This window comes from Pinus tabuliformis, chromosome 4_2 (genome assembly GCF_031772625.1).
Source record: "Pinus tabuliformis cultivar Carrire ecotype Pingquan chromosome 4_2, CPIR1, whole genome shotgun sequence".
In the NCBI taxonomy this organism is placed as follows: domain Eukaryota; kingdom Viridiplantae; phylum Streptophyta; class Pinopsida; order Pinales; family Pinaceae; genus Pinus; species Pinus tabuliformis.
In genome coordinates this window covers 1,097,582,130-1,097,713,018 of record NC_142304.1, presented here as the reverse complement: position 1 = coordinate 1,097,713,018, position 130,889 = coordinate 1,097,582,130, and the positions used below count along the sequence as shown (strand labels likewise).

General features: G+C 37.4%; 2 long non-coding RNA genes across 3 annotated transcripts; both read left to right on the top strand.

Annotated features, from left to right (window-relative positions):
• The first annotated feature begins 13,108 nt into the window (after window positions 1-13,108).
• Window positions 13,109-64,994, top strand: LOC149173492 (uncharacterized). 2 transcript variants are annotated; one of them, XR_016259693.1, is made up of 2 exons: window positions 13,109-13,193; window positions 64,748-64,994. It is a non-coding gene; the product is annotated as an uncharacterized LOC149173492 (long non-coding RNA). The 2 variants fall into 2 exon arrangements; XR_016259692.1 differs by lacking the exon at window positions 13,109-13,193 and adding an exon at window positions 27,944-28,170.
• Window positions 64,995-89,874: 24,880 nt separating this feature from the next.
• Window positions 89,875-91,293, top strand: LOC149173491 (uncharacterized). Its single transcript, XR_016259691.1, has 2 exons — window positions 89,875-90,167; window positions 91,241-91,293. It is a non-coding gene; the product is annotated as an uncharacterized LOC149173491 (long non-coding RNA).
• Window positions 91,294-130,889: the final 39,596 nt, after the last annotated feature.

Genomic DNA, 130,889 nt, shown 5'->3' with positions numbered 1-130,889 from the left:
CATGGGACAATAGTTGCGTACCATTTCATCCCCAACTATTGGCGATGTTCCATGTAGGATTGTTTTTGTGTTTGGAGCCATGGAATTTTTTCTACCACATAAATAATTTGCAAATAAAGCCTGACATTTAATTTCTAGATTTTTTTAACAAACTCTCTTAAGAGAAATCGCGTTTGAAGAATATTTGTAAATACCTTTACAAGTTCCAAGTCTTCACTCTGAATCAGTTTCAGGAGCAGATCTAAATCAATTGCAGGAATAGATTGAATCAACATACAGAATCGGAAAAAGAGTAGCTCCAAAAACCACTGTTGCAAGCATTGTGATTATCATGGTCCTGGTACTATTGCAATGTCACAAATTTTACCCCAGAACGATATTATTGCCGCTAAACTGTGCAGTGTTTTCATTCTCGAAAATAGCATGAAAATATTGTAAATGTCTCGATATTATCATGAGATGCATGAAATTAGTTTCCCTACTCATCGATGGAGGGACATAAAGTCAATTATTTGTGTGTTTGAATAATTTTGTATTTTTTAAATTTGCCTATATTTTGTGATATTTTCCTGATGTTGTCAATATTTTCTTTTCCTGATTCTTGGTGATATTTTTTCTGACATGATGTTTACAACATTACCAAAAAACAAGAAGCCCCAATCAAATCTTCAAATCAATAATCCAATTCGTAATCCAAATCAGGTTTAGTAATAGATCCAAGAAACTCCCCAATCAAATCTTGATTGCTCTAAATCATCGGATGAAACTCTCCGAATCAGACTAAGAAGCACTATGAATCAACACAAGAATATATTTTGAATCTATTAAACACACATGGGCAGCAAGAGTATCTGAAGGATAAAACACGAGAGTACAATTTTTATTAACAAGTGATATACATTTATAGTACATATTGTGACCGTTGGGTTCCACATCCCAAGGTCTCTTGGACTCCTTTTGTCTATTTGGCTTCCATACTAACCCATTGAGGATTAGGTATCCAACATTCCCCCCCTTAATCCGAAGGGTTATGTATGAGTCCAAGAAGAGAGCTGAAATACAAAATGTGCAAAAATGCATGGTAGCACTAGGCTAAATGTGCTCTCTGAAATGTTGGTATAAAGGGCAGTGGTTTAAGGATGACCACCAACACTGGAACGCTTAGTGCAGTTCCTGGAACTCTTCCAAAACTGGCAAGAAGCTGAAGTCTTCTGCTAGAGGAAGTGCTCCTATTGATTTGAAGAGGGAAACCTTCAACCAATAAAGGGAGGTCTCACCCTGCATAAAAGGGAGAACTTCAACCTGAAAAGGGAAGTCTCAACTTATGATGGTTTAAGGATGACCAACAACTCTGGAATGCTTAATGAAATTCCTAGAACTCTTCCAAAACTAGTGAGAAGATGAAGTATTCTGCTAGAGGAAGTGTTCTCAACTTTGTTCCTAGAATTCTTCCGAAACTGGCAAGAAGATGAAGTCTTCTGCTAGAGGAAGTGTCCCAGATTACCGACTCAAGGCATGAAGGCATGCTCAGGGGCATCTTTGTTTCTGGCTACAACTCTAAATCTGGTATGGCAGGTTGTGGCTCAGACTCGCTTGATGTGACTTTGAAGCTTGTAGATGACCATCATTCCCCCCCGTAAGATACAAGGTGATATGATGGAAAAACTCAACTGCAAGACTGTTCAATACTCTGGAACAAGTTCTGACATGTGATTGGAATATCTTCTTGGCTGTTGATGCCCATTTCCAAAAAGCGATCCATCCAAGATGAGTCTTTGTTCTTACAGGAGGCTTGTTTCTGAAGCATCTATGTGAAGAATGGGTGGTTTTATGACAGTGCTTACATGGATGAAGATCAAAACAATGATCTTTCAAATGGCCAACTCGGGCACAGTGTTGGCATTTCATAATCTGTTGTTGTTGTTGTTGTTGTGGAAGAGGGGCAGAATCTAGAACAGTTGGAGGTGGACTGTCATGAAGGAATCCAGCACTCTGAAACTGAATGGGCTTTGAGTAGGATGGAATATGAAAGGACAAGTCCTTCTCATATCCAAGACCAGTTATGTGCTTGTTGTGGACAAGCTGTTCCCAAGGTCTGATGATGGGCTTGGGAAGTGCAGACTGAGTTTCTGCATCTGCATGTACAACTGCTGCTTTATTGGCTACTAAATCTAAACAAACTGTAACATTATTGACTTGCTTCTGATGGGTTGCAGTCTCAATGTTCTGAACAGAAACATGTTCAGAATGACTCCTGTATTTTAATTCTTCTTGCTGTAGCTAAGATTCGAGCTTCAAAAGATCAATTTTCTCTTGTGCATTTTGTAGACAGACCTGAATGTCTGTGAGAGAAAACTTTGCTGACTTTTAATGTATCATGATTAGTAGACAATATGAGAGTTTTGAGGAACTCTAATACTTCATTGGTTCTAGCCATTTTTTCTTCAATGTCAGATTTACACCTAAAAACCTAATCACAACTACTACTCAATGCAGAAAAGTAATACCCACTCACAGTACACAGCAATATCCTTTATAAATGTGCAGCAAGTGATCAGTGTGCAACCAGCAAGCACCAAAATAAGAGTTTACTCATGATCAACACTATGTTCTGACAATACAACCGATTAAACTTTTCTCCACAAAAGATTATTTTTATTTGTCAAAACATGTTAGAAAATTATATATTACGGAGCAATGGAACACATAAAATATTGCAGAAATATAAACACAGAGAACGCATAAAACAAGAGAGACACAGATATACGTGGTTCACCCAGTTTGGGCTACGTCCACCCCGAACAGCCAGTCCTTCCTTTCTATTATCCAGCAAAATGAAGAGACACAACCTACAGCAAATCCGCTATAATATCCTCTGTTTTCTCTCACAGTCTCACCTCTCTGTTTCTCGCTCATAGAATACACATCTATTTCACATCCTCAAATACAATACCCTCATACAAAGAGAGGGGTTCCCTTCTAGGGCAAAAAACCCTAAACTAAACATAAGTTCTACCGTCAGATCATCCGCCTAATGAACGGCCCAGATTGACTAGAAATTACTATACTTTTACAAGGCAATTTTACATTTGTTTTTAGCTTCGGGGGCGCTGCCCCCGGACCCCCCAGCCGAGGGGGATCGCCTCCCCCCGACCCCCCGCAGGGGACAAGTCCCCCCCGCGTGTGAGGGGTGTACAAGACTTCTTGGGGTATACATCCGGCTGAAACAAAGACCTTTGAACAATCATGCTCCACACACAACAATCTCTCACTTGGAGAATGATTGTAGCAACTCCATTGCTGCTTCATTTGCTGGACAATGACTCCTCTTTGGACCTGGCTGTTTTTCATCTTCATCGTCATCCTTGAAGACCAATTGAAACTGAGCATGTTCTCAGTTTCTCCCTGGTTACAACTTTTGTTAGCATATCTGTAGGATTCTGGCTAGTGTGTATCTTTTCCAGCTTCAACTCTCCATCTTCCAACACTGATTGTATGAAATGGTACTTGAGCTGTATGCGTTTAGTCCTGGAATGAAATGCTGAGTTCTTTGCAAGATGAATGGCACTTTGGCTATCACTGTATAACGTGCCCATATCATGCTCCTTACCCAATTCACCCATAAACCTTTGTAACCAAATCATTTCTTTACTAGCCTCTGTAGCAACAACATACTCTGCTTCTATTGATGAAAGTGCAACAACACTTTGGATTTTTGAAATCCAACTGACAGTTGTTCCACCAACAGTAAATACATATCCTATAGTGCTCCTCCTGTTATCCCTGTCACCTGCCATATCTGCATCAACATATCCCTGTAGAGAAATGTTTGCACCACCAAAGCATAATGCTTGATTTGTGGTACCTTTCAAATATCTGAGAATCCATTTCACTGCCATCCAATGTTCCTTTCCTGGATTGTTCATGTACCTACTTACAACTCCCACTGCATGTGCAATATCAGGTCTTGTGCAGACCATTGCATACATAAGCTTCCAACTGCTGATGCATATGGAACTTTAGACATATAATCCATGTCTTCTTGGGTCTTTGGGCACATTTCCTTACTAAGTTTGAAATGGCTAGCAAAAGGTGTACTAACTGGTTTTGCATTGTGCATATTAAATCTTTTCAACACCTTTTGTATGTACTCATTCTGAGACAATGTTAATTTGCGATTTTTCCTGTCTCTAGTGATTCTCATACCAAGGATTTGTTTTGCAACTCCCAAATCCTTCATTGCAAATGAATTTTCCAATTTTCTTTTGAGTACATTTATTTCCTGCATGTTAGATCCTGCAACAATCATGTCATCCACATACAATAACAATATAATATAGCTGCCATCATTTTTCTTTTTCAGATAAACACAATGATCAGAGTGACATCTAGTATAACCTTGTTCAGACATAAACTTGTCAAATTTTAGATACCACTGCCTTGGAGCCCGTTTTAAGCCATACAAGCTCTTCTTCAACCTGCACACTAGTTTCTCCTTCCCTTTCACCTCATATCCTTGTGGTTGCCGCATCTATATCTCTTCCCTCCAATCCCCATGGAGAAAGGTTGTCTTTACATCTAACTGCTCAAGATGAAAATCTTCAGCTGCTACAAGACTTAAAATAGTTCTGATTGAAGTCATTTTAACAATAGGAGAAAATATTTCATCAAAATCAATACCTTTCTTCTGTGCAAACCCCTTCACCACAAGTCTAGCTTTGTCCCTCTGTTTTCCTCCATCTTCTTCCTTCAGCCTGTAAACCCATTTATTCTTCAATGTAGTTTTTCCTGCAGGCAACCTGACTAAATCCCAAGTCTGGTTATGCATTAAGGAGTCCATCTCTTCTTCCATGGCTACCTCCTACTTCTTCTTGCTTTCAACCTGCATTGCTTCTTCATAACATTCGGGTTCACCAAAATCAGTCAACAATAAATAATATAATGAAGGAGAGTATCGTTCAGGGGGTCTACTTATCCTGGTAGATCTTCTAACACCACTTTCAGGTGTTTGGGGTGCCTGTTGCTGTTGTGGTGGTTGCTGTTGTTGATTATTATTATTTTTAGGCACCTTTACCTTTTCAGTGATTTCATCAAGAATTGCGTATTCCTTGTTTTCTTTTTCCTGTTTCTTTTCCTGCAACTGATTCTTATACAAGACCTTTTCATTGAATATTACATCTCTGCTCCTAATGATTTTGTGATTTTCGTAATCATATAAGCGATAACCAAAATCATTAACACCATATCCAATAAAGGTACATTTCTTTGACTTTGCCTCAAGCTTTGTTCTATTTTCTTTATCAATATGGACAAAGGCTTCACAACCAAAAGGCTTTAAAAAAGAGTAGTTTACCTTTTTACCTGTCCATGCTTCCTCTGGAACACCACCATCCAAGGAACTTGAAGGTCCTCTATTTATTAGATAAACAACCGTATCTACAGCATCTGCCCAAAATTGTAAAGGCAATCCTGCATGCAATCTCATGCACCTTGCACGCTCCATGATTGTTCTGTTCATCCTTTCTGACACACCATTTTCTTGTGGTGTTCTTGGAACTGTCTTCTCTCTGCGAATTCGATGCTCTGAACAGTACCTATCAAACTATTTGCTGCAATATTCACCTCCATTGTCTGATCTAAGACACTTCAATTTCTTTCCTGTCTCAATCTCAACCAAAGCTTTCCATTTCTTGAAAGTATCAAATACATTAGATTTATTCTTAATACAATAAATCTAAGTTTTTTTAGTTGCATCATCAATAAAAGTAACATAATAACGAGAGCCACCGAGAGATGATACCTGAGCAGGTCCCCATACATCTGTATGCACAAGCTCTAATTTTTCATTCTTCTTTTCTTTCCCAACTCTGAGAAATCTGACTCTCTTCTGTTTTCCATAAATGCAATTCTCACAAAAGTCCAAATCAACATTCTTCAAACCCAGCAACAAATTCCTTGAGTGAAGAATCTTCATCCCCTTTTCACTCATGTGTCCGAGCCTATGATGCCATAATGCTGCATCTGCTCCTTTGGAAGTTAAAGCATTAACAGAGTTAGAAATACCATTGCATAAATACAATGTACCAACCTTTTCGCCTTTTGCTATTACCAGGGCTCCTTTGGTGACCTTCCAAGCTTTATCTGTGAAAGTTGTCACACAACCTTCATCGCCTAACTGCCCTGTTGAAATCAGATTTTTCTTTAGATCTGGAACATGCCTTACCTCCTTTAATAGCCATTGGTTTCCATTCTGCTGTTTACCAAGAACCTTACCCATTCCAACGATTTTACAGGGTTTATCATCACCCAGATGAACTTGTCCAAAATCTCTTGAACATAGTCATGAAAGTATTTCTTATCAGGTGTGGCATGGAATGAAGCCCCTGAATCTACCACCCAGGAATCAGTAATATTTTCGAAAGAAAGAATCAAAGCATCTTATAACACCTCACCTGTCACATTTGCTTCATGATCGTTTTCTTGCTATGCATCTCCTTCTTTTCCCTTCCGAGATCTACAGTCTTTCTTTAGGTGTCCTTTCTTTCCACATTTCCAGCACACTATCCCCGATCTGGACTTGGATTTGCCTTTCCTTGATTTACTACGATATCCTGAGCTCTTTCCTCTTTCCATTTTTCTTCCTCTAGACTCTGCACTCAAAGCATTTCCCGATGTCTCACCGGAGCTTTTCCGTCGCATTTCCTCGCTAAGGATAGCACCGACAACATCATCAAACTTTAAAGTACTAGATCCAGAAACGGAGTTACTAATGGCCATTACCAAACCATTCCAACTTTCTGCTAATGAGCACAAGAATAACAGAGCTCTAACTTCATCATTAAAGTTTACCCCTACATAACTTAATTGACTTGTGACTGTATTAAAATCATTTAAATGGTTTGCAACAGATCCACCTTCCGACATATTCATATTAAATAACCGTTTCATAAGAAATACCTTGTTTGAGGCCGAGGGTTTTTCATATAGTTTCGACAACATCTGCATCAAACCCTCTGTCGTGGTTTCCTTAGAAATGTTGAAGGCGACTGACGCAGCAAGGCACAACCGTATTGTTTCGAGTGCCTTTCTATCGAGGAGGTTCCATTCTTCGTTTTTCATACCCGTCGGCATCTTTGTTTTTCCGCCCAATGGTAGGTATAGATCTTTCTGATACAGATAATCTTCCGTCTGCATCTTCCACAGCGAGAAGTTTTGGCCGTTAAATTTCTCGACCCTAAACTTACCATCTTCCGCCATTGCTCCCACTCGAACCAGGAACCCTTCTTTCCTACGAGTTTATCAGCCAAATAGACCTTCGGCTCTGATACTAGTTGTTAGAAAATTATATATTACGGAGCAATGAAACACATAAAATATTGCAGAAATATAAACACAGAGAATGCATAAAACAAGAGAGAAACAGATATACGTGGTTCACCCAGTTTGGGCTACGTCCACCCCGAATAGCCAGTCCTTCCTTTCTATTATCCAGCAAAATGAAGAGACACAACCTACATCAAATCCGCTATAATATCCTCTATTTTCTCTCACAGTCTCACCTCTCTGTTTCTCGCTCACAGAATACACATCTATTTCACAGCCTCAAATACAATACCCTCATACAAAGAGAGGGGTTGCCTTCTAGGGCAAAAACCCTAAACTAAACATAAGTTCTACCGTCAGATCATCTGCCTAATGAACGGCCCAGATTGACTAGAAATTACTATACTTTTACAAGGCAATTTTACATTTGTTTTTAGCTTCGGGGGCGAACCCCCGGACCCCCCAGCCGGGGGGGATCGGCCCCCCTGGACCCCCGCAGGGGGACAAGTCCCCCCCGCGTGTGAGGGGTGTACAAGGCTTCCTGGGGTATACATCCGGCTGAAACAAAGACCTTTGAACAATCATGCTCCACACACAACAAAACAATCACAACCTTTATATAACCCACCAAACTCGTATGCAGCAGTCGAATCAAGAAATCAATGCACTATAATGAGTTTTAAATACAATGCCACACAGGGGCAACAACAACTACAAACTTGCTTGGATCCTTCAAATACTCCTTCACTTTCAAAGCCGAAATGATGGCTTTCAAAACTTCAACAATTATAACACCATGTCATGGACAGGACTTGAATGCTCACATATAAATACTTTGACTAGGATACGAACAAATATTCTCTGATCTTGCCTCTTTCTTCAAAGAAAACAATGGTCCACTATAGGAAACCCAACTTGGATAACTAAGAGAAAACCACAAAGAGTCTTGAGTTTGTATGGTTTGGTCCACTGTAGTATTTTAACAAATAGTTTGTGTATCAAATGCTCAAATCAACACAGGGTTTGAACTTCCAAATCACCAAGACAACAAATAGGGACAACGTTCCAATGGACCATCTAGCACAGCTCTTGAAGACTTTGAACACATTCTACACATTTTTATTTATTTATTACAATGATCAAATATCTCATTAACTCACAAACGGAATTTACAATACACGGAGATAAAGGAACCTGGAATTATCTTCAGCAAGGAGGCTCTGATATATCATCCATACAAATAAGATATTCCAGCAAGGCACTCTTCAAAAGCATAGGCTCCAAATATTTGCGTACTCATCTTCCTTTTTCCATAGTGAATGTACAGTGTTTTCTTGACAAGCAGCTACAGCAGTGAGTCTCAAATCGGATACAACCCAGGACATTAAATAACTCAAATCAAATGCCATATTGATCTATTCCCACCATTGTGAATTTATAATGTGGATCCCATTAATCCTTATCCTATGACGTGCATCCAATCAAATGTTCATTGAAAATTCATAGAAACATTCTTCATATTTGACATATCAAATTCAAACATTCATAAAAACAGTTGTCATATTTGACAATTTCAAATTCAAAGTGAAGTGCCCTTTATATTTTCGTTTTTTTTTTACCTGCGTACCTTTGCACCATTCATTTACATGTATATCGCTGCAATACCCCTGCAGGGGCTCTGCCCCCTCTTGCTCTTAAATAGACTAAACATTCTCAAAAAAGTCACTCTGTGTGAACACCAAGCTAGCTGTTCTTGACAGTTTTCTACATTTGAGTTACCAAGAACCCATGTCAATTACCAAGAACCCATGTTAGCCTTTTGTACAATTTCTCTTTTTCGCATTCAACTTAACAGTAGTTTAGGTGTCTCCAAGTAGTAGGTGATAACTCACGAGCATGCAGGATCTTCGTGCATAATACGGTACAAACACCCAGCTAGGCATTCAAAAATTTATAACGCATTCAACAAAGGTATATACAGCACTCCAACAGAGGTATGTTTTTTTTTTTGTCAAAAATCTCTTACAATTGCAAACCAGAAATCCCTTGCAATGTGTCTTAGTGCAAAAACTTACATAACTCGATGCAAATGATAGGTTTGCATCTCTTCTCCTTGCTACCGGTGCGACCTCTTTTACCAGATTGGTCAGCTCTCAGAGTGTAGCATCAACACAGGCTTTACCAATACACGACCGTTGGAAGACTCGTACCCCACAGCCAGCACCATTAACCACTTTGCATCAGAGGTTCATTCGATGGAGGAAGACGCAATTCATGTGACAGAGACAGCGTTAACTTCCAGGTCAACTAACAGAGAGCATCATCGACGTTCTCATGCGGGTGTACACCATATGCAAAAAGTATGAAAAGCATGACATTGACAAACAAAAGGAGAATCAGATCTCCAGAAACAATGCCTTCGTCAAGGTTTATACCAATGCCGAGTTTGACATTGAGGCCACTAAGCAAAGTCAATGATGTCGCGAACTAATTTCACCTACTAGCTACCAATTTCCATTGTTGAAGTAGGAAATTTGACTCTCATGCTATTCCAATTTCAAGAAGTGGAGGCCAGAGTGGACCGAGCAGCAAAGAGGCACTCAGATATCAAGATAGTAAAAAATACCACTAAATTTCTAGCAATTCCAGCTAGACCACCGAGAAGAACCGTTAGAGGGCGAACTGGTCTATGCGCGGAAGATGGTAGAAGATGATTATCGCAAAGATCCCAGAGAACACAGAGAGGACAATTATGCCCAACCCAAGGAGCGTAGAGGGCGCAGACAATGATTATGGTAGACCTTGAGCAGTAGATTATACCATTGTCAGGACAACGGATTATATGAATCAAGATGATATGAGTTACAAAGGCAGAGATACTAAAAATAGGACCTGCTCATAAATACCATAAGACAAATGGTTCAAAGAAATTATGTATGGTAGGAGTACGCCTGCTCTAATACCATGTTAAACACACGTGGGCAGCAAGAGTATCTGAGGATAAAACATGAGAGTATAATTTTTATTAACAAGTGATATACATTTATAGTACTATTGTGACTGCTGGGTTCCACATCCCAAGGTCTCTTGGACTCCTTTTGTCTATTCGGCTTCCACACTAACCCATTGAGGATTAAGTGTCCAACATTAACACTCTTTGTTGCTCAAATGATCAATGAGAAGGTTGTGAAGCAAATATAGGGGGAATGATTAAATAGATGGGAAATGAGGTTTATGGCAGTTTTAGGATTTTTTGTAGGTTTATTTTTTCCTTTTTCTAGGGTTGGGGCTATAATGGTACAAAATTGGTCAAACTATCCAGTTTGATCGGTTTTTTCCTAAACTGGAAGTTTTGGGAAAAACTGATCAATTCTAGTTTCATGGGTGGGTTTTGACTGGAAATTCTCAAAGCAGTACTAGAACTAGTTGCTTCTAGTTTGGATTGTCCATTTTCAAATTTCAGCAATATCAAGCTGAACATGGATCTAAAGATGTTAACTACAAGTTGATGATAAAATGGTTGACATTATCTTTTGCTATTCTTGTGTCCCCACCAAAAAAAAGAAAAATAAAATATCATACCCACTGTTCTGGTTTTTTGGGGAGTAAGTAAATGTCCCTTTGTGCAATGGCTTTCATTGGGGATGAAGGGACTTGCTGGCCATACTTGACACATTCTTGAAAAATTTCAGGGATGTTCTTGTATATAATTTCTCTTATATAGGGTAGATCTTGTATATAATTGTGCTTATCAAAATTCTTTTGCTGCATGCGGAGGAATCTGTACATGTTGTGCAAATTTCTGACTTAAAGCATATGATTGTTATCCTAGTTTAGTCTGTTGCTTCTCACAAATAGTTTGTATTGCCTTGTGAGAATCCTTTTGCTTTTTGAATGAACTTGTGCCTCCTGTTTGCAAATCTATGAGTCAAAGATGATCATTCTATCATATTTTAGTATGCTATTCCTTGCAATTAGTTTATAGTGCTTGTCATAATATATGCAAAGCATCCTTATTTTCCACAAGCTAAGCATCCCTATTTTCCTTATTTTATTAGCTTGCTTCTTAGTGACTGAAGAGACTTTTTTATAACAACATCACTATTAATATCCTCTATCCTTTTGGAGCATACCTGTATTTACCATTTAGCCACCTATTCATGAATTTGTTTGAGCTGAGTCTCACAGCAGTTCAAAATCCGATCAAAAAATCATTAAGGAAATAACCTATAAGATGTATAGAAAAGAAGTTTGTAATTGGCTTTTCATTCCCTAAGGAGACTTTGTTGTTCCCTTTTTAAAGTTGAATTTTTGCTTGGATAGTGAAACCATCATAGCTGAGAGTTGCCACTGGCCAGCATATCCAAAGAGGTTTTCAATACCTTTGCAGATCAAATGGGGCATGTCTATATCACCATATATAAAATTCTATAAAATTTATAGAATTTTATATATGGTGATCTAGACATGCCCCATTTGATCTGCAAAGGTATTGAAAACCTCTTTGCATATTGCATAAAGACAAGAAATTACAAATGGTTGAAACAATTGATACTAGCTGGAAGTTAAAACACAGGGAAACTAGAAGCAGACCATAACCAGGACGAGAAAGTGAGAATATTTTTCATATGACTAACTAGACTAACCGACACAACATATGTAATATCAAAGCTAAGAAAATTCTATTTTAATCATTCAACAGAATTTGATGGTCCTCTAACCCACATGTCCCATGGTCAGTAAACCACACTTCAATCAATAGTTAGGTTTAATGTTTTGAATTTTCAACAAATGAGCTTCCGTCAATGTTGTGGGCCTTGTGATTGAGGCTACATTTGTTACCTATGCAAGGTAGCAAACCAATTTCAAATGCATTTACACAGACTTAATCAAAGAACTTCATTGTAAGAGTTTCTCATTGGGATACATTTTGCAATCATTGGCATGATTTGGTGTCTTCAAAACTTGTTCTTGTGTGCATGTGTATTATGTTTTTAAAAAATTGTCAGTTCTCTATTAGTAGTATTTTCTTCTCATATATGTAATAAAATGGTACCACAAAGTATTCCATATATATCGATAATTATGTTGGTATATGAACATCTTTCTGCAACTACATTCCTATTGGGTTTGAATGAAAATTGCATGCGGTAGCCACCACAAAGTGGCTTGCCTCGTGATATCCAAATGAAAAGTAATTGATATTAATGATTGTGCATGTGTTGATTTTATGGAAATATATAATTGTTCTAGTTTTTAAATGGGATCCAACCAAGGGTCTATTAAACATTTTGTTTTCAACTCTCAAAAGTTCCATTTTGTTTGGATTTTATGTCATTGTTAGGATTATGTTTTTTCATGCTGACAACCTATGTCTTTAGGACATAACATTTTTTACCCTTAACCATATTAAATTGGTATTTTTTGTGTCAATTTGTATAATTTTAACAAATACAGTTTACTATGTGTAGATTTTAAATAATTTTTTGTAAAGTTTTGCAATAATTATTCATACTCATGATTCTATATTAGAAAAAAATGCAATTTTGATATCAGGTGAAAAGTGAGGAGGGTTGTATAAAAACCCTGGCTTTTGAAATTAAAACTTCTTGTAATGGCTTTGTGTTGGGTCTTGTAACAACTACATGTTTCCTAAAAGGTGAGTTGTTGTGTCTATTCTGATTGTTGATAAATCCAAAAAAAATTGTATAATTCATTTACTTGTGGTTAGTATTCTTGGAACAATGACAAGGGGTGGATTTAAAAATGTTTTGGTTATTGGAGCAGATGCTCTTTCTAGATATGTTGATTGGACAGATCAGAGCTCCTGCGTTCTTTTTGGGGATGGAGCTGGTGTTTTGCCATTACAGGTAGACATCCCTTTTTATCCTTGCAAATTAAATTACCTTTACAAAAGTCTCACTGCTTTGACTACTGTAGCTCCCATATTTATTAATCCCTTTCTGTTGTTAAACATGATTTTATACTTTTCTATTTATATGTAAACTAAAAACTTCTTAAGTATTTGACATATCGTTTCAAATGTTAGTATTTTTACCTTGTTGCTACTATAATCTTACACACTGGAATACATAATTAGATGCTATATTGATTAACTCATTGTGGTTGTCACAATAACTGTTAGGGCTGATGTTGGCATTATGATACAGGTGTTGTCCTTGATGGCAACTCACTCAAAAGACAAATCACAATTCAGCATGTTAAACAACACAGAATTCAGAACAGACTTCACAGAATAGAGGTATACGTAGGCTCATCTTGACAAAGTAGCGTATACTCATGAGTTAACAAACCAAAAGTAGCATATATCGTTCACACGCACTTTAGCACATATCATATAGTGTAGAGCATATAGTGTATAGCATATAGTCTATAGCGCGTACAGATTGGAAAACTAAGTTTTTGGTCCGTGGTATTTGATTCATGGTATTAAGACTATAAAAGGAGGAGAAGATCATTAGGCTATGTGTGGCAAGCTTTGCATTTTTCATGAAGTATAAGGTCTAGTACGCAAGTTATTGGGTTATGGTGCATAGCTGGATCTGAACCAAGGATGAACCTTAGCGCTTGATGAAGGATAATATCTAATGATCGTAAGGCTTGAAGTGAATTATTTTTATGGTTGATCATTTGTCTGAATAACTGGCGCATGTTGTAGTCTGTAAATATACTGGTCTGGGTATGACTGATGTTGGAATTATTGCAATATTTAAATCTTCATTTACATATCTGTACATAGGTTCACGTTAGACAAGGCGCATATACACACTGTTTCTGCATATCAAAACATCATATACATCATTTTGATTTGCATATCTGTATGCAGATGTGTACGCGGGTTTGCCTTGAGGAAAGCACATATGCACGCAGGCTTGCACATGGAAGTAGCGTATATCTTATAAAATATGTTTTAGCTACATCTGTTTGTTGTTGCAGTGTTCAGGGTTCTGGCTAGGGTTGTGGTTACTGGATTTAGGGAACATCAAGCTAAGGAACATCACGCCGAAGGAACAACAAGCGAAGGAATAAAAATCCAAGGGAACAGCAAGCTAGGGAACAACAAGCTAAGGAACAATAAGCTAAGGAATAGCAAGCAAAGGAACAACACTCTGAGGGAACAGCAAGCTAGGGAACAACAAGCTAAGGAATATCATGCCGAGGGAACAACAAGCTAAGGAATAGCACGCCGAGGGAACAACAAGCTAAGGAACGACACGCCGAGGAAACAACAAGCTAAGTAACAACATGTCGAGGGAACAACAAGCTAAGGAACAACACACCGAGGGAACAGTAAGCTAAGGAACAACAAGCGAAGGAATAGCACTCCGAGGGAACAACAAGCTAAGGAACAACACGCCGAGGGAACAACAAGCTAAGGAACAGCAAGTGAAGGAACAACACACTGAGGGAACAACAAGGTGAAGGAATAATAGGTGAAGGAACTGTTAGTGTCGGTCTTGAAAGCCCTCCTTCAGTGATCAAAGCTCTTTGCATTTGCATTAGTAGGTGTCTCATCAGTGTCAAAGTTTGCATCCCGTTAGGCATGCCATAACCCTGATGGAGGAGCTGGTCTATTTATACCCCTCTTGGCTTTGCTGGATCAGGTCATATCATGTCATTTAGTTTTTCAAGCTTGTCTTGTTTGGTCTTAAGGTCAAAGATCCTAGGTCTACGGTTTTGGTCATTTGTCTTAGCAAGGTCAGGTCTTTGAAAGTCCTTGAGTGCCCAGCAAGCCAGAGGGAGGATTGTAAACATGTTTATTTGATATTCTCATCATGTACAGTTCATTTTTAAACTTGGATTTAAAAACTCTGTTTTTAAAGCCAAAGTCATGATAAATTTTTGTAAAAAGAATAAATTTCCAAAAAGTCTTCAAAAAGGCAGCAATAACCCTGGTCCCCTTTTCCACAATCCTTCAGATGATCTACTTGCAAAAAGAATCGAGTCAAAGCACTCAAAGAGTCAAATTCAGGATAAAGGAAACCAAAAAATCAGTGTTTTAAAAAAGTGTAAAAATAAACTTTATAAAGTGGGTTTATAGATGAAATCTTTTCAAATGGAGTCTATAAAGGTTCAACTTCCCTCCTTTTACCCTCATTATGCATCTCAATGCTTGGAAGAGAGTTTTGAGAGAGTGATAGGTGAAAGGAGCAAAATTGCAGTGATTTCGGGCAGCAAGGTGGTGCGCGACCCGTCCAGAACCCCTCTACAGTGAAAAATTACTACGGGCGCGACCCGTTGGGAGGTGCGCAACCCGTTGGGAGGCCTGCGCGACCCGTTGAGCTGTTTGCCTCCAAACTTCAAACATATTTCTCCATCTCCCTTCAACTCATCTCAATCGGTCGAGGTAGGCTCTTTATGCATGGTTTTTGAGATTGGTGATGGATGTAAGTCTTCATGCTATGATTTTAACCTCAAAACTTGCAAATGAATGGATTTATATGGCTGCAATGTTCATGCCCAAATTGTGTTAGGGTTTATGATGTTTCAAGTTGTTTTTTCCCTTCGGTTGATTTCCTTTCCCTTTCCTTTTGCCCACACTCATATGTACATTTCCTTTTCCCATGATTATTTTATAAATGACATACAAATCCCCTTCCCATCCCTAAATCACTAAAACTAAAAACCCTACCCCTCTCCCAAAGTATCAAAACAAAACAAAGTGAAAACCCTAATTCCCCTCTACCATATGCACATGCAAGATAACAAAAAATGTTGGTAAAATGTCAACATGTTTGGTATATGGTTTCCCTTTTGTTTTTTCCCTATTAAACATGTATGCATATGTGCCCATGTTCACTTGTATGCATGTTTTTTCCCATATGTAATACTCTTTGCAAATGATTTCCCTATCACAAATATGTGTTCCTTTATGAATATGATTTGCAAAATTTCCTTAAAATTTCCCTGTTATCTTTATATATTCCCATTCCTTGTTAAAAAGTTCCCTCCCCTAACATTTCCCTCATGTTTGGTTCCCCTTGAAACAACATAGATTTCAGCACTTTTTGCAGGCAGAGACAACAGTTCAGTTTGTCCACTTTGCTCCAAAACCATGTCAGAAACCGAAACTTATGAGCAAAGTGATGACCATTCATCATCTACAGAGGTTGAGGAACAGAGGAGGCCTCGTAGAGGGGGTAAGGGAGGACATCATAAGCGGGAGGAGCCTACTTCTTTGGCAGAATTACAGGCCTGTCCTTTGGCAGTGAATTGCTTCGAGTACATGTCTTGCTATCAGTTTTGTGAGAGGATCTCTCAGATTCAGCATCATAGAGAGTTGGCCCGCTTGTTTGTCTTACACCTCCATGATGGACATGTCACTCTTGCAGGGGTGAACTTCACATTGACACCTGAGGTGATCTCACAGGCTACAGGGATACCAAATGTGGGTGAGGTGTGGCCTAAGCGCAGGTTGCTTGATTTTGTTCATTTTGAGCCCTATGTCCGGCCATCATTTGTGAGACTTTTGACGGGTGTTTTCCCATTCAGATTTCTTCGGAGCGAGTATGCTCCCCTCATGAGGCTTATTATGCATTATTTTACCTGTGAGGGCAGATTTTCACAGGTGTATTCATATCACATTCGCCTTTTGATGCATTTCACCCGAGTGAGGATGATGAACCTCCCGGTCTTCTTGTTTCATAACATTCAGAGGATGGTGCCCATGTTGCAGAGGAAGACCCCGGCTCAGCAGTACAGGAGCCTTTGCCATTATGGTTTGATTCAGCTCATAGTCTCACATCAGTTGACTCAGCAGGGCATCTCATGGGAGGAGTTCATCTCCCGTGAGTTTTTCACAGTGCCACCTCAGCCACATCAGGAGGCCATTCATGAGGAGGGAGGACCATCTCAGCAGCCTGATGCTCCCATCACCCGACATGTCAGCTCCACTCCTCTGGTCACTTATCAGAAAGGCTCAAGGGCCTTATTTGCAGCAGCTAGGCGAGTACTATCTCCACAGCAGGTGGAAGGGGTCTCGCCTTCATCTTCAGCTCAGCGAGTGTTATCTCCACATCAGGTGGAAGGGGCCTCGCTTTCTTCACCAGCACAGGTACTGCAGAGGGGCAAAGAGCCCATGATTCATGAGGATCTGGTGATTGATCTCGAGGCCAGTTCTCCTAGCCAAGAGGCAAAGGAGATCATTCAACATCTCAGGGCAGAGAATGATGTCTTGCAGAGGATACTTGAGGGTGCCCAATGGACCATCACCTACCTGGAGCAGCGGAACAAACAGCTAGAGGAGAAAGTTCTTGATGAGCTATGGGGGATTCGTAGTGACCGAGTCCTAAACCGAAGGAGGCCCGGTGATCCTTTGCCTGTTGACCGTGAGTCTATGCTTATCTAGGTCAATGCACATTTAGAGAGGCTATTGGCTAAGGCCAACCAAGAGAAGAAGCTGCTGAGAAACATGAAAAATCACTATTGGGCAAGGATGCATGTCTGCAAGGCTAAAATGAAAGTTTTTCAAAGGAGGTTGACCGAGGCACTAAAACGGAGAAGAAGGCCAAATCCACTCCGTATCTTGGCTGAGGCATCCCTCAAATACCATGACACTCACTAGCATCAGCTACAACACAAATCCCAAATTTTTTTGAGAATTTTGGGTAATTTTGATATTTTTGGGAAATTTACAGGTTTTGGCTTCTCAACGGGTCTCACCCCCGGTGAGACCCTTTGTCATCGTAGCTCCGTTTTGCAAAAACTCAACATTTCTAGATTTTTCATGCAAAGTTACACATGCCTATGGATGGACTTGAGTTTTTATGGAGTTTTGGGCCTCCAAAATGTCAAAATACAGGCAAAATTTGACTTTCTGCCCCTTTTTTGAGTTGCAGATGCAGTCTTGGGAGAATTGACTTTTGACTGGGCAAATGACCTCCAAATCCAAAAATTCTAGTTGGGTTGGAAAGTAGACTCAAAGACCTTTCCAACGAGCTATCCTGCACCTCATTCTGACACCGGGAAGGCCTCCAAACAGAGCTCCAAAGTGCGCGACCCGTTGAGGAAATTGTGCCAGATTTGACCAGTTCAGCCCAGAAATTGCAGTTTTGACCTTTTTCGACTTTCTGAGGTTAATGATGATCTTGATGGATGTAATTGTGACACTTTTTGGATACTTTTACTCTTTTTTAACATTTCTAGAAGATTCTTGCATGTAAAGGGTAAAAATTGAATGTATGAACTGGTTTCCAAGTTTATAGAGGCAAGTTGTTTTGACTGCCTATTAGTGGTTCAAACAGCTCCTAGGATAGTGAGCTCGACCCATGGACGCAGGGAAAGAGGTTAGATCATCTATATTATGTACTTTCTTGCTCATTTTCATGGTTGGACTCTTGAGGGAGAAGCTATTATTGTATTATTTCACTGTATCTCTGCAATTTTTGGCTAAGGAAGACCAGGGTTTTGCAGTCATCTTTGGGATTCTTGTGGACTCATGTGTTGATGGTGTGTTTCTCCATGTTATTGTAAGCTTTGTTATGTGATTCATTTCCTTTCTATACTGCTGCATATTAAACAAATGAAGTGTTAAAGTAAGAATTCATGCTTGCCATGCTCTACTTTTAAATTTGTTTAATTTCTATGTTTTCTACTGTCTAAAGAGAATTCAAATTCATTGTTTGCTCTCTTTAGCCTTCTTATCTTTCTTCCTAATCATCCACTTCAGCTAAAGACATCAATACAGGCTCCTACCTCGCCCCAAAGACCCCCCTGCAGATACTGTGTCCAATCCCCGCACCCTAAATTGTAGCTCCTCAATTTGCCACCAAAAACCCCAAAAACCCCCAAATCAACCTTCAAATCAGTTTACTAGCCTAATATCAGTGTTGCCTTGTTTGGTCATCTCATCCTATTGAAATATCTACCGAGATTGACCGGAGAGAGCCTTCTCCTGCCCCGTAGGGCTAGCTACGAGGCTGAATGGTTTGATGTAGCTTTGAGGTTTGCCTTTCTCAGCCTGAGGTGAAATTTCAAGTGCTAACAGGAACAACAAGGCTAAGGAACAACACGACTAGGGAACAGCAAGGGTAAGGAACAAGCTGAAGGAACAACAAGTGAAGGAACAGCACGACGAGGGAACAACAAGAAGAAGGAACAATAAAGCGAAGGAACAACAGAAGAAGGACTGAATGGTGTTATTTATGGATCCAGTTTGAAAATTTATGAAACGTGGTCCCTGAAGAAAAGAGAAGGGAGTAGCCTTCTGCAAGTAGAAGCCTACGTACCGGTATAAGGCTGCACCAGTACAAAAATCGTAAACAGAATTCTCTTAATATTAAAGGAAGACAGAGACAATTGCAGCAGGTGGTTTTCACCCACATTAAGTTTCCACCTTATATCTTGGTGTTTATGTGTGTGTCATGCTTTATTCTACTCTTACTGCATTGTCTAAAGTAGCGTATACAAATCAGTTTTGAAAATTAAATTATTGATCTGATAATACTAATTCACCCCCCCTCTCACTATTATTTCCAACAATTGGATTCAGAGCAGATCCTTCAGAAAAAGCTTGATCGCATGAAGGAAGATCCATCATCATGAGTAATCAAGAAAGCGGGGGATCCATTAGACCGCCAATATTTGATGGGAGCAACTTTGTTTATTGGAAGATAAGAACCACAACCTATCTTCAATCACTTGGAACAGATGTATGGGAAATCGTGGAAGGAGGATACACAGTTCCATCAACAATTCCTACAGATACGGCAGGTAAAAAGCAATATGAAACCAATGCCAAGGTTGTCAATACATTATTAGCAATTCTGTCACAATCAGAATTTTTCAAGGTTATGCAACTCAGATCAGCCAAAGAAATATGGGAAAGAATCATTCTAAGCTATGAAGGAGACTCTCAGGTAAAACGTGCTAAACTGCAAACTCTCATAATTCAATTTGAAACTCTCAAGATGCAAAATGATGAAAGTATAGCTAGTTACTTATTACGTGTAGATGAGGTTTTTAATTGCATGAGAAGTCTGGGTGAAGAGATCAAGGAAGTTACCTTAGTTGAAAAAGTTTTAAGATCCTTGTCTGCTAAATTTGAATCAAAAGTATCTGCCATAGAAGAAAAACAAGATCTGCAGACTATTACTATGACACAACTTCATGGAATCTTAACTGCTTTTGAAATGAGAAAGGGAGGCCCATCAGATATGAGAGAAGCCACATTAAAAACTTCAGCAAAAGGAAAAGAAGAACTCAATGAATCCGGACATATTTCAGAAGAAGAAGAGGAAGCAAACTTTGTCAAGAAGCTTCAACGAGGATTCGAAAGATTCAAAGGTAAATTACCTTTCAAATGTTTTGCCTATGGTAGAATCGGTCATTATGCTGCCAAATGTCCTCATAAAGATAAATATGATAAAGGAAAAGAATCTACAAAATGGAATAGAAAACAAAGTGTAAGTAAAAGGAGCTACTACACTAATGAAGATAGCGATGGTTTATCAAATGGTGATGAAGATGAAAATAGTAATAACTATAGAATTCTTATGGCTTATGAAGATGATGATTTTTTGGATGCCTTAAATGAAGATGATATTTATGAAGAAATTTCTAAACTCAAAATATTTTTAGAAGAAAAGAATATGATAATAGATACTTTGACATACCAACTTTCTAAAAGAGAAAAAGACAATGAAAAGCTAGAACGTGAAATTGTGGGTCTAAGAAAGGATCTTGAGAAAAAAAAAGCTTTCAATCTTAGATTTGTTAAGGGATCAGAAACCTTAAATGAAATTATCAAAGTACAACGATCTCCTCTGATAAAGATAGGTCTTGGGTATACTGAAGAAACATCTCAATCACAGAAACCATCGACCTCCACTAAAAGCTATCTTGATGCAGCAAAGAGTAGTGAACAGTTTGACAATCGTCAGCAAAGGCATGAAACAGATCACCAGGTGAATCAGGACCAATTTACTTCAAGGATGAACAGAAACTACAATCAACCTCAAGTAAATCATACTCAATTTGCTTCAAAGATAAATATCAATAGAAACTACAATCAACAGGTTAGCAGATTCGATAATCGCAGGAACTTCTTTAATGGTCAATGTTTCTCATGTCTTAATTTTGGACACAAAGCTGCTCAATGTGTTGCTTACAAAACTATCATGACTAGAGAAGCACGAAATCGAAGGATTGTGACAGGGATCAAGAAAAGTTCCTATAATAATTTTTCTCTTCTTGAAAATGAAATAGAATGCTCAATCTTTAACAACTTTGGCCATGAAGAATCTGAATGCAGGAGTAAATTTTGTCAAGTGGCTCAAAGGGAGAAAACTCCATTAAATCGCAAAATATGGAAAAATAAAGAACCACAAACAGAAAGATGTGGTATAGCCTTATATGTAGAAGGACAAGAAAACTAGTGTTACATTGACAGTGGATGTTCAAAACACATGACATGTAACAAAGAAAAACTGCACTTGTATAATGCATTAGAAAAGGAAAGGAGTGTCTCATTTGGAAACAACACTCCTACTTTCATAAAAGGTAAAGGCTCTGTTTTCTTGAAAGAAAAAGTTAAAGCTGGGAATGTTATGTATGTTGATGGCTTAAAGCATAACTTGTTGAGTGTAAGTCAAATGTGTGATCAAGGAAATGAAGTGGTATTTCGATCAAATGGATGTGTTGTTCGTGAGCTTGACACATGAGAAACCATGATCAAAGGGACAAGAACTCCAAACAACCTATACATTCTAAAGGGAGGACAACAACAATGCTATCTAAGCAAAAATGATGAAAATTGGCTATGGCACAGAAGATTGGGACATATAAGCTTTTCTCAAATAAGAAAAGCATGTGGATTCTAGGTTGTTCGTGATCTTCCAAATATCAACATTCCTGAAAATACTATATGCAAATCATGTCAATTCGGTAAGAAAACTAGATCTCACTTCATCGAAAAGGAAGGGTTAGCCAGTCAGCCTCTTGAACTTGTTCACACTGATTTATGTGGTCCATCAAGGAAAAATTCACCTCGTGGAGAAGAATACTTTATATTTTTCATTGATGATTTTTCCAGAATGTGTTGGATAGGGCTTCTAAAACATAAAGATGAAGCATTTGAAAAATTCAAAGCCTTCAAAGCTTTGGTTGAAAATGAATCAAATCGCAAAATCAAATGCCACCGATATGATCGAGGAGGGGAATTTACCTCAGATGAATTCTTTGACTTTTGTGAACAACATGGAATAAAAAAGGCAATTCTCCACCACAAGGACTCCTCAACAAAATGGAGTGGTAGAAAGGATGAACAGAATTGTTCAACAAATGGGTCATGCTATGCTAGATAAATCTGGAACTCCCGCAACCTTCTGGGATGAAGCTTCATTCACCGCCGTTACTATTCTCAATCAAGCAAATATTCGAGTAAACAACACTCAAACTCCACATGAACTTTGGTATGGTAAGACTCCCACTGTAAAATACTTCAAGGTTTTTGGAAGCAAATGTTACATCAAAAGGATTGACGAAAAACTTGGTAAGTTTGAACCCAGAGAAGATGAAGGTATTCTTCTTGGCTATTCTTCCCAAAGTAAAGGATATAAATGTTACAACAAAAGACTTGGGAAAATTATTGAAAGTATTGACGTTGTGGTTGATGAAGCATGCAAAAATCCAAAACAGATAAAAACTGAAGGTTATGACAATGAATAAGATGAGGATCCTTTTCCCACTTCCGTTCACACTGATTCTGAAGAAGAAACCAATGAAGCACCGGAAGAAGAAATAACAATAGAAGAAAAGACTCCGTCCAGGTATGTTAAAAAAAATCATCCAGAAACTCAAATATTATGGGAAAAAGGGGCAGGTGCAGACTAGAAAAACCATTGTCGAAGCTTCAAGCTATCTAGCATTACTATCTTCCACTGAACCTCAAAATGTAAATGAAGCGTGCAGAGATGAATTTTTGGTCAAGGCCATGAATGAAGAACTTGAGCAAATTGAAAAGAATAATACTTGGGAATTAGTTCCTAGACCTCCTAATAAGAATATCATAGGAACTAAATGGATATTCAAAAACAAGCTGAACGAGAATGGAGAAGTTATTAGAAACAAGGCCAGACTTGTTTGTAAAGGATATGCTCAACAAGAAGGTATATATTTTGAAGAAACATTTGCACCTGTTGCTAGACTTGAAGCCATAAGAATGTTTCTTGCTCTTTCTAGTTTTCAGAAGTTCAAAGTATACCAAATGGATGTAAAATTTGCCTTTCTTAATGGATACTTCGAAGAAGAAGTCTATATTGAACAACCAAAATGATTCATTATTGTAATGATGCAAAACTTGTATGCAAACTCAAAAAAGCTCTCTATGGTCTAAAGCAGGCTCCAAGGGCATGGTATTATTGTCTTGACAAATATCTCCACCAACAGGGTTTTTCAAAGGGGTTAGCAGATAGCAATTTATATACAAAGATGGACACCGATAAATTGCTAATAATTGTTGTGTACGTTGATGATATCATTTTTGGTAGCAATGAAGAATCCATGAGTCTGAATTTTTCTTCAGTAATGCAACAATATTTTGAAATCTCCTTGCTTGGTGAGCTTAACTATTTTCTTGGTCTACAAGTTCAACAAAATAAAGATGGTATTTTTCTCTCACAAACCAAATATCTCAAATAGATCCTGGAAAAGTATGACATGGAAGATTCTAAACCTACATGTACTCCAATGGTAATAGGATGTAGTGTTAGCTCAAATGATGAATCAACAGCAGTACATCAACCTACTTACAGATCCATGATTGGCAGTCTAATTTATCTAACAGGTACCCAACTAGACATCGTGCATGCAATAGGAATAATTGGAAGATTCCAAGCAAATCCAAAGGAATCACACCTTTAAGCAGCCAAAAGAATTTTCAAATATCTTCAAGGAACATAGAACTTTTGCTTATGGCATCTTAGAGATACAGATCTTACACTTCATGCATATACAGATGCAGATTGAGTAAGAAGTGTTGATGACAAAAAAAGCACTAGTGGCGGTGCATTCTATATGGGTTCCAGGTTGGTGTCTTGGTTCAACAAGAAGCAAAGCTCAATTGCATTATCTACAGTTGAAGCAGAATACGTGATTGATGCATCTTGCTACACACAACTACTTTGGATGATGCAAACCTTGCAAGAAATTCAGATCACTTGTACTTCACCCATCTCCATTCTATGTGATAATACAAGTGCCATCAGTATTTCAAAGAATCCAGTTATGCACTCTAAGACCAAGCACAGACCCATCAAATATCATTTTCTACGTGAACAAGTGCTTGAACAAAAGGTCAAACTGGAGTGTGTTCCCTCCAAAGAACAGGTTGCTGATATATTCACCAAACCACTGCCCAGAGAGGCATTTGAATATCTCAGATAGAAGTTGGGAGTAGTTTTTGCATCATCCTGCTGTTAAAACCCATTTTTTTTAGAAAAGGTGGTTATACGTGAGTTTCTGTGGGTACAATTGTGCATGAGTTTGTTTGAGGAGAAGATGGGGGCCATACTCAGGAGAAAAGGGGTCTGATATGGTTCAGTACATTATCTACTCTGCTCGTTGATGGTTAAAATCTGTTGATTACATGTGGAAATATGTTGGCTCTCATAATTTGTTGACACCTTGATGAATATCTAGTTGATGATGATGCTTTGATAACTCTTCTAATATATGAAATGATCAGCTCTGTCAATGAACAACTAACACAAGTTTAGGGGGAGCATATATTTGCATTGTTGGCATTATCTCAGAAGATCTTGGTACATATTCACATGGTTGCTGGTCTGGATGTTGATTGATAGATGTTGTTGATGACTATCACAGTCTTGTTTAGAAATTTGGTCTCTGTTATAAATATCATAGACATATAAAGACCCATGATGTAATAATTTGTCTCTGTAGTCTTTTTGATACGTCCCTGATGTAATTTGTAACCCCACTATGCCTGGGAAGGATGATGTAATAATTGATATATTTTAGTCATGTATGTCCCCACTTCTTTGGGAGGAAGAGTCAACTTCAGCAAATCCCCACTTGATTGGGAGATGGATGTATGTATGAGTCTTTGGTGATAGGAGGGTCATTGATGATGTATAGAGTGATGTTATCTTTTTGAAGACCTTGCTTGTGCTCACGGGGAGCATGGACTCGACCATAGGAGCTCAATCATCTCACTTCAGCATATCAGAGAATGCAGCATGTACTCAGGCAGAACATGACCCTTTGCCCTTGATGACAAAGGGGGAGAGTGACTTGGTGTTTCCATCAAGTCCAAAGGGGGAGATTGTTGGAATTATGACACAGGTGTTGTCCTTGATGGCAACTCACTCAAAAGACAGATCACAGTTCAGCAGGTTAAACAACATAGAATTCAGAACAGACTTCACAAAATAGAGGTATATGCAGGATCATCTTGACAAAGTAGCATATACTCGCGGGTTAAAAGACCAAAAGTAGCGTATATCGTTCACATTCACTTTAGCACATATCATATAGCTTATAGCGTATAGTGTATAGCGTATAGCGTATAACGCGTACAGATTGGAAAACTAAGTTTTTCATCCATGGTATTTGATCCATGGTATTTTGGTCTGTGGTTTTGATCCATGGTATTAATACTATAAAAGGAGGAGAAGATCATTAGGCTATGTGTGGCAAGCTTCACATTTCTCATGAAGTATAAGATCTAGTACGCAAGTTATTGGATTATGGTGCATGGCTGGATCTGAACCAAGGATGAACCTTAGTGCTTGATGAAGGATAAGATCTAATGATCCTAAGGCTTGAAGTGAATTAGTTTTAAGGTTGATCATTTGTCAGAATCACTGGCGCATGTTGTAGTCTGTAAATATAATGTTCTGGGTATGGCTGAAGTCTGGAATTATTGTAATATTTAAATCTTCATTTATAGATCTGTACATAGGTTCACGTTAGACAAGGCACGTATACATGATGTTTCTACATATCAAAACAACGTATACATCATTTTGATTTGCAGATCTGTACGCAGATCTGTACACGGGTTCACCTTGAGGAAAGCGCATATGCACGCAGGCTTGCACATGGAAGTAGCGTATATCTTATAAAATATGTTTTAGCTACTTTTGTTTGTTGTTCCAGTGTTCTGGGTTCTGGCTAGGGTTCTGATTATTGTATTTAGGGAATAGCACGCTGAAGGAACAACACTTCAAGGGAATAGCAAGCTAGGGAACAGCAAGCTAAGGAACATCACACCAAGGGAATAGTAAGCTAAGGAAAAAAAAGCTAAGGAATAGCAAGCGAAGGAACAACACTCCGATGGAATAGCAAGCTAGGGAACAACAAGCTAAGGAACAACACGATGAGGGAACAACAAGCTAAGGAACAAGCAGCTAAGGAACAACATGCCGAGGGAACAGCAAGCCAAGGAACAACATGCCAAGGGAACAAGAAGCTAAGGAACAGTACGCCAAGGGAACAACAAGCTAAGGAACAGCAAGTGAACGAACAACACTCCGAGGGAATAGCAAGCTAAGGAATAACACGCCGAGGGAACAACAAGCTAAGGAACAACACTCCGAGGGAACAACAAGCAAATGAACAGCATACCGAGGGAACAGCAAGCCAATGAACAACATACCAATGGAACAACAAGGTGAAGGAATAGTAGGCGAAGGAACAACAAGGCTAATGAACAACACAGCTAGGGAACAACAAGCGAAGCCGAGGGAACAACAAGGGTAAGGAACAACAAGCCGAAGGAAAAGCAAGTGAAGGAACAACACGACAAGGGAACAACAAGACGAAGGAACAATAAAGCGAAGGAACAACAACAGAAGGACTGAATGATGTTATTTATGGATCCAGTTTGAAAATTTATGAAATGTGGTCCCTGAAGAAAATAGAAGGTAGTAGCCTTATGTAGGTAGAAGCTTGTGTACTGGTATAAGGCTGCACTAGTACAAAAATTGTAAACAAAATTCTCTTAATATTAAAATAAGACAGAGACGATTGCAGCAGGTGGTTTTCACCCACATTGGGTTTCCACCTTATATCTTGGTGTTTATGTGTGTGTGATGCTTTATTATGCTCTTACTGCATTGTCTAAAGAATTTTTGCATATACGCTAGTTGCATTAAATAAATTGTGAATACACGCTAGTTCACTAAGTTAAAGTAGCGTATACAAATCAATTTTGAAAATTAAATTATTGATTTGATAATACTGATTCACCCACCCCTCTCAGTATTATTTCCAACAGATGAAACATCAACAATTCTCAAATAATGGCTACTTGTATAGCCTGCACAACTTGCATGATGTCAAACTTATAGTTTTCAAAGCTATTTTCTAAATCTTTTTTCTTGAGCAAATTTGTTTGTTTACTTTAGGTACTGTAGAGTGCTACTTTGTGACATATGCTATGATATAATTGCCTGGATAAATAGACATAAGTGTTGTACAACATAGTCTTTTTTAAATCTAAAGAAACAGTGTTTTCAAATACAAAATTTATTAATTAAGAACATCTTTTAGACTTCTTTGCTAAGTTATGATTATATTTTGGTAGGGGATTTTGTGTACACTGATATTGTGTTGTCTCTTTGGTTTCTGTCAGGAAATAATGGTTAATAAGAAATGTGTTCTTGAGCAGTAGACACACATCTTATTCTACTATCAATAGGAAACTCCATGTTTTTCAGGCATGGCAACAAAAATGCAGAATGTCAGTGGGACAACCAAAGTTCGTGTTCGATGAATTTAATACTAGTGATGATTTTGATTCATTGTCAGATAGAGAATGTCACGAGTCAAACTCAAATAGACAGAAACAACTCAAGAATGAAGGTGAAGATATTGCTTTCTATCTAAGTCAATTTCTTTTATTTGTTGGTTGATGTCATGTTTTGAGTGCGAACTTGTGAAATTCCAAATTGTATGTTGGTTTATGTAAATGGGATATATATATATATATATCATATGCCGTTCATGGTTTCCGGAGATCCGTGTTACATTTGCACAGAAGTTTAGATATCATTTAGATATCTAAACACCAAACAACAACATTGAGATTTTTCATTCACTCAACCTATAACATATTGCATCTATCTTCATCAATGTTTTTCTTCCATGTGCTATCTACTTATGACACTTCCTTTGCAATATTTGGTGCATTTTCTAGTTATAGGTCATTTATAGATTATAAATGTCTTCAGAGTTCCACTTCTAATTGAGTATTCAACTAAACATATTGATTCTCTTATACATAATTATTTTTCCCTCCACCCACTTTTCATAACTTCCATAACCATTAGGTAGGGACCTCCAACTTCGATGTTGCATTGCTTGTTTAGTAAAATATTGTCGAGACTTTAATTTATGAAAGTTGTAGAATCTGCAATTTATGACGTTTCAAGGTCTAATTTTTAAAAGTATAATTCTTTAAAGGGTGCTAGCTCAATGGAAGAACACTTGCTTTACAAGCAGGAGGTTGGTGGTTTGATTCCATCGTTCCCTAACATCCATATGGAATGACGACGATCAAGTTTTGGTGACGGAGGCTCTTTTGACCATCACCAATGAGCTTTGGTGACATTTTTCGGCCCTCACCAAAATATGAAATGGCGACGGTCAACAAATGCCACCATATATACACATCAATAGTGACGACCCTCAAAGGTCTATAACCATAAATAATTGTTGTTGATATGAAATGGTGACGGTCATTGTCCGCCATTATATTCATTATTCGTGATAGACCTTGAATGTCACCACAACACCTATACTTCTGACAATGCGGTTTTCTGGTGACGGTCAACAAACGTCACCATATATATGCACCAATAATGACAGCCATGAAAGATCCATCACAATAAATCGTTGTTCATATGAAATGGTGACGGTCACTATCCGTCATTATAATCAATATTCGTGATGGAATTTGAATGTCACCATAACACCTATACTTTTGGTGACGCCACCTTTGGTGATGTTCAGGTTTTGGTGACAGAGGCTATGGTCCGTCACCGTTGCTCATATGAAATGGTGACGGTTGCTATCCGTCATTATAAATAATTATTGGTGACGAACTTTGAATGTCACTAAAACACCTATATTTTTAGCGATGCCACCTTTGGTGACGTTCAGTTTTTGGTGACAGAGGCTATGTTCCATCACCATTGCTCATATCAAATGGTGACGGTCTCTATCCATCATTATAAATCATTTTTGGTGATGGACTTTGAATGTCACTACAACACCTATACCTTTGGTGACGCCACCTTTGGTGATGAAGGCTCTTTTGACTGTCACTAATGAGCTTATGGTGACATTTTTTTCCCCTCACCAGTGTCATTTTTTCTTGTAGTGCAAAATGGATATTCAAGAATAAGTTGAATGAAAATGGAGAGGTTAATAGAATCAAAGAAAGAATTGTTTGTAAATGGTATGTTCAACAAGAAGGTATATAATTTGAAGAAACATGTGCACCTGTTACTGGACTTGAAGCCATAAGAATTTTTCTTGCTCTTTCAAGTTTTTGGAAATTCAAAGTGTATCAAATGGATGTAAAATCTGCATTTCTTAATGGATATTTAGAAGAAGAAGTTTATATTGAAAAAACAGAAGGATTCATTCTAGGAAATGATGTGAAGCTTGTATGAAAGCTCAAAAAAGCTCTATATGGACTAAAACAAGCTCCAAGGGCTCGGTATTATCGTCTTGACAAATATCTACAACAACAAGGTTTCACAAAAGGATCTCCATACAACAACTTATACACAATGATTGAGAATGATAAACTACTAATTATTATTGTGTATGTTGATGATATCATCTTTGGTAGCAATGAAGAATATATGAGCTAGAACTTTGCTTCTGTTATGCAACAAGAATTTGAAATGTCCTTACTTGGTGAACTAACTTATTTTCTTGGTCTACAAGTACAACAAACAAAAGATGGAATTTTTCTTTCACAAACTAAATATCTCAAGCAAATTCTGAAGAAGTGTGGAATGGAAGATTCTAAACCAGTATGTACTCCAATGGTAACAAGATGTAGTCTCATTTCTAACGATGAATCACCTACGGTGAATCAACCAACATACAGATCTATGATTGGAAGTCTACTTTATCTATTAGGTACCATACCAGATATCATGCATGCAGTAGGAATTGTTGGAAGATTCCAAGCCAATCCAAAGGAATCACATCTTCAGGTTGTAAAAAGAATATTCAAGTATCTCCAAGGAACTCAAGACTTCGGTCTATGGTATCCTAAAGATACAGATCTCACTCTTCATGCATATGCAGATGTGGATTTGGCAGGAAATATTGATGATCGAAAAAGCACTAGTGGAGGTTCATTCTATATGGGATCACGATTAGTGTCTTGGTTTAGCAAGAAACAAAGTTCGATTTCCTTATCTACAGCTGAAGTAGAATATGTGGTTGTTGCATCTTGTTGCACATAACTACTTTGGATGATGCAAACATTACAAGATATTCAAATCACATGTTTTCCGAACTCAATACTTTGGTCTATGGTATCCTAAAGATACATATCTCACTCTTCATGCATATACAGATGCGGGTTGGGCAAGAAATATTGATGATCGAAAAATCACTAGTGGAGGTGCATTCTATATGGGATCACGATTAGTGTCTTGGTTTAGCAAGAAACAAAGTTCGATTTCCTTATCTACAACTGAAGTAGAATATGTGGTTGTTGCATCTTGCTACACACAACTACTTTGGATGTGTTGTGCTGTACAACAACCCCCCCATTTCATAAAATTTTTCTTTAAAATCATAATATGAAATGGGTCCCTTTTTAAACATAGATGTGTGAATAGATTGGTATTAACTTATTATTAGAAAAACCCTCATCAAAAGGTCTGATTGAAATATGATATCCCTTTTAAACAATGATAAAAGAGGCCTTTTTAAGCAAATCATAAAGCTTTTATTATTGCGATAAAGCGATCGCAAGATCACATATTGCAATAATAAAAGGAACATAAGTAAAAGCCCATTGAATAACTCCGATCCGAAAAGGGAAATCACTATCGGATATCGGGGAAAGGCAAAGCGCATCATTTATAAGGCATCCCCCATTCCTCCGATGCGATAAAGGTATTGCTATCAGCAATCGTCTGTGGTAATCAATGCGTTAATTATGACACCTTTAAATCCCTCGATGCGATAAGGCGTATCGCCATCGGCGATCAGCGATTTCGGAATGGCATGAATAAAGTGACCCGAGCCCTGTCCTGATTGCGATGCATTAAATCAGGGCACTTGTTTCTAAACATATTAAAGATTGGCATGCATCATATCACCTTTGGTGATTGAACAATATTTTGGATTATTATTAAAACCCTCCCTTTCACGATGCCAATCATCAAATGCGATTAACCGCCAAAAATCTAAGCCACGCTTGAATCAATAGACGTTATGATGGATTATTTAAAAGCCTCCTTATCATGATTGACAGGTGAAGCGGCCAATTAATGGAGTAGTTATGCCGAGATTTTCCACTTAGATTCTATCTGCGGCAGTGTTACCACGATCTATGACTATTCGTTAAAAGATATAACTCTTTCATATTTGCTCTTGTTATCTGTTTCTCTGTATCACGCTGGTTTCCTTCCTTGTGCAGAATTCCGTCGAAGTATCAAGTTTTAAGCAAATGGGAAAGAAATCTAAGAAATTCGCTGCGGCAGCGGCCCCAACAGTAACAATCCAGCCCACCACTGACCCAGGACCAAGCAAGAAGGGCCTAATTTCGGACACTACATGTCTCGGCCTTGGAAATACAAGCTGGCAAAGCATTTATAATATGATTGAGGCAGAAGAACCAGAGGAAACAGAAGAAGAAGATACTGCAGACTCAACCAGCAAATCAGAAGCCTCGCTGAAATATTTGGCCGACTCATTTTTACACAGGATAGCAGCTCGAGAGAAAATTCTCCCTTACACTGATGTGGTCATATGGGTGGTCAAACAAATTCCTGTTTCTGATAGGACCTTTTGCATAGTTGATGGAAGAGTTTTCGATTCATTTCAGCCTGACGAATTGAGGAAAATGTACCAATTGCCCGAGCCGGAAAAGAAATACAACAAAGCTTTTCTAAATAAATTCGCAGATGAGAATGAGAAGGAATCACCCCGATTAGACAATGGAGACGAAATCCAACAAAGCACAAACATGAGTCATCGGGTAAGTACTCCATGGATTCCTTAGCATCTCCTTACTGTTACGCTGGAGCAATGATGTGTAGGATATGGAGAATGCATGATTCTGCAAAATTTGATATCGAAATGGTTCCTTTAATGGAAGCGGCAACTAGTAGTTATATCATGGATTGGGCCAATATACTGTCTGATAAATTAGCCTCTGCAATTCTTGATTTTAGATTCAATTCACGCAAACCACCCGGACTATTCCTCTCTTCTATTACAGTGCTTATGTTATGGATATGCTTTATTTTAATTCCGAATACCCAATACTCGGATGGAGGTGGACGCCACCGGATCCTAATCCAATTCACATCTACCATCAGATGTTGTGGAAGGCACATTATAAAGACCACTTGTATCAAATATGTAGCAGTTTTATGTTACCTATCTATTATGTTATCTTTGATAAACCTGCCCCAAGGATTTCCGAGGAGGCAGAAGTTGACTTGACTGCTGTGGGAAATTCGTTCGGGGAAGATAAATTCACATATATACGGGTGTTTGGTAGTGCCACAAAACCCCATGTCCTCCCATTATATGTGCCGGATAAACTGTTGGCACGAGAATTAGCTTACCAAATCACAACCGCTGGAACGTCCAAAACTCTTAGGACTTCCAAAAAACAGTTATGGCCTATATTCCCTCTAAGATGTGGTGTCTATACCATACTCGATTGGAAACATGCTGAGAAGGAGGCAGGGAAAATAAATATGCTCAATCTTGCGACCATCCCTAACAGGCAATTCGATCCACGAAAGGTTGCCTATAATGTGCTTGAATAGGCCAAACTTACTAAGTTTGACCATGAAAAAGATGAATTTGATGATTTATTTTCTTCAGCAGAATCATTGTCTCAGGTTAAAACATTGGACATGATGAAATATAATGATGAAGGACCGGTAGAGTTCAATAGGCTCAGAGAACAGAGGTAGAAAACTCTGCCTCTGGACTTGTTGGCCACTACACCAACAACTAAGTCAAGCGAGCCTCGGCAGAAGAGTATTGACGAGCCTCCCGCTACAGAGAAAATTCCCGAAAAGGAAACAGAGCAGGAAAAAGGAAAGAAGCAGCACAATGAATTTATTGATTTAGAGACCCAAATTAATCCCAAAATCCTCCAAGAGTGGCAGCAATTTGACTCTATTATTAATAATCCCGAGAATCCACCAGGATTCGGCATGCCCCAAGTGACAGTCAGTCAAGAAACAACCACAACTACGGTTCCGATGGAAGGAACCAACGACCTACCCAGTAGTAAAGATGCGGAAATAATCCCCAGAGATCCATCCAATCAAATTGTTTTACTGGTAGAAGAAATACCACAACTAGACATCTTTTACAGTCCTAAACACAGGGTTGTGGTGAAAAGACAGAGGAAAAGGAGAAGACTTGATCAATATTCCCTTTTGCCAGATCAAACAGAGATGGCTAATGTGGTATGGAAGGAGGAACTGAACCCTTCCGATGACCTTACGAAACTCTCCCAGTATGCCGGAGCATATTCGACAGCCACCATGGATAAAGCGTCAGAGGTGAGCAATCTCCTCAAGGAAAAAGATCAAATGATTGATTCATTGCAGTCACAGGTGTTCGAAGCACAACGGAAAATAGAACAATTGGAACAACAACTATCAACACAGCGGCAGACAAACAGCCAATTAAATGAGCAATTACACAAAGAGAAACAGAGGATAGATTCGAGTGCAGTGCAGAAAAAGAAGGAACTGTCTGAAGCAGTGGCCAAATTAAAGGTGATGAACAAACAAATGAGCAAGACTAAGGATGAGCAAATCACTCAACTGTCACAAGAAGTAAAAAAGTTCAGGAGCCTTCCTCAAGTAGCAAAGTTTAGAACAGAAGCTCTACAAATCAATAAGGCATTGATTACACAGCTGAAACTACTATGTCATAACATTTCTTTGGTTGAACCTCTTTGTGAAATTACTACATCTATAGTTGATAAATTAGTTGAAGCTAGACAAGATTTAGAACAGACCGATGAGACCTTAACCAGTTTTCTTGCTTGGCAAGACTCCCTTGAAGGACAGGCTTCGAATCTGCCCAAAATCCTTGAGTCACACAAAGACATCCTGTTCCTAGAATGGCAGACTCAACTAATGAAGGCAGAAAGAGAAACCTCAAGATGTCGGTTATCTACTAGCAATTTAATTGAATTTGTTAACGACACTCTTTATCTATCTAATGTGATTTCACAGTGCAATCCAGGAAAATTAACATCGGCCAAAGCCTTGGAACAAACATGCAATCAGGAGTTGGAAAAGAAAGGAAGACTAATCGATGGCATCCAAAGTTTAACTTGGGATACCTTTTGGTTTTTATTAATCAAGCCATACAGTCAGAGGGTCGTGCTCAAATGTTTAACTGATGCTATCAGTTGCATGATCCCCCAGATCCAAGATGCCACATATTCAGCTCAACTGAATTCTTGCCTAAGCCACCCCCCAGAGTTGCAACCGATGTTAGATATTTGCCAGCTCAAGCTGAAGGAAGATCATCTGAAGCAATGAATTATGCTGCCGAGTGAGGACAAGCCGATTTTGAGGAGATATTCATAGCATCGTTGTACCAATTAATTAGCACTTTTATTTTGTAATTAGTTATCTTAATTAGTATTTATAGGCCCTTTCATGCATTTGGAAAGGGTCCTCAGTTTTTGTATAAACTCAAATCAGGAAGTCACACTATTGTGCTTATGATCTATTTTTTATAAAGAGTGGGCTAGTATTCTAAATTTTGACAAAGAAAGCTTTGATGATCTATGCACTATTGCCTTTTGTGGAAGTGTTTCTAAGTTGGAAAAAGTTATTTGAATGTGATTGATATTGGAAGTGATTTGAATAAACATATGGTACTATTATCTATGCTCTTCTATCATTTTGTATGTGAATCTGAATTCGTTTAAATTTTGCTATCATTGAATATATATATGTGTTTTAACAACAATCCTTGTACTTTTCACTATTGAATGTCCAAAGACTGTTATTCTTTCACTCATATCTATGTCTATGATATATATGAGAAATAGTGTAATAATGTTTGCTTGATTGCTTTGTTCAACTATTTGGGCTTAGTAATTATCATATGAATAAACATCTTTGCTTACCAACAAGAGTCATCTATATGCCTGTTAGTGAATGAAGACCATCCAAAGTTACACTAAAAGCAGCCATTTCCCGGGATAGAATAGTTGTTTACATTTTACTTTTAGATTAGATCATTCATCCATTATCATTAGATATTAGAAAATGAATTATTTATCCATCCCATTTACCAATCATTGGGAAACTGGTCCCATTATATCCAGTCGGAGCCACCACACCAAACAGAAAAGGAGTTGCCTTTAAGGTCCGAACCAGGTGGTTATCCCCGATGTTGATGCAGTGATTTTCGAGGTATCAACAGGATGATGCAAACATTGCAAGCTATTCAAATCACACGTTCTCCACCCATCTCCATTCTATGTGATAATACAAGCTCCATTATTATTTCGAAAAATCCAGTCATGCACTCCATGACCAAGCACATACCCATTAAGTACCATTTTATACAAGAACATGTGCTTGAACAAAAGGTTAAATTGGAGTATGTTCCCTCCAAAGAACAGGTTGTTGATATATTTACCAAACCGCTTCCCAAAGAAGCATTTGAATATCTCAGACAAAAGCTGGGAGTAGTTTATGCATCATCCTGCTATTAAATCCATTTTTCAGAGAAATGTTTCCTATATGTGGGTTTCATGAAGTAGAGTCACGTATATACGCCAGTTTCTGTGGCTGTAGGAGCGTATATGTTTTTCTGATAGAAAAACCATGGGTCAGACTCAAAATTAGTTTCTGTCATGGGTGTTCAGTCTGATGGTTATATTCTACTGATATGATTTTCTCATTGTTGTTTATTTGACTGATGAAGATGCTTTGATGAATGATTTGTTGACTATACACAGGTATCATAGGTTCAGGGGGAGAATTAGCCTTAAAAAACATTATGCATTGTTGGTATCATGGTTTCAAACATTCATATCATTTGTTGTAAAGGTCATGTAAAGACATATGGTGTAATAATATGTCTCTTTCTATCATTGTCTATTAATGAGTCATTTTGGACTTATGATGTAATTTGTACCCCCACTATGCATGGGAAGGATGATGTAATAATTGCAATTTTTCAGTGATGTCTGAACATTTGGTATATCCCCACTTGGTTGGGTGATTGATGTATGTATGAGTCATTGGTGATAGGAAGGACATACTCACATAGTTGAGTTATAGAGTCATGTTATTCGTTTGAAAAATATCTTTACAGACTCTGCATGTACTTTGGGGGAGCATGGACATCATAACATATCTCAAAGGGGGAGAATATCTTGGTTCGCCCTTTGCCCTTGATGTCAAAGGGGGAGAGTATCTTGGTGTTGTTTGATAAATCTGATACGTTCTACAACTTGATGTAATAAACACCAATATGGTTTCCATCAAGTCCAAAGGGGGAGATTGTTGGCATTATGATACATGTATTGTCCTTTATGGCAACTCACTCACAGGTAAGTTTGGATTTGATAAAGGGAAACTCACATTGTAATAGGAAATTTCAGAGGTAACAGGGAAATGGTACAGAAGAACAGGATGTTGGAACAAAGGACTACAGATCAGAATCAAGAAGTTGAAGAAAAATGATGTTTTAATTTAGTTTAAGTTGTATACGCAGGTTTACCTTGTCCAAGAAGCATATACAAGTGGGTTCACAGAACAAAAAGAGCATATACATATGCACGCACTTTCACAGAGGTAAAAGCGTGTATAAGATGGAAAATTAAGGTTAAAAGACTACTAAGGGTCAATACCATGGTGTTATCCCACAATATTGAGTAGAGTAACAGATATTTGATCACGTCCAAGAATACCACAAGTTCTAAGTGTTGTTTTGGTTTGAGGTATTGAGAAAGGAGAAAAATATATAAGGAGGAGAAGAAAGCGCTAGGTGTTCAAGTAAAATGGTTTTTCATGAATATTTCCATCTAAATTATATCTTATATTGTAAGGGGCTATGGTTATGATATGATCTGAAATATCTTGTGAGCCTTTCGATACAATGTTGGATCATGATCATGAGACCTGAAATGACTTATCATTGTATGATCTAATAATTTTTTGTCTAGATCTGAATGCTAGCACGTGTTTTATCATGTAAATGTTATGATCTGGGTATGACTGAAGAATGGAATAGCTGTGAAGTTTTAAGTTAGTATTTGCAGATCTATACGCCGGTTCACCTTAGCGAATGTGCGTATACATGCTGGTTCGACTCTTCCAAGTAGCGTATGAAAATAAAAGCTTGTTGTTTAGATATGACTGATCTATCTGATCAATTCTGTTGTTTTATTGTTGTCTATCAATGATGTATTCATTAGATCTGAATGTAGAACTGAATGTATAAGGATATTGAATCTGATTGATTAATTAATTAAGTGAGAAGGGTGATCTTTGTTGTTGTCTATTTAGAACTCTGTAATTTGACAGTAGATCTTCCGAATGTTACTAGGTGGTACAATTTTGATTAGAGGTTTTTATGATTCAGTATTTTTGGAGGTATACGTAGGTTTGGTTAAAGGAAGTAGTGTATACATGCAGGTTGGCTTCACTAAAGTAGCGTATACATTCTGACATATGATTTTTGAGGTTGAGGTTGGTTTTGATTGATGATGTAGGTTTTTGGCTTAAGCACAGTGTTCCGGTGACAGTGATCTGACTGTTCAGATTGACTAATTGTTGGTAGATGCAGTTATTGCAGTGGTGATTGATATTGAGCTTCAATGTTACTGATGGGTCCAGTATGAAAATTTGATGAAGCATGGCCTTCATTTTGTGGTGTTATGTGCCAGGAGTATCGAGTCTAAAAATTTATGAAAAGAGGTCCCTCGAGGAAGAATGAAGGTAGTAGCCTTCCGTAGGCCAACTCCTACGTACTGGTAAACTTATCAGCTAGTACAAGAGATAGGGGGTTGGAGGTCCCTTCCAGTAGAAGTTGGAAAACAAGAGAATGTTGTAGCCTTCAGCAAGTAGATGCCTGCATAATGGAAAAGTCTGCACCAGTACAAAAATTTGAATTTTTTTTTATTATAAGAAGATTGATGTGATGAAACCAACTCACAAAAATATAGAAAAGAAAGATCAACACCTTAGAAATCAGCCTCTTCGAGGGGGAAACCTCCTTTACATTACACAAATGAACAATTCTTGGATGATACAAATGAAAAGACCTCCTTTCTATATATAAGAATCTGAAGGGTCATAATATAATCAGAGGTCGAAATAACAATAATAATGTAAGGGCACAATAATAACAATAGTGGCCTTCCATTTTCGTCCTTTAATCTAACCCCAAGTGACTTTTGGTTGATCCCTAAATCCAATGGCTGAAATAGATTGAGATCTAAGGCTGAGATTAAATGTTCATTTAAATCTCACTTTTTATTTTTTAATTCACCCCACTTTAATAAAGACCCACTTAGTAGATAAGTGATACGAGGGATCTCATGGACGCTTCGGAGCCGAGGACATTGCCGCCCCCAAAAGACCAGCTCGCCATGTTCAGGGCTTTTTGCAGGGAAGAACTCGCTGGAGCCGACCAGAACTTCTCGCCGGATTTGTCATGCAGAGAGGTGGTTGTCGGGCCCGTTTACAGATACCGCTTGGGCAACATAACAGAGGTTGACATTACTCGAATCACCTCTGAGCCTCCCAAGAGCGTAAGAAAATGGATCGTGGAGTTGAAAACCGTGGCGCGGCTATGGCATCCTCATCTTTGCGATGTTCTGGGTTTCTACGTCTACATCCCGGTCCCGGATTCGAACCCGAGTCCCTCATCAGAGCAGCTGGTGGTTTACGCTGGGGTGCAGAACGGTAGCCTGGACCAGCTGCTATACGGTAGGAGTTCTGATAAGCCGCCGCTGGATCGGCCTTCCAAACTAAAGATTGCGTTCAGCGCAGCTCAGGGCCTGGCATTTCTGCACGAAATTTCACGTGTTCAGACTGCAAGCGAACTGTTTGACGAAAGGTTTAAACGAGATGTTAGGAAAATTTTGCTTGCGGAGGAAAAATCCCCTCCCTACACGCGACAAGTGTTTGACGAAATACCCCTGGAAACTACAACACTCTTCCACATGCAGCAGCAGTATTGCCAGGATCTGGAGCTGGCTCTACAGTCCCATAATCTCACTGTTTCAACCTTGACTCCTCATTCAGGCAGCCGAGATCCTATTCATCTCCAGCAAGTGAATTTTCAGATTCAAATAATTCTTTTGACAGGAAAAACCCTGCTCCTTGGGGTCCATCAGTCTTTCACAGTGCGCCATCTCTTAAAGATACTTGAAGAGAGGCTGGGGATCCCTTCCTCCCTTCTGCGGCTCCTCTTTGCAGGTAAGCAGCTTGATAACAATCTGCCTCTTTCCTTTTACAATAATGAAAGAAATGCCACAGTGATCCTATCACTTCGACTAAGAGGAGGTGCAGCTAGGAAATCCTCTGCCTCCAAAGGTTTTTCCTACAAAGATGCAGTACATGCACAGCCTGCCAAGAAGTCTACGCAATCTACCGAGGCTCCCAAGCCTTTCTTGGTGGACAAAATGGAGGAAACCCCTGCCATTGAAATCTCTCATCCATCTCTGGATGATCTATACCAGACATTTGCAGAAACAGCCCTCATCTGCAGATTTAATGGCCTATGGCCCCGCACGGCTGATCTATACCAGTGGATCCATTCCAATTGGACCAACCACTGCAAAGTCTTCCTCTGCTCGAAAGGCTTCTTTATTTTAGCCTTCGCCTTCAACGAAGATTACCAGAAAGCCTTAACGGGAGGCCCCTGGTTCTGGGGATCAGCCGGACTCTTCCTCTCCCCCTGGTTCCCAGACTTTGACCCCTCCACTGCGATCATCACCAAACTTCCTATCTGGGTCAGGCTTCCAAATCTCCCTGCGCATCTATGGCATTTTGCTATCTTTCAAGGAATCGGGGACACTCTAGGCCGCTTCCTGGCTACAGATACCTCAAGAGCGGAGAAAGGATTATACACCTTTGGCAGAATTTGTGCAGAAATAGACATTAGTAAAGGGTTGCCAGATCAGATCATCCTCAAAGTCGGGGACTTCCATTGGACGCAAACTTTGGACTATGAGAACACAACCTTCAGGTGTCGCCATTGCCATCAGACGGGGCATCTCCAGAACTCATGTGCATCGTTCTTTGACAAAAAGAAGAATACCAATCGCAAATCCAAATCCAAGAGTTGGAAACCTTGTTATATACCCCCTATGGATGACATAGAGTCCTCTAGCTTTGATGAGGAGGACATTGAAGTGGAAGAGGAGAATCTGGAGCAACCGAAGGAAGCGCCCTCAGCCCGCGCCGAGGATTATTCTGCGCCTCTGTTCTCGCAGAAACGTTCACATGAGTCTTCGCCATCTGATTCAGACAAGGAGTCTCCTCCTTTAGCACAGAACAATCTACAAGTAGTTTCGGTCCAGCCAGATCAAAATGGTTGGGTCAAAGTCAGCAAAAAGAAAGGTAAAAAATGTAGATTGGAAGATTCTGCCCATGCTGGGTGGACTCCCTAGCCCAGCTCGTTCCTTTTGTTTATGCCGTGGTTGCTCTTTGGGAACGAGGTTGATATCATATCATTTCCGGCTCCCTTGCTCTTTAGCTTCGCTTCTCTAAAAGCTCTGATTGTACCATATTTCTTTTCTTAATAGAATTAGTCTTTATCGAGAAAAAAAAACAATAGTGGCCTTCTATGGGGCACAATAATAACAATATGGGGACTACATGGGCACAACAATATAATAAGGGGGTTGTACTAATAACAATAAGGGGTTACACTAGTAGTATAGGGACCTAACATGCCCCTCTCCTTCAAAAAGTGTTGTCCTCAACACTTGAGTAGTTCTTGATGCTTTTGTATAAAATCCTTATTCTCCAATGTGGAGTATTCAGTGGGTAAGTTCTTCCACTTGAGGAGATACTCTGAAATTGATCGATTTCATAGCTGTCAGGTTCCTGTTTCTGTGACTGCTCTAGGTTCCAATATGATTTTTCCTTCTTTGTCAATTTCTAGCAATATTGTTTGAACTGGGATCTTCTACAACTTTTAAATGAGTGGCCACACTTCTTCGTCCTTCTTCCATTCATCCCTTGCTTCATTTATCCAATTTGGTTGGATAATATAAATAACACAAAACAATGCTTCCACATCCTCATCCTTTCTTGTGAGTGCATCTGCAACAACATTTTTCTTCCCTTTTATGTAGATGATTTCAAAGTCATAACCCAACATATTTGTGACCCATTTTTCTATTCTTCTAAAGATAATCTTTGTTCTAAAAAATATTTAAGACTATCATGATCCATTTTTACCTTGAAGTGTCTTCCGATTAGGTAAGGTCGCCATTTCTTAAGTGCATGTAGTATTGCCAACATTTCATTCTCATAAATAGCTTGATTGAGATGTAGCCGTAAAAATACCCAATCGCCTACATCAAAACTTCTTTCACTACAATGTTGATCTTCCTGTTGTTTCATTCGATTCCACACCAGAGTGGCATTATCCTTTAAAAGTTGAAGAACTTGTTGTTGGTGCTCGATGTGATCTTTCACTGATTGAATCTTTTTCTTCTTGACATGTCCTTCTATCTTGAGAGTTTGAGTGGCAATTTCTTCCAATGCATTACAAGATATGGTTGGATTCATTTCTTGATGCTCGATGTGATCTTTCACTTCTTGAACATTTTTCTTCTTGATATGCCCTTCTATCTTGATAGTTTGAGGAGTGGTATTTCGACCAATGCATTACAAGATATGGTCGGATTCATTTTTTCTTTCTCGATGTGATCTTTCACTTCTTGAACCTTTTTCTTCTTGATATGTCCTTTTATCTTGAGAGTTTGAGGAGTGGTAATTCTTGCCAATGATTTACAAGATATGGTTGGATTCATTTCTTCTTTATCCATGGTTGGTTCCTAGTGTATATCCTCTTCTTTTGATGTTTCTTGATCTTTTTCTTCCTTCTCTTCATAATCAATGTAAAATAATTTCTTCTCAACACACTTATGACCTTTAGTGTATTTTCTATCACAATTGTAACAAAGCCCTTTTTCTCTTTTTTTTTTCCAATTGTTGTGGTGTAAACCTTGTAGGTTGTGGAAGGCTAGGAGAAAAAACACTTCCATAATTATAGTCGTGATTGGTGGGATTCCTTGTTTCCATAATTTCACTTTTAATTTTTCTTGCCAACCTGGATGCCTTCTCCAATGAATCAAATTCCCAAAGACGAACCTCATGTTGAATGTTATCCTTTAAAGTCCCTATGAAGGCATCAATCCTTCGCTTCTCTGGAATATCATTTACCCTTGTATTCAATTTTTGAAAGTCCTCAATGTGCTTTGCCATTGAACCCTTTTTTTGAGATTTATCAATTGGCTAAAGAAGGTGTTACTCTTTGTATCATCATGATGTGCTATCATTTCTTCCGTGAAAATTGACCAAGTGACAAGTGCTTTACAAGAACAAAGCCCTTTATACCATAAAAATTGATTTGGCTCTAAATATAAAGATGCAACATGTACCTTTGTAACAGTTGCACCTCATATATATCAAAATATTGCTCCATCTGTAGTATCCAATTACCGGATCCTTGCCATCAAACTTCCTCATATCTCTTTTTCTTGATTTTAGGATTTCGCTCTTGAATATGTTGTATCTCTATAATTTTGTATCTCCAAGGTCTAAAATTGCGACATGCGGTAGCCCTCTGCGTCCTCTTTCCAATGCCATCAGTCTAATCAAACTTGGATTCTCCAAGAAAGACTTATGCCCAATCTCCCAAGATGACATAATTATATACTTTTTTAGAAGAGAGAAATTGTACAAAGTGCCACGTGTCACTGTTTCAACCTTCAGATATGAAAAATATACATAGAAAACTATTTTCTGTCCTCTTTTTGCAACTTCTTACGAAATTTCAATCTAATGCTCAGAGTGACAGCTATGACGATTTTTCCCAGGTCACCTGTTTGGGATGTAATTTGGGAGCCAGCAGAAACCCTAAATGTCTTGGCCTGTATCTCTAAAATTATAGCGAAACAAAATCTAAAATTTGGGCCTAAACTTCACCGCATTTTCTACTCAAATAAGTTTTAATTTCAAATTCTGAAACTTTGTAGAAAAGAAATTATAGTGAAAATTCCACGATGACCTGTTTGCGATGGAATTATGGAGCTTGCAAAAACCCTAACCTCCTCAAATCATATCTCCGAACATATAGCAGGACAACATTTGAAATTTGTACCCGCGGTTTAGAAAGATTTCGTCTCAAATGGAATTTTTTTAGCTTCTAAAATATCCTAGAAAAAACGTTATAGAAAAAATTCCATAATGACCTATTTGGAGCAGTGAAAGCCTCTAATCCAAAGCTCTGATACCAAATGTTATGAACCAGCGCACAAAAAGATATAAAAGAGAGATAAACGCCTTAGAATTCAGCCTCTTTGAGGGGGAAACCTCCTTTACATTACACAAATGAATAATTCTTGGATGATACAAATGACAAGACCTCCTTTCTATATAGGAGTAGAAGGGGTCATAATATAATCAGAGTTCACCTAACAATAATAATGTAAGGGCACAATAATAACAATATGGGGACTACATTGGCACAAAAATATAATAAGGGGGTTGCACTAATAACAATAAGGGGTTACACTAGTAGTATAGGGACCTAACAATTGAAGACTGTGACAACAACAACGGTGTTTTTTTCCCTCATTGGCTTTCCACCTAAAAAAGTCTTGGTGTTCATGTGTGTTGCTTATGTGTGTTGATTTATTTTGTTCTTACTGCATCTGTTTACTGGTTAATGCATCACACTTTGATTTAAGACAATGAAATAGCTATTTACTATATATACACTGGTTTCATAAATTATAGTCACGAACATACACTGGTTGGTTTCAGTAAAGTAGTGTATATTGTTTGAAAAGGAAAATAATTATTGTGAAAGTTAAAATACTAATTCACCCCCCAACATTTTTCCCAACATGAGGCCCCTCCTTCTGCCATTTTTCTAACAAATGAGACAAATGACCTCCAATTTTCAGGCTGGAACAAATGCTGGTTTATTCTGAAATAAGTGAATACACACATGGGTTCCATTGTGGTGTTAAGACCATCTTCTGGCAATCAGAGATTGGCATTCCCAACGATTTGATCATATGCATCTTGATTAAATCTTGGAAGAGAATTCTCCCCATTAAGAGGGGCCCCGGCTTTCCGAGCTATAAGGAAGCCAGAGAGAATCGCAGGTCAAAATGGGCTCAGAATCTGGAGGGTTTTTCGAGATGTCCAATTGCAGAAAACAGGTAGAATTGAATGAAGTGATGAGAATGTGGGAATATTGGAGAAAACTTCTATAATGGAAGGACATGCTGAGAATGTTGGAGGATCATTCGATGTGACACATTACATTATCCAAGAGCAGATGATAGTTCTGAATTTTGTTTCAAGAGGGGAATCCATATTTCTTACAGGCTTTTCAGGCACAAACAAGAGCTATCTTCTCAACTTTGTAGTAAAAATCTTGAAGAAATTGCATGGTCCAAGCTTCGTCTTTGCAACAACCTCAACAGGGATTACAACATGCCAATTGAGTGGCAAGACTCTACATTCCTTTGTTGGGGCTCCACCATTTTCCATGACTAAGCAAGGCCTATTGATACTCATTGAAAAGAAAAATTAAAATGTTAACCACTGGAAAAATTCCAAGGCAATGGTTATAAATGAGATAAGCATGATTGATGGAGAATATTTTGATCTGTTGAATTATATTAGGAAGCCATCGAATGGGAAATGAGTGTGGGGTGGGTTACAGCAGGGTATTGGCACAAACATTAGGGTTCTATATTCCTCGTTTAAATTGGGAAAAAAGGGGTGCATTCAACCACTTCCGAGCAAATGTTGCTACATCACTAAACATAGGACCATAGAGAGGGATGCTAGGCCAACGAGCATACGATCTCGCAGAGTTTACACCATTACAAATGTGTTTTCTAGCGATATCTGTTAGAGGTATGGCTAACAAATTTTCATGTAGGGTGATGGGATTTGGGTTCAGTGAAATGAGGAAATATACAAAAAAAATTGCAGTGAAAAAATTGAGTATTGGGTCTCAAAGACTCAATGGTTCTCAGCATAAATGTTGTAGATCTAATCCAAAATATATATGAGAATAGAAATAACCCAAGAACAATAAGATTGAAATAGATAGAAATGATTCTCTTTATTGATCAAACCCTTAAGGTAGGGCAACACCATACATTCACTCCTTAAGGAAGGAGAACACTCCACAAGCCATATGCATGTTCATACAATAATGCTTCTCTTCCTATCCTCTATGTGGAGTCTCTAGCCTCTATATAGGCCTCATACATACAATACCATGGGTCATTACCGTGGTTCCCTCATACCATCAACTAATACCATGGGCCCATTACATTAGTATTAACTACTTGTGGTCCCTTACATGATATGGGTTAACCACCTTATTTATTACTATGGCCCATCCCATTATTACATTATTACCTTGGGTACCTCCCTTGGTACCCCATATTATCCCCCTTAGGTATATAACATTCCACCCCCCTAAGCATGTTTCGTCCCCGAAACATGGGAAGAACACAAATAATAAGATCTACTCAAAAGAGTAGTCCACTGATACCATGCACGTGCATCTAGCCATCCAAGAGAAAGGTGAACCCTCGATCTCGCTGGTGCCTCGCTCGCTTGAGATGGAAGTTGACCGTGGCAGCTCTTCTGTGTTGATGTGCAGTGGGTGGATATTCTCTCCTCGCGATCCGTCATGTGAAGACTTGGTTTCCATCTTGATGGTTGTCTCGCTGTTGTAGGGAAAAGTATCCGACTCGGATGACCCTATCCCACTCTAAGGGTGACAGTTCCTTAGCAACAACTGTAAAACAAACTACTAAAGGTTTACTTCTTTATGAAAGCAAAAGAGAATGGAGAAGTGCACTAACCGTTGCCTTGCGCTTAATGTCGAATCCAAACTCTTCTCTTTGGCCGCTTGCTCCTAGCTCCTTGTCCTTTTGCTTGCCCAGCTACAATGAGATCCTGCAAAATAACAAAGAAGGAAACTACAAGAGGCATGCAATCATAACTGGTTCATGGATTAGTGTAAACCAAACATGCAATCATCACAATATATTATTGAAACAAGAGCACATAGAAGAACCTCAATAGCTTTTATTAATGTAGAAGAAAAGGTTCTGAGAGTATTACAACCATTGAAGGCTCCAACCCAGCAACACCTCCCAGCAGAAAGAATTGCTCTTCTTCACCTCTCTCAAACAATCACCCAATAACTCAATAGTGAAACCAACAGCATATCATTACTTTGCACAAAATTCCAGCCTCCTGAGCTCATAGGAGAGAGCTCAATATATAGATGAATTGAGAAAGGATGAGTCAGCTTGCAACTGATGTGTAGCTGCCTTGTGTCCTCTCTCTCTTCAGTTAATCTTTAGTTGATCTTCAGTTCTTGAGTCCACTTGGTGAACCTTGCTTCCACTTGGAGAAACAAAGCCTCTGACTCATCACAAGGCGAAATACCTGATCCAAGTGTCATTTTTGGAAGATTCCAAAGCAATGACTCACTGTGCCACATGTCCAAACTCGCCCAACGCAGGTGGGCTTTGTTCTACCTGCTTTGCAACGCAGGTACACCATGGAGCAGTTGTGTTTCAGCGTAGAAGCCTAGTGGAGCACCTGCTTTGATTTCAGGATTGCTTGTTTTTGAGTGTTTTCAGGTGGAGAACTGATCTGAGAGCTGTTGGTTTGCTGACCTTGTTCCTCTAGGGGTAGGAACATCATGTTTAGGGAACTTTGGATCCTTTGGATTATTGACAATTCATGCTTGTTGCTGTAAGGCACAAAATTGTCTATAACAGATGCCCCCTAAAGTATGAGGTCGTTTATCGGGTGAAATGCTTTATTGAGAGGATCCGAAGTTCATTCAATCTGCTGAGAAGTGTCCTGTAATAAGATACAATACAATACATTATTTTTCATACATTTTTCATGATCTAGCTGAGGCGGGCATTCCCATGCTCAGCTTTATAAATACATTTTGGTACATAGAACAGACGATCGTCTGATTGTAGACTGATAATTCTCTGCCGAATTTATCATCCTTTGAAAAGGATGATCATCTGCTGCAATGATGTACATATCAAATGTCTTTATGCCCTGAATATATATCGCAGCCCGGATGGATGAAACTAGATCCGGGGTCTTCAATCTCTTCCGATCTTCACTCGATGTACAAGTCGATCCATGTGAGAATTTCTTGAAGTCGAACATGGAAAGACATCGCTTGATTACCGGTCAATGATGTAAACCGTTAACAAGCGCGAGAGGAATCACCGATAAGGATGATGACCCTCAAGGTACGGCAGTACAATCTACATGGTGGGAATAAAGGACTTGGCGTCGACCACCATGCAAAATCTTCTGGTCGAAGGTCATTGATGTATACCTGTCGCCGGAAGTGAGAAACTTGCCATTGAGGCATGCAAGCTTCAAAGTACTGAGGGGGGTGTTCCTAGATCAACTCCTTGGATAATGAGTTGATGTCGACAAGGAGCGATCCGTCAAAGGAGGGCCTTAATGAATCCCACATCAGTGACACGGAACGGAGCTAGTGATTGTGATGAGGTGAAAACAAACTGTGATGTATGCTTCAGGGTGGCGGTCATGAAGTGGATGAAGGATAATGTATGGCAGTGGGTGGAACACGGTTGACTCTTTACAGAACCACATCTCTTGAACATATAACGACACTGATGTGATGGATTGGTAGCATTACCCCAATTGTGGATGGTGTGGCGAGGACCATGATTCTGCGACCGGTGAATGAAACAACCCAACCCGATGCGGTACGGAGGACAAAGTGTCATGTTCAAGAGCGACTTGCTACCATTAATGCTGTGAGGTTCTCCCAATTTTTCCCCAGTCATTGCTGACCAGTACCTCTTTATTTTTGTCAAGCTTGAGGAGGATAACATATGCTTGTTCTATAACCTGCCCTTCGGGCAAGCCCATCGCTATGTTTTAACGAGCCTAGCGATAGGGAAACTCGTTCTCGTCTAAAGACAAGTTTGTCGCTATTTAATCATTTTAACGAGTCTAACGACAAAGAAAACTCGGTTCTTTTCATTTTTAGAGAGTCTGAAAAGGTACGAAAAGTTAACTCCACAATTCCTTTTTCGTCTTCTAATCCCTTAAGTCCGAAAAAGTATAAAACAATACAGAAGGGATGAATTTTCGATTGCTTTAACGAGCCGAACAAAACAAGCGCTCGATCTTTTTGTGCAATAATCCCTCAGGTCCAAAAAGATTAAAATCTAGAGGAGGGATAGCTTTCCGGTCGCTTTAACGAGCTGGAAGGCCAAAACTCGGCAAACTTTTCATATTTTACGAGTCAGTGAAAAGAGCTCAAAGAAGACTCGTCTTTTGAGGAACGAGTGATGAACAGGGATAGCAGCAGATTCCAGGTACAGGTTGGAATTCTCCAATCACGGCAGTGTCACAAGGATGGCTAAGTGAAATCACTCTTCGCAGCTGTTCCTCAAAATGGGTAAACACACATATGGAGGTGAACGATTGGCCAAATGAACGGATGGAGGTGATGGCATATAAACACGACCAAGGGTTTTTAATATGGCTTTCAAAGGTTACATTTCTCGAGGTTGTTTACCGGTTCATTTTTTCTGGGTGAGCTTGAACTGTTAGGGAAAGATTGCTCACAATTTATGTTTATTTTTTAACGAGCATGAACATTGCTAAAACTGCTCGATTTATACCAGTCTTAATACAAGGAATGCTTTAGGTGAGGTAATCTTATTTAAGGAGCGATACCTCACTAATTACTCCAATTTGGCAGGTTTTAACTTTTGCCCTTCATCCTTTCTTTATGCAAGCTGGAAACGGCTAATCCTACGAGTTTAACGGGTTAGACCTACAGGTTTAAAGGGAGGACCTAAAAATTTAAAAAATAAATAGTCGTCCCGTGCTTGCACTCCAAAAGGTTTGCATGCCCCCAAGTATAAAGTATAATTTCTAGAGACTGCCCTCTTACTTATTATCCGAAAAATGGTTTTTGTTTGCTGCCACAAACTAAACTCTCTTTTCGGCGATGTCTATCATTAGGTTGCTAAGGATGGTGACTACTTGTTACAGCAATTTCCTCTCTTTCTTTGAAGACTGCCCCTACTTCTCCTTTAAAACATGCTGTTTTAATGGGTGAGGCTTGAAATTCAAAGATGGTGCCTTCTTGCTGTCACAAATAGACCCCCTCCTTAGGAGAGCCCACTTCTTTAGACAAAGGGAGCGATTCTTCCGCTTCAACATAACTTTGACAAAAGAATTTTATCCTAGAACAACCCTCTCTTCCTCTGCCGGACGGGGTACGGACTAGTCCATCCTTCTGCGGAAATTAACTTTATACCTAAGGTTTTCTCTGCCCGAGGCAGGCCAGGGTGCATGCCCCCTGGGTCCCCATTCTTTTCTTCTCGAATTACTCGCATTCATCGGGAAGTAGAACCGGGGGCGGTGGCATTCCTTGAGTGAATAAACCGTTAAGGGATGGTATTTGACTATTTGCAATGCGTGATCCTGGAAATGAAAGTTGGTCTACGAGCTTGACCATTCTTCCTTCGTGCGGAAAACACATGACTCTAAAGAGCGAGGACACTAGTGCCTCCATGCAATATATATAGTCTCGTCCAAGGAGTAAGTTATATGCCAAGGGTCCCTGGACGACCATGATGTTCATGCGAACTGTCTTCCCTTTCAATGTAACTGGAACATTGGGGAGAATCCCTAACGGGTGACTGGTTCCTTTATCAAAACCTGATAGATTTCTCATCTCAGGTAAAAGCGCCGGGCAGCCCAGTGCTTTCCAAGCAACAGAGGAAAGGATACTCACAGATGCCCCTTCGTCAATGATAGTTACAACCATCACCATTCTGTAGATTTGGACTATGATTCTGAATGGGATACTGGCTGGTAACCGGGGTCTGCCTAGTTGATTCCAATCAAAGGATACAACTAGGTTGCTTGGTGGTGGGACCGAATATACGGCCGGATACGACTCTGACGATGTTCCTTCCTGCGATAAAGGAGTGGGCGCATTGCCCTGATGCTCATCAGAGTCTGTGTTGATGAAAAGAATATGGACGGTGTCATCCTTATCCTCTTCAGTGAGGGTGTCATTTGAAGATGGGTCTTCAATGACGGGGTCATTGGACGATGATACCTCTGAAGGAAGAACCGGGTCAACTGCCGTTTCGACCTTTAGACTTTCGTCTGGTCTGGATTCAGTAGGTTCATTCTCAATGACCGACACTTCAGCTGACCACTTGAGCGGGTCAACTGGATTTTCAACTATCGAGGGATTAGGCGCGAGTTTTTGGTATCCAGGAGGAAGTCGTAATGGTGAAACCGGGCGATCTTCCAAAACTCTCTTTGCCTCATCTAAGAATGGACATCGGTGGATGGCATGCTCGCCTTCACACAACATACAGGGTGATCTTGGTCTCCCTCTTCGTCCTTCACTCTCGCTAGTTGACGGACTGCAATCAACATGACTACCAGAGGTTGATGCTACCGGATTGTGCAACCTTGGGGACCAGTCCCTTAGTATCCGGGGAATACAAGGACAATCACGATGGAAGTGGGTCCCTTTGCAAATGACACATGGCGATTTAGGCCCGGTCGGTGCAGTGTGTGGGTTTTTGTCAGCTGTCTTTTGCTTGCCCCCAGTCGCCTTCGCCATAGGCTCCTTCTGCTTCTTTTCTCTCTTCTTCTTTTCCTTCTTCTCCATGGGAGGCTGACTTTTGCCGGCTCTACCTTGTGAAGATGAAGGATGAGAGGAAGAATTGTAAGAAGTGGAAGGCTGGTGGGTAGCTCTAGATTGGTCTGACTGTTGATTCGACTGCTCAGGATTAGTGGCGATCTGGACTACATTAGTTGAAAAGAGCCATACAGGTAGGCCAATTGTCAATCCTGGAAGTGACAATGTTGCCATATGAGGCGCACCAACATCTCCCCAAGAGGAGAAGGGATTTGGACTTCCGCCAAGGTTGCTTCCTTGGTTGGTGGGCTCCATACTTTTCAACTGGAAGATCAACGTGGGAATAACAGGTGATTATGTTCCGCTTAAAATAAATTTTATTAACGACGCTTTTAGACACAAACTTGCTTTTTCATGTTTTAAGAGTCGAGAAAAAGCTAAAGATGACTCTAGTCGCCTTCGATGTTTTAACGAGCCCGAAGTGACAAATGCTCGGTTGGACCTTTTCAGTTATAGAGTTTGAAAAGGGCCAAAAGAAACTGCTCTGGAGATCTAGGCAGAGGGTGTGCCAAACCTTTCGCGAAACCACAGAATACGTTTTACGGTACGGGTGGTCGATCTTCGTGAATGTTGTGTTCACTGCATCGCGATCAGTAGGGCGATCGACACGGCTTCCTATGGATAAAGGATAATTGCCTATAGGGGTCTCCCAATATATACGCGACGGTACGTGGGAGCACAAGTCCGTATTAGTGCCACCGACTCTCAGGAGGAATCACCCACCTTCGTAGAGATCGACAGTCACTATGTTTAACGACGCCAGAACACGTCTCTACCTTGACCTCTAGATGTTTGCGTTATGTTACAAAGCGTTGTTATGTAAATTGGATTTATTTTAATGTTGATATTGCTTAACAGTTTGCCTTTAAGGATCACCACGAGATGTATATAACAAATTCCTGAATGCAATCTAAGATGAGAAGCAAACTTTTCAATCTTTCAACTTTGAAAACCTTAACTACTGAGGGAAAAGAAAGGCAAATCTTTTCACACAGATCATAGAGCACACACTAAATGCAAATTTTCCCTAAATTGTCAAGCACACAGTCAAATGCAAAATGCACAATGCATGTATTTTCTTTTCCCTTTCTTAATGTGGATGGATACAAAAAGAAAGTGGTTATATAACTTTGATTTCGATTTAAAGCGAAAGTAAACAAGTTTGTCCAACAATCAAAAGACACCTTAAGATTCACTTGCTTAATCACTGGAAATACATGAAATCAAACCATACCAACGAAAGTAAAATGACTAATCAGCTATGGACAGCAAACAAGCTAACTCTTTAGACCAGCAAAATGCCTAACACAGGTTCAGATCTAAGAGGCCAAAAGCATGACTAGTTTACTCTTCGTTATGGGAAATTGTAAATGAGTAAGAAATACAAAGAACAAGTACAATTTCGTTATATAACAGAGGCAGAATGATGGCAAGTAATATTGGTTTCAAAACAAGTACAAGACTGACACTTAGCAGCAAATCTAAGTGAAAACAGGCAAGAGAAAGGAGGAAACCCCAAATGCACTAAGCAAATTTGGGCCAACGCAGGCTCTGCACAGCCAAACTGGCTCTCAGCGCAGGTAGCCCCTTCGGGACCTGCGTTGCAAAGTAGGTAGCCTGTGTACTACCTGCTTTGGAAAACGAGAATTGCGTTTTCACAGTTTCCGGGTCATAATTTTCTAAAAAATGCACGGTTTTTGCTCAAATCAGAGACATTCAGTCAAGCACACTCAAAGGGATGATTTAGAAGGTGCAAAGCTATCACTAAGAGCTTACAAGGATCTTTGTAGATCAGCTCTTCAAATCATGAACTTGCTCAGAAATGAGCCAGAGTAGCTGCCCCTCTACTTCGCTTTTGATATAGTCAAAAGCTTTTCGATTTGGTACTCTTTGGTTCAAGAAATGAATAGCAAAAATACTACAAACACAATCAAACGGATACGATCCCCAGCGGAGTCGCCAGTTTGTTGTAGGGAAAAGTATCCGACTCGGATGACCCTATCCCACTCTAAGGGTGACAGTTCCTTAGCAACAACTGTAAAACAAACTACTAAAGGTTTACTTCTTTATGAAAGCAAAAGAGAATGGAGAAGTGCACTAACCGTTGCCTTGCGCTTAATGTCGAATCCAAACTCTTCTCTTTGGCCGCTTGCTCCTAGCTCCTTGTCCTTTTGCTTGCCCAGCTACAATGAGATCCTGCAAAATAACAAAGAAGGAAACTACAAGAGGCATGCAATCATAACTGGTTCATGGATTAGTGTAAACCAAACATGCAATCATCACAATATATTATTGAAACAAGAGCACATAGAAGAACCTCAATAGCTTTTATTAATGTAGAAGAAAAGGTTCTGAGAGTATTACAACCATTGAAGGCTCCAACCCAGCAACACCTCCCAGCAGAAAGAATTGCTCTTCTTCACCTCTCTCAAACAATCACCCAATAACTCAATAGTGAAACCAACAACATATCATTACTTTGCACAAAATTCCAGCCTCCTGAGCTCATAGGAGAGAGCTCAATATATAGATGAATTGAGAAAGGATGAGTCAGCTTGCAACTGATGTGTAGCTGCCTTGTGTCCTCTCTCTCTTCAGTTAATCTTTAGTTGATCTTCAGTTCTTGAGTCCACTTGGTGAACCTTGCTTCCACTTGGAGAAACAAAGCCTCTGACTCATCACAAGGCGAAATACATGATCCAAGTGTCATTTTTGGAAGATTCCAAAGCAATGACTCACTGTGCCACATGTCCAAACTCGCCCAACGCAGGTGGGCTTTGTTCTACCTGCTTTGCAACGCAGGTACACCATGGAGTAGTTGTGTTTCAGCGCAGAAGCCTAGTGGAGCACCTGCTTTGATTTCAGGATTGCTTGTTTTTGAGTGTTTTCAGGTGGAGAACTGATCTGAGAGCTGTTGGTTTGCTGACCTTGTTCCTCTAGGGGTAGGAACATCATGTTTAGGGAACTTTGGATCCCTTGGATTATTGACAATTCATGCTTGTTGCTGTAAGGCACAAAATTGTCTATAACACTCGCGGGGTGATGTGGGTGATGATATGTTGAAGTTTTAACCCACGATGGCTTTTGCTTGACTTCACCCTGCTGTGGTGCCTGTTGTGGTGTCTTCTTTGTCAATATGACTTCAACCACTGAGCCCTCCTCTGATGTATCATCACCTGTAACCTTTTCTTCTGCAGCCTCTGTTTGTGTTTGATTGTCGATCATCAAAGGCTCATCATCTGATATGTCAGTCCCTTGAACATCTTCTGCTTCAGCCTCCATGTGCTCTACCTGTTTATGGATGGAAATATCCTGTAACGTAATTTTCTTCTTTTTATACCATAGCTTCAGGAATTTCTTCTGCACATTAATATTGATAGTATCCACCGATTCCATCCATGGGTATCCCAAAACAACATCCATATTATCCATCTCTGAAGTATAAAAATCCCCATGCAACACATACTTATCTATAGAAATCTTCAAATCCTTATACACGTGAACATCCTCATCATCCACCTGTGTGTTTTCAATGTGTTTTGCTGAAACTTGCAATTTTTTTGCCAAATTAACATTGATAAAATTATGCCTGCAACTAGGATTTATAGAAACAAAGATCTTCTCCTTTTGAATCAATCCATGAACCTGTAATAAGGATATACCGGTAGGAAATAGCCCCACATGTTTCTCCTTATCTTGTTTTCTGGCATGAGACCATCTGTCTAAAAGTAATTTTTCAAATTCTTCATCGGGCAGGTTGGAACACTTCTTTTGGTTAAGTAATCCCCACCATGTGGCTGCCTCATCTTCAAAATTACCCACTACCAACCATTTCCAATTGTTTTTCCATAACCTCTTGTATTCTTTTATGTATTCTTCAATAGTAGGACCATTATCTTTTCCTGTAAAACATAGAATTGCCATGAAGAGGGTTTTGAAAAAATTCACTTACTTGGCGAAAATTTAAAGTGGCCACAGTTTAGTCAATATTGCTCAGAATCTGTATTATGACCTGTTTTCGGAAATGGAATGACCATTCTGCATCTGCCCATGTGATATAAATCCTGATCCAGGCACTAGAATTCCAGATCTGCGCTGCAACTCTCCCGCCGTCACTAAAATTTCTGCAAAAAAGAGCTGATTTTAAATCAACGATATCTCCCTCATCCGGACTCCGATTCGACTGATTTTTTTTTTGAAATCGGCTATTTTTTTGCAAAGAATACAGATCTATAATTAGATATTGTAGATCTTGCACCAAAATGTACAGATCTGATCTGCAAATTCGCCACCCAAAAATCCCTGCAAAAACTATAAAAAAAAATTCTCCACGGTTTGCCCAAGAAAGTGCTCTGATACCAATTGTTGTAGATCTAATCCAAAAGATATATGCGAATAGAAATAACCCAAGAACAATAAGATTGAAATAGATAGAAATGATTATCTTTATTGATCAAACCCTTAAGGTAGGGCAACACCATACATTCACTCCTTAAGGAAGGAGAACACTCCACAAGCCATATGCATGTTCATACAATAATACTTCTCTTCCTATCCTCTATGTGGAGTCTCTAGCCTCTATATAGGCCTCATACATACAATACCATGGGTCATTACCATGGTTCCCTCATACCATCAACTAATACCATGGGCCCATTACATTATTATTAACTACTTGTGGTCCCTTACATGACATGGGTTAACCACCTTATTTATTACTATGGCCCATCCCATTATTACATTATTACCTTGGGTACCTCCCTTGGTACCCCATATTATCCCCCCTAGGTATATAACAATAAACCTCAGTCCCAAAATACAATGGTAATCTAAAATGTCTCCAAACACATTGGAAGAAAAGTATTGTAGTTGTAGATGCAACAATAGTTTTGTTGAATGCTATGAAAAGTTAAAACTATCATCCTGGAAAATCTGCATATTGCCACAAATATGCAATCATGTTTCCATTGAATAACAAAATCCATGGTGAAGGATTCTTAAGCCCAAATGTCAATATTTTTGGATGTAATTTTCCACTTGTTTCCACATGAAAATCCAACAAAAGTACCTCTGCAAATGCAACAGAGTATTTTGCACACCAAAAATCCCTCCATAAGATGAGGGTGCATAATCTTGATAAGAAGATAAGAATCAAGATGATTTGTCTAGAACAATAATAGTATTAAACTTGTAAAGAATGTCACTGTGGACTGCATAGTCTAGGAAGAGTGCTAGTTAACCATACTAGATTGTTGGGTGGATTTTATCATTGGACTAAAGCCCATTAAATATTGGAATTTTCAATCCCCATAGGTGGCAAATTTAAAGTGACATCGTTACCTTCATGTTCGAAATCCCTAGTAAGTTGAAACGACCTCAATATACCTATTGTGTTATTTATTTTTCAATCATTCAATCTTTCATTTTCCTTATAGGTTTTATAATTGATGGGTATTTTCTTTCTATGGGTTCAGACCAGAACAAGATTTCAGACTTCGAAATGAAGTTAATGGATATTGACAGCAAGCATCTACGCATTCTAGAGTCAGAGTAGCATGCCATTGTGAGGATACCATCTCAATAATTTTCTTGCATCTGCAAGGATCTCATCTCCATTGGGGACACTGGTGGGTAGGAAAAAAGCCCATTAAATGTGGAATTTTCAATCCCCATAGGCGGAAAATCTAAAGTGACACTGTTACCTTCATGTTTTAAAGCCCTAGTAAGTTTAATATACCTAGTGTGTCATTTCTTTTTCAATCATTCAATATTTCATTTTCCTTTTAGGTTTTATAATTGATGGGTTTTGTCTTTCTGTTGGTTCAGACCAAGACTAGATTTTGGACTTCGAAATGAAGTTAATGGACATTGACAGCGGGCATCTGGGCATTCCAGAGTCAGAGTAGCATGCCATTGTGAGGATGCCATCTCAAGTATATTCTCACATCTGCAAGGATCTCATCTCCATTGGGGACACTGGTGGGTAGAAATCATGCTACTGAGTTTTTGAACAAAAAGCTCTCGTTTTTCTGATGCTACTCATTTTTTATATTGGTTCTTATTCAAATGAAACCAAACTCAGTCACAAACATAAAATGGTGGAGCAACTCAATTCCAATTATGAAGTATATTATATTTAGCATGTGTCCACTAATGGATGCATGAACCATGTTATGTACCATGGCCAAGTTTTGCATGAAAAAAGGAAATCTTTGTCTAGCTCATTCTGATGGTGGAATGTGGTTTGAACTGGGAGAACAACTTGAATGTCATAAGGAGCAAGACAAAAAAATCCAAAACATAGGTTAAAAGGAGAGCGTCATGTAATCTGGATTCACAATAAAAAATGATGGTCGATGGTAATCTAAAATGGCTCCAAGCGCATTGGAAGAAAAGTATTGTAGTTTTAGATGCAACAATAGTTTTGTTAAATGCTATGAAAAGTTAAAACTCTGATCCTAGAAAATCTGCATATTGCCATAAATATTCAATCATGTTTCCATTGAATAACAAAATCCATGGCGAAGGATTCCTAAGCTCAAATGTCAACATTTTTTTATGTAATTGGCTAATACCCATCTTTGAATCGAGTATTATAATATCCAGCAGTGAGCTCAGGAGCATGGGATCTGGTTCCATAATGCCAATGTATTCTAGCCACTTTTCCAGAAATCTTGACACCAGTGCCATGAAAAATGGCTTCAACTGTTGTTAGGATTCTCTCTCCATGATCAAGAAGCATACCAGAATACCACTCAAGGAAAAACTCACCATAAGGAGTATTCCAGCCACCATCTCTTCTGAAAAATGGTGTGTCCTCAGGCCAATTGTTGTAGTGGCCTGCATCACTTGGGCCCCCATTACCCCATTCCTTCTTTCCAGCAGCTTCAACTACAACTTTAAGATTAGAGACCATATACTGCAATACAAGGATATTCAAATTAGTTAATAAGGGACATTGACCCCAACAACTTTAAAAACTTATATAGAAACTATACACATGTAGATATATAAAAAGGGTAAGATGCAGTTATGCTCTTTAGAAATTAATTAAAAAAAAAAAATCTATGCCTTATCATAACACTGAAATGATCCAATTTGGGAATCTCCACGTACCATTACTCTCAGGATAAGATGGATACCTCAACTCTCCTGCATGAACCATTCCCACTTGAATTTCATGTATTATCATGGAAAAATCACACGCATGTAGCGATATATGTTAAAGGTATGGTTAACAAATTTTCATATAGAATGATGGGATTTGGGTTCAGTGAAATGCGGAAATATACAAAGAAAATCGCGGTGAAAAAATTGAGTATAGGGTCTCAAAGATTCAGTGGTTCTCAGCATAAACCTCAGTCCCAAAATACCCTAAATCAACAACACATCGAGAGGATGAAGCTTCAAAAAGCAAAGGCACTAGCCAAATAGAGTATGAAAAAACAATCAGAGGGAAGACATAGTGAAGCACGGTCAAAATATTTTCAGAATTTGGAGGGCTTTCCAAGAAAGCCAAACGCAGAAAATGGTGTGAATGGAAAGAAGCCATGAGAATATTGGAGAGCCAATATGATAAGCCTAATTCAGAGGGATGGAAAGAAAAATAGAGGACAAGAAAACACTCACAAGGAAGCCAGAGAGAATCACAGGTCAAAATGGGCTCAAAATTTGGAGGGTTTTCCGAGATGTCCAATTGCAGAAAACAGGTAGAATTAAATGAGGTGATGAGAATGCGAGAAGATTGGAGAAAACATCTAGAATGGAAGGACATAATGAGAATGTTGGAGGACCATTCGAAGGGACATTACATTATCCAATGAGCAAATGATAGTTCTAAATTTTGTTTGATGAGGGGAATCTATATTTCTTACCGGCTCTACAGGCACAGGTGAGAGCTATCTTCTTAATTTTGTAGTAAAAACCTTGAATAAATTGCATGATCTAGGTTCGGTATTTGTAACAACCTCAATATGGATTGCAACATGCCATTTGAGTGGCATGACTCTACATTCCTTTGCTGGAGCTCCACCATTTTTTATGATTGAGCAAGGACTGTTGACACTGATTGAAAAGAAAAGGAGAAATGTTAACTGATGGAAAAATTCCAAGGCATTGGTTATAGATGAGATAAGCATGATTGATGGAGATGTTTTTTATCAGTTGAATTATGTTGCCAATAATATGAGGCAGCCATCAAACGGGAAAGGGGTGTGGCGTGGGTTGCAGCTCGGTATTGGCACAAAATTAATTCTTAGCCATTGGGCCAAAACCTATATTAATACATAGAAAAAGAAGCCCTGATCATTAAGTTTGGGGCTAAAACAAATTATAGTCAAATAGAGCTCCTCCTTGGCATCTTCTTCGTCATTCCGGTTCCTGGAGATTCAAACCCTCATCCTCTTGAGCACACTCATGATGCCCCTGCTCCATACAACTTTATTAAGTTTCAGAACAAGCCTCACATCAGTGGTTCCCATAGCCTTCTGGGAAAATTTCATGATCTCTTTAATAGCCTTTGGAGCGATTTCTTAAAAGTGCAACGATGGAGGTTCTTGTGAAGATTGATGGTGTACTCCTAGGTCACGACCTCGGCCCTGCGACTCTTTCCCTTCTCCACCATCGTTCCACCTATTCGCCGTTGGCCCAAAACCTTGCCCTTCTCCACCATCGCCCTGCAGCTCTTTCCCTTCTCCACCATCGTGCCACCTACTCACTATTGGACCAAAACCTTTCCCTTCTCCACCATCGTGCCACCTACTCACTATTGGACCAAAACCTTTCCCTTCTCCACCATCATGCGACATGCTCGCCATTTGACCAAAACCTGTATTAATACATAGAAAAAAAAACCCTTATCATTAAGGTTAGGGCTAAAACAGAATATAGTCGAATAGAGCTTCTCCTTGGCATCTTCTTCATCGCTGTGCTTCCTGGAGATTTGAACCCTCATCCTCCTAGGCACACTCCTGATGCCCTTGCTCCATATAGCCTTATTAGGCTTCACACCAAGGCTCACATTGTTGGTTCCCATAGCCTTCTGGGCAAATTTATGATTTCTTTAACGGTCTTTGGAGTCATTTTCTTAAAAATGCAGCAATGGAGCCACTTGTGAAGATTGATGGTGTACTCCCTGGTCACGACCTTGGACATGTGGCTTTTACTCTTCTATACCATTGTGCCACCTGCTAGCCTCCGCTCCGCTTCGAGTCTTCTCTCGGCTCCTCTACTAAACCCTAAAATCTATAGAGAAGCATAATAGATGGTCTGAGTTTCATTTATAACGATAGGTTTGATCCAACGGTAGCAAACATTTTAATCATCTAACATCATATTAGAAGGATCATAGTAAAACACCTAAGATAAGAGGGGAGTTGATTTCAAAGGGGAACTCCTTACGACATAAATATAAAATATAAAATCGTGGGTTATAACCAAACCATGGGTGATAATACCTTTCTCAAAAATTACTTTAACACAATCAAATCTAGCGACTACAAATGAATGGTTTAGAAAGTTATAAACTCGAGTGATATTTGTATATAATATTTAATTTAATAGAATTAAAAAATTAGAATTTAATAATATTTCCAAAGTCAATTAAGATTAATAAAAATAAACTAATAATAATGTTGGGTAGTTAAATTTGAGTATCAAAATTTATCATAGTAATGAATTTACTATATGTGGTCCATTAAAATAGTTAATATAAAATATAGCTATATATATTAATGATTTAATAAATCCAAATATATGTATATGAGAGACTTATTAAACATTTTAACAATAATTATAGTAAATAATATATGATATCCATCTCAATTTATAAGTGGAATTCAAAAATTATAAATAAATAAATCAAGAACTAAACACTATAATTTATAAATGGATTAATATTAAAGGTTGTGACATTTTTCCATCAATATTATGAATTAAGTTTAGGTAGTCTAATTAATAGGTGAAATAGTTCTATTCCAACCATTTTTTGGTCAATTTAATCGAGGACAAATTTGTAAATATGTTTAAGTTGTTTATTTGAAAAAATCAAACTGTCTCTTTTTAGGCAGAAGAATCCACTTATACATTCAAAAATATGTATTAAACGACAAGAAATAACAATCTTGCTAGAAATTGTATTATCATATTTAGGCCAAAAAAGTCATTTTGTCTATTAATTAGACTACACATTTAAATTTAAGATAATAATTATTTTTTATTGATTTACAAGTTTAAATTTCAATAATTTCAAATTAAAAATTAAAAAAACCAAAAAATATTTATTAATTTTTTTTCCAAAATTTTCAACATAAATTACTATTAATATATTATAATTTATATTAATTTATAAAATTAATATTTAGCAAACAAAACACTAATACCTATATTTGAGACATGAAATAAAAACTATAAACTATATTATTTTTAAAACTAGTATAGATCCATCTTAACTCTGTATTTATGAAGTGTCCCAAGGGATCAAATCTCTTGAGATACAAACCTCTTGAAAGTGAAGAGATTTGATCCCTCTCGGTCATTGGTAGATAAGTTCAGATGGATTTAGGCTAGTTTATTAAGGATTAATCAATAAAAAATTATATTAATTTAGTATCTGTTGAGGGTTGAGAGAAATAAAATTTCTAGAAATGTAATTTTCTCTTCCAGTTATACTCTAAAAAAGAAATTTGTATAAAAAATATAATCACACTGAATTTTTGGTAGATTTGAATTAATATCTAAATTATATGTTTGGAATATCATAAAGTTAGGATATAAATCATTATTAATTAAATTTATTTTATGTGATATACATATTATGAATTTTTTCTCCAAAAAGATATTTATAATTTTATGAATAAAAACAAAATTATAATATAACAAAGTGAATTGAATCGTTTATTATTTTTATTATTATTTTTTTATTATTAAGCCTACATAAAATTTTATTATTATTATTATTATTATTATTATTATTTGATTTAGTGCTTCCTCTAATATGTCACTACAACTAGGCCATATAATCGTTGTATAATAAGACAAATTATAATCTCTAAATATATTTCTTAACAATATTATAACTATAAATGCATTGATAATATTAAGTTATTTTTTGGATGTAAGGAAAATTTCATAGAAAATATATATTTTAAGTAGGCTTAATGATTAAGAAGATGTGTTTCCTCGTGTAACAACAACAAAAGATTCAATGAAAAATAGAGTATGGATTCAATGAAAAATTTTAGCAATCAAATCATTAAACACTTATCTCTAACTTCTACTAGACATTAAAGTTAAACTCTTATTATTAAATAAAATATCACTTATTTATTTATATATTTAAAATTAATTATAATTAAACATATATATCCATAAAAATCAACCTAAATTTATTTTGTATTCACAAGAATAATCTTGAATGTATAATTGTCGAAAAGATATTGGTACAAATCGACTCAACTTTACCAAAAAATTATGCTAACATTATTCTTTAACTAGTCTTTGGAATCTTGAAATCCTGTGTCCGGTTATTGTTGATTGGCCATCGGTTAAAACTCGTTACTTGATTTATGCTTCAAGTCCGATCTCGTTGACAAAATGTAAACTAACGTATCAAACTTCAATTAGCAGTTCACAATTTTCACCATGATTATCGACCGAGTCATTAGGCCCCCGAGCCACCCGAAGTGCCCAATTTTGAACCTCGTTCTTTTAAAACCAATCCAATTGACAAAACGTAAATGTTAATTAATGAGAAACAATAGATTTAATTACTTCAATAGGTGTACCTATTTCAAACCATGGTGGAAGTGGTTAGTGAGATCTTTATTTTTCTTAATGAATGGACTGGATTTTAATGGCTATGATTTCACTGACCCACTTCGTCTTGTGTGTTACAAAAGTATTTCAATAATATATTTGGAATGATAGTATGTATGTTTCATTCCAGATGCCCATCGCTTTGTTGTCCTTTTCCATTGTATTTCATCCCTTCATTTCAACAAACTACTTGGGAATTTTCCCCACGTGGTTGATGACACATTTCTGTGGCCCGATCGTGCATTCCTCATACAATTATTTGGTTCTCGATGCAGAAAATGCAAGTTTGTTTGTTGGTTTTGCTTTGTTAAAATAAGCTAATTAGTCATGCATGAGGAGTTCACTAAAATTAGAGAGTCGGTTAAATGAGTGTTGAGTCAATTAGAGTTAAATGATAGACGACTTTTAGTATGTGGTTGCATATCAAGTTATTTTAGGGGAATTTCTAGTTGAAAAATGTTAAATACCCTTCACTAGGTTTGTTGTAATCATCAAGTTATGTGTGATCAATAGAAGAGTCGCAACTCGTGTGTTTTGTGTGTGAATTTGAGTTTTTCCTCCTCTGCCTTTCCAACAAATTGATATCGAAACAAAGTTACAAAGAGCCATGGAGAATGGATTAGCAACATTCCGTATGAGAGGAGAGAAATATATTTTTCCCTGTAGTTAACACTATAACACACTTTGTAAGTTATACACACGGCGTTATAATGCATAAGAGTGTCAGCAAGCACCTTTCAGGGAACACGAGTTCCATGACGTTTCAAATCATTAGTGATTAACGTTGTTGTCTCAATGGAACAGGTTGTTAGTCACATTTCATATCAAATATTCTTTAAAAAATTCCGAAGTCAAAGGTTTTATGACTCACGTGGACTACTTTAATTTTCGCATCTCATGTGGGTAGTTTAAAAAATGGCTTATTAGTCCCTGCCTTCAGCAGGACTATAGCAATCGACAGATCATTGACTTAGCATTAATTTAATTATTGACCAATGTTTTTAATAGTGTTATTATGGTTTATCCAAAGTTTTATGGTGCTCATTGTTATCTATCTAAAATTTTAAGCAAAGTTCTCTGCTGAAAAAAAGGACCTCTTATTGCAGGGCTCACTTATTAGTCCCTGCCATATTGTTTAATGTTTATGCTTGGCTTATTTATCCAAAGTCATTGTTTAATGTTGTGCCTAAATTATTTACCCAAAGTCATTGTTTAATTATGTGCATGCTTCCATCAATACATTGATGCCACCACAATCGTCTACTTTCGATGCCACAACAATCTTCTGCCTTTGTGTGTTGGGGCCTGCGCACGTAGTGATGGACATGTGGCTTCTTCACAGTCCTCTATGTGTAAACTTATTTTTTTGTTTTAACAGGATGGATGGGCAGGTACGCGACCTGCTGGTATACAAAAGCAGGTACAGGAGGAGAAGTAGCATCTACCACGCCCATGCTAGTAGCCCACACACCCATGCTGGTAGCCCACGCCCAGGCTGGTAAATAGAAGCAGGTACATGCTACCACGCCCATTATGGTAGATAGAAGCAGGTACATGAGAAGGAGGAGTGTCGTCCACGCCGACGCCCATGCTGGTAGACAGAAGCAGGTATGGGACCTGTTGTAGGGCAAGTGCTATTTCATGGACTATAGCATCATTAATGCACCATCCTTACAGCGAAATCCATGTATGTATGGGATACTGACGCGACAGGTACATGGAATCCCATGATTTTCCGGCAACTATGCTCCCTGCCTTTCCCGGCCGCTCCCTTCCAACCTGTCACACGGTGGATATGATAGTACACCATACTCATTCAATGCAATCTCTATAGTCATTCAATGCAATCGCCCAATATTGGTGCCCAAAATTTCAAAATTCAAATGTTATTTCCGCGCCCAAGGTGTTCATGAAATTTCTGAAACGAAGTGAAACGAACACACCACATAGATTTCGAATACCTACAGGGGTCTCTCCTCGCATCATGGTCTTCCAACGCTCTTCCGGTATTGGTTCCGCCATACGAGAGGCCGAGAGTTGGTGGTGCCAGTGTCAGGAAGCAGAAGGTCCCAAGTTCAAACCCGAAACTTGCAGTGATGAAGAAGGTCACCAGTTCGAACTCACTTGCATTGACGACGAAGGTCGCAAGATCGAACCTGACACTGTCAATGCCCTCCAGAAGACGAAGTGTATTGAGGGAACAAGTCTTGGCTCCCTGGCGCTTCGAGCCCTCTGATACAGCCAAAGTCCTCCCAGCGGGACATGGAAATTGTAACAAGGATTTTCCAAGCCTCCCTGCATGGATCGTGAAGGCCTAACAACGAGACATGGAAATAGTAACGAGGGCGCTGATGGCGGAATTGGACTCTCGAGCAGACGAAGGAGCGCTCACCAGGACTTGAAACGAGAAGAATGCCGTTCTTTTCACGAGCGAGGTAGTGTCATCGTCCACGTCCAGTTGTGACCTGGGCAGTCCTTCCGAGAGCACTGCCGAACAAAAGGCAAGCGAAAGCGTGGAAGAGTCAGATTCGGTGGCAGACCAGTTTGAGACTCCTGGGATTCGAACAGAGGCCTTGTCAAAATCACGTAACAATCGAAGATCCACTATGTCCCTTAATTATTTGATATGCAAACAGCGGACGCGAAGGGGAAACAGAGCTCCGATCACGATTATGACGACAGATCCCCTGATTTGCAAGCAATGGTGCAGCGATTGCGGCGTTTCCGCGCAGGGCCGCGCCCCCTCCGTCGAAGCACCGCCAGAGCGGCGCGGCTAAGACCTTACAGAGCCTGATCCATGCTTTCGTTCAAAGGGATTCTATAATTAATTAGAATTTTTGACGTGAATTTGCCACCGACGAAGATGCTAGAGCATGGTGGAAAAATGGTAGACTTCCAGGACAATGAAGCATGTGCAGTGCAGAATCTGTCCATGGTGTTTAAGTTGCAAACATTTTGTGTGGCAAGGAATTGCAGGGGGAGCAAGATCAAATTCATTTGCATGCACATACTTATAATGTAAACTTCAAGAGCATTTTTGCTAACATGGGAATAGTGCATTTCTCAGTGTTGAACTAAGTGTTATGAATTCGATTTGTAGCAGCTAAATTTACACAATTTGGTGGCAATTGAATGCCACAAATTAGTAATTTTAAATGCCATTGCTCGGCATTTTTGATAGTTTCATAATTTCTTCCACGGCAGTGAGTGAATTAATAAGCACCAACACATGATTTCCAAACTTGCTAATAAATTCGAAAGAAGTTATAATTGAAATGGGTAAGAGACATAATTTTGCCTCTCTTGGCTTTTCTATTTGGAACATACCACTTTTAAGTATTTTCTAAATTACTAGGTGGAAAAGTTAAAAAAAAATGGTCTTTCCCTATCTTTGTTGCCTGGGGCACCTAGTTACTCAGGAACAGAGTCATTTTCAAAAACACTAATATTTGCATTTTTCAGGGAATTCACCTAAATCCAAAGCAGAAAAAAACCTGAGAATAATACAATTCCCTGGCATTTTTCTCCGATTGGGTTCTTTGATTGAGTTGCACAAGAAAACAAAAGTGATGGGAATGATAAAACTAAAAGCAGGACATGGAACAAATACGAAAATATAACTAATTGTTTTTTAGGCCCTGTATTTTCTAGAATCCAAGCAGGACATGGAACAAATACGAAAATATAACTAATTGTTTTTTAGGCTCTTATATTTTTGGCTAATCTAAGAAATATAAAATGTATACAAATCCTTAGTGACTCCAAATGTCTCATTAACTGGCTAGCGGTTAATACCCAGCTAAAATTGCTAAACCTTGCAGCTTGGAAAACCAAAAAAAACAAAGAATCACTTCCGGGAAATCAATTTCAACCATATTTATTGGGAGATCAACACCACAACAGACGGGCTTTCTAAATACGCTAATCTTTGGGTCCTGGTCATATTCATTTTGAAGAGTTTGATGGTGACATTGCTCAGAGTGTGCACCTGCTTCGCGTAGACTAGACGTTTCCTCAGATCTCTCCAGCATCTCAGAAAGACTGTTACACTTGGTTGAGTCAGCTTTCCTGCTCAACGGATGAAGGATATTCCATATTTTCTATGCAAAGCGGTTTTTTAAACCTCAGCTATCAGTTTTTCCAAGAGTTTCCTATGTTTCTGAGACGCTTCATGTGTATCTATCACTTTTTATGTATTGTTCTTGTATAAAAACAGATTTTATTCTTATGTCAAGTTTGTATTGATCACATTAACAAACATACTTACTACAGTCAATTATGAGTTTTTGATCAGTGGTGCTCTTTCTAACAGCTATTTTGATGAGGCTTCAGTCTTAAATGTTCAGTGATATAACTTTTTGATTCAAATGAATAAAAAAAATCTCGCTGCTTTCACCACAAGAAACTACATCAATAATAATAATATTGGCTTCCATACGCCACTTAACCCTCCCACCTAAAAACCCGCAATCGAAGTGAGCCATAGGAGTTGAGACTTTGGAAAATCATAGTGTGGGGGCGAGGAAGAGTTAAAATTTTGAAAAATCACATTAGCGGAAGGGGATTGAATATATTTTTGAGTTTATTGAAGAGTGAATTGGAAGAGTTAAAATTTTGAAAAATCACATTAGCGGAAGGGGATTGAATATATTTTTGAGTTTATTGAAGAGTGAATTGGTTTGGTGTTTGTTTTGTTTAAGTGAATTAAGTTATAAATGGATTTAGAGTTTGTTAAAATTAATATAACAAAAAATTATGTTGCAGTAATTTTTATTTACAATGTTAAAATAAAGTGTATTGATATTTAAAAAAATATAATGTTATAATTGAATAAATTTAATACAAATGATTATTTTGAGTGGTATGTTTGTGTGATATAGATGTTGGAATATATATAGGTAATGTTAATATAATATATTCACTTTAAAATAATAATAAAAACTAATATCTATAATTAAAAAATAATTTTCATATTTTTATTATAAAATTTAAAATTATAAAATAATTTAGTGAGAAAGTTTCATAAAGCTTAGAATTGACTAATGAGTTAAGAGTGAGATCTAAAATTTATAAATTAGTTAAATTGTTTACTATTTTTTTATATTTTTGAATTTTCTTGCTTTAAAAAGGAATGGAATGACACAACCAATATCCCTATCAACAAAGAAGATATTGGTAAGGTTCTACTTCTATGTAAATATTGTAACTTCCATGATCACTATAATAACAAATAAAAAAAAAAACTAAAAGCTTCCCTCCATTTCCTCCATATTTCTCCATTTGCCCACTCTCTTAATACCCAACTCCTAAACATGGGAGGTTTGTTTCACCATTGAGTAAAATGTGTATGTTGCAAATATATGGATATAGTGACATTTCACATATGGATATGTTGTAAGCCATTAGGATCCACGGCATGATAGACCTTTAAGAAGTCTAATTTTGTAAGATTGAAATGCTTATCTTCCCCTAATATCTTTTAAATCTTAATGACCCAAGTGCTTTGAATAGCAAAATGTGTATGAAGGGATTGCATTCAATAGTTTGCACACGCAAGTAATTATAGAGAAATCCCATGAATGCGAATGATTGTAATTTATTTTAATGGAGGTATAATCTATAGGCGTATTCAACCATTTATACACATATCATGCATATTTTTTGGGGAGACATACAAAAAGATGTGTTTCTTGTAGAAAATGTACATTTTTTAATTAATGAATGTCTGGAACACACAATTGAAGTCTTTCTATATGGTTGAATTGAATGTGAATGACATATGCAGTTAACCATGCAAACAAACATTCATCCAATGTTGCAATGTAGTACTTATAATATATGTTGAGATATTTACTATATATCATTGTCAAACTTAAACAATCAATTTTAATTGTATATTTCATGATATATTAGTATCAATATTGCAAGTTATTGTTTACTAACAAAAACCTCCATAAAACAAGTACTTGCATTGATCTCATAATGATATAATGGACAAGCATTAAAGTAGTCACATTGCTTTCAATAGTGATATAATAGAATGAGACTGCTTGATACCTACCAATTATATAGGAAAGCTAGTAAGTGTGAGTAAAATAAATGTTGAAGAAGATATATTGAGACTGGTCATTATATAATATACCTATCATTTATTATATGCATCTAATTAGTTTTCTATGATACATCTCCTTCATCATTGAATATTATTCTATTATTATTCACCTTAATCTTTGTGTAACTTTTGAAGTGAATCCTTGATAGTACCCTCTAGATTATAAATGATATTTAGTAAATTTCATATCATAACGAAATTGAAGACATATAAATAGTGTACATCTATCTTGACTTTAAATCTTTCAAACACCAAAAAAATTCAAATCCCTCGAAATATAAATCTTTCATAAAAACATTTACACTCTAAAAACTTTGATCCTTCTTAAATCTTAATAAATTTAAATTAATAGAAAATAAAAATATATAAATTAATAAAATTTCATATATATATATATATATATATATATAAACATTTAAACCTAATTTACTAACAAAATCATTACTTTTTATAACTTTTATAAAAATATTTCGATATTTTTTTCCTTAAAAAACTTTCACTAAGATCTTAGATATAAATTCATTCCAACTTAAACAACACTCCCTCTCTATAATCCAATATACTCAATTTACTTCATCATATCTAATGTCCATGAAGAAACATCACATGTATTTATTCATATATAATACTCGTGGAAATTTTGTACTCAATCATGTGTACATGTCATAGGAAAAAGGTGTGATTGAATGAAACTTCAGTGTTATTTTCGTATATGTCTATTAAGTACATCAAATACTTTATAAATATATGAATAAGAAGTATTACCAATTTTTTGAATTTCTAAATAGATTTTTAAGAAGGGATCAAAGTGATATAGATTCTAATAAGAGATCAAAGTGATATATATTCTAATAGTCAAATGCGAATGGCAAAGTAATTGAACAGGGTTTTCAAATTATATCGTATTAATAATAAGCATAAAGATATTGCAATTAAAATAATGTTATTTGAAAGTTGGGGATGACCACTACCGTGACTTCAATAATGGTGAGAGGTCTCTGCCTTTTGAATGGAGGGGGATTCATCCTAATGGATGAAGAGCATGAAACATTTTTCAAAGCATGGTTATATATATTTGCATATATAGTTATATAATTCGAAAATAATACAAGACATAATACGAATAAATAAATTTAAAAAGAGGAAAAAGTGTGTATAGTAAAAAATGAAGGATACAAGATATTTATATTTTTACGAAGCTTTCACAAGTACCCATAACATCACGATATAAGATTGGGGCAAAAGGTAAAAAAACCTAACTCTAGGAGATGAAGTACCAAAATTTTTGTGATCCCCAAGGTAGTTAGTTGATACATGAACTTAGCATGGGCACAACATTTGCATACAATATCATTTTGCAATGCATAGTAGCTTGTTGGAAACAAATATCCCGGGATTTCAACTTATGGCTAGGGTGAGACAATTCTACGTCAAACCTTGGCCCCTTGAATAACAAAAATTCACCATTTAGGGGATTGAAATGTTCCTAAAATTTTGAAACCAGAAAAAACCATAAACATATGCCAAGAAGATAGAGAATTGTTGAGTCAGTGGAAGAGGTGGGTGGCCATCAATATCCACCTCAAACAATCCTCTTCTCATAGGGAGAAAAGGTATCCATTGCATCAATTTCCCTCATCATATGGGGAAACATTTGTTGAATGTATCTCTTAGTGAGTCACTTGCCTTAGTGAAGAATTTTCCTTACTTTAACAACTCAGTAGAGTTGTATATTTTGACGACAAGTAGTCTTCATCTCAGTGCCCATGATCTAGTCTACTAAAGCCTACTCAATCTGGTCAAGATTGAGTTTTATGGGGAAAAAATACTCATGTTCCTTCAACATGTCTAATAGAGATGCAAAATACCAATAACTCCACATTAAATACTAGATGCAATCTAAGGAAAGAGGGGGTACTCAATTCGAAAGAACTTTCACCCACGACCTTTGTGATTTTGTAAGGACTATATCAAGGTGGCCTGAGTGGGCCTATGGTGGCCTATGAAGTAATCTTTCTATAAATGTGAGTTGCCAAAACAACTTAGCACGAACTTGAAATTTGTTTGTAACTTGATGTTGTTCATGCTTCTACTTGTACTTGGCCTTAGCTTTTTGTAGGATATCATGAATCTATTTTTTGAGGTGGTGGATATTTTTAAAAAAAATTGATACTATATATACCTCAACTTGAGCATGTGAGAATTGCACCAGTGAAGATGAAATGGGTAGAGCTACATAATGGGGGGAAATGGTTGGAACCCCAAAGATACCTTAAAAGGATTATGGTTAACAAAGTTGTAATATTCCTATATTGGTCTCAAAACAGTGCCACCATGTTGACGTTGCACCATTGTTATTAAGACATGGTTCCCATCTTGCGTAGGTTGCATTCTCCTCTCCTGGGACCTGCTAGTGAAAAATTTGTGAAGGCCAAGCTCACCATGCCCAGGAATCTCCAAGATTCCAATGCCTACCCATCCATTGCCAATCTTGGTCATAAGCAACAATAGGGTAAATGTGCCTCGCCATAACAAATCATGAATTCTGTGATCCTGTATCTGGAAAGTGCACCTCGATACCACCTGGAGTCTAAATAACTACCTATAGATTAGCTCTACCATCCATTGCACCTCATGCTCATATAATACCTTGAAATTTCTGGCTGAAAGTTCATCATGTAGCTCCCTCGCAATCACCTCCATATGTGTGAGTCCAGGGGTGGAACATATGCTACCTCAATAGTAAACCACGCCATCACTAAGCCTGTAAATGGCAGCTTGTGCACCTGCGAAATGTCTCAAGTAGAGAGTCTACCTCCTGCCCATGACACACTGTGCCTTATCCAACTTCCTAGTGTGAGCCCCCCATGTCCCGTTGCTTGTACTGAGAGTATCAAAGGTAGAAACCAAATGCTCTATGACTGTAAGAAATACTGGAGAGTAATGGGTGGGTAGCTCCCCAAGGCTATGATCAAGAATTTGCAGGGATATTGGAGAGTAATCATATGGACACCCCTGTCTCTGCCTTGGGTCTGTTGATGACCCAATTGAAGACTTGTCTCTGTTGAACAAGTCGTCCGTAGATGCTCAACAACATTTTCATCCATCCAAGGTGAGCTACTCCTAATGGTACATCTAATGTTCCTGCCCATAAGTCTCCCTAGAGGCAACACCACAAGATCCCACGTGTCGCACTAGATGCCATAACACGGCTTCAGCCATTAACACCCCAATATCCTCCCCAAGGGTGCTCCCCCCTATTGCTGAACCAATTAGGATGTATCATCGCCCACACCCACCACCTTTTTCCTCCATAAATTCTTCCATGCCTATAACCACCTCTGTAATACCTTCCCAATGCTCACCCCTACCCTTCAGTCATCAACCATTCTCATTTTTTCAATCGTCCACCCTTAACATTCCAATTTCCCCCCCTAGGTTAATCCCCCGGCCTACAGTGATTCCCACTATCGTACAACCGGTGGGGGTGTATTGTCGCCCACACCCACTACCTTTTCCCTATTTCACATCCACCATGCCTTTATCTAGCACCCCTGAACCATGCCTATATTTGTCACCAAGTGCTCCGCCATCTACCCAGGAAGGGCTGTCTTCTCCATTGCCTCAAAACCTCACGGTGAGAACGAGTATTTGATCAAAATATCATCGTGAATTAATGAAATTGATTATATTCCTTTCAATTTTTACAACTAATTGATTATTGTAGTTTGTTGCAGAGATATCAATTTGGAAATCCACCTGGGAGTGCCAAGAGGGACGAGGGTGACTTATAGATCCATACTTTAGATCGATCATGATGTTGTTTTTCCATTATGTCATTTATGGGCATGAGATTCCATTATTTATGTTGGAAATGATGTTCTATTTTGTAAAAAAGAAACATGTATAGTTGGACCTATTTTGAATAAAAATACATAAATTTATACTTGTGTTGATGACAACATCTTCATTCAATTTTAAATCGTTATGTGGATGCGATGTTATATTCTATCAATGTTACATTACTTTTGATGAATAGTTGTAATAGATTTTTCGTTTATTATTTACAAATTATCAAGTTTATAAGTTAAGTTACTTATATATTTATATCTTATTTGATGTTTAAAATGTAATCTTAAGACTTATACCTCGCACCTCAAGATTAATCTGTCTAAAAATACATAAGCCTTTCTAACTTGATACTAGATTTTTCGTTTATTATTTACAAATTATCAAGTTTATAAGTTAAGTTACTTATATATTTATATCTTATTTGATGTTTAAAATGTAATCTTAAGACTTATACCTCGCACCTCAAGATTAATCTGTCTAAAAATACATAAGCCTTTCTAACTTGATACTAGATAAAAAACAATAACCACACATTACAATCCAATATCACTTTAAAAATATTCTTACAAAGTCTCTTAACAAATATGTAACCATAGATATTTTTATCATAAGCTACCATACAATAACGACTCTTAAGTATACACAAAATATATATCGAAAAAAATATGACAGCTTAAATATATTTTCACATCCTCGACCCTAGAATATTCATTTATTTCTTTATATATGAATTATAGTTTATGGTTTATGTTCATATTCCATAGATTTTACATGTGAGAATCAACCCATTTAATAAACATGTACTTGTTATTTAACCTCTTTAACCTTTATTGAAACTGTGCATATACGGAAACTGGGCATATACGGAAGATGTGCGCATATACGGAAACTGGGCATATATGGAAGATATGCGCGTGTCTTCCGTCTATGCATAGTTTCCGTCTATGCCCAGTTTCCGTACATGCGCACATCTTCCGTATATGCCCAATTTCCGTATATGCGCACATCTTCCGTATATGTCCAGTTTCTGTATATGCGCACATCTTCCGTATATGCCCAGTTTCCGTAAATGCGCACATCTTCCATATATGCACAGTTTCCGTATATGCGCACATCTTCCGTATATGCCCAGTTTCCATATATGCGCACATCTTCCGTATATGCATAGTTTCCGTATATGCACACATCACCCGTATATGCCCAGTTTCCGTATATGCGCACATCTTCCGTATATGCCCAGTTTCTGTAAATGGAATTTGTACACATCTTCGGAAGATGTGCGCATATATGGAAACTGGGCATATACGGAGGACGTGTGCATATACAAAAACTATGCATATACGGAAAATGGGCATATACGGAAGATGTGTGCATATACAGAAACTGGGCATATACGGAAGATGTGCGCATATACGGAAACTGGGCATATACAGAAGATGTGCGCATATACGGAAAATGTGCATATACGGAAGATGGGCATATACGGAAGATGTGCGCATATACAGAAACTAGGCATATACGGAAGATGTGCGCATATACGAAAACTGGGCATATACGGAAGATGTGCGCATATACGGAAACTGGTCATATACGGAAACTGTGCATCTTCGAAAGATGTGCGCATATACGGAAACTGGGCATATACGGAGGATGTGTGCATATACAAAAACTGTGCATATACGGAAACTGGGCATATACGGAAGATGTGTGCATATACGGAAACTGGGCATATACGGAAGATGTGCGCATATACGGAAACTGGGCATATACGGAAGATGTGTGCATATACGGAAACTGGGCATATACGGAAGATGTGCGCATATACGGAAACTGGGCATATACGGAAGATGTGCGCATATACGGAAACTGGGCATATACGGAAATTGGGCATATACGGAAGATGTGTGCATATACGGAAGATGTGCGCATATATGGAAACTAGGCATATACGGAAGATGTGCGCATATATGGAAACTAGGCATATACGGAAGATGTGCGCATATACGGAAACTGGGCATATACGGAAGATGTGTACATATACGGAAACTAGGCATATATGGAAGATGTGCGTATATACAGAAACTAGGCATATACGGAAACTGGGTATATACGGAAGATATGCGCATATACAAAAACTGCACATATACGGAAACTGGGCATATACGGAAGATGTGCGCATATACGGAAACTGGGCAAATACGGAAGATGTGCGCATATACGGAAACTGTGCATATACGGAAACTGGGCATATACGGAAGATGTGTGCATATACAAAAACTGCGCATATACGGAAACTGAGCATATACGGAAGATGTACGCATATACGGAAACTGGGCATATACGGAAGATGTGTGCATATACGGAAACTGTGCATATACAAAAACTGCGCATATACGGAAACTGTGCATATACGGAAGATGTGTGCATATACAGAAACTGAGCATATACGGAAGATGTGCGCATATACGGAAACTGCGCATATACGGAAACCGGACATATACGGAAGATGTGCGCATATACGGAAACTGGGCATATACGGAAGATGTGCGCATATACGGAAACTGGGCATATACGGAAACTGGGCATATACGGAAGATGTGTGCATATATGGAAACTGGGCATATATGGAAGATGTGCGCATATACGGAAACTGGGCATATACGGAAGATGTGTGCATATACGGAAGATGTGCGCATATACGGAAACTGGGCATATACGGAAGATGTGCGCATATACGGAAACTGGGCATATACGGAAGATGTGTGCATATACGGAAACTGGGCATATACGGAAGATGTGTGCGTATACGGAAGATGTGTGCATATACAAAAAATGCGCATATACGGAAACTGGGCATATACAGAAGATGTGTGCATATACGGAAACTGGGCATATACGGAAACTGTGCGCATATACAAAAACTGCGCATATACGGAAACTGGGCATATATGGAAGATGTGCGCATATACGGAAACTAGGCAAATACGGAAGATGTGCGCATATACAGAAATTGTGCATATACTTCACTGGGCATATACGGAAGATGTGTGCATATACAAAAAATGCGCATATACGGAAACTGGGCATATACGGAAGATGTGCATATACGGAAGATGTGCGCATATACGGAAACTGAGCATATACGGAAGATGTGCGCATATATGGAAACTGGGCATATACGGAAGATGTGCGCATATACGGAAATTGGGCATATACGGAAGATGTGTGCATATACGGAAACTGGGCATATACGGAAACGGGGCATATACGGAAGATGTGTGCATATACGGAAACTGGGCATATACAGAAGATGTGCGCATATACGGAAACTGGGCATATACGGAAGATGTGTGCATATACGGAAGATGTGCGCATATATGGAAACTGTGCATATACGGAAACTGGACATATATGGAAGATGTGCGCATATACGGAAGATGTGCGCATATACGAAAACTGGGCAAATACAGAAGATGTGCGCATATACGGAAACTGTGCATATACGGAAACGGGGCATATATGGAAGATGTGTGCATATACAAAAACTGCACATATACGGAAACTGGGCATATACGGAAGATGTGTGCATATTCGGAAACTGGGCATATACGGAAGATGTGCGCATATACGGAAACTGGGCATATACGGAAGATGTGCGCATATACGGAAACTAGGCATATACGGAAGATGTGCGCATATACAGAAACTGGGCATATACGGAAGATGTGTGCATATACGGAAGATGTGCGCATATACGGAAACTGGGCATATACGGAAGATGTGCGCATATACGGAAACTGGGCATATACGGAAGATGTGTGCATATACGGAAACTGGGCATATACGGAAGATGTGCGCATATACGGAAACTGTGCATATACGCAAGATGTGTGCATATATGGAAGATGTGCGCATATACGGAAACTGGGCATATACGGAAGATGTGCGCATATACGGAAACTGAGCATATACGAAAGATGTGCGCATATACGGAAACTGTGCGTATACGGAAACTGGACATATACGGAAGATGTGCGCATATACGGAAACTGGGCATATACGGAAGATGTGTGCATATACGGAAACTGGGCATATACGGAAGATGTGTGCATATACGGAAACTGGGCATATACGGAAGATGTGCGCATATACGGAAACTGTGCATATACGCAAGATGTGTGCATATACGGAAGATGTGCGCATATATGGAAACTGTGCATATACGGAAACTGGGCATATACGGAAGATGTGCGCATATACGGAAACTGAGCATATTCGGAAGATGTGCGCATACACGGAAACTGGGCATATACGGAAGATGTGCGCATATACGGAAATTGTGCATATACGGAAACTGGGCATATACGGAAGATGTGCGCATATACGGAAACTTGGCATATACGGAAGATGTGTGTATATACGGAAACTGGGCATATACGGAAGATGTGCGCATATACGGAAACTGGGCATATATGGAAGATGTGCGCATATACGGAAACTGTGCATATACTGAAACTGGGCATATACGGAAGATGTGCGCATATACAAAAACTGCGCATATACGGAAACTGGGCATATACGGAAGATGTGTGCATATACGGAAATTGGGCATATACGGAAGATGTGTGCAGATACGGAAACTGGGCATATACGGAAGATGTGCGCATATACGGAAACTGGGCATATACGGAAGATGTGTGCATATACGGAAACTGGGCATATACGGAAGATGTGCGCATATACAGAAACTGTGCATATACGGAAACTGGGTATATACGGAAACTGTGCGCATATACAAAAACTGCGCATATACGGAAACTGGGCATATACGGAAGATGTGCGCATATACGGAAACTGGGCAAATACGGAAGATGTGCGCATATACGGAAACTGTGCATATACGGAAACTGGGCATATACGGAAGATGTGTGCATATACAAAAACTGCGCATATACGGAAACTGGGCATATACGGAAGATGTGTGCATATACGGAAACTGGGCATATACGAAAGATGTCCGCATATACGGAAACTGGGCATATACGGAAGATGTGCGCATATACGGAAACTGGGCATATACGGAATATGTGCGCATATACGGAAACTGGGCTAGATGATCAATTTTTTGGTGATAACACTCCATTTGTTGTGTTGATGCTAACTATGAAACAATAATTCTGATGACCTTATAGATATAGTTAATAAAAATCTTTGGCAACAAGAATAAGGGGATTATAATTGTGTATATTATATATATATTTCATATCACAATATTAATCCACACTTTTCATGACTATTTGTGAGCGGAAATGCAAGTAGAAATCATTGAGGAAAGCCATGAATCAGATTGTTTGAGCTTTTTCAACTTGAACATTCTCTATAAGAAAATTTATCTTCTTTGTTACAACTATATTTTGCATTTATGTGGGATGGAATTACTAATCATATGATTCCTAGTATGTACATTGAGCAATATTTACTCTTATCACCATATTAAGCATCTTCAATATAATAGGATATTGAGTTATTTGTCCTCGTTACTGATGGTCATCTTACAACCTCTTATCCATTAAAGTTAAGTGCAATTGGTCATACACAAACAAAATTTGAAAAAGGTAGGAAAAGGACCCCATATAGCATGAGCTGCTCTTTTTCCCTCAAGATTTAGAGGCAAGGATCTATTAGGAGAGTGATGTATAAAAGTAAGTTTATGATTAGATATTTTGTATATCGATTCATATTTTCAACAATAATATTTATTTTTAATCATTTGATATTTCTTATAAATAGATTTTTATTACATAAGACCTCAAATAGATCATTGCCATGTTTAGTATTTTAATTAGTGTAATAAATCCTCACTACCCATTGAATCAATTTGGAGTACAAGTTACGGATTTAGTATCCCTCTTTCATCTAAATCGATAGGGTGTTCCCCTTAACTCATATCATCCTTCTATTAGTAAAAATAAAATATAATTACACATTTAAATACCGTTTTGAACATGGATTTGTCCACGTTTTTAAGACTTTTAAGTCATTCCTACTTGTGGAGCAAGTTCTTCAAACCATTTTTTTTTCTTTCTTATATTTTTTATTATTAGTATTTGGTGTAATGGTATTTCTCACATGTGATACACTTCTTCTTATTGGTGTTATTTAATGACAACAATGTTGGTGAAATCTAGTTGTGTCATCTACTCTCATAATCATGTTACAGTTATTAATGGTAAACAAAAATACATCCACACCTTATCATAGAATAAGTATTTGACGTAATGCATTAAAAGTATATTTTTATACATAATGGACTAAAAGTATTTTTTTTATATGGTATCATCATGATAATTTCATTGAAGTGATCCACAACTAAGATAAGATAGTCATTATCCCTATTAATGGTCAACAAACATCCAATAAATATATTAAAATTAATTCCCACGGTTTTCTCATTAATAAAACTCCAAGAAATTTTCACAATTTTTAAATTATTGAATTAAATGTTATTCAGAGAAAACAATATTTGAAAAATGTGGTTACCATTTGTGTCATCTATGAAAATAAGAAATATATTTATAGTATGGTATTCTTCTCCACCCCAAAGTTTCCTAATATTTTATTTGTTTGAAATTTATTCACCAAGAATGTAAATTTAACATATAACTTGTAAATGAGAAAAAAAAATCTAATTGATCATTGCTAGGGATGATATATTTTTCCAAATTTACCAGAAAGTGCATTGATCTCCATCCATATGAAGTGGTTCCTTGTGGAGGCAAATTAGCCATGAGAAACAAGCATGTACTTCATAGGTAATCAAACTTAGATACAAAGGAAAATCACACACTACTTTAACCACCCATGCTAGACCCCATTGACCATGTTTGATATTTTTGAGAATGGTGTTCCTCATGCAATAGTGGTAATATGTGAAATCTTGAAGTAGCACAAACAGAATTCAACTTTAACAAAATGTTTTTTTTTTTCTAGGTTGTCTTATAGTTATTCATGTTTTGTTGTTATCATAAAATTCCATAGAATTTGTATATGCATATAAAGTATAGACACAATTAAGCTTATTTGAAAACATTTAAACCATAGTGTTAAATTGCAAAACCATCATCAATTCAATTGATAGTCACCATGATAGGAGATCAGTGTCATTATTTGTGCTTTCCTTTTGGTAATTAATCATGATGTTTAATTTATACTAACAAATAAGTGATTGACTTCACGTAACATTCATCATAATGCTATTCTATGTTTGTGGAATTTCAAGGTGCTTATTATCATTGTGAACAATAGTTTATTTCTTGAGTAAATATTGTAGTGAATGTTCACTACTTAAACCAATATATACATATGTTGGTGATGGATCTTGAACATTTAATTAATACCACCCATATGGCATGTTTATAAGAATCCATCTCAATCTCAAATGCTAGATGAATATCATGTGAGATGAGAATCATGGTAGTCTTATGAAATGACACATTTGGAAGAGCACCTCCTTGATAGAGGTCAATGTGGTTCTCCAACTTATAGGGTAGAAGACTTTGCCTATGTTTCCCTATGATAGAGTTTAGAAATAAATCAAGCCAATAATAAGAAAAAGAAGTCTCATTCAAAATAAATTTAAATGTGCATTGTAAAACCTATTATATGGGGTGTTAAAAAAGTAGGAAAAAGAAAAAAAGGAAAAAGATATGAATAAAAATTAAAATTCATTTGGATAAACATTTTTAGAATAATAATTAGCACCATGTAACATTTCATTAGCTTGAAATGCATTTGTTTTGGAGATAGAAACCATATAAAATTCAAAACAGTTAACCATTTAAAGTAATTCACTAACCACTTAACTAACTTAGGGATACCAAATTTCCATATGTATCTTATTTATTATAATACATTACATTTTTTTATAAAAAATAAAAAATGTTTCATGTGATACTCAATGTAAACTAGCTAATATACCATTTAAGAACATTGCTTGAATCATAAATATTTTGATAATAATCGATTTATATGATAAATATTTTTATATAGATAATGTAATTTTTTTAAAATAAAAATTTATTTTTAAATACATTTTCTTAAAATATTTCCAAAATAACCCATTTACTTATAGAATTTATTTTACAATTCAAAATAAAAATAAAATAATACCTATATAAATTCAAAATATGATTCCCTACTCATTGATGGTATGTGGAGGGCTTTTGGTACTTATACCTAGTAAGATTGTGAGTGGAGCAAAGGGAGCTTCATGTTGGACAAGATGGCTTGGGATCCTAGTATTGGAGGATTCCTTCATGATAAGATAGTGCAGAGGTGAGGAACAATTCAATGGCACATATGGGACCCTAGCATAAGTTGGCAATGACAGTGGGGATCAATGGCTAGAGAGGATGATTTTTAAGGAATTTCTTGAGGACAAGCAATCTTTGGCGGGGAGGACTGTAATATCACTAATTTTGATTTTTAGCGTTAGAGACGAGTTTTGGGAGAGGGCGCAATTCTAGTATTGGGACTTAGGAGGAAAAGGTAAAAAATGCGGCTCTAATGGAATATGGGGCCAACATGAAGTACGCACTTGGGGAAGAAGGAATTCAAATCCCTTGAGGCAAATCATGTTGGTGGAGGGACCCACAAGGAATGCATGACCAAAAATTATAACAGGAAGGAATGAGGGAGAAATAGGGGTCTTTTGTCTATTTGAAAATCAAAATTTCCTTAGTTGTTTAGCTGAGCCAACATTGTGTTGTTTAGCATAAGAGCTTCCTAAGGAGAGAAGCTCAACCTTTCTTCGGTGGACTTCAAGTGTGAACCAAGGAAGTATTTCCTTCACATCTAAGACCGGAATAAGTGTTAGTTGCAGGTCATATGCATTTTTGGAGCATAACACACAGTCCTAGAGCCACCATTGTGTAGAGGGAGAATTCACTGGTCATTTATAGAGGAGGGTTGTAGGGAAATTGTCCAGAGAAGATATAGGAGAATCCTTTCATTGTTTTCGGGAGTGTAGAGGGAACCTACAAACAAGAGGGTCATCCCATAGAAAGATCTCGTTTCATCACACGCAGGACTGTGTCATCTCCTCCATGACTGCACAGTTGTTGGAGTAAGATTTGTTGGGGAAGCATTATCATGGGGATTTTGGAGCTGGGAGATGGGATATCATTTGGAGGGCCATTTGAGGAGGATTGTTGTAGTTTGGAGTGCAGATATTGACAGGATCAGTCACAACACCAAAATTCGTATTTGGAGGAGGGCCAAGCTGTGAAGGGTCAATTTTTGAAGGTTGGAACCAAGGGAAACCCTTTCTGGGATTTTATGGGTTTTGGGCTAGGATCTCAATCCCAAATTCCTAGAATTTTCAGGGTGCTCTAGCGTGGGAAAATCAGGGGGCGAAGTTAGGAAGCAATGTTGTTTTGGATCAGCAACACAGTTTTCTGAAGGAGCTGATTATAGTACCCATTGGGATGTCTTGTACTAATCACTTGATTCCTGTATCTTGCATTGTGTAAGCTCAAGTGCACTTTCTCTAACTCATTTGTACCACAACAGATATTATTAATAAAATTTGGTCAGTTTGGGGATTTGTATAAATTTTTGGTTTATGTGTACGCATTTTTGAAATTTTCTACATTATTTAGTTTTGCATGTATTTTTTATCATTGTAAGATTTCCACTAGGAATATTACAACTTTGTTAACCATAATCCTTTTAAGGTATCTTTGGGGTTCCAACCATTTCCCCCCATTATGTAGCTCTACCCATTTCATCTTCACTGGTGCAATTCTCACATGCTCAAGTTGAGGTATATATAGTATCAATTTTTTTTAAAAATATCCACCACCTCAAAAAATAGATTCATGATATCCTACAAAAAGCTAAGGCCAAGTACAAGTAGAAGCATGAACAACATCAAGTTACAAACAAATTTCAAGTTCGTGCTAAGTTGTTTTGGCAACTCACATTTATAGAAAGATTACTTCATAGGCCACCATAGGCCCACTCAGGCCACCTTGATATAGTCCTTACAAAATCACAAAGGTCGTGGGTGAAAGTTCTTTCGAATTGAGTACCCCCTCTTTCCTTAGATTGCATCTAGTATTTAATGTGGAGTTATTGGTATTTTGCATCTCTATTAGACATGTTGAAGGAACATGAGTATTTTTTCCCCATAAAACTCAATCTTGACCAGATTGAGTAGGCTTTAGTAGACTAGATCATGGGCACTGAGATGAAGACTACTTGTCGTCGAAATATACAACTCTACTGAGTTGTTAAAGTAAGGAAAATTCTTCACTAAGGCAAGTGACTCACTAAGAGATACATTCAAAAAATGTTTCCCCATATGATGAGGGAAATTGATGCAATGGATACCTTTTCTCCCTATGAGAAGAGGATTGTTTGAGGTGGATATTGATGGCCACCCACCTCTTCCACTGACTCAACAATTCTCTATCTTCTTGGCATATGTTTATGGTTTTTTCTGGTTTCAAAATTTTAGGAACATTTCAATCCCCTAAATGGTGAATTTTTGTTATTCAAGGGGCCAAGGTTTGACGTAGAATTGTCTCACCCTAGCCATAAGTTGAAATCCCGGGATATTTGTTTCCAACAAGCTACTATGCATTGCAAAATGATATTGTATGCAAATGTTGTGCCCATGCTAAGTTCATGTATCAACTAACTACCTTGGGGATCACAAAAATTTTGGTACTTCATCTCCTAGAGTTAGGTTTTTTTACCTTTTGCCCCAATCTTATATCGTGATGTTATGGGTACTTGTGAAAGCTTCGTAAAAATATAAATATCTTGTATCCTTCATTTTTTACTATACACACTTTTTCCTCTTTTTAAATTTATTTATTCGTATTATGTCTTGTATTATTTTCGAATTATATAACTATATATGCAAATATATATAACCATGCTTTGAAAAATGTTTCATGCTCTTCATCCATTAGGATGAATCCCCCTCCATTCAAAAGGCAGAGACCTCTCACCATTATTGAAGTCACGGTAGTGGTCATCCCCAACTTTCAAATAACATTATTTTAATTGCAATATCTTTATGCTTATTATTAATACGATATAATTTGAAAACCCTGTTCAATTACTTTGCCATTCGCATTTGACTATTAGAATATATATCACTTTGATCTCTTATTAGAATCTATATCACTTTGATCCCTTCTTAAAAATCTATTTAGAAATTCAAAAAATTGGTAATACTTCTTATTCATATATTTATAAAGTATTTGATGTACTTAATAGACATATACGAAAATAACACTGAAGTTTCATTCAATCACACCTTTTTCCTATGACATGTACACATGATTGAGTACAAAATTTCCACGAGTATTATATATGAATAAATACATGTGATGTTTCTTCATGGACATTAGATATGATGAAGTAAATTGAGTATATTGGATTATAGAGAGGGAGTGTTGTTTAAGTTGGAATGAATTTATATCTAAGATCTTAGTGAAAGTTTTTTAAGGAAAAAAATATCGAAATATTTTTATAAAAGTTATAAAAAGTAATGATTTTGTTCGTAAATTAGGTTTAAATGTTTATATATATATATATATATATATATGAAATTTTATTAATTTATATATTTTTATTTTCTATTAATTTAAATTTATTAAGATTTAAGAAGGATCAAAGTTTTTAGAGTGTAAATGTTTTTATGAAAGATTTATATTTCGAGGGATTTGAATTTTTTTGGTGTTTGAAAGATTTAAAGTCAAGATAGATGTACACTATTTATATGTCTTCAATTTCGTTATGATATGAAATTTACTAAATATCATTTATAATCTAGAGGGTACTATCAAGGATTCACTTCAAAAGTTACACAAAGATTAAGGTGAATAATAATAGAATAATATTCAATGATGAAGGAGATGTATCATAGAAAACTAATTAGATGCATATAATAAATGATAGGTATATTATATAATGACCAGTCTCAATATATCTTCTTCAACATTTATTTTACTCACACTTACTAGCTTTCCTATATAATTGGTAGGTATCAAGCAGTCTCATTCTATTATATCACTATTGAAAGCAATGTGACTACTTTAATGCTTGTCCATTATATCATTATGAGATCAATGCAAGTACTTGTTTTATGGAGGTTTTTGTTAGTAAACAATAACTTGCAATATTGATACTAATATATCATGAAATATACAATTAAAATTGATTGTTTAAGTTTGACAATGATATATAGTAAATATCTCAACATATATTATAAGTACTACATTGCAACATTGGATGAATGTTTGTTTGCATGGTTAACTACATATGTCATTCACATTCAATTCAACCATATAGAAAGACTTCAATTGTGTGTTCCAGACATTCATTAATTAAAAAATGTACATTTTCTACAAGAAACACATCTTTTTGTATGTCTCCCCAAAAAATATGCATGATATGTGTATAAATGGTTGAATACGCCTATAGATTATACCTCCATTAAAATAAATTACAATCATTCGCATTCATGGGATTTCTCTATAATTACTTGTGTGTGCAAACTATTGAATGCAATCCCTTCATACACATTTTGCTATTCAAAGCACTTGGGTCATTAAGATTTAAAAGATATTAGGGGAAGATAAGCATTTCAATCTTACAAAATTAGACTTCTTAAAGGTCTATCATGCCGTGGATCCTAATGGCTTACAACATATCCATATGTGAAATGTCACTATATCCATATATTTGTAACATACACATTTTACTCAATGGTGAAACAAACCTCCCATGTTTAGGAGTTGGGTATTAAGAGAGTGGGCAAATGGAGAAATATGGAGGAAATGGAGGGAAGCTTTTAGTTTTTTTTTTTATTTGTTATTATAGTGATCATGGAAGTTATAATATTTACATAGAAGTAGAACCTTACCAATATCTTCTTTGTTGATAGGGATATTGGTTGTGTCATTCCCTTCCTTTTTAAAGCAAGAAAATTCAGAAATATAAAAAAATAGTAAACAATTTAACTAATTTATAAATTTTAGATCTCACTCTTAACTCATTAGTCAATTCTAAGCTTTATGAAACTTTCTCAATAAATTATTTTATAATTTTAAATTTTATAATAAAAATATGAAAATTATTTTTTAATTATAGATATTAGTTTTTATTATTATTTTAAAGTGAATATATTATATTAACATTACCTATATATATTCCAACATCTATATCACACAAACATACCACTCAAAATAATCATTTGTATTAAATTTATTCAATTATAACATTATATTTTTTTAAATATCAATACACTTTATTTTAACATTGTAAATAAAAATTACTGCAACATAATTTTTTGTTATATTAATTTTAACAAACTCTAAATCCATTTATAACTTAATTCACTTAAACAAAACAAACACCAAACCAATTCACTCTTCAATAAACTCAAAAATATATTCAATCCCCTTCCGCTAATGTGATTTTTCAAAATTTTAACTCTTCCAATTCACTCTTCAATAAACTCAAAAATATATTCAATCCCCTTCCGCTAATGTGATTTTTCAAAATTTTAACTCTTCCTCGCCCCCACACTATGATTTTCCAAAGTCTCAACTCCTATGGCTCACTTCGATTGCGGGTTTTTAGGTGGGAGGGTTAAGTGGCGTATGGAAGCCAATATTATTATTATTGATGTAGTTTCTTGTGGTGAAAGCAGCGAGATTTTTTTTATTCATTTGAATCAAAAAGTTATATCACTGAACATTTAAGACTGAAGCCTCATCAAAATAGCTGTTAGAAAGAGCACCACTGATCAAAAACTCATAATTGACTGTAGTAAGTATGTTTGTTAATGTGATCAATACAAACTTGACATAAGAATAAAATCTGTTTTTATACAAGAACAATACATAAAAAGTGATAGATACACATGAAGCGTCTCAGAAACATAGGAAACTCTTGGAAAAACTGATAGCTGAGGTTTAAAAAACCGCTTTGCATAGAAAATATGGAATATCCTTCATCCGTTGAGCAGGAAAGCTGACTCAACCAAGTGTAACAGTCTTTCTGAGATGCTGGAGAGATCTGAGGAAACGTCTAGTCTACGCGAAGCAGGTGCACACTCTGAGCAATGTCACCATCAAACTCTTCAAAATGAATATGACCAGGACCCAAAGATTAGCGTATTTAGAAAGCCCGTCTGTTGTGGTGTTGATCTCCCAATAAATATGGTTGAAATTGATTTCCCGGAAGTGATTCTTTGTTTTTTTTGGTTTTCCAAGCTGCAAGGTTTAGCAATTTTAGCTGGGTATTAACCGCTAGCCAGTTAATGAGACATTTGGAGTCACTAAGGATTTGTATACATTTTATATTTCTTAGATTAGCCAAAAATATAAGAGCCTAAAAAACAATTAGTTATATTTTCGTATTTGTTCCATGTCCTGCTTGGATTCTAGAAAATACAGGGCCTAAAAAACAATTAGTTATATTTTCGTATTTGTTCCATGTCCTGCTTTTAGTTTTATCATTCCCATCACTTTTGTTTTCTTGTGCAACTCAATCAAAGAACCCAATCGGAGAAAAATGCCAGGGAATTGTATTATTCTCAGGTTTTTTTCTGCTTTGGATTTAGGTGAATTCCCTGAAAAATGCAAATATTAGTGTTTTTGAAAATGACTCTGTTCCTGAGTAACTAGGTGCCCCAGGCAACAAAGATAGGGAAAGACCATTTTTTTTTAACTTTTCCACCTAGTAATTTAGAAAATACTTAAAAGTGGTATGTTCCAAATAGAAAAGCCAAGAGAGGCAAAATTATGTCTCTTACCCATTTCAATTATAACTTCTTTCGAATTTATTAGCAAGTTTGGAAATCATGTGTTGGTGCTTATTAATTCACTCACTGCCGTGGAAGAAATTATGAAACTATCAAAAATGCCGAGCAATGGCATTTAAAATTACTAATTTGTGGCATTCAATTGCCACCAAATTGTGTAAATTTAGCTGCTACAAATCGAATTCATAACACTTAGTTCAACACTGAGAAATGCACTATTCCCATGTTAGCAAAAATGCTCTTGAAGTTTACATTATAAGTATGTGCATGCAAATGAATTTGATCTTGCTCCCCCTGCAATTCCTTGCCACACAAAATGTTTGCAACTTAAACACCATGGACAGATTCTGCACTGCACATGCTTCATTGTCCTGGAAGTCTACCATTTTTCCACCATGCTCTAGCATCTTCGTCGGTGGCAAATTCACGTCAAAAATGCTAATTAATTATAGAATCCCTTTGAACGAAAGCATGGATCAGGCTCTGTAAGGTCTTAGCCGCGCCGCTCTGGCGGTGCTTCGACGGAGGGGGCGCGGCCCTGCGCGGAAACGCCGCAATCGCTGCACCATTGCTTGCAAATCAGGGGATCTGTCGTCATAATCGTGATCGGAGCTCTGTTTCCCCTTCGCGTCCGCTGTTTGCATATCAAATAATTAAGGGACAGAGTGGATCTTCGATTGTTACGTGATTTTGACAAGGCCTCTGTTCGAATCCCAGGAGTCTCAAACTGGTCTGCCACCGAATCTGACTCTTCCACGCTTTCGCTTGCCTTTTGTTCGGCAGTGCTCTCGGAAGGACTGCCCAGGTCACAACTGGACGTGGACGATGACACTACCTCGCTCGTGAAAAGAACGGCATTCTTCTCGTTTCAAGTCCTGGTGAGCGCTCCTTCGTCTGCTCGAGAGTCCAATTCCGCCATCAGCGCCCTCGTTACTATTTCCATGTCTCGCTGTTAGGCCTTCACGATCCATGCAGGGAGGCTTGGAAAATCCTTGTTACGATTTCCATGTCCCGCTGGGAGGACTTTGGCTGTATCGGAGGGCTCGAAGCGCCAGGGAGCCAAGGCTTGTTCCCTCAATACACTTCGGCTTCTGGAGGGCATTGACAGTGTCAGGTTCGATCTTGCGACCTTCGCCGTCAATGCAAGTGAGTTCGAACTGGTGACCTTCTTCATCACTGCAAGTTTCGGGTTTGAACTTGGGACCTTCTGCTTCCTGACACTGGCACCTCCAACTCTCGGCCTCTCGTATGGCGGAACCAATACCGGAAGAGCGTTGGAAGACCATGATGCGAGGAGAGACCCCTGTAGGTATTCGAAATCTCTGTGGTGTGTTCGTTTCACTTCGTTTCAGAAATTTCATGAACACCTTGGGCGCGGAAATAACATTTGAATTTTGAAATTTTGGGCACCAATATTGGGCGATTGCATTGAATGACTATAGAGATTGCATTGAATGAGTATGGTGTACTATCATATCCACCGGGTGACAGGTTGGAAGGGAGCGGCCGGGAAAGGCAGGGAGCATAGTTGCCGGAAAATCATGGGATTCCATGTACCTGTCGCGTCAGTATCCCATATATACATGGATTTCGCTGTAAGGATGGTGCATTAATGATGCTATAGTCCATGAAATAGCACTTGCCCCTGTTGTAGACCTAAGAAAGTACAGGAGGAGGAGGAGCGTCTCCCACGCCCACGCCCACGCCCAGATGTCACCCAAGGGTCAAGTTTGTTTCAAAATATCCAAATACAGGAAAAAAACTCAAAACTGTACTAGTATATGTTTCTAGGTTCTACAGACTATTCAAAATGGGAAAGAAGTTGGAGCTGAAATGCATCCAAAACCCTAATAGTCGAGGTGATTCCTTCTCCAAACGCAAGAGAGGACTGCTCAAGAAATTTATCAAGCTTTTGGTTCTCTTTGATTCTGAAGTTACCCTCATCATTTTATCTGCAACCGCCAAGATTTACCAGTTTGCAAGAAACAAGTAGGTTGCCTTCTTCCATCCATTGAAATCTCACAAAGTATTTGTTAATATTTCTTCTTTTTATGAATTTATGGAAACAATTTGATGGTCACTAAACATTTTAAAAAATGAGCATGTTTGGACGTCCATTTGTAACCAAAATTTAGAAAGAAAGTAGTGTATCCAGCCTCAAAATAGTCATGGAAGAAATTAAAGAATTATTTTTATTTTGTTCAAAAGTGAAGCAATTACTCTAGGAACAAGGGTTACAAGATATCTGGTAACTTGAGGCTTTTCCAGGGACTTAAAGTTCAATGTAACATTGATTACTTGAGACAGCCTACTCGAGGCAGCCTACTGACTGTTAAAATAGATTATGAAATGTCTAAGAACGGCATTCTCGTGTCTCTATTAGGTTTACAGGGTTGCTTCGGTTGGTTTTTTTTAAGAGAAACCATGGTTTTTTAAGAGAAACTATGAATGCCGCTAGCTTTTTTTTATACACAGGTTTCCCTCTTTTTCTTTCACGTTTTATTTTCCTTTGGTCCCAATGCCAACAATCTTTTATTTGATTCCTTGTTTCGCAAAGAAAATAATTAATAATTAATACTTGATACTATACTTGTACATCACACAGCAATTCAATATACAAATTTTATAAGTAATACATTTCAGATACTTGAACTTAGCAACTATATATAGTCATGATGTAAGGAAAACTGGTGTGGTTGGTAGGGTTGTATTGGATTGTTAAAAAAAACTAGCTTATAAAATTATTTTATTTTCTAGAAAAGAAAAATATCAAGAGAAAAATGGGGTACTTACTATTGGACCATTTTAACTACTTCCCACTGCCTCTTCAAGAAAAATAAGCAATCTGTTGCGAACCGTCATCTGATACTGTAGATTGAGGCTTTGTCGCTGAACATTTTGGAGTGAGGATTCAAAGGGAGACATTTTCCTCAAATAAAATTAGATAATGCAACCATTTCAGCACCATTGTATACTTTGTTTCCTTGCGTTCTGAACAACGGATTGCTATTTTCTCTCTCTGTCTTCATATTTTCTTTGTGCTATGATTCATGATGTCACAGATCGGCATAGTGGAAACATGCACATAGACATCTGGAAAACAACTAGGCAACAATAGAGGCATACAGAAGCAATTAATAAAACATGGTGCGGTTGAAAACAAAGTCATGGAGAGTCGGTACATGTTCCTTTTATATTTTATTTTAAATTATTTCATTTAAAATGATTTATTAATTATTATATTTATTTTAATTAATTTTTTTTATTTACATATATTAAAAAAAATGAACACCAACAACTTTACTCTTGCATGCAGGTCGCGACCAGCTCTTGTGAATTCTTTTGATCAAGTTAGAGATCCATATACTGATCCATATAAAAGCATACTTTCACATTGCAGCAGGAGTAGATCCATATATAAGCATACTTTCACATTGCAGCAGGAGTAGATCCAGATGCAGAAGCGCAACCTTATTATACCTAAAGGCCAACAACTCCATATCAAGACCCATTTTCTGTCTTTCAAGATCGTGATCCAGAGTTTGACCTTCTTGGTGAGCGAGACCCTGATACTTATGATTGTGATGTGGAGTATACAACTGGCTCTGATTCAATTGGAGTAAATTGCTGCTACTTGTGGTGTTTATGGGAATAAATAGAGGGTGTAAGTTGATTGAGTAGAGAAGTATCTAAACCATTAGAAGATGAGTCTAAATTCCTGATAGATGTATCATTTTCTTTTTATTTTCCATCTTTCGTATTGACATCACTTCCAATAGATATTGACATCACATCCAACAGATTTCTAATTATGCATGAGAAGACTCATTATTTTTTTTGGTCCTCATGGTTAGTTATAATTTTTTCTTGTGTTTCTATCTGTCGCATGTATTATGGACTCATTTTCAGAAATTTGGATAGAATTAGTATCCTCAATGTTGTCACAGTCCGCATTAAGGACAACAACAATTACATGCATTTGACATCACTTCCAACAGATATTGACATCACTTCCAACATATTTCTGATTATGCATGAGAAGATTCATTATTTTTTTTGTCCTCATGGTTAGTTATAATTTTTTCTTTTGTTTCTATTTGCCGCATTTATTATGGGCTCGTTTTCAAAAATTTGGATAGAATTATTATGCTCAATGTTGTCACAGTACCCATTAAGGACAACAACAATTACATGCATTTGATCTAAATAACTATCTTTAGAAATATAGTCATCTATAGAAATTTGAACCTCATTTATTGAGTGAAGTGCCTATGTTTTGACGAAGGATTTTTAGAGCATGCTTCAGAATATGGTTCTACATAGTCTTCTCTATCTTCTTTGGAACTTTTAACCTCGAGTTTATTCCTCAATTATAATGGAGAGGTTTGTTGACATATACAGACATAGTGTTCTAAAAGTGTTATACTACTATTATTTGCATTATGAGTATTTATACCATTGTTGCTTTGTGGGTCAGAGCAAGTGAACCCTTATGTGAGTCAAAGGATGAATTCTTCAATAAACTTATGAATTCTTCAATAAACTTTGAAATCCTTCATGAGTCTCACATTTCATCAAAAGCAAACGCTCAACAACATGCTCTAGAATTTATTGAATATTGAGCATCTCATGCGGACTTAATTGCAGTTTTATAATAATTTTTAGAATGTGATAGGTAAATTCCATTAATCTCTCTGGAAACTTTTCTAAATTGCTACACATGGCTAATGAAAGATCTCTGATGGTTAATGAAAGATCTCTGATAAAGTATAGGTTTGCAGAACCAACTCGTAGTTCTTTTAAACTTAAGCAACCTGAATTTCTTGAATATTTCTTAGTTTTCTACATCCTTTCAAATCTAATTTAATAAGTGACATTAAGTTTCCAAAGCGGTGCCCCGGATGCGGGTGATTGCAATGAGATATAAGTTGACGGGACAGGGTCTGGGCAGGGCAGGATGCCACTTGCCTGACCAGTACAAGAACCGTGGAGTAGTCATGGCACTTGGAACACGGCATAATCGCTTGAGTGGTCATTAGGATACGTAAGGCCATCCGCTCAGCTGGAACACCAGCTCTATAGTGAAGGAGTTAAGTCTCGCACGCACCAGCATGTAGCGGAGAGAACGAGCCATCAAGGGAGCAGTAATGGGAGGAGACTCCCGAGACAGGGCAGGGAACGTTAAAGCCAGAGAAAGGCCGGGGGGGTTGGACAATTTGTTGGCTCTGTCACTCCGCCAGCATACCTTCGATCATGCAAAGAAATTCAGGGAGAATGAGGGGAATTGGAACCAGGTGCTGATGGTCTTGGCCTACCTCGTGAGGCTGCTTACTGTTCTCCCCGGGTATCACTCAGGTATTGCAAACTGACCCTCTCATTCACATTTCTTGGCAACTGATCTCTTTGTTTGGTCTTGGGTCTCGCACACGCACAGGGATTTGGCATACCAAAGGGAAGGGTCAATACTCAGCAAGGGAGGCTCAGCAAGTAGGCATCGCAGCAGCCAAGATATTGCTCTGCAGTGACACCCCCGAACCTGGGCCATCGTCAATTGCAGGATGTCTCGACTGAGACCAAGAATGGGTAGCCGCAGGGGGCAGCCGAGAAGGGCCCCAACTGAATCATCCTCCAGCGACTTGTCAGGGAGGCGCGGGCTTTCTTCTCGCAGCAAAAGAGGAAGATCTCGTGCCTCTAGCTCTCGGCCCGGACCTATCCCTACCTCTGGCTCCGCCATATTTACCTTTGACAGCGCTCTAAACAGGCCCACGATCACAACCTATTTTACAGTGGTCTTTCAGGAGGAAATTCAAGCTGATGATTTAAGGATTTAGGCAGGAAACTCAAGGGCAATCCCGGATCCCTCTTCATCATTTCAGCTGGCTGCGGAAAATGCCCCTCAGCAGGAAACAGATGAACAAGGGGGCAGAGCACAGGAGGCGATGATGGTAGATCCAGGTCCTGAAGCTCAGAATGCGACTCAGACAGAGGAACTACCTGATATGGGCTTGTGTCGAATCATAGAAGAGCCCATTGATGAATAGCAATTCCACCCGCGCTTCTTTTTCTGGTAGGATGCCCCTCACCACTGGGCACGGTTGTAAGGCGACTTGGTTCTGGGATCTTTGGTATCCCTCAGTTTTATTTTTTGAGTTTTTGAATTGTCATGTGTTTCAGAGATTGTTCCCCTGCGTGGGAAACAAAATTAGACAATTTTCAAATATGCTTGTTTTGGACAGAACTGCCTCCTGTAGGAGCAGAGTGCTTGACTTCGGTCATGATGTAAATTTACTATCTCCCTGTTAATATAATAGATATAGTTTTATGTAGAAAAAAAAAAGTTCCCAAAGCGGTGATAAAGATATACTAGCCTTTCGCAATAGGCTAATTCCAATAATTTTAATGCTCCAAAATATTTAGCCAATTTCCTTAAACTTAAGCAATAATTCGTTGTAACTTCTCTCAAATTTTGGAATTTAATCTGTTTACAAAATATATATTACAGATTAGGAGGTTGTTTGTTTTGTAAGCAAGCAATTTAAAAAAAAAAATCAGAATTGGCAGGGACTACCCCTACCTGCAGGCCTTGTTATTAACGGTTTTGTTAACGTGACATATTTTATTAAAGTTTGACAAGTCATGTGGGTGAAATTTAAAGTGTGTTTTTTGTTAAGTGGGCCTTTTAAGGTTTTATGGTGGTGTATAAAGTGCTTTTATATAAAACAAAATTAAAAATATTTTTTATATAAAAAAATTAATAAGGGCTTTTTAGGGTGTTTTTAAATATAAAATAAAAACATGTTTTTATTGAAAGGTTTTTTTTTGAAAAGGGATTTTTGTAAAGCTTATAAAAGGAGATATTTAGGTTTTTTAAAGAGAATTTTTTGAAGAAATATGGTTTTCTCAAATCTCTAGCTTCAGTTTCCACTGTTTACAAGGAAGGATTATGATGTGTGGGCAATTAAGATGGCGACCACGTTGCAGGCTGATGATGTTTGGGATTATGTCAAGTTTGGGTTTTCAGAACCTAAAACTAAAGAAGAAGAATGAGCTCTCACTAACGCAGAGAGGGATCTATTGAAAAAAGGAAAAAAGAAGAATGCACAAGCGTTGCAGCTTATCCAGCAGGGAGTGGACCGAGAAGTGTTCTAAAAGATTATGATCACGTCTTCAGCAAATGAAGCATGGGATACTTTGGTGACAAACTTTAAAGGTATGGCCAAAGTTAATATTGTTAAGTTACATAATACTAGGAGAGATTTTGAAAGTCTGCAGATAAAGGAGACAGAAGACATCGATTCTTTCACGAATCGAGTCATAACTATTGTAAATCAATTAAAAATTTATGGTGAAGACATTAAAATTCAGACAGTGGTTGAGAAGGTCCTCATATCTTCATCTACCAAATTTGATGTTGTGGTAGTATCCATAGAAGAAGCCAAGGATTTGGCATCATTAACAGCTGATGAATTGATGGGATCACTTCTATCACATGAGGTAAGGATAGACATAAATAAGGATTCCACTTTAGAGACTGATTTCAAAAGCCAAGATTCTATTTCAAGAGACAGAGGTTGAGGCATAAGGAGAGCAAGAGGAAAAGGACAAAGCAGAAGACATGGTGGTGAGAGAGATGGTCGAGAAGATCATGAACATGAAAGTGGAAGCAATTGCAAAAGCTTCAACAATAATAAAAAAGTTGACAAATCAAAGGTGAGATGTTATTATTGGAATAAAGTTGGTCAGTATGCCCGTGATTGCAGGAAGAAGATAGCTAATCAAGGGAACCAGAGAGCTAATGTCACTACAGAGTGTACTAACTCCATGTTCCTAGCTTTCCATACCATGCATGAACCTTCTGATAATGTGTGGCTATTGGATAGTGGTTGCAGTAACCACACCACATGAAACAAGAATTTGGTTGCAAATTTGGATCAATCCGTGAAGAAAAAGGTAAAGTTGGGGACTGACAAGACTATGGATGTAGATCGAAAAGGAGTGTTCAACATTCTGACCAAGCAGGGGGAGTCGAAGACAATCTCAGAGCTATATTATGTCCCTAGTCTCAAACACAATTTGATCAGTGTTAGTCGATTGACACTAAAAGGATACAAAGTTATCTTTCAAGGACAAGAGTGTGTTATATATGACAAGCCCCCAAGCAAGCAGTTGATATCAAAGGTACAGATGACGAGGAACAAACTCTTTCCTCTAGTTATGAATTATAGTGGTTAGGTCAGTTCTTTTACAGTTGTATGTTCTAATGATTATTGGTTATGGAATTTTCAGTTTGGACACTTTCACTTTTCTGTTTTAATACTATTGCAGCAGAAAAAAGATGGTCAAACGATTACCTCCCATCGAGAACCTACTAGCAATTGTGAGTGTTTCATCTTGGGAAAGAAATACCATGGAAGTTTTCCAATGGGAGTTGCATATAGAGCAAAGCAACCTCTTGAGCTAGCGCATACATAATTGTGTGGACCTATGAGGACATAGTCGATTGGTGGAAGTTGTTACTTCCTCACTCTCTTTTTTTACGATAGAAAAAAGACTTGGGTTTACTTATTGAAGCAGAAGTATGAAAATTTTGCAAAGTTCAAGGAATTCAAAGCCTTAGCAGAGAACCAAAGTGATCGAAAGATCAAGCTATTGACTTCATATTGTGGTGGAGAATATGATTCAAAGGCATTCCATGATTACGACAAACAACATGGAATAAGAAGACAATTTACAACTAGGTACACACCACAGCAGAATGGTGTAGCTGAGAGAAAGAACAGGACAATTATGAACATGGCAAGAAGCATGTTGAAAGGAAGGAACTTGTATAATGAGTATTGGGTAGAAGCTGTTGCATGTGTTATTTATGTGATCAACAAATCTCCTACAAAGAGTGTGATGAACAGAGTATCAAAACAAGCATGGTCTAGTATGTCTTGCAACATATCTCATCTTAGAGTATTTGGATGTGTAGCTTATTCACATGTTCCTAAGGAGCGAAGAGGAAAATTGGATGATAAAAGTGAAAAATGCACATTTATTGGTTATAATGAGCAATCAAAAGCTTACAAATTGTATAACCCTATCACCAAGAAGATTATAATTAGAAAAGATGTTGTGTTCAAAGAAAAAGAGTCATGGAATGGTCATATAGACAAATTGGTTGATGCACAAGTGCCACTGATGGAAGAAGATGATGTAGCAGAAAAGGAGACGCAAGAATCACAGGTGAAGGCACCCAATAGAGACACACCAACAAGGACTCCAATATTTTCAGAGTAGCATGGATCTTCAAGTAGATCAACAAATCAAAATTCTTCTAGCAATCAATCAGGTGATGAATCAAGCAATGGTAAGAGAAAGATGAGAAGTCTGAAATATATTTATGATGATTTGGATGTTAGTTCAAATTTTGCATTATTTTCATTCCAACCTTCTTCGTTTGAAGAAGAAATTAGAGATGAAAATTGGGTGCAAGCCATGGATGAATAAATTGATACTATTGAAAAGAATGATACATGGATTTTGGTTGAATTGCCAAAGGACAAAAATCTCATTGGTGTGAAGTGGGTGTACAAGAAAAATTTGAATGAGAAAGGTGAAATTGACAAATTTAAAGCAAGACTTGTAGCAAAAGGATTCTCGCAGCAACTAGGAATAGATTTTGGAGAAAATTTTGCTTTGGTAACCATATTAGATATTGTAAGAGTAGTTCTAGCCACAACAACTCAGAACAAGTGGAAAGTATATCAAATGGATTTGAAATCAACCTTCTTGAATGGAATTCTAGAAGAAGAAACTTATGTGCAACAACCTCCAGGATATGAAGTTGAAGGTAAAGAAGATAAAGTTTACAGGTTGAAGAAAGTGCTCTATGGACTCAAGCAAGCGCCTAAAGCTTAGTATAGCAGAATCGACAACTACATGATTAAGAATGGATTTTGCAGAAGCAACATTGAGCCTACCTTGTACACAAAGGTAAATGAGCATGGACATATTTTGATTGTTTTCTTATATGTTAATGACATGATTTTTACATGTGATTTTGAGTTAGTTGAATTTAAAGCATCCATGATGAAATAATTTGAGATGATAGATCTTGGTCTCATGAAATATTTTCTTGGCATAGAAGTTGAACAATCTGAAAAGGGAACTTTTATTTGTCAAAATAAATATGCTAGAGATTTGTTGAAAAGAATGGAAAATTGCAAACTTGTCCCTACACCAGTTGCAACAGGTACAAAGTTAAGCAAGGATGAAGAAGGATTAAATGTCAATCCAACTCTATTCAAAATATTGGTTGGCAACCTCATGTATCTCACATCTACATGAATGGATATTATGCAAGGAATCACTTTTATTTCCAGATTTATGGAGACTCCAAAAGACACAGATTGGAGTGAAGGAAAAGGAATTCTGAGATACATAGCAGGAACTAGAAATTGTGGCATAATGTATGCAAGCATAGAGAAGAAGGATCTGATTGGATACATAGATAGTGATTTGCAAGTAGTTTGGATGATAGGAATAACACTTCTGGTTATGTGTTCCATCTTGGTTCAGGGATGGTTTCATGGGCATCTAAGAAGCAACCTATGGTAACACTAACATCGACAAAAAAATAATATATAGCAACAACATCAGCAACATGTTAAGCGGTATAGTTAAGAAGAGTATTTGATGGACTCAAGAAGAAACAACATGGATCAACAAGCAAGCATATTAATACTAGATATCACTTTATTAGAGAACTTGTGAGCAATGGATATGTTCACTTGAAGCCTTGTAAATATAATGATAAATTGATTGATATATTTACCAAGCCATTAACAAAATATGTGTTTGAGTTTCACAAAAGGAACTTGGGTGTTGTAAGCATAGTTGAGACAAAGACCAGCAGGCATGTTTGAGTTGTCATAAGTCATGTTTTAGTTTAACCATCGTAATTAAGGGGGAGTTTTAAAATAAGCTAATTACTCCCGCATGAGGAGTTGGATAATATTAGAGAGTCAATTAATTGAGTATTGAGTGTTGAGTGTTGATTCAAGTCGAGTTAAGTGATAGATGAATTTTAGTGTGTGGTTGTTAGGTCCCTATACTACTAGTGTAACCCCTTCTTGTTATTAGTACAACCCCCTTATTATATTGTTCTACCCATGTAGTCCCCATATTGTTATTATTGTGCCCCATAGAAGCCCACTATTGTTATTATTGTGCCCTTACATTATTATTGTCATGTTGGCTCTAATTATATTATGACCCCTTAGACCCATATATATATAAAGGAGTTCTTGTCATTTGTATCATCCAATAATTGTTCATTTATGTAATGTAAAGGAGGTTTCCCCTGTAGAAATTTTGAATAATATGACACATATTCACAGAGATTATCCTGATTATACACTTATAAGCGGAACATGCATAATACATAACCTCCTCTACGTTGATCATCAATTTACAGAAGCATAAACATTCACAGGCACACATAGAAGCATCAACCACACATATCAACACAGTATTTTCCCGGGGAAAGCATCTCGCTAAAAACCCCAACTATCTGTATATTATATTGATTGAATCATGTAACATTACAAAGTACAATGCTTATCACAAGAAATCCAGTACCAGCTCCACCTGTTACACACAATACAGCTCAGATCTGATCTCCAAATCTATTCCACTGCTTGCCTGCCTCCACAGCTCAATACCTGCTCAAGAATTGATGAGAATGGCTTCCCAAACTCGTATTTCACCTCAAAATAATCACTCACACTTTGTTGGACGTGAGAAAAGGCTACAATACTGGGCAAATACGTGAGCAAACTCATTGGCATCCTCAATCCCTTGATTGTGCAAGATCTGGTGCACAACTATAGTCACAACTGATAGCAATCTGATTCTCTACCACCTGTCCCTATTGAACTGAACATGCACTAACATGCAACTAAGTTAACTGATGTATTCTATAGTTGCATTATGAGTTAATAACTTGTGAATTAATTAATAACTAATTCGCCCAACTCATCTCTAGTCTATTGATCAGTTAGACTAAATACAACTAGTTTAACAAAGCTAAACTGAACACAACTCCATCAACTGCATAATCAACTCCACCAAACTCAACTGATTGAGTTCTAACTGAAGTCATGCATGCAACAACTCAACTGACTCATAATAAAAGCGTATTTCCTTCTGACAGCTGCATGTGCCACCTCTGTAGCTCAAACAGAAGTTCTCCAAGAGAATAAGATCAAGTTTATAGTCCAAATATTATTATGAGACAATAATATTTGACTTTTCTATTTTTGACAGCCAGTCTAAAAATAGACTTTGATCACTCACACTGTGATCACTCACACTTTGATAAAAAATAGAAGTCCATCTATTTTTCCCAACTTGACCAATCATCCATAAACAACAACCTGCAATCCATAGGCATGATCCATATGTCTAAAAATAGACTTGCGCCAAAAATAGCCTGCGGGCTCACTTAGTGAAGGTGACTCTTTTCACTAAGCTCCATCACCTTGTTGCACTCTCAACAAGCATTTCTTGTTGCACACTTTTCAACACTCCCTCTCAACAAGAAAGGCTTAACCCGATCCTGTAACTCTGGAATGTTCTCCATGCAACACATCTGGCCGGTCCACTTGCTCTGTCATCAAAGTCTCTGACTACTATTGCCTCTGTCGACTGAAACTCTTCATCTCTGTGCTCTTCAGTATTTGACTGCTCTAGCCTCTATCACTTTGATCTCTGACTGCATCTGTGCTGCTGCTGGTTCTATCTCCCAGCATTGCATCCGCACTGCACCTCCCAACTGACCTCCCTGTTGGGATAGAAACATCCTCTGATGCTGAAGCTCTACCTGCTGCTGACAAGTGCTCCCTCTCTGACATCTGTGCTACTGCAACATCTCCATGCATCTCGCACCATTGCACACCTCTCTGTGCCACCTAGCACTGTGCAAAACACTTGTGCCTCTCACATTGCTACAGCCTGCTAGCTATGCGCTATCCTGGGATTCCCTGCACTGTCACTCTCTCTGCCGCTCCATCCGCATCTGTCTCTACCCAATCAGTCAGTTCCTGCTACTACACATCGGGGCTCCCGTAGCAAGGTCTCATCCAAGAGGTTGGGTACCTCAAGGATCCTGCCCCTCCTCCTTGGGACAATCAATCCACATCACCCCACCTCCTACCTGGAGGTATGCCTGCATGCGATCCTTCAGCCCATCTGGCTCGAAGTTTCCCCCTACTGGAGGTCTCTGGATGAGTAGATGTCTCTACTCTATCTCCTCTCAGCTTCCCCTGTTGTGGCTCCTCCACAACCTCCTGAAGCTGCTGCACCAATCATGGCTCCTCCATAATCGTCTGAGACTTCTTCTGGCTCTGCATGTTGACAGGTAATATACACTCCCTCTCAACCACCAAGTCTCAATCAGTTGCCTCGCTGCTCAAGGCTTTGCATGCATCTTGAACCTCAAGAGCATACAGGTTTGTCAGGCCAGGGTAACTCCTCATTTGAACGAGAGAAAACAGTGAATGATTTATTCATTAGCTAGCACTTTATTTATAGAAATACAAAACGGATCAGTTCATCTTCTAGATGACTGTCCGGCTTCACCTCATCCGTTTCGGATTAGGTGTCAACATTCCCCCCCTTAATCTGAAGGGATGTTGGTGAGTCCAAGCATCATTATGAATCTTTCAAGCTTTTCTCTTCCAAGCGCTTTGGTGAAGATGTCTGCAATTTGCTCGTTTGTGGAACAATGACGAAGATGGATTGTTTTGGCCTCAACATGATGTCGGATCAGATGATATTTAGTATTGATGTGCTTAGTACGATCATGGAACTTTGGGTTCTTGGCCAACTTTATTGCAGATGTGTTATCAATCATGAGTGGAGTTGATTGTATCTGTTTTACCTGCAAATCTTCAAGAATTTTCCTGAGCCACACAATTTCTTTCGTTGCTTCAGCTGCTGCCACATATTCCGCTTCTGTTGTGGAATCTGCTGGTACTGATTATTTGCGTGATCTCCATGAGACAGCTCCTGATCCAAGACTCATAGTATATCCTGAAGTAGATACCCCTGTTTCTTTGTCTCCATCGAAGTCTGAATCAGAGTATCCAATCAAGTTGAAGTCGTCCACCTGTGTATACTTGATTCCAAGGTCTTGAGTTCCCTTCAAGTACCTTAGAACTCTTTTTGCAGCAGACCAATGTCCCTCACAAGGCTTTTGCATAAACCTGGAGAGGATTCCAACAGCAAATGAAATGTCTAGTCTGGTAGTAGTGAGGTAGATGAGACTTCCTACAAGCTGTCTATACTTTGTTGCATCCTCAAATTCTTTTCCTTCAATAGATGTGAGCTTCAAGTTTTGTTCCATTGGAGTAGAAAGGGGATTGCACTCTGTCATGCCAAATCTGTTTAACAAATCTCCAATGTATTTCTTTTGAGAAAGAAATATGGACTTTGGATGTTGGGTTACTTCAATGCCAAGATAGTAATGAACATAGCCCAAATCAGTCATTTCAAAAATTTTTTCTAATTCTTTCTTTATGGATGCAATATAGCTTTCATTGTTCCCTGTCATTAAAAGATCATCTACATATACCACAAGATATACAACTGTTTTGCCAACTTTCTTGACAAATAAAGTTGCATCATCAAGATCAAAATGTTTGAAGTTGAGTTTCAGAAGATGCTCAGTTAGTTTTTCTTACCAGGCTCGTGGTGCTTGTTTGAGGCCATACAAGGACTTCACAAGTTTGCATACTTTGTTTTCATGTCCTTTCACAGCAAATCCTTCAGGCTGGGACATAAAAACATTCTCTTTTAGATCTCCATTCAAGAATGCAGTTTTTACATCCATTTGATGGACTTTCCAACCGTTCTGAGCAGCGAGTGCAAAGAGTGTCCGGATGGTGGCCCATTTTGCTGTGGGAGAAAAAGTTTCCTCATAATCGACCCCTTCCTTCTGTGCAAAACCTTTTGCCACAAGCCTAGCTTTGTGCTTGTCAAGTAAGCCATCAGCTTTGTACTTGTTCTTGTAGACCCACTTGCAGCCAATTGGTTTGGTTCCAAATGGAGGATCAACCAGCTTCCAAGTGCCATTCTTTATGAGGGCATCATACTCCTTCTGCATCGCTTCTTTCCATTCATCATGAGAAGCAACTTCTTTGAAGGAAGTTGGTTCAAAATCTGTAGACAAGTTCAATTCACAATCATAAGTAACATCCATATCAACAGGTGAATTAGAGTTATCTACATCACATCCATCTTGTCGGTTTGAATTTCGGGTTCCTGTTTTTCCAATTTCATCAGGATGAACACTTTCAAGTGTCTTTGTCAGCCACTTTGGGGGACCTTTCTGAGATGGTCCAGGCTGTTCTGTTGATTGAGTTGGGTCTGAATCAAGATTGAGTCTCCCAATTCTATCAATTACATCACTTAAAGCATCATCCGTTGTTGGAGTGTCATGCAGGGGAGGTTGTTCTTCAGAAGAAGATTCCACATGTTGATCTAGTATAGGAATCCCCCCTTCAAGATGTGGAATCTGATTATCAAACTCTTGAAATGATTTCGGTTTTGTGAATCTATCCAAGCGATCAAGTTGCCGCTCAACAACACTGTCAGATTTGGATGATTCAAGAAAAATGACATCTCTAGATAAAACAAACTTTTTATTTACTTCATCATAAAGGCGGTATGCTTTAGATGTGTTTGAAAACCCCAGGAAGATACACTTACGACTTCTAGCACCAAGTTTGTTTCTATGTACCTTTGGTATTAAAGCATAACAGGTGGAACCAAATATCCTGAGATGTTTTACCGAAGGAACATGTCCATACCACAATTCATAAGGAGTCTTGTTTCTTATAGCACTAGATGGACATCTATTCTTTATATATGCAGCACATAGAACAACATCAGCCCAAAACATTGTCTTTACATTTTTGAAGAAAAGCATGGATCGTACCATATTCAAAATTGTTCTGTTCATTCTTTCAGCTACACCATTCTGTTGAGGATTATAAGGCACAGTTGTTTGATGTTTAATCCCATGTTGGCGAAGATAGTGTTCAAATTCATTTGATGTATATTCTTTTCCATTATCAGTGCGAATAGACCCAATATGAGATTGTGCATCATTTTCAATCCATTTATGAAAATTCTTGAATGTTTGAAAAGCATCAGATTTGTTCTTCAATAAGTAAACCCAACACATTCTGGTGTAATCATCAATAAATGTCATGATATATTTATTTCCATTTGCAGAAGAAACAGGCATTGGACCACATAAATCTGAATGAATAAGTTCAAGCTTTCTATGTGCTCTTGAATGTGAATCATGAAAAGACTGTTTGCTGTGCTTTCCTAGAATGCAAGCATCACATTGTTTATGTTTTCTAGGAATTGTAGGCAAACCAGCAACACCATTTTTCTTCAACAAGCGGAGACTATCATAGTTTAAATGTCCAAATCTAGCATGCCATAATAAACTTGATGGAAGTGCACCTTCTTCATGATGAGAAATATATGAGAAATGATGTGCATGAGCAGAGGTTCCTTGCAGTTTAAGGAGTCTTTCTTCTTCTATACCCCTCATGACAAGTGAGTGGTCAGATGCCTTTCTTACCTCAAGCTTGCCATCAAACATGTGAATGGAGTGACCTTGCTGGCGGATGTGGACCAGGGACAACAAGTTTCTCTTCAGCTGTGGGAGATATAGAACATGATCCAAAAGAAAGTCTGGAAGACCAGGCAGTTTAAGCCTGATTGTGCCAAGCCCTGATGGCTTGATTTTTGACTGATCTGCAAAGTATACTGCTCCATCAACATTGTTAGTGAAATCTTCAAAGAAATCTCTCCTATGAGTCATATGACAGGTTGCTCCTGAATCAAGCAACCAGTCATTTTTCGAAGAAGCAAGTGAAGCATTAAACAAATCTTCATTTACTCCAATATTACATTGTGCCTCAATATAGTGTGCAGATTCAGGTGCTTTACCTTTGTCTGAGTCATCAGTTTTACCTTTCTGCTAATTTCTTCTCTGCTCAACTTTGTCCCATGGTAGCTTGCATGTAGAAGCATCATGTGATCCATTTCGTTTGCAGCAAATGCAATGCAGATCTGCCTTTTCTGCTTGAGAATGTCTGCCCTCCCTGCCTCTGAAGTATCTTCCTCTTCCTCTTCGTCCACCTCTTCCTCTTGCAGAATCTTGAGCAGGATGCTTTTCTTTGTGAGCAAGGCAAACAGTCTCTTCAGAAGATTCAGGGACTGTTTTCTTTCCAAAGGCTTTCTCTCTTTTAGCAAACGTTTTCACAAGAGAGTCAAAGGTTATATCTTTAAGGTTTCCATTTGCTTGTAAAGACTCAAGATAATTGGAGTAGGTAGGATAGAGTGCTTTGAGAAAGGCAATAAGAGAGATATCCAACTCAACCTTAGTGGATTTTATATCATGCTTTATAGACTTTATTTCAGATGCAAGAGCAAGAGGATCATTATTTTTCAGTTCAAGAGTGAAGAGTTTAATCATGAGCTGAACAACTTCAAGTGCAGAATGTGTATCATAGAGTTCTTTCAGCTTTTGTAAAGCTTCAAAGGCAGTGGAATAGCAGGAAATATGACGACTTACTTCCTCATTGACAGATGCTGCGATCAATGCAAAGGCTTTGTTGTTCTTGTTTTCCCAAATGGCGAGTTCTTTGTCTGATGTGGGCTGCACAGGGTCTCTGTCTTCTTCTCCGACACACACACCTTTCCACAGCTCATTGTAGATAAGGGTGTGTTTTACCATCCGGGACCATTCAAAATAGTTCTCCTTGCCAGTGAGAACTATTCCGACCATAGAAATGATTGAATGCATTCTGTAAAAAAAATATCTCTGCCAAAAACACTTCTGTTGAGAGGAAAAAAAAAAATCCTTATATGATTGCCTTCTGCAATTTTATTTTTCTTCTAACATTCCAACAGTATATATATATATATATATATATATCACTGCTCACATATATATATCATTGTTCAAAAAAACAAAGGTCGCTCAATACACTGTTCACTGCTCACATATATAACTGTTTAAAAATCAAAGGGCGCTCAAATAGTGTTCACTGCTCACATATATCACTGTTTAACAAAAAAAAATGAGGGCGCTCATTGCTTTACATATATCAATATATATATCACTGTTTAATCAAAAAATTGAGGGCGCTCAATATATCACAGTTCATGAAATGATATATCACTGTTTAATCAAAAAATTGAGGGCGCTCAATATATCACAGTTCATGAAATGATATATCACTGTTTAATCAAAAAATGAGGGCGCTCAATATATCACAGTTCATGAAATGATATTTCTAGAAGCAACTTCATCCATACAATAAGCAGTAACCCACTAAAACTAACAGCAGATTTGATTCTCAAACACCTTAGACATAGATTATAAAGTTCACTTCCTTTGATACGGCTACTCTGTCGCCCATAAGTTTATGTTCGTTGCTGATGAAAGACCATGCTATCTGCAGTTCAGTTCCATGGCATCATCGAACCGAATCCTTGCATTCATGAGTGACTTTCTCCACGTCAATATATACGCACCAACACAGTCACCATACCATAACATACCAAGTTTTTTTTTATAACTGTATTTCCAGGTTTCAATACGTTTTCAATAGCATTAAACGCAGGTCTCAATATATATCACTGAAACGCAGTCATGAAGAAGGCACCATTAACGCAGTGGTCATAAGGACGCACGCAGCCAGCATTAAAAAACGCAGCGATACCATTTTCAATGAACAACCAGCCCAGATTTGAATGCACAGAACGCTTTCAAATGTTTCACCCAGACTATCGAATTTCACACATGAACATAAAGAAATGCATCACACCAATAATACGCGTTCATACCATAAAATGCCTCCTCTCTTTATATCTTACATACAATGAAGAATGGAGTTTAAAGCCAACGCACACCAATAACACACAGTCAAGCGTAGAGTAGTAGTCCAACGTTCCATTCAACGCAGGGTAGCCCAAACGTTTTACAGAAAAACGCAGTCCATCAAATAAACAACACAGTCCACAGCATTTAGTATACTCATACCTCCATTAACAAAACGATACCTCAATTCAACGTACTGGCAGCTGGATTCAACGTAGACAAGTTCAATTCAACGTACTGGCAGCAACGTACGTAATGGCAGAGGGCGCAGAGAGCATATGCAGCGCTGGTGTGTCAGATAAACGCTCAGGCAGCGTATTCAGGCTTAGAGGCGCAGAGACAGGTATGTCAGAGGCAGCGCAGAGAGCAGAGGTGGCCAGCAGGAGTTACAACTAATTTTAGGGACTGGGACCTGAGCTCTGATACCATGTCAGGCCAGGGTAACTCCTCATTTGAACGAGAGAAAACAGTGAATGATTTATTCATTAGCTAGCACTTTATTTATACAAATACAAAACGGATCAGTTCATCTTCTAGATGACTGTCCGGCTTCACCTCATCCGTTTCGGATTAGGTGTCAACAAGGTTCTTGACCCGTGAACCAATCTGCTTCACCTGTCTAGTGATGATGTGTCTAAGGAAAACCTTTCCCTTACTAAAGACCACATCATAGCCTCTGTCTTCCAACATCGCGATTGACACCAAGTTTCTCTTCAGTCCTGGTACATACTTGACATCGGTCAAGGTAAGGCGAGCTCCATGCTCCCTCTGAAAAATAACCGTACCTACACCTAAGACACTATACTTCTCATCATTACCCATCCCTATGAGTATCTGGAGATCTTTCTCCTCCAAAGTACTGAACAAACTTTTGTCACCGGTCATGTGGAAAGAAGCTCCACTGTCAAGAAACCAACCACTTCCCACCATGGATGAAACCATGCATGTGAAGAGTGTGAAGTCCAACTCAAACTGTGAAGCAAGTGAGGCTGCCTCACCTTCAGATCCTTCCCCGGATCCCTTCTTGGACTTCTTCTTTGGGCAATTAGTAGCATAATGACCCAACTCATGACAACAAAAGCATCTCACCTTCGCCTTGTCAACCTTCTTCCCATCATTGGAAGAACTGGATTCGGAAAGAGAAACCTTCCCCTTTCCCTTCTTCTCCTTACTTGCTAAGGCACAGTTCTCCTCATCCTGCATGGATGAAGAACCGTCTCTGGTGCTCCGTCTAATCTCCTCCTACACAAGATCCGACCAAAGTCTCTCCCATCCTGGCAGTTTCACCCTTCCATTCACCGAGTCCTGGTAGCTATGCCAACTCTTAGGAAGGTCAAGGAGTGCTAGACTCACCATCCTCATCCGACAATCACCCCCACACTTCCCATCTCATCCCGGCATTGGGTGAACTTCATGAGATACTGGGGCATATTGTATCCATTCTCACACTTAATGTTTCTGAGTTTTATCTCTTGCTTTGGAATTAAATTCGAATTCCACCAGCTCAAAACTCAACCGCTTCTGATCTAGAATTCGTGAGAACAAAGTATTTCTTGTACAGAGATCGACTGCATGGGCATTCACCGGATATCTCACCTTCCAAAAGAAGGATGAATCCAGAGGCTACCTAGCCCGATTACAGACTCTGCCTGAAGAAAGAAAATGTAAACACTTTCTGAATAATAGATCCGATGATCAATCCTCGCTTGATATCCCGTAAAAATCTCTTCTACAAATCAAGCAGCTCCGATACCATGTAGAAATTTTGAATAATATGACACATATTCACAGAGATTATCCTGATTATACACTTATAAGTGGAACATGCATAATACATAACCTCCTCTACGTTGATCATCAATTTACAGAAGCAGAAACATTCACAGGTGCACATAGAAGCATCAACCACACATATCAACACAGTATTTTCCCGGGGAAAGCATCTTGCTAAAAACCCCAACTATCTGTATATTATATTGATTGAATCATGTAAAATTACAAAGTACAATGCTTATCACAAGCAATTCAGTACCAACTCCACCTGTTACACACAATACAGCTCAGATCTGATCTCCAAATCTATTTCACTGCTTGCCTGCCTCCACAGCTCAATACCTGCTCAAGAATTGATAAGAATGGCTTCCCAAACTCGTATTTCACCTCAAAATAATCACTCACACTTTTTTGGACGTGAGCAAAGGCTACAATACTGGGCAAATACGTGAGCAAACTCATTGGCATCCTCAATCCCTTGATTGTGCAAGATCTGGTGCACAACTATAGTCACAACTGATAGCAATCTGATTCTCTACCACCTGTCCCTGTTGAACTGAACATGCACTGACATGCAACTGAGTTAACTGATGTATTCTATAGTTGCATTATGAGTTAATAACTTGTGAATTAATTAATAACTAATTCACCCAACTCATCTCTAGTCTATTGATCAGTTAGACTAAATACAACTAGCTTAACAAAGCTAAACTGAACACAACTCCACCAAACTCAACTGATTGAGTTCTAACTGAAGTCATGCATGCAACAACTCAACTGACTCATAAGAAAAGCGTATTTCCTTCTGACAGCTGCATGTGCCACCTTTGTAGCTCAAACTGAAGTGCTCCAAGAGAATAAGATCAAGTTTATAGTCCAAATATTATTATGAGACAATAATATTTGACTTTTCTATTTTTGACAGCCAGTCTAAAAATAGACTTTGATCACTCACACTTTGATAAAAAATAGAAGTCCATCTATTTTTCCCAACTTGACCAATCATCCATAAACAACAACCTGCAATCCATAGACATGATCCATATGTCTAAAAATAGACATAGTCTAAAAATAGACTTGCGCCAAAAATAGCCTGCGGGTTCACTTAGTGAAGGCGACTCTTTTCACTAAGCTCCATCATCTTGTTGCACTCTCAACAAGCATTTCTTGTTGCACACTTTTCAACATCCCCCTCGAAGAGGCTTATTTCTAAAGTGTTGATCTATTTTTTCTATCTTTTTGTGATCTGTTTTCATAACATTTGGTATTAGAGATTTGGATTCTAGGGTTTTGCTGCTCCAAAAAGGCCATCATGGCATTTGCTCTATCACTTGTTTTCTGCGACGTTTCAGAAGCTAAACAAAAAACCCATTTGAGTCAAATTTGTTTTGAACCCCAGATCTGAATTTCATATATTTTCTCTTTATAGTTTTGGAGTATCATCTAAGGACATTAGGGTCTTTGCAAGCTCAAAAATTCCATCTCAAACAGACCATCATGGAATTTTCGCTATACGTTTTTTTCTAAGAAGGTTCAGACTCTGAAATTAAAACCCATTTGAGATTAAATATTGGTGAAGCTCAGTGCTGAATTTCAGATCTTGTTTCACTATATTTTCGGAGGTACAATCCAAGACATTTAGGGTTTCTGCAGGCTCCTGAATTACATCCCAAATAGGTGACCTTGGGAAAATCGTAATAAATTTCCATTTGAGCATTAGATTGAAATTTCGTAAGAAGTTACAAAAAGAGGAAAGACTATAGTTTTCTATGTATCGGCTTCAGGTCCTAAGATTAAAACAGTGACACAGGGAACTTCATACAATTTCTCTCTACTGAACTAATCTATAATCAGGTTATCGTGGGATATTTGACATAACTCTTCCTTTTAGAATCCAATATTGATCAAACTTGTGGGATTAGAAAGAGGACTCAGAGGGCTACTGTAAGATGCAATTTCAAAACTTGGAGATCTAAAATTACATAGTTACATTTGCTTCAATATCGAGCTCCTAAAATCAAGAAAAGGCGATATGAGGAAGTTTGATGGCAAGGATCCATTAAATTGGATACTACAAATGGAGCAATATTTTGATCTACATGAGGTGCAGCTATTACAAAAGGTACGTATTGCATCTTTATATTTAGAATAGAATCAATTTTTATGGTATAAAGGGCTTTGTTCTCGTAAACCACTTATCACGTGGTCAATTTTCACGGAGGAAATGTTAGCACATTATGAGGATACAAAGAGAAACACGTTCTTTAGCCAATTGATAAATCTCAAACAAAAGGGTTCAATGGCAGAGCACATTGAGGACTTTCAAAAATTGGGTATAAGGGTAAATGATATTCCAGGGAAGCAAAGGATTGATGTCTTCATAGGGACTTTAAATGATAACATTCAACATGAGGTTCGTCTTTGGGAACCTGATTCATTGGAGAAGGCATTCAAGTTGGTAAGAAAAATTGAAAGAGAAATTATGGAAACAAGGAATCCCACCACTCACAACTATAATTATGAAAGTGTTTTTTATCCTAGACTTCCTCAACCTACAAGGTTTACACCACAACAATTGGAAGGAAAAAGAGAAAAAGGGCTTTGTTATAATTGTGATGGTAAATACACTAAAGATCATAAGTGTGTTGAGAAGAAATTATTTTACATAGATTATGAAGAGGATGAAGAAAATGATCAAGAAACATCAAAAGAAGAGGATATACACCAGGAACCAACCCCAGTGAAAGAAGAAATGAATCTGACCATATCTTGTAAAGCATTGGCAAGAATTACCACTCCTCAAACTCTCAAGATAGAAGGACATATTAAGAAGAAAAAGGTTCAAGAAGTGAAAGATCACATCAAGAAAGAAGAAATGAATCCGACCATATATTGTAATGCATTGGCCGGAATTACCACTCCTCAAACTATCAACATAGAAGGACATATCAAGAAGACAAATGTCCAAGAAGTGAAAGATCACATTAAGCATCAAGAAATGAATTTGACCATATCTTGTAATGCATTGGAAGAAATTTCCACTCCTCAAACTCTTAAGATACAAGAACATATCAAGAAGAAAAAGATTCAAGTAGTGAAAGATCACATCGAGAATCAACAAGAAGTTCTCCAACTTTTAAAGGATAATTCCACTTTGGTGTAAAATCGAATGAAACAACAGGCATATCAACATCGCAGTGAAAGAAGTTTTGATGTAGGTGATTGGGTATTTTTATGGCTACATCTCAAACAAGCTATTTATGAGAAGGAAATGTTGGAAATACTACATGCACTTAAGAAATGACGAACTTACCTAATGGGAAGACACTTCAAGGTAAAAATGGATCATGATGGTCTTAAATACTTTTTAGAACAAAGATTATCTTTAGAAGAACAAAAAGAATGGGTCGCAAATATGTTGGGTTATGACTTTGAAATCATCTACAAAAAAGGGAAGCAAAATGTTGTTGCAGATGCACTCTCAAGAAAGGATGAGGATGTGGAAGCATTGTTTTGTGCTATTTATATTATCCAACCAGATTGGATAAAAAAAGCAAGAGATGAATGGAAGAAGGATGAAGAAGTGTGACCACTCATTCAAAAGTTGCAGAAGATCCCAGTTCAGACAATATTGCTAGAACTTGACAAGGAACGAAAAATCATATTGGAACCTGGAGTAGTCACAGAAATAGGAACCCAACAGCTACGAAATCGATCAATTTCAGAGTATCTCATCAAGTGGAAGAACTTACCTGCTGAAGATTCCACATGGGAGGACAAGAATTTTATACAGAGGCATCAAGAACTACTCAAGCATTGAGGACAACACTTTTTGAAGGAGAGGGGCATGTTAGGTCCCTATACTACTAGTGTAACCCCTTATTGTTATTAGTACAACCCCCTTATTATATTGTTGTGCCATATAGTCCCCATATTGTTATTATTGTACCCCATAGAAGCCCACTATTGTTATTATTGTGCCCTTACATTATTATTGTTATGTTGGCTCTGATTATATTATGGCCCCTTAGAATCCTATATATAGAAAGGAGGTCATGTCATTTGTATCATCCACAAATTTTTCATTTATGTAATTTAAATGAGGTTTCCCCCTCGAAGAGGCTTATTTCTAAGGCATTGATCTATCTTTTCTATCTTTTTGTGAGCTGGTTTCATAACAGTGGTCGCATGTCAAGTTATTTTAGGCGAACCGCTAGTCGAAAAGGTTGAATACCCTTCATCAGGTTCATTGTAATCATCAAGTTTTGTATGATCAATAGAAGAGCCACAACTCGTGTGTTTTGTGTGTGAATTTGAGTTTTTCCTCCTCTGCCTTTCCAACTGCCTTTTCTTTTCTAAATTCTACAAAAAACAATCAAAATTTGAACTATCAGATTGATTTATAAGGTGGAACTATATATCATTTTGATTTGTGAGGTCAAATACTCTTAATTTTGCAGGAGTTTCTTTAGTTATTATTTTGTTTATTTACTGATAATGATAATGGTTAATATTTAAACAGGGCGATGCATTTCTTGCAGGTCACAACTAGGGGTTCAATGCAGGCAGTTCCCGTAGGATGAATTGCTTTCTTTAATTTGTTGGTACATTGAAGCTTTAATGAAGTGCAAAAAATTCCTTTGAAGTATTCTTTGTTGAATTCTTTCATGGAAAGAAAATTCGACTTTTTTTGAATGGTAATTTTCTTTATGGCTGAGAATTTGGTAGATTTTTGGTTAATATTTTCGATATTTTGAAGCTTTGTATGTTTTTAAGTGATAGCTGGCCCCGACCTTGTGAAGGCATTATAAAGAATATTTGTCGCCCTTTGAATTATTCTTTACTTAATTATTTCATGGCAAGAAATCTAGGCTTCTTAACAATAATTTTCTTTAGGGTTGAAAATTTGGTAGCTTTTATGTTAATATTTTCGATATTTTGAAGCTCGATATGTTTTCAAGCCACAACTGGTCCCTCCCTCTTTAAGGCATTGTAAAGAATATTTTTGACCACTTTTTACTGTGTGAAATTTAAGAAGTTTCAGTTCACTTGAGAAATTTAGCCTTGGGAAAATTGTTGAAGGCTTTGTGCTTATATTATGTGCAATCTAGTAGGAACAGTTAAAAAGTGAAAGTGTGTTTGCTATGAGAGAATTTGGTGTTGTAAAGTTGTAAAAGGCCTTTGAAAAATGTTTTATAATATAATTATTATAATTATATATTAATTCATATTAATTCCTTTATGTACATGTATATTAGCATATATCAACCACATTTATTAATGTGGTTGTGCTAGTTACTATTCTATTCACTAGGGGCCATGTCATTATTTGAATATACCTATATCTGGGTAGTTTGAATCAACCTAACCACTTAACCTCAAAATTATATTTCTATTAACTTATCTCAACAAAAACTCAGTTGGGTGATGGTTTTCAAAAGAATTTCCGAAGAATTTAAGATGTGCAACCTAGGTATATATCCTATTTCCTTGGTTGTAAAATAAAAATAATATAAAAATGAAAAAGACAATAATAATACATCAATATTAATAGTATATTAACATTATATTTTAAATAATTTATTATTTATTAGTATTAGTATTTTAAATCAATTTAGAAGAGTAAATTATTATTTTTGGTTTAAATGCACATTGCAATAAAATTTTTAACTTTTGAAATGAACTAAGTTACATATAAATATTATAGGAAAAACTATAAATTATCAATTTACCACCGCTAAATTAAGTTTAGCAAAACTATTTTAACTATTTTCTTCTATTTATCATATATTTTTACCACCCTTAAAATTCATACAATTGTATATATTTTTAAGTAAATAAAATTGAAAAACTTTTTATCACTACTATATAAACATAAAACATTAAAATACTTTGAAATAATAAAAGTGGGGAAAAATTCAATTATCAAACCCTTTTTTTCACTATTTTCCCAGCCCTCTCCAAAAAAAAATACATATAACTTAAATTGATATCTTCTTGCATCTTATCTCCTTCTACTTACTACATCTTATCTCTTATATATTAATTATATTACAATGTTTCAATATCATATATTTTATAAGTCAAGGCACTCATATTAGCGATCGTGTTATAAATTTTATTATTATTTATTTTATTTTATTTGGGGTCCAAGTTTAATGAGGTTTGGTTAAGTTATCAAATGAAGTTAAGTGGGGTTTATTTAGAGTGAGATTTTGCTTTTTAAACTACAATTATTTTTGTAAAAATGAACTACAACCACTTTGCCATTATGAAATTTTAAGTTTCGTATTTCGTTTTAAAATAGGAAATTAGAATAAATTACTAAAATCCTGAAAAACACGTTTTTAAGTGTTCTATGATTTGGCTAAGTTATTTAGCAAGATCGTTAGAGAAAAATTAAAAATTAATTAAAATTCAACTAAAGATTAATATTTACAATAAACGACTATTTTAACTATGAGAATTAATATATTGGTACATTTTATACATTTTCTAACCCAGGGGACATAAATGATCAAACTCAAAAGAGTGTCATTTACAAACCGGTTGACCAAATGGAGTGAAACAAGTATCGTTGGAAAGCTTGTAAAATATCGGATTCAATGAAACAATCAAAATGGAAATCCGACAAAAATGAAAAATAACAAAATTGCAGGATAATTAACTTAATAAAAATCATAGAAGGTGTTTAGCCAAAAATTAATAGAAAGGGTCCCCATTATTGAAGTGCATAGATAAAAAAAATGGGGGGGTTGTGTTTTACCACAACAGATTGTCAATGGTCTTCCTTTGAAAATTTTCTCAGTAAGCAGGGGGTTGCAATAGGGTTGTGCATTGTCACCCATCCTATTCCTATTGGTTATTGATACTTTGAGTAGGAAGCTAAAGGATTTGAGGGAAAAAGGACTTATCAGAGGGGTTAGAGTATCCAAGCATATACAGGTAACACATCTTATGTTTTTGGATGATTTTATATTTGGACATATTACTATTGAGGAGTGGTCAACCTTTCATAAATGCATCAAGTTATTTGGAGATGCATCCAGACTAATGATGAATGAAATGAAGTGAAAATTAATACATAATGGTAAACAATAAGTGATTTTGGAGGAAATAAGGCAGTTGTTTGGGATATCTTCCATTCATCTTGCTGATGGATTAACTTACTTAGGATTCGTCTTAAAACCACATGGATACAGGATCAAGGACTGGGAATGGTTAATTGATAAGTTCAAATACAAATTACATGGCTGGAAACACAAATGGATGACATTGGGGGGAGAGCATTTACGCTTAAATCTGTTTTACAAAATCTATCATCATACTAGATGCATCTTTTTCTATTACCAAAGGAAATCATCAAAAATATAATATCAGTTATGGGCAATTTCTTATGGATAGGGGTTCATAATGTAGAGAAAGCAGGTAAGATACATCTAATTCACTGGTCATTAATAACAAGACTGGTTGAGGCTGGAGGTTGGGGGATTATTGATCCTAGAACTTTCAATAAGGCACTCATCATCAAGAACAAGTGGAGGGTTGTTGCGGGAGAAGGTATTTGGGTTGATATTATCAAGGAAAAATATATGTAGGGACAATCATTTTCGACTTGGATGACTAATGGGGAAAGAAAGAAAACTCATAGATCATTTATTTAGAGAAGTATGTTCCAAATTCTACAAATATTAATGGAAAATGTGCATTGGTCAATGGGTGATGGAGCTAAGATTAAAGTGGGTTTATACGCTCTTATGAGCATGGTGGGGAAACACTCGTTACCAGTTATAATTCTCAATCAGATTCATAAAAAAGAGATTTATCATCTAAATCAGGTTATTCATTACAGGCCTAATCAGTTGGATCTTCAAGAATGGTATAAGGCAGAGGAATTGGAGTTGCCTTTAGAATGCATTGGTTAATGGGAGGATTATATCTCTACCCTTAGTAATGTTGGGATCACTCTAAACAATAATGAGGATCAAATGGGATGGGCAGGAACACTTAAGAAAGGAATCCCGATGATAAAAGTCATATATAATAATATGCCAAGTGAGGAGAAGGGATATGGTTTCCCACTTATTTTTTATAATATTGAAATGGAACATCCCGAACAAAATAAAATGTTTTTGTTGGTTAGCCATTCATAATAGGATATTGACATGGCAGAATCTTCAAAGGAGAGGGTTTCAAGGACTGGGAATTTTCCTTATGTGTAGGGAGGGTGAGGAGGATATTAATCATCTCTTCATACTGTGTCCATACTAAAAGGAAATATGGGATGTGGTGTTGGGATTTTTTAAAATTGCATCAAAGGGAGTTGTACATAAGCTGTCATCATGTATCAGAATTTGGATCAAAGACCGACATTTCAAGGCGTTACCTTTATATATCACATGGACTATTTGTAGAAGGTGTAATGCCATCATCTTTGAACATAAAGGATTGGAGGTACAAGAGGACATTAATAAGACAATAGTCTATTTCAACGAAATTGGACAAATACAAGGAAACAAAGGTGGTGGGAATATCAAGATTAGAGAAATATGGAATTCATACCCAGTGGGTTTCTTTGATGGGGCATGCACTAACAGAGCATGTGGATGTGGAGTTGTTATTTACATCAAGGTTGATATAGTCTATCATTTTTAGTGGGAGGGTGGAAATGGAACAAATAGTAGGGCATAAACATTGCATTATGGGGTGTATTGATCGCGACAAAATGGTTCGGGATTAATTAGATACAGATCTATGGTGATGCCAAGGGAATTATAGAATGGGTCAAGGGACAAAATGATTTCAATCTGCCAATTTTAATTAATTGGATGAATCGTATTAAAACCTTGGAAAAGACCTTTCAACAGGTAAAAATTGACCATATCTATAGAGAACATAAATGGGATGCAAATTTACTATCAAAGAGAGGTATACCAAGGGAAACTAGTAATTTTTATTTTGCTTCCTTTGTCGAGGGAGCCATGGATAATGCAGGTACTATCAACTGTTCATAATGACAAACAAGATTTTTTGTGTTTTGTTATGCGTAGGAATAGATATGATTGTAATGATTAATGGGCAATAGAAGAAGGATATCAAGGTTGCTTGTATATCGCCTTTTTGTGTAGCAAAGAGTGTAGGTTGATATTAAGGCATTTTTAGAGGCAAAGCAGTGAGTAATTGAAACATTGTTTTTTTGTAAACCAATGATGGAAAAGATGATATTGTAATTTGTTGTATGTACTACCTTTAATACTAAATAGTGTTTTTTTATAAAATGACAACAATAACAACAAAAACAAAACAAAAAATGTCAAGCGACCAAGAATGCAAATCCTGGATGTTGAAATCAGATCCACAAAGAATCAAAGATTAATGGAAAGGGATTTCAATGTGCCAAATTTGCATCATATAGGCTGGATACGAACAGATATGGAGTGTTTGTAGGGACAAATCACATAGCAGGTACTCAATGGATAGCGCAAAGCAAAGGGTAGAAAATCACTGAAAATTGTACCGAAGTATCAGTTTTCACCAAGTCATTCCAAAAAGAAATTTAACGTCGAGGAACTCAAATGCCGAGATGACCTGTTAACCACCTTCTCTTCAATTGCAATCACCACTATCTGCGTGTTTAATAATATTCTATGGTAGCTGGAAGAATCTCAACCATCCCAGCATTGCAACATGTTAAATAAAGTACCAAATCCTGAGCTCTCAGGTATTGAAGCTCAAAATTGATTATGAATATCTAATGATCTTGTGATAACAAAAATCTGACACCAAAAATCTGAGGTTAAATCTAAAAATACCACGCTACGCCAAAGCTTCCAATGACTTCCATTCACAAAACCGCACACTTTGAACTGGCAGGTTACCATTATACTACAAAGCCTCCATCAACTAAGGTCAGATTTAAACTGGCAGGTTACCATTACATTACAAAGCCTTCATCAACTAAGGGCGAAATCTGAAAATTAGTTATTTAGAATACTTGATATTTTTCAGTATATTTAAAAAATCTGCTTTTAACATATCTATGTATTCAGATTATTATATTCTCTTAATATAAACTATGATGATTTTTTCTCTCGAAAAAACTAAAGTCCAATAATTTCATAACAAAACAAAAAATTGAGCAAATCAGCGTTACAAGATCAAAGGACAGAGAAGAATAAACGAAGAAAAGAAGAGAAACATTGGTGCTACAGAGTCTATAAAATCCATGGGGGGATTTCATTTAAGTAAGGAAATAAAAAATAGAGCACATGCAAAGGAGTTTGAAGAGGCGGCATTGAAGAGTAGTCTCCAAATACGAGAGCGCCTTTGCACTTCTGCAACGACGACCTTACATTGAGGAATCTTCTCTGTAAAAAGTTATTTTTTTTTAAGAATTGTATGATTTATCGCAGACTTAATAAAATTTGTCTCGTTTTGTACAATTGCAAGGGTGTAAAGGTTTATTGGTGTATGTTAGTGGATGATTCGAGTCATTTCAATATCTTTTAGTGGATGAAAACTTGAAGGAATCAAGTTACAATTTATTGATAACTAATTATCAGTAAATTGTGATACTTTGTTATTTAAATTTCAGCAATTTAATCAAACCCTCATTTCAATCAATCTTCTTGGTTGATCTTCATCTCTCATCTAAAACTCTAAAGATCAAACCAAGGGAATTGTAAAATTTGTACATAAACTTTAATTAAATATCTAACATATTTTAATCGTTTGCAACTATTTTGATATTCAATTAGTATTAAAACTAATTAGATCAACATTATATAATATTGACATATAACTCAATAGAATGTTAATATAATTAGTATTATTTATATAGTTAACGGTTGATGTTAGACTAATAATAAATAGTAAATATAATAATATAAAAGTTGTGTAACATTTCACTTTTTATTAATATAACTATATTGTAATATATTATTATTGTAGTAGAACATAGAATTTATATTAACATAGTATTAGTGTTAGAGTAATATTAATATATATTTAATATAGTTTTATATTTGAATTAATAGCTAGTATTAACCTAATTCAGTATTTAGTCTAGGACTAACTTTTTGCTATTATAATAATAAAGTAGATAATCTATAAGTAAAGATACAATTTTAGATTAGATTATTAACTTTATATCATAGCTTATATTTAGGTAATATCAACCTAATCCTAGGATATATCAACTTTAGAAACATAGACTAATATATAACATAACTTTAACACATAGGTTAGTATAATACATCTAGGCTAGACTAACACTTAGATTGACGTAGGTTAACCCTACGAGTGGTTTAGTTGAGCCATTAATTCAACTTAAGGATTTATTTCTTTGCAAAAGCTTTGCAAGAAGATAGATCTGATATTTCTCTTCCTGTTAGTAAGAAATAGAGACACCACAAGTTAGCAAGAAGGGAAAGAGGGTAACTGGACCCAATTGGACCAATAATAACCACCATTCCAAACATAAAATGAGTTGTTTTAAGTTCTTGACCGAATGGTCTCCCTTATATGTTGGTGAGGTCATTTTGGACTTCAATGGTAGATTTATTTTGAAGAGCTTGAACTCCTTTTTCAACAGATAAAGCTTCTTTCATATTATCTAGAAGTATTGTTTTTTGAGCTCTATCTACAAACATGGCAATATTTGAAGGAAGAGCGCTAATGTACATGGCAATATCTTAATGATATAAAACAAATCTTTGAAAGATGCAGAAAGTTTGGGATTTCTTTGAATCCTAAAAAACCATTCTTTGCTCTTAGTGATGGAAAGTTTTTAGGCTTTATTGTTTCTAAAGAAGGAATTAGCATAGACCCAGAAAGAGTTAAGGCTATTTCAGAAATCTCTTTGCCTCACAACAAAAAATCTATGCAATCATTTCTTGCCCAAATCAATTTTGTCAAACGCTTTGTCCCTAATTTTTCATAAATTTTCATGCCTTTACAAAACATGATAAAAAAGAAGGCAAACTACAAATGGGGACAAACTAAAAGAAAATCTTTTGAATCAATAAAGAAAGCCATAATAGATGCTCATTCATTATCATCGCCCGACTTTTCTAAAGAATTTGTCTTATATACTTTTGCTTCCGAACAATCTTATGCCAAAATTTTAACCTAACCAAATGAAGAACAATTTGAAGCTCTCGTTGCCTTCTTTAGTTCTAATTTGCAAGGAGCTGAGTTGAATTATTCAAAAGTAGAAAAACAATATTTTTGCAGTCTTTAAGTCAATAAAACACTTCAAGCCTTTTCTCTTGAAATCACATACTAAAGTAATGTTCCTTTCCCAGAGGTTAGACAATTGCCTATTTAGAGAGAATTAGGAGAAAAGAGAGCTAATTGGGTTACAACCTTGCAAGAATATGACCTAGAAATAAATCCAGCGAAAATAATTATAGGTCAAGGTTTTTGCAGGTTGATAACTGGAGCTTTTGATGATCCAACTAAAAAAGATTCAGGTAACAATGTTCAGATTTCAGACGTATGTCTTGTTGATACTGAATCTCAGTATGCCAATTTAATTTTCTACTTGAAAAATTGTTATGCTCCAGTTGAACTCGATTACAAAAGAAAAAAAATCTTTGAGCCTTAAGGCCAACCAACACTAACTTGTTAATAATGTATTGTTTATAAGAAATTATGACTCCATCTTACTTAGATGTTTAGAGGAACCTGAAGCAGAAAAAGTGTTGCAGGAATTACATGATGGACAAGCAGGTGGACACTATAGTAGGGACATCACTGCTCATAAAATCCTTCATGTTGGTTACTATTGGCCGACTCTATTCAAATATGCACATGCTTATGTAAGGAAATGCAAAATCTTCCAAACATCTTTAGGGAAAGAAAAGAATCCACCCTTGCCTTGCAACCAGTCAATATCGAATAACCTTTTGAACAATGGGGACTAGATATCATAGGTGAGATCATTCCACACTCTTCTAAACAACACAAGTTTATTTTAAATGTTACGTATTATTTCACCGAATGGGTGGAAGAATTTCCCTTGAAGGTGGTCAATTCTGAAACTATTATCAATTTTATTGATCAACATATAATTACCAAGTTTGGCCTTCCTGATGCTCTCATGATTGATAATCCATCATACTTTTCTGGAAATGTTATTACTGAATTTGCACTCAAGTGAGGTTTTAAAGTTAAATATTCTGCAAATTACTATCCTCAGAGAAATGGATTGGTTGAATCCACCAATAAAAACCTCATAATAATTATTAAACGAACTATTGATGAAAACCAAAAGAACTAGCATAAGGCTCTAATTTTTTCTCTATGGATTGACAAGATCACTCATAAATCTTCTTTAGCAACTTCTCCCTATCACTTAGTATATGGAAAAGGGGTTGTCTTGCCTCCTAATCTAGATTTTCCTTCACTGACCCTAGTACAACCTGTAGAGGAACAACCTTGCTCTTCTTTACAATTAAGAATGCCTCAAATTATAAAGCTAGAAGAAGGAAGAGATAAAACCAAACAGGCTCATACTCAAAATCAACAAACAATCAATTCTTGGTTTGATGCGAGTTCAGTAAGCAATAAAGTTTTTGAAATCGGTGACATAGTTCTAAAATGGGATAAGGCCCATGAAGAAAAGGGAAAACACACAAAGTTCCAAAAACTTTGGCTCGACCCATTTCAGATCGTTGAAAAACTAGGCCCGTCAACTTTTATCCTCCAAGATTTACAAAGTAAGAGAGATTCTCTTCCCATAAATGGGCTAATTTAAAAGAAATATTTCTCTTCAGAATGCATATTTTATTGTAAATAAGCATATGTACATATCATTGTCTTTAGACTAGTTGTATTGAATAATACTCTTTTGGCTTTGTATTGGGTTCTCTCATCATGAATATGGAATTTATGAATTAAAGGAAAATTATTTAGAAAGAAAATGATCACATTGAAGTTTAGTATTGCATTTTTTCTAATCTCTAATATCTTTATCTCCATTAGCTTGGGAATATTTTATGACTTGAAATACTAAAAGATCATGTTATCCTTTGATCTGTCATGTACAATTTCTTTTAAAAATAAATACTATTTCAAAGTTTTAGCACCTTATCACTTCAATTGTCATCCATAACTCTAAAGGAGTAATTTTAACTACCCATCCACTGATTTTACATTTTTTAAAGTGTAATTCAAAAATATTTAAAATTGAAAGATAAGAGGTCTCATTATGAGCCAACTTACCATTATCATGGGAAACTAATGATGCTGACATTATCACAACTGGTCACCAAGCCAGTATAATGGATTATGGTTTCATAACTATAAGACAAGAGGTCTCATCACGAGTCGGCTTGTTCAATATCATTATAACCTCTTAATGTCATTGTAGACATCTAGCTACCAAACCAAGACAATGGATTTCAAGCAAATAAAAGAAAATTTTAGAAAAAGATTAGTACCTATAAGATTTATTATAGTGGATGGGATACTGGTATTATTCAGTTAAATGGTAACCATGTCGAGGCTATGGACGCCTACTGGTAGCAGTGGCTCTACCAGTGACAAATAAGTCTATCTTAATGTTAAGCTTCAATAGTCCTTTTTTTTATATTTTCAACTAATAAAATGACTAACAAAGATAATGATGGTTCCTCTAAATAACAAGTTATGAAGTTTGCAAAATAATGAGTTATGTTTTATTCAGAGTAATCTCAATCAATCTAAACTTCAAAATTCTAATCTTTCTAAGTCTTATTCCTTTAATTATTAAAATTCCAATCTATTATTAGATAGATAATTGTTTCGCATGGTATGTCACCAATTTTTGTAGTATTCAACAACCCCCCATTTTTTATACTTAGATATCAATAAATAATGAGGACCCTTCTTTTTATATGAATTTCTTTTAATGAAATAGTTGATTTTTACTAAAGTTGGAACTTACTTGAATTATTTATAAGGTTTAATATGCTTGAAGTCTTTCCTTTATCAGAAATTCACATATCGGAGCTGCACCTTAAAAAAATTATGATAAACGTAAACTCTGGTAGGCCCCACTCACACAGTGAAAGCTATATCGGAAGACTTCCATCAGAACTCTATTATATTGTAACTTCATTTTTAAGAATGTTACGATAAAACTCTTCCCTGATGACTGCTTTATTAAAAGAATCATATAAAGGGATTTTACTAATGTTTATAACCAGATTTGCTCTCTTTTATATAAATAAATATTATAATTATATGTTGGCTCCACAACTGATATTTATTATATCGACACATTTGTTATTGTAAGTTTTATCATGTTACACCTCCAATATGACTTCCCTGATATGCTTCGTGCCTCTTTCATCAGAGATTTTTGTCTGATATCTATCATGACCGTTATTATCGTAAGTTCGGATTATCGTAACTTTCTAATGTTGTCCTCCGATATGTTTCTCCAATATGATTCCTACAATGTGATGACTTGGAAGCCCACGTGATTTCACATTGGCGCACTTAATGTTTGATAGTGGAGATTTATTGTTTTCGAAATTTTAAATGCTTTCATTCATTTTACCTTGATTTTATGAATATTCGCTTTAAATAAAGATTGGAATTGTGAAATTTCAATGTTTGCACTAAGTTCTTTATGAAGAGAGGTGTTTCACTCAACCCTGTGTTTTCTACTACAGGATATCCCTAATCACCGTAACATTGAAGAGATGTCGAAAGCAGGGAAGGGAAAGGAAAAAATCGCAGCGCAACAACAATCTACCGCTCCTTCAATTGAAACCAATGAATAAAATAATGTTGCGCCAGGGTTGTCCTCCGATATAACTTGTTCTAAAGACTCTGGGAAATATTCATGGGAAGCGATATATAAACTCTTTGAAGATGAAGGACCCAAGGTTACCCAAAGGACAGTAACTGCTGATGAATCTACTCCAGTTTCAAATAAAACCTACAACGACGTGGCAAATTCTTTCTTACATGGAATCGCAGCCAAACCTAAAATTCTTCCCTATATATATATGGTTCTGTGGGTCATAGATAATCTAAGTATTGCCAATAGGAGAATTGTTACAAATAAGTAAACAATCATCAGATCTTTTTCCAGTGAGGACTTGAGGAGGATGTAGCATCTGCCTGAGGCACAATGCAAATACGATAAGAAATACATTGAGGCATTTCTTAAAGAACATGAACATGCATCGAAGCCAATTAAAGGATGGAGAAGGGATCCAAACAAACACAAGTAGGAGGAAAGTGGTAAGTATGTTTTTGATTCCCTTGTTCGTCCCTATTCTCATATAGTTGCTATGATGTGTAGACTTTATGCACAACCTAATGCACAAAAAATTATTGAACAATGGGTATCACTTATAGATGGGGCTTCAAAGGGGTATATCTTTTATTGGGTTACTATGCTTTCAGATAATTTAGATGCCCATATATTATCTTTTAGGAGTAACTGCAAAGTTTTTTGAGAGCATAATCCTGCCCTTCTATATGAGTGATTATATTATGGATGCCTTGTGTTTTTCCATAAACATTTCATCAATGGGTTGTGTTGTAACATTATTTGGTTTTGGATAATCGAAAAAAGGAAACATAAGAGGAGGCTCCGCAACTTGATCTAGGGTTGGAGTTAGGGTTTGATGTTGGGTACCATGGTGGGATGTGTAGGGGGGAGTGTTGCTCCCTCTTATAGTCAAGTAGTTACGGATAGAAGCAAGGACGTTGGAAAGCAGTGTTTCAAGAAACCTCTGGAGAAGACAACAGAGGCAAGTAACATGAAAATATTGGGAAGAAACAGACCTCATGAACAGGAAGGGGATCAGCAGGAAGCCAATAAGGAGAAGGAGAAAGGGGGTAGCAGTAAAAAAACTACTTTTATAACGACAACTGGGGTATGCAAACCCAAGTCAAACATCATTCCCCAGGTCATCTTAAGCGACCTAGCGCTACAAGCGCATAGGGATCATATGGCAAAATATGCGGTTATATGCAAATCGTGGGGATATGGCCGACAGAGAGGGTGTTGCACGTATGGATAAGGAGCCACTGGAAACCAAAGGGGGGAACAAATCTTCATCTAGGATCTAAGGGCTTCTTCACAGTGGTGTTCACAAGCCTAGAGGATATAGATAGAGTCTTCGAAGGAGGACCATATTTCTACGTTGTTGCAGGCCTCTACATGCGGCCATGGATGATGAACTTTGTCCCAAAACACGAAACATTCACATCGGTACTAGTATGGATTAGACTATACTCCCTTCCTCTGGATTATTGGCTACCAAAACCTCTGAAAACAATAGGCAACAAACTAGGGCATTTTCTAAAGATCTCAGATGCGACTTTGAAAGGAAAATACACCTCCTTCGCCTGGATATGTGTGGAAATGGACTTATCTGGAGCACTTTCGGACGTGATAATTTTAGAAGTATATGATGAAGAATGGGTGCAGGCGATGGACTATGAGCACATCCCATTTAGGTGTCGCAAATGCCATGAACATGGGCATCTATACAGAGACTACCCAACAAACAATATGGAGAGAAATATGAAAACCACTGCGGATAAAAATCCCAAGGATTTCACCAAGGTTGGGGGCAAAGCAAAAGGGAGGAAGAGGCCACAAAAAAAGATCAATGAGGAAAGACAACTGAGCCACAATAGCTTTAAGATCCTAGAGGAAGAAGATGGAAATAAAGAAACAAACCAGGAAATGGAGAACAATTTCACTGAGAAGGAAAGGGATGCTAGCATGGAAGATATCATAGAAAACAGCCAGCAAAGGGATGATCTGCCAAGCATTATGGAGATAAGTAGGGACCATGAGATGACTCCAGGTGAGGCGGGAACGGAGGACCATGAACTGCAGGAGATTCTAGAAAGTGAAAATCTAGATCTAGGGAAATTTCTGGAACAAGGGACGACCAAAGGAGTGGAATCCCTGCCAAAAGAGGAATATGATAGGGTTCAAGCGCTCTTCCTATGGAGATCACAATCAAAGGGCTCTGGAATCAAAAGAAATTATGAAATCCAGGAGCATAGAGGGGTAAAAATGATGGAGGAGACACAGGCACAATCTCCAAAGAACCCAGGCAGGAAAAGAGGAAGAAAAAGACAGAATGAGTTGTTGAACGAATGTGGGAAACTCTTGATCAACTCAGGTAAGATGAAATATCTCACCAGTTATTCCTTTAAAAACCTTTCTTAATGAAGCTCACAACCTGGAATATTAGAGGCATAGGAAATAGAAAGAAACAAAGAAATCTCAGTAATAGAATAAAAGAAGAAAAACCAGATATGGTTTTTATTCAGGAGACAAAATGTTCGATGGATAAGATTAGAGAAATTCATAACAAATGGCTAATAAAGTATGAGAATCTAGAGGTTAAAGCAAATCACTCGGGGGGGGGGGGGGGGGGGAATTCTTATGCTCTGGGATCCCCAGAAATTTGGAATCCTGGATGCTGAAGCATCCAGGAACTATCTTTCTTTGGTATGTCAACCTTTAGGTGATCAGGAGATATACATGATCACAAATGTCTATGGACCTCAAAAGCAAGAAGATAAACTCAAGCTTCTCACCTCCCTTGAGGAACTAAGAGCAAGACACCCTAATATGCCCTGGATCGTTGCAGGAGATTTCAATATGATAAGATCTCTTACAGAGAAAAAAGGCGGTATCAGACAGCTAGGCAGAGACTCCATGGCCTTCCAGAACTTCATAAGGAACATGGGGTTAGTGGAAACTGAAACAATAAATGGGACCTTCACCTGGAACAACAAGAGGGGAGGGGCTTCACAAGTCGCCTCTAAACTAGATAGATTTATTATTTTAGAGGACCTCTTTCTTTCAGGCCCTGCCATGTCAGCTTCTATTCTTCCCTTTGGAGGCTCGGACCATTGGCTTGTACAACTGGAAGCCACTTTTATGGGTACACAAAGAAACAAACCCTTCAGATTTGAAAATGCCTGGCTCTCTCACCCTGAATTCACTAGCAATATTAACAAATGGTGGAGAGAGGATCTGAACATTCAAGGCACTAGAATGTTCCTGCTTCAACAGAAACTTAAACATATCAAATCCAGGCTTAAAGATTGGAACAAAAAGGAATTTGGCAATATCTTCGAAGCCAAAAGAGAAGCTGAGTAGAAACTCCAGGAGATCATTCAGATCAGCATCACAGATGGCTTTACCGAGGAGCGGAAAAAGCTAGTTGACTCTCTGTAGGAAGAATGGGAAGATCAGTGCATGCAAGAGGATATTTTCTGGAGATGGAAATCGAGGGTGCAGTGGATTAGAGAGGGGGAAGGAAACATGAAGTTCTTTCATAAATCCACCATGGATCACAGGGCACACAACAGAATCACAAAACTCAAGGATTATCAAGGGATAGAACTCGTCTCTCACAAAGATATGGAATTTGTCCTTGCTCAACATTTCCTCAGTATAGCAAAGGAGCCTCTGGTGGATAGATCTTCATCAACAATTTCACTTAGTACATCCCTCAGCTGGTTACCAAAGAGGACAGCCACAATCTTAACAAGCCAGTGTCGGAAGAGGAGGTCAGTGAAGTGATCAATGAAATGCAAAATGGAAAAGCTCCAGGCCCGGATGGGTTCAATGTAGACTTCTTCAAAGCCTACTGGAAAATAGTCAAACAGGATATTCTTGAGGTGGTGGAAGACTCAAGAAGATTCAAAAAGCTTCTGAAGGCTCTTAATGCTTCCTTCATAGCTTTGATCCCAAAACAGGAAAATACCATGACTCCAGATGGCTTCAAACCCATAGCTTTATGTAATGTGGTGTACAAAATTATTTCTAAGGTGATCACCAATAGACTCAAGCCCCTTTTACCAGCTCTCATCTCAGAGGAGCAAACGGGCTATGTGGAAGGAAGACAAATCCTCAATAACATCATCTAAGCTCACAAGGTGGTACACTCTCTCAAAAGCAACAAACAAGCTGGTATGATCATTCAGCTAGACCTAGCGAAAGCTTACGACAAGCTAAGTTGGTCTTATATAAGGGCAGTTCTAAGAGCCTATGGCTTCAACCAAAACTGGATAAGATGGGTTATGGCACTAGTTACCACGACCAGTTTTTCCATCCTGCTCAATGGCGCTCCTTCAAGAACCTTCACACCCTCCAGAGGTCTCAGACAAGGGGATCCGCTCTCACCCTTCCTCTTTGTTCTCATGATGGAAGGGCTAGGTAGAGCGATTAAAATGGCAAATGCTGAAGGAAGAATCTAGGGTATCAAACTCACCTTGGATGGAGCGGAAAATACTCATCAACAATTTGTGGATGACACAATGCTGCAGGGCATACCCACAGTCAGGGAATCCAGAGTGATCAAACAAATCTTAAATGACTTTTCTATGGCAGCTGGCACAGAGGTAAGCCTCAACAAATCAAAAGTTTTTTCTTTAACACTAACATTTCTATTCAGAGAAACATCACCAAGATTCTTGGGTTTCAAAGGGACTGGTTACCTTCCAAGTATTTGGGCATACCTCTTACAGATAAGCCTCTAAGCAAGGGAGCATGGGAGCCAATAATAAATAAAATTTAGGACAAGATCAGAAAATGGACATGCAGATCTTTAAATTTGGCGGGGCACCTTGTGCTCACACAGGCTGTCTTGCAGGCAATTCCCATTTTCATGTTCTCATCTCTTCCTACACCTCAAGGAGTTCAATAAGAGATCAGGAGCATACAAAGGGATTTTCTATGGGGCAGAGGAGAAGAGAAAAATAAATGGGATTTGGTGGCCTGGGACAAGATCTGCAAACCCAAGAGCCATGGTGGTTTGGGGCTTCATGACCCTAAAACCCTCAGCAGAGTTTCGGGAGCTAAACTCTAGTGGAGGTCGATCAAGGAATCGGCAACCCCTTGGGCCAAGATTTGGAAACAAAAATATGCCAAGAATTGGCAGGAGAAGGATCAAATTCGAATGTCAGGGCATATTAAGGGCTCCCACATTTGGAACCTTGCCTGGGAAAATAAAGGTATTGTTTAGCAGCATAGTTTCTGGGAGATCCGAGCTGGGAACCTAGCTCGGTTTTGGGAGGATAACTGGCAACAGGAACCTAATGTGTATAAGGATGAATTAGCAGCTCTCAAGAATGATACCGACAACAAAGGTCTACTCATGGTAAATGACTTCTGGGACCAGGTAAGGAACAATGGAAAATGCAGAATCTAGAAGGATCTAGGCCACAGTGAAGAGAGCGCTCTGAAGGCCCAGGCAGACTCTCTTGCTCAAGATCTAGAGCATAGGAGGATTTTGGTATCCTCCTTGCTTGACCAACTAAGATGGGGAAGGAACACCGAAGGAAACTTTAACCTCAAAGAGGCTAAACAGGTAGTAACAGGGTTTAACTACCAAAACCTTGATCAAGTATGGAAGAATCTTTGGCAGAGCCCCCACTGGATGAAAATAAAGTTATTCATTTGGCTAGTTCATCAAAGTAAAATTTTAAGTTGGGAGAATCTCCTGAAAAAAGGCTTCACTGACCCATCCAAATTTTACCTATGTGGATCACAAGAGGAGACGATGGATCACCTTCTCAACCTCTACCCCTTCACCTCTACCGTGTGGGAATGGGTGGCTTCAATCTTTAGGCACATTGATAGGGATAGACTCAACATCTCCAACACTTTGAAGAATTTGAGGAAAAACTTCTTAGGGAATGAAATTATCAATAAAGCCTGGACTCTGGTTCCAGGCTTTGCCATCTGGGATGTTTGGAAAGAACGTAATAGTAGGATCTTCAAGAATAAAGCAAGCAAGCCCCGGCACATAATTGATCAAATTTTAAGGCAGCTCAAAGACACAGTCAGAAGCTTTTTGTGGAAACTTCCTAAGGATCCTCCTCTGCCCAAAGATGCGTGTATACTGCTGCATTTGGGTCTCCAGTCTATAGGCCCACAGGGCATAATTAAGGGTGTGAGCCAAATAAATGCAGATACAAATATTTGGAAGCCCCCTCCACAT